Genomic DNA, 126,297 nt, shown 5'->3' with positions numbered 1-126,297 from the left:
AGATTCTCATTTTTCCCCTTGATCCCGTAAATGTGGAGAATGCATCTTTGCAGAAACTGCACCCAAAACCGTCCAGATCCAACCTGAGCAGCAGGAGTAAGATTTTTCACCTTGCTTCCTATCATTGGAGCGTCTTCTGACCGGCACGCTGTCTTTTCTCCTTGATGTTCCCCTTTATCATTTGACATCAGTGAACGGTCGGTAAACGCATCCTGAAAGAACTTTGTACTTCCTCACCATCTCCAGAATACTTCATCCTCCACGTTGAAAAGACGCCATATTAGTATTCCTTCCTGCATCTCCTCTCCTCCCTTGTCCCCCTCTCTATGTCCTCTGCTTTATTACCTCTTTAACTGGATGTCCCGCTCCATTTTCAAAGGACACTTCACACATCTGGATGTCCATGTCTTCGCCATCCCCTCTTCTTCCTCTCCTCCTTCACGCCATTCCTTCCCTCTCCAGCTGTCCCTGTCTTTGTCCACGTCCAACTTCTGTCTCATTCCCACTACCGCCTTCTCTCTTTCTCTCCATTTCCCAGCAGTGTGTGTGCCCCTTGTTGTCCCCCTCCCCATTTGCCTCATCAATAACCATGCTGTGTGTGTGTGTGTGCGTGAAGGCTGTGCATTAGGAAAATTGGATCTCTGCGACGCAGAGCTGTTTTACCAAAGTAATCACAGCTGATGGCAAGAGAGGGAGGGAGATGATCTGGCTGAAATTCTGCTGCGGCTGAAGTATGGCCGTCCGCGGCACGAGCACACTCTTACTGTCACCATCATTCAAGTGGACATAAAAGCCAGAGGAGCCACTCAGCCAGGTCAACTTTTGAACTCAATTATAGTATGAACCTCCAGACAGTCCAATTCAATAAGACTGTTTGGCTCAAAGTACAATACAGAGTTTCAAAAAATTTGGTTGCTTATCAATATGAGCAATCAAATATTAACTGCTGTTCAATCAAGAGATTAAATCAGCGCAGAATCAATTCAGACTTGAACTTTGTATCAACTCGTAGTTGTGGGGTTTCTCCTACAGAAGGTTTGAGAAAATGTTGCTGGCTGGATACATTTCTTGAAATATTCATAAACAAATGTTGTAATAAGGAGGCACATTACATTTATATTAAAATCAGATTTAGAATCATTAGAAGATATCTGGTAACTGACAAATAACAGAATTCTGACTGTGTTCGCATTATGTTTAAAATTTATGTTTTATAAGAAAATATATTTAAATGTTGTTCCTCTGATCATACATGGAACAAAATTACAAAAAAAAAATGTTGCAAGTCTATTTTAATTTTTGCCTAGAAATTTGATCCAAACATATCATATTCACTCACACATTTTCCAAATAACTTTTAAATATTTGGCAGTTTTCCAATTATTCTGTGTTATCAATAGCCATTTTAAGTGTTGACGTCTAAGCATAAGGTCAAAACAAATTCTGACCAAATACATGTATTTCAGCAGAATGGTTGTCAAGCAGTGAGACACAGTGATGTGTATTTTGAACCGGCAGTAATTTGGACATCCAGCTGCTGAAAAGGACCAATCCCAGCTGGGAAGATTGCATGCCATCTCTGGAGTGTTTTGCATAGACATGAGGTGAGATTGACTTTTAAAATTTTTAGTAAAAAAAAATGGAAGAGTTTGGAAGAAGAAAGCTACTGCTGAGAAAACTGTTTGTGCTACCGGTCAATCCTGGAAGAAAACAGCTTGGAGACGGCAAAGGAACGACTGCACTAAATATACAGCCAACGCAGTGCAAGTCCAGGGTTAAATCACAATATGCATGTGTGCCAAGACTTGAGAATTGCTGTTCACAAATGTTCCCCATCCAATCAGTGAGCATGAACAATTTTACAAAGAAGCAGCAAAATAACTGAAATGTGCAAAGCTGGTCGGGACATAAACCTAAAAGACCCGCAGCTTAAAACGCAGAAATAGATTGTTGTGCAAAGTAATGACGGGCTGAATGTGTGTCACACTTTTCAGATTTTTATTCACAACAGTTTTGAAAATCATGTAGCAATTTCCTTCTGTTCACAATGACAATTGAACATTTTTGTGGTAGTTCATCCATAAAATTCCAAAAATACTTCAAAATGTGTAGTTATAATGTGAAAAAATGCAACTTTTTGCAAAGCACTGTTCTTGCTTGTAGTCTATAATCAAAACTATTTAGCATAATAATAATTTGGTGTAAAATACAGCTTTCTTCAAACTCCAAACATACCTTAAAAATTTAATCAGTTCCAGTTTCTGAAAATAAACTCTCCTAGTGCTCTGATCTCATACTACATAATTCATTTTTCTGTTTATTTCTCTTTAAATTCCAGACTACTTTAAAGATAACATATTTATCAAAGGGATGCACATTAGTAATTCACGCTGAGACAGTTATTTATTCAACCAGTGGTTAGTATGTTTCAATATTTAATGTGCTGCAGAAAGTGATGAAGACAGAGAGAGGCTTTTTATTAGGCTTAATGGTTGACTTCATGTGTGATTTATGAAGCATAGTTTCATGCAGTGCTTTTTTTTCCCAATCAAACTATTCAGACCAGCTTTTTGGCAACAACCCAATTCTTGGAAATGCAGATGATGCACATTTAATGCTTTAGTGGCATTTCAAAGCTTGGTTTGGTAGTAAATTTGGATGGATCCACGTTCTGAAGTCTCGGATAAAACCACATGGTGTCGGACAAAACGTCTGTAGTGAGATTCATGTCTGAAACCAACCTTGGAAAGCAGCAGAGTGAAATGATAAATGGAAAAATGCTTTTAAAGATACAAATGTGGACAATATCCAAAGTGTCAAAGAACAGAAGATTGTTAGCTGAACAATTCATCCCTCCTCATTCCATTGCAACAACTATCGACACTCTGCTGTCTGAGTGCCAGCTGGTTTGTCTGATGACTAATTTCCAATCTCAGCTGAAAGCTTCGGCATCCACATGTCAATACAAATGAAAATTGATATCATATTCTTTGTAACAACGAGTTGTGTGAAGGTGAAAATTGAATTTGTCACCTGCTTTCCTTTTCACGTCGAATATTTCGCTACACTGATTCACATGGACGTATTTCCTACAAATTCAGTTCAGTTTATTTTTACCGTAGATTTTGCTTTTCTCCAACTAGAGCCATCTTAAAATGCTTTACAAAGCAAAAAGGTTGAATTCATATCTATTTTTCCTGAATAGTACAGCATGTAGTTGCCATTTGCAACGACAGAAAAACAGAACCACAGAGTCAGGAGTACTTTCGAGAAAAAAGGGGGGAAAAAATGAGAGTTTACAGCAACAACAGTCTTGTTGGATACTTTGTCTCGAAAAGAGATGCAGCGAAGGACACAAGCATTGAGTCAGCGGTATTTTCTATTAAAGTCACAGAAAAATTACACAAAATAAACTGAGGCAATATCAATGGTTCATTAAAAAAAATCTTTACAAAACAACCTTATATAAGGAGAATCACACTGGGAGAAAATATTAAGAAATTAGAATGAACCAAATAAGTATTGGTTGCATTTGGATTTTCATTAAAATAGTACAATTATAAAGGGTTAAACTACATCATATTTTGGCTGCATGGTTTAACAGTTATTGAATCTTATATATTCAGGTAATATTCAGGTTTCCCTTCCTGACTGGAAGTAGCAGTCTAATTTACTGAAATGCACCTGTACATTTACTGCAAGCGTTAGGTTTGATTTCTAAAGTTAATGCATATAATCCTCTTGGTGCTGTATAAATTACAAAAAGTTAAAATTAGCTGCTTATCACACACTGCAGCTGTGATGTTTACATTTGTTTTAATAACTGCAGTCGCACTGGAGACTTATTATAATACCAGTTTTGGTCTCTCCATAGTACAGAAAAACTCCTCAACAGAACTACGGTAGTTTGAATCTAACTTTGTTTCATTGCTAGTTGTGCACTAACTACTTCAGGACTTTCAGCCGCAGTGTTTTGGTCATAAGTTTAGTGTTGTCATATTTAAATTGGATCCCAGTTGTAAAACTAAAGGTAGTTTATTAGGATGTTTTCTAGTAAAGAGAGACCTTTAAAAGTCAGCAGTAGGAAGTTTAATGAAAGGTCACATTAATCTCTGACTCATGGTGAAACAGGAGGAGATGTATGGGTGGGTTCTGTTTGGCAAATGGATCTTAACACATGGGACCAAATCAAAGATAGGAAAAAGTAAATGTGTGCGAAAATGTATTTATTTTAGGAGAAAATTGTCTTCAGGATAAATAAATCACATAAAGAGTAAGTCATATCTTTATGTTTTGGTGCAAATTGTGACCTTCTTGTGTAAATATTTAAAATCCTTTGGCCTAAAACCATCTTAGTGCTGCCCTCTTTAGAGCTACTGCGGTCAAATTTTCCTATTGGTTACAATGGAAATTACAGCTTGGTTTATTTCAGCAACACAACAACTTTTCAATCTTGATTTAAAGGAACTCAGTGTTTCAGTTGTTTTGCAGTTTTCTGGAAGTTTGTTCCAAGATTGTAGTTCATAGAAACTGAATGCTGCTTCTCCATGTTTGGTTCTGGTTCTACTGCAGAGCAGAACCAAAACCAGAAGACCTGAGAGGTCTGGAAGGTTGATACAAATACAGACCTGTAATGTGTTTTGGTCCTAAGCTGTTCAGTGATTTATAAACTAACATCAGTATTTTAAAGTCCATTCTCTGAGCTACAGGGAGCCAGTGGAAGGACTTTAGAACGGCAGTGACGAGTTCTACCTGGTTCCTGGTTTTAGTCAGAACGTCAGCAGCATCATTCTGGATCAGCTGCAGCTCTCTGATTTTTTTTTAGGCAGACCTGTGAACACGCCGTTTCAGTAATCAATGAGACCACAGATTTGTTTCTCTAGATCTTGATAAAACATTAGTCCTCTAATCCTGGAAATGTTCAGGTCAGAGTTCATCACCACACCCACATTTCAGGCCTGATCTCTAGTTTCAAGCTGCATTAACTGAAGCTGTTTTCTGACTCTAGATCGTTCCTCTTTCCCCCATCCTTACCACAGCCAGGCTTAACCCCCTTCGCTCATCCGCTCATTTGGCCACGCCCTTCAGTATGTCTTGGCTCCACCCACTTTGGTGGAATTTTTCAAAAATTGACCAGAGGCTGGACTTTGCATTCACAGGGAGATTAGTTTCACTTCAGATGGCACCTGACTGACAACATGATGTAGACTTAAAATGTAAAAAAAAAAATCAATAAGAAAGTGCTGAGAAACTCTACCAGCAGAAGATGGTTAAAGTGAAAAAGATCTGTCTCACTTTAACAAAGAAAAAAAATGACAGCAATTGATCCCCAAACTTTGGGGAAAATACAATGTTAACCAACGAGATAAAAATAGTTTGTGCAGTGCTTCATCTAATCCAAATGACTACAAAAGAAGGAGTGTGTCCAATTCGATCTGGTTCGAAATAATACAATCACAGTTCCTGGCCAATGTCTGACCTTTCAACATGCCAGACAATGCTCAGCTTTGATCTCAGTCCCCCGGTTTTGTAACAGTTTTTCAAGAGCAAAGGGCCAAACTATGGAGACACACTTCTGACCCAAGTCATATGGATAAAAATCCAGTTTTAAAGTAACTCATATCTTTAATCGTTTTCTTTTTTCATTACTCACAAAGTAAACCGCACAATATTTCCTGATCATTTTGCATCATGAGTTCCAGATAAGCTTCAGTACACCATGTTTTCTTCTGCTCCATGAAAGAAGAGCCCATGCAGTCCCGGGCCAGGGGTCACAGCAGGAGCAGCTATCTTTTCACTGCACTTGGCCGAGGATTTTACTGCCCTCGAAGGACACAGGAATGTCCGTGGCTTAGTTTGCTGTAGCCGGCTTGATATTTTACTGCGCCACCATGAACGCCATATCTGTGTCTCGCTGTTTGGCAGCTGCACCTCATGGCAACAAGCGGCTGCGTGGCTGCTGGGAGGAGGAAGAGGAGGAAGGTGAACAGCGTGAAGGAAAATGTTTCAAACAGACGGACGAGCAGAGAAGCAGCAGACTGGAGAAAATCTCCAGGAGCCGCGTCAGGTGAGTAAGGAAATCCATTTCATTCTGAGATCAGGAAAACGATTCTGAGTCTTTTTCAAAAGCTCTCATCACTTCCTTGGGTCCAAATATTAGAGTTTATTTAGGCTTTAAGCTAAATGAAATGATGTCATCCTTTAAGAGGGAGAAGGGCAGTCAAATAGAATAATTAAACAAAAGTAAAAACTAAAGAAGTAGAGTTGTCTATTACAAATCGGAATGTTTGTTAAAACTTGTGCTTTAAGTCAAATCCATAAAAAAAATTGAATCAAACGAGCAGAACTGTTTTAAACTTTTAAAGAAATAGTAATCTGACGTTCACATTTGTAACAATTAAACTGCTCAACAATAACAACAACAACAACAATAAATAAACATGTGGTTTTAATTTTTAAAGCTTTGTGGGGATAAGTATATCAAGTAAAAACCTTGTTAAAGAAGCAAAGGTTTAAGAATTACTAGGAAATAGTACAAAAAACATAGATTTGGCTTTACAGGAATACTTTTGTTCAGATTAATTTATTCTGGTAAAATTTGGTTCACAAAAGTTCACAAAAATTGCATTGTCTCATCGTGCAAAGGTGTTAATGAAAGGCTTTCTTATTTTCCACAGATCTTTGCAATATTTAATCAGAACTAATACTTTGGTGCTTCCAGACTAAATGGCTACATTTTCTTTTAATTTGGCAATCTATTTTTGAACTTCTCAACTTCACTGAGCTATGAGTCACATTTCTACTGGCATGAGCCACAAACGTTTGACAAAAATGAATCATTGGAGACTTTCTGATCCCACTATTTGCTGCTTATCTTTGACTCTGAGCTTTACGGATGTTACTTTCTGGAGATTTTATTTGCATACTCATTTTACACATTCACTTGTATTATCAATTTTGATGCATGCTTTAAGAAACGGACCTGTGCGTTGCATTATATTTCAACTCCAGGGAACAGGAAGTCATGCTTGGCAGAAAGTCCTAGCCTGTAAAAAAAAGAAAGGAGCTGCAGCTTAAAAAGTGAGTTAATTTGTGACATGTAATCAAATTAAATTTGTCAAGCTTACTTTATTTAGGTTGGTTTAGCATGACAACTTAATAAACTTAACATATTTACTTGGATAAACTTAATTTGATTACTTGTAACAAATGAACTCATTTTTTTTACGTTGGATCGTTAGACACTTGGATTCATTTATCAAAGAAAAGTAATGGTGATATTTTAGGGTTTGGGATGTTTTTTTTTCACTGCTAAGATAAAGATTGGATTTATCTTTTTTTCTCATTATGAGATTTTTCTACTGCATTAGAAGATTTCTCTGGCATATGCAGGGTTTTACACGTTCGTTTCCTGTGTTTGGCCTTATTTTTACTAAAAATAAACTGATCGAACTGCATCTCCCAGCATTCAACATTCAGTAGAGCAGCACTTCTGCTTAATTACTTAATTAGTCTCTGAGTTATTCCTCATTATTTCACTTTATTTTATTATCAGCATTCATTAATTAGTTAAATTGATACTTTGCTTATTGGCTCAGTAGGTGAGTTGCATGTTTATAACTACCAACATATATTGCATGTTGGTAGTTATAAACTACCAACATGCAACTGTATGTTGCATGTTGACTGCAAGGCTAAAGTATTGTATTAATAAATTCTCAAACTTTAAAGAGAAGTTGTTGGTGTATATGCAGTGTTTGGCTAATTATTCCTGATGATCAGGACTTTAACTTTACTAATCATTTTGATAATAATACATTACTATTCATAATTATTAACAGTTACATAAGCCAAACATTGTTGGGGAAACAACCTGTAACTTTACAGTCAGAAATTCAAGCTGCGTTTCAATAACAAAGATCATTTTCTGTAAGCAATAACAAACTGTGCTTAGATCCTTCTTGATATTTCAAAGGCGGTCACTAATTGCAGGGACAAGTGGTCCTGACAGCACCGGTCAGATTAGCAGGGATAATTGTTGGAGCTGTGAAAGACGATCGGCTTGCACAGCTCAGACTCTTGTTAGGTTCCAGTCAAATACAGCTGTCGGGTATCGAGGCAAAAGTTTTCTTTTGTGCGTCACAGCAGAGATGGTCTGATTCCTGAAAAGTCAAACACTCTAATTTTAGCCATATCAGATGACCTGTGAAACAATAACCTGGATGAACAGACCAATATGGAATGGAGTTGAGGAGTTTTCTAAACCAGTTTCAGATTCAGATGTTGAGTATAAAGAAACCAAATTTATGATTACTGGTTTATTTTGCTTTTCGTTTTGAAATAGTCTCACAGTCAAGAATTTCTAGCATGTTTGCTCCTCTTTTCTCCTGCATAAAGTTCACTTTAGTTTCAGTGCCACTTTGAAAACGTATTTTTGTCTTAATGAACAAAATATTCAGGAAGCAGAATGTGAGTTTGAAGAAAAAAAATCTGAAATCTCTGAGGTAGAATATCCCATCTGAGTCGAAATTGAAGGTGAAACATTAATAAACTGCAATGCATAATAATTTTAGCAAAGCAGTTAAGAGCTTTAATCATTATTATTACATTATGCACTAGCATATAAGCTGTTTTGGTATCGTTTCCATCTTAAATCAAAACCAACAAAAATGAAATAAATGTTTTTAACGACACATGAAGTGTGATAAACAAGGCAGAACAAATATGAAAATAGTATGATTTTCAATGCTAAAACAAAAATATCAAATACATAGATAAATCATTTACACCCGCTGAATTTTATTCCTTTTCCCTGTTCCAACCACAAACTTCACTAAGTGGGATTTTATGTGACACAGCAACACAAAGCAGCACTTATTTATGACATGGCAGGAAAATGAGATGCTTTATGAATACAAATCAGAACTTAGTCCCATGTATTTGCATTCAGTCTCGCAGCATCACTTCCTTTTATTGCAATGACGTCTTCTACTCTTTAGGGGCACAGCTCCACCAGCTACTCACGTTTGCAGAGTAAAACTTTTCCCCGTTCTTCTTTGCAGAATAGCACAAACTCAGTCAGATTGGATGAAATGGATCTCATTCTTCCACGCTTGCTGTGTCCTGTTCATTTCTTCAAGCTTGAGCTATTGTTTTATAACCTATATTGTATATAGATATAGCTTATAAAACAAATATATTGTTCCAGAGCGTTCTGCTGCGTTGTTTGGTTGTCATTATGATGTTTGATGACTGTTTCCTGTATTTATATTGAAATTATATTGCACACAATTTGACTCAATGTGAGACCTCAGGGTGTTATTAGTTGCACTGGATTTTATTTAGGGACATGATGGGGCAGAAAGCCCCTTTCTGCATGTCCACTTTCTGGGTGCTTTAGTATGGAGCTAAATTAAGGCCATAAATTAGTTCAAAATAATAATTATAATCATTTGAAACTGAAAGAAAGATTTGAAACTGCAAAATTATTTTTAAACTGAAAAAAATTGAAGCTAAAAGAAGATGTGAATCTGAAGCTGTGTGTTTTTGCAGATGATAGAAGCACTAAGTGGAGAAGCTCTATTTTTTTGATCGACTTATCTCTCTATACATAGTATACATACATATACTGTACATAGTGACAGATTTAATAAGTATGGATTTTATTTTTAAAGTTACGTACTACAGCTTTAATCTTGAGATATGTTGAAAACTATGAATCACTCCTTTTCCATTGTATATGATGTGTTGGCACATCACATAAATCCCAATAAAATACGTTGTCACTTTCCTAAAATAATGGTCCAAAGTCAAAAATCAGTTTTGGAAAGAAGTGACAAAGACCATTATTTTAGGAAGGTGACAACACTGGGGGGATGGAAGGGTGTTCTCATACAAACTTTGTCCAGCTGTAAAGAGCGAACCTGTTAACCTGCAGAAACAGAGCAAACCTGAATGTTTCTGTCCTGTAAAGCTGCTGCTGCCGGTGTTGACAGTCAGACTTTTAACTGCAGTCCTGTTCTGCTCCTCAAGCTGTAAACAGAGTGACACCGAGCTCCTGGCACCACCGGCTGCTGTCTCGTGAGCCTTGGAGGATCTAAAGTGAGTGACAAAAAATCCGACGTGTTGTCAGGAGGAGAGTCTTCCTCGCTGCTGATTTACAGTACAGGAGAGGCAGCTGGGCCGGCCGGCCGGCCGGGGCGTGGGGGCCTAGATCCGTTTCCAGGAGAGGGAGGAGGACAAACCTTTCCAGGGAATGCTCAACGCTCCTTCACGTTATCATCTATAAAAAGCGAAGCTGCTCTGCACCTTGAAAAAACTAAACAAAACATATTTAAAACACTTTACTATGCACCAGAGCAGTTGAAAACTATTTAAAAGCAAAACTGTTAAGCTGCCAGAAAGGCACATAAAAGTAATGCAGGGGAGGTGACGAAAAGCAGAAGAGAAACAACATGGAGAAAGAAACCTCCGCTCTGACTGGCATGTGGGCTATTTGTGGACGAGGAACGGAGGAAGGCTTTAATTGCATGAAGATACATTAGAAGCTCTGACAGGTGGAACAGTGATGGACCAGAGAGCGCTATGAATCAATGTGCTCTGTCTGGTGAGACAGCCACATCCAGTTCAATATCATTTAACAGGATGCAATTAAACTGAATGGAAAATGTTTAGTGTGAAATAAGAAAATGAAAGCTTAAATATGCACAGAAAAAAGAATAAGTGAGAAAAAAAGACAAATTTACAAAAAAAAGTCAATATGGCAGTATTTCAGCAATTCCAACATAAATGTAGATCTTTTTTTGATTTGTTTTTGTATTCTCATGATAACCTAATAAATTACATGTTAGATACAATAACAAAGTTCTCATAAGTGGTCTCAGACATTTATACATGACATATAAGTAATAAGATTGACATCAGGCTGCATTATGTCTGTTCTAGGAGGTCAATGTTTCTGAGTTTCCAGTCAGAAAAACAAAAGGCATTTCCCCTGTAGTCACTGAGAGAGTCAGAGATTTCCAAGCAGATCTGCAGAAATAAAGATTTATCAGCTGTTTGAAGGTTTGTATCTCACCAAAGCAGCAGCACATCTAACATTGGAAGATATTTATTCACAAATATGCTTTTCTGGAATCGAATGCAAAAACTTTTAAAGAAATATGTTCTGAACTTGTATGACTGTTAGTTGTTGTGATCAAAACAATCATATTATTGCAGTAACTCTCTAAATTTCCCAACCTTCTCAATCCGGATGTTTAAAGGGGATTCGGGATTTCAAAGTCATTTAATCACACAAACATAAAGTTTTCTTTCTATTTTTCAGGTGTTATTGAAGTTCTGGCAGACATGGAACAAAGTGGGACAAAGTTCTGGGTGTGAACAGTTGAGCTATGGGAAAAAATGATGGCAATGATTCTTGGAGTGGTAAAGATTTTCTGTCTCAAAGTTAGTCTTGCAGTTGTTTTTTTATAAGTCTGTTCCAGAAGCACACCACTTTGAATTGTTTATGATGTAATTCAGATTTAAATGGACATATTAGCTACAAAATCCCACCTGAACAAAGAAAATTCAAGAGATTCAGAATTATTTTCTGTAATTTGTGCTACAAAACTTTAGATGAGCTTAACTGTCTGGCTTAAAGATGCAGTAACTGTTTCCAATCTATTTAATGTAAAATAAAACAAAAAAAAAACTTTTCTGTCTTCTTGTAGGCATGAGGAAGTTTAAATCAGACTCAAAGTCTGGAAGCTCCAAGAAGACACAACAGCCCATCCTGGACATTTTCAAATCGGTAAAATAAAGTTTTTTCAATCTGAAATCTAGAGTCAAAAATGTAGTAAGACTGAGAGGAGGGGCCTTTCATAGTTATTTAGAACTTCTAACTATTATAGCTTTATTTTCCTCTTTATAACTAAATGCATCACCAGAATGTCTCATTTTCTAAGTAGGTAAGTTAAACTGATTTTTAAAGGAAAAATCAGGCAGGCAACACAAAAAATGTGCTTTTCAGCAGCTGGATTCTTGTTTTCATGACAGTCAGTAGCTTTTCTTTTTCATTTATACATCTTAAACTGTAACAAACTGAATGAAGGTTATAAACCTCTTCATTTGGGGTTAAATTTTGTTCTTTGATGACTTTTAATAAATTTCCTTCTTGCTGGATTTGCCCAACAGTCTAAAAACACCTCAGTCCAACTTGAGTCGGCGTCTTTCCATGACAGCAGGCCCATTGCTGCAGACGATGGACCAAAGGAAACTCAGCAAAGAGAGACCAGACAGAACGAAGACGACGGAAACCTGGACTATCACATCGGCCTTGTGTTGGAAGACAGATGTGCGCAGCACTGATTTTCACCTTCCAAATATTTCTTTTGCAGTTTCAGTCTGAGTGTATGAACTTGAAATACAAAAGCACACATGCATCCTGTCCATGAACAGCATCATGATTTGGGGCAAAACACCTCAAGATTTCCAGATATATGAAGGAAAACTTCAGTTAGAAATGATGAAAAGCAGACATACACTTATGCAAAATAAATGGATGAGAAATACAATGTATAACAACTGTTGTGGAGAAACGAAGTGAACTTAACAAGAAAAATATCAGCTTGGCATGCATAAGAGAGACTCTTAAAATGACAACTTTAAGAAAACAAAATAAACAAAAACTCTCTGGTTGTTCTTGCCAGATGAAATTTCTTCCACGCTGGGAGAAGGCGCTTTTGGGAAAGTAGTGGAGTGTATTGACAGACACAGGTAAGCATGCGTGCTGATCAGGGCTCAACGGTAATCATCCAAACGTGTCTTACTTAGTTGCTCTCGCTTAGGCCACTGCAGGAGAAATGAACGCTTACATATTTCTGTCATTTTGTCTGTGCACTTTTTCCACAGAGGTCAGCGGGTGGCTGTAAAAATTGTGAAGAAGTTTGAGAGTTTCTGTAAAGTTGCCAGATCAGAGATCGCCGTGCTTGAGGAGATCAACGGCCTGGACGACGACAACAGATTGTGAGGAACTCACTTTGAACCAGTTGGTTTATTTTCTGTTTTAGAGTCAAAACTAGTGACTTTTAGACAACTTCAGTCATAAAGGTAGGTTAAGTCCTTGTGTATTCCTCTGTCCTGGTAGCCCCTGTGTGAGGATGTTGGACTGGTTCAAGCATAAATCCCACATCTGCATTGTTCTGGAGCGTCTCGGTCCCAGCACCTTCGACTTCCTGCGACAGAACGACTTCGTCCCTTTCAGTGTGGAGCAGATCCGACTCGTAGCCTTCCAGATCTTCAGAGCGGTCAGCTGTAAGTTCACATGGTGAATCCTGTAAAACTTCTAACCCTGAATATTGGTATGCTGATGGTTGTGGACGTGACCTCTGAACAAAGTACTGACTGTTGTTGGTTTGACTAAATGCAGTCACATCGCTTCCCGTAGCATGAATCCAAATTAAAATTGTTGTCAAAATGTAGATTTTTAACCAATATTTGCCTGTGAATAAAACTACACAACATACATTAAATCAAATTAAAACTTTAGACTTTTTTTAAATATATTGTGGCACAGTTGTTTGCACTTGCTTTGAAACAAGAAGGTCTTGGGTTTGAATCATGTGGTTGTATTTTTTCTCTGCACAGTCTGGCTTCCTCCCACCGTTCAGAAGGCCGTCAACTGAAAACTTTAAATTGCCTTTAGTTGAGAGTCTGTGCATTGACAGTTGTTTGCTGACTGTTTTTTGGTTTTGATTTGTAGAAGACAACAAATGGATGAAAGGACTCATGTACTGTATAAGAAATGAAAGGAATGACTCTACAGTAGACCCCTGCCTATTTGTGATTCAGTGTTGGCAGATTCTCTTCTTTCATTATTTTGTTGTTTATTGAATGCTAAACATTTCAAACAAAATGACAGTAATACAATTTATCCTAAATGTTCAAGGAGTGAATGTATTAAAACCAAGCTGTTGTCACTAATCCCCATGGATAACATGGTCCTCTGTATGTCAGTTGTTAGTTGAATGTACAAATTTCTCGTCTTTTGAATGAAAACTCACTTTGCAGCGCTTAAGCAAAACTTAAAAAATTTGAGTTAGGATATATGCACACATTTTATTTTTTTCTGTTCCACAGTTCTGCACCGTAACAAGCTGACCCACACAGACCTGAAGCCTGAGAACATTCTGTTTGTCAGCTGTGACTGTGACACGGAGTACAGCCAACAGACGGTAAAGAGTTTCCTAAAAACACCACAACTGTGATATTCATGTAAAGTTTGACCTGGCTGTGACATTTTGGTCTGTGTGTGCGTGCCCGCGCGCATGCATGCGTGTGTGTGTGTGTGTGTCAGAACTGTAAGCACACAAAACCAAGGAGTCTAGACATAAAGGTTGTGGATTTTGGCACCGCTACCTTTGACCACCAACACCATGAGACTCTGGTGTCGACACGGCACTACAGAGCACCAGAGGTCATACTGGGTATGCTCACAACGCAAATCCTTAATTAAAAACTAAATTATTTCAGGAGCGAGTGTTTTTAAAAACGTCGATGTGTTTGTGTTCAGATCTGGGCTGGAACCAGTCATGTGACGTGTGGAGTCTGGGCTGCGTTCTCATCGAGTATTACCTCGGACGAACACTGTTCCCTGTAAAGAAGCACAAACACACAAACTCAAGTAAACTTCAAAACAGCAGAAAGTTTTATTTAAACATTTATTTGTATTATTTCAGAGTCATGACTGTGGAGAACATCTGGCCATGATGGAGAGGGTCCTGGGACCGATTCCACCCCGCCTTCTGAAACAGACCAGGTCCAGTAGACATCCTGTCCAGTATGACACTGTCATTGTTTTCTGCTGTATTTGAACATTTCATCCACTGACAAAAAATGTTTTAAATGTTCAAAATCTGACTTAAGCTGCTTAAAAATGATTTTAGGAGATCTTTTTTGGCAATTTTGGGAAATCACTGGAAGTTTTTGCAGCTATTTTTGTGCTATTTTATGCAGATAACTTTTTAATGCTCAAATTTCAACAAGATAACAATAATCAATATACAGTATAATGACTGTATTGTTTGTAACTCTTGTTTTCTAACAGTTGCTAAGACCAGCAAACATCATTCTCTCGATGTAGTCATGCTAGCTGATACACAAAAGCCCTCGCAGTGCATATTTTAACTGATGTCTGTCTATTATTGATGTTGAATTACTACAAGCTACATTTGTCTGACATGCAGGAAGAAGAAGTTTGTTAAAAATGAGCGTTTGAACTGGAATGATGCGAGTTCCTCTGAAGATGATATTCGGAGACACTGCCAGCCTCTGACGGTAAAACAAAGATTTATTTTTTGCCCCCGTCTAACGCAGTTACATACGACACACAGGTAGGCAGTTTTTGTAATTGTTCCAGGAAGAAATTTTCAATAAATATTTTATTAAACGGATAATGTTAGGTACAACACAAAGTCATTCAAGTAAGAAAGTAAAACCTTACTTATGTAGCACCTTTCAAGATAAATATCACAGTATTTCAAAAGTTTTCGTTTTAACAAAGCAAGTAGAGCTACAAACATCCACCAACTTTATACTCAAAAATATTCATCAAACTTAATGGTTTTTGAAGAAAATCTTTTTTCTACATTACTTCATTAAAACGTTAGATTTTATATCTATTGCCAATGAGGTAAAAGTAAAATAATATAATTTTTGTGTGTTTTTAATCATGTAGATAATTATAGGCACCTGAATATTTTGATTATTTTGGCTGGCAGTGCAGAACATTTGAACGCTGCTGTTCTGTACTATCTGTGCTGGTGAGTTTTGTGAAACAATAAATCCTGGTATTATTTTGAATATGTGTATATGTTGTTAGTTTATAAATAACTGAACGGCTTAGCACCACAATACATTAAAGATCTGTTGTTGTTGTTGTTGTTGTTGTTGTTGTTGTTGTTGTTGTTGTATCAACCTTCCAGACCTCTCAGGTCTTCTGGTTCTGGTTCTGGGGATGCAGAGCAGACCAGAACCAGAACCAGAACCAAACGAGGAGAAGCAGCATTCAGCTTCTATGGACCACAAATCTGGAACAAACTTACAGAAAACTGTAAAACAACTGAAACACTGACTTCCTTTAAATCTCGACTAAAAACCCACCTGTTTAGAATTGTATTTTAAATGTAATCAATTATGAATTTAACGATGGAACTTGACTTAATGTAATGTTTTGATTGTTGATTCTGTGTTGCATAACTTTGTGTTTGTTATGATGTAAAGCACTTTTGAAATGCTTTGCTTCTGAAACGTGCTATACAAATAAAATTTGATTGATTTGATTGATCGGTTGATTGATATGTCACTCTTTAGCAGACTTTGGACTAAGTAAATCTTCATCGGTGCAGACATGTTGAAAACAACCTGTGACAGTCTGGGTTTGCTGGAAATCAGGTGTGACTATCAAAAATGAGCTGAAATCTATGATGTAATTCAAACATTTAAACATTCCCACAGTGAGAGACAACATACTGTAATAAAAGTATGGCTCCATTTCTTGGCTGGACTGAGAATCAATCCTTAAACTCACACAGTAATTGCTTTGTTTAAATACATCAGCTGATTGCCTGCAGCTTTAAATCCACAAGAAGAAAAAAATCTTTGTTTATTATTTATTTTAGCTGTACATGAGAACAAACAGTGAGGAGGAGAAGCAGCTGTTTGACCTGCTGGGCTGCATGCTGGAGTACGACATCAGCAGGCGGATCACTCTGGAAGAAGCGCTGTGGCATCCATTCTTCTGCCCACTGAGAACACAGCAGCAACCGGAGCAGCAACCGCAGCAGCAACCACAGCAGCAACCGCAGCAGCAACCAGAGCAGCAACCGCAGCAGCAATCGCAGCAGCAACCGGAGCGAAGCTAACAAGAACGCTGTCTTGGTCTACCTCACCCAAGAAATGGTTGTTACATGTGGTTTAGTTGTGTTTGTGAGAGCATTCCTGTTTATATCGCCCTGCAGCTGTTCCACATTCATTTAATCAGTTTCACCTGTTCCTACTGAGCTCTATTGTCATATCACACACATATCACACTTTCTTTTACAAATGTGCCCAAAACTTTGTCAATAAAAAACACTATTTTTTTTTTTTTTTAGTTTTGGTGTTCCCATTAAATAAGAAATTATTTCATGTTGTCTTTTTCTTGTTTGCACCAATGTTAACATTCGGTTGTTGATCATCTGGCTCTTGTGATGTGAAAAAAGTGTTTCCATTGTAAATTTGTGAAATCAACCAATTTTGATACAATTACCTCACTCTAGTGTCAAAACTTTTTTTTCTAATCAAAAATCAAGTTTTTCAAAATCGCTCTGTTTTCATTAAGCAAATGTGTTTTCAAAATATCAAACTGTGCGATTTTCAGTGGAAAAGCAGCCAGTGTGTTGTTACCACACACGTTTCTTTCCTCACGTCTTCCTAAGCTACTCTTGTTTTCCCTCCAGTTTCATGAGTTTTGTCTGCTTATATTTATGATTAAAATTAATTTTCACTGCCTACCTTTTGCTTGCTTTTGGGTTCTGCTACTCAACAACAACAAAAAAAAATAACGTTAAAGAAAATTGGCAAAACAGTGTCAAAAGGTTGTATGTATTTCGCTCTGTCTGTATTAACAGAAAAAATGGTGTGAAGTACATTACTTAGTGACTATCACTTGAATTTAGAAAATAAAACAAATTAACTTCTGAATCATATTCTGGCTAATTAAATGTACTGTCTTTTGAGATATACAGTAACTGCACTATGACAAGAGAAACTGAAGGGTGAAGCATGTAAGGAGAGCGGAAACTGTGGCGCCATCTGGTGGAAAAATAATGATAATTCTTTAACATGTTCATCCAACCCTGTTTCCTTATGGGGCGCTGGCGTCTACTTCCAGCAGGCATTTTCTAAAATAAAAAAGAAAGAGAATTATTATGTATGAATTAAGCTTAATTTCATTTTAAAAAAAAAAAAGGTTTAAGATGAGTTTCCTTAAAATATATAATTTATTATATTGACAGAAAAAATAGCACCCAAAACATGAGTTATAGCCAGATAATAAGTAAATTATTTCTCTAACATAGCAAAGCTATGATACTGTTTTTTACTGTCTAAAATTGCTGTAGTTGTCTAGCCATTTTTAGTGAGATCATGCAAATATATTAGAAGTAATTATATTAATAATAATAATAATAATAATGTATATAATTCATGCATGAAACACAGAAAATGATGCTGCAGCAGATGGACCAATCCAAACTACATTTATTTGACGTTTTAAACTGCAATGGTTGCTTAAGAAACAATTTCTAGATGCTCAAAGGTGCTGCATTCATCTGTTCAAACAATTATATGCAAGATGGGAACATCCATCCAGTCAGGAAGGAGACAGGTTCTCTGTCCCAGAATTGAGCGTGTTTTGGTCTGAAATTTTCAAATTAATGGACGTTTATGGCAGGAGGAGCTGGTGCACTTCATGAAATAGATGGCATCCTGTGGAAAGAACATGTAGAATTATTGAAGCAACATCACAGGACATCAACCAGGAAGTTAAGGCTCATGTCCAAATGAGTCCAAATGGACAATTAACCTGAGCATACAGCCAAAGTGGTTGCAAAGTGGCTTGAAGAGTCAATGCTTCGGCTATCACAAACCCCTGATCTCAGTTCTGTAGAGATCGACCCAGTTACAGCAGTTCTGTCAAGAGGAACGGATCAGAACTCCGGCAAGTTATTGTTAGAAGCTTGAAGGAAACTCAAAACGTTTGACCTGAGTTATGCCATGCAAAGACAGTGCTACCAAATACTGAGAAAATGCATGTAAACTTCTGATTTTGAAGATATTGATTAATAAAGTTGTGACATGCTCTTTCTCTCATTATTGTGGCATTTAGCAAACAGAAATAATTTTGGTCATTCTAACTGACCTAAACCAGGAGAAGTTTTGTCTGATTTGACTTCAAACAATGAGAAAAAAAAATGTGTTTTTGCTTGGTGAATATGAACTTCTGCTTTCAACTGCACACACTGTCCCATTTAAATATGCCTTACTCTGAGAGGGCTTTTATATTGCATAAAATGGTATCAACAAATAAAAAATACCATGTTCAACCCTGCAGAGTTGATCGGTCCCACAGCGTATTAGTCCTGGGTAAATATCAGACAGCCGGTTGTAGAAATCCATGACATCAACCAGTTAAAGTGTTTTGTTGATCCAGACTGCTGGCAGGTGAAGTGCGGGATAATTATCGTGGTTCAAGCAGCTGAGGAAGTTTCCATGAGCGAACGGTTATCCAGGTGGAAAATATTACACGCTCAACTGCAGCCTGCCAGATAAACTGGCGGCCTGTTTTCTCTCTGACAGCGATCGGTTTAGATTACACAGACGTAATAAAGCGGGATGACACAAAGCGGGTCCCAGGCTGATGTTTGTAATCTGCTCTGCTTCAGTTCACTCAGCCCATCACACACACTGAGAAACAAAGGCCATGCTTATTATAGAAAAATGGAAAGCTGCGGCTTTTGCTTTTGTCTCAAATAGTCTGATATTTGGTAGTATTATTGTACCTCGAGGTAGCCGTGGAAGCTATAGAACAATATTTGTTGGCGAATCCTTCAACCACTGCTCTTTAGAGAAAAGCTAGTAATTATGAATAAAAGCAAGTCAAACAAGCTGGTTCATTATAAAGGTACTTAGTCATGTGTAAAGTCTTCTTACCCTTTTGGACCTTTTCTAAATTAACCAAGTTGCAACAACTTGTTGGAGTTTGTGTGTATAATGCACAGTTGTGAAATGAAAGGAAAACAAAACGTTATTTCCGAAATATGAAAAGTACATTCTGCTTTAATTCAACCCCCTTTACAAGGTAGTTCTACACTGAATGCAAGTCGCACTGTCATATTTTATATCTGAAATTTGTAAGCCATGTGTCAGTTGTCTTCAAATGAACAACTATAAGCCATTTTGTGTTGGATTATCATATAAAATCTTGCCAAAATTCGTTTAGTTTGATTTTTGAACTGTTCTGGTTGCTCTTTGGGTGAACTTTTACTACAATTTTAGCTACAGCCTTAAAGAAAATGTATTGTAGTTCTTTGTCCAACATGAGGAACACACATAAAATATCAAAACATTCATTCTCTATGCAAAAAAAATATTATTACTTCATTTTTGTAGTTTGGTGAAAATGCATTTTATGTTTCCGACATGAATTTCTCCAAGAACAGTTGACAGTTGGATTTGAAAAAAAGTGCAAAATCAGACTAATATGGAAGATGTTGCTTTCATTAAGAAAATCTGCTTATTCCCCACTACATAATTCATATAGCATAACATGTAATTTTAGTGTACATTCACCTAGATTTTCCATTACCAGGTTTTCAGCAAAGCTTGACATTTTTCATGCCTTCAGTTTGTGCAATAATAAAATTTTAAAAAAATAAGACAAAGAAGATACACAAGTGATGTGAATTCTTCAGAAAATATTTCTGCAAAATCTTGTTCAGAGTTTTTATTCTTTCATGATTCATGTTTCTACAGCCGTTCTTTTATGGAATTTCCTTCAGTTGAATGTAGGGAGAGTTTGGGATGTGAGGCTAGGAGTTAGTGTGCACAAAGGGAAAATCAGGAGTTCCTCAGTGGGACGGGTCTGAGGCCCCTAGGGAATTACCCAGCTCGCCTGTCACAGCCGTTCACAATACGTCATTAAACTTCCTGCCCTCTACTACCACTGACCTCTGACCACTCATGTTCCATGAAGAGTGGCTTTTATTAGTCTTCTTCCAAACGTGAGAAGAGTAAAAGTCAACTTATTGCTTGAGCAGTCCGAAAACATTTGTCCAAAAAAAAGGAGATAACGGTTTTGAATTCAGTTTTGAAGGTAGTAAAACCAGATTAAAATATTCCACTTCTAAGTCCAAAATAACAGTGAGTATTTAAAGTGGTGTGAAAAATTGCATGTTTGTGTTTCAGAACATTAAACCAATTTAAATATTTGCCAGAGACAACACAAGTAAAAACAAAATCCATTTTTTAAATGAAGGTGTTTGTTGTTACGGGAGAAGAAAAAAACATGCAAATCTACTTGGTCATCAATTTTCTGCACCACTGCATAATTTTAAAAAAATTGGTAATTAACAGACTAAAGATTTTTAACTCTCATGTGGTCTTTGTGATTCATCAGGACTGAGTTTTTTGTTATCATGAGTCAATAGAAACTGTAAAATACCTCAGTGGTGTTCCACCAGCTGTGCTCGTTATTCGATGTTTTGTATCCTCAAATGATTCATCATTTTCTGATAATACAGACATGCATTTCCTGCAGTGTTCCCCATTCTTTCACTAACTACCATTACTGATGTTAACTGTTTAACAAATTCCCATTTTTCAACCACATAAACATTACTTTTCTGTCATGTCAACCACATCTTTTTATTGTTTTATATTAAAGTGTAAACTAACAGTGACGTGCGGTCAGGGGAGGCAGGTGAGGCTCTGCCTCACCTGTAATCATGGAAAAATAATAATGATAAAATCATTTATATTGCTATTTTCACCCTGTGGTTTGTACTATACCTATTTTTCATTTAATTTAAAAAAGTTCAGATTATTTTTTCTTCAAAATCGCTGAATTTCTGCATTTTCCCATTCAAACGCTCGGAAGCGAAGCTGGTGAGGCAGCAGCGAGCTGAGCCTCACCTGGGATTGCGCAACCTCTCGCTAACTGCACTGGCTGCCATTCTGAGAGCATGTTCCTCCTGTCTGTACGTCGCCAATAAAATGGCTAAAAAACATTTCATGTATGAGCTGATTTTCCATAATTTAGCTTATGTATATAATGTACAGTGTTGTTTTTTTTTGTCACCAATTGTGTGCGTAACGTGTTTCATGTGCTGAAGAGCGATCAGAAACGAGGTGAGGCAGGCAGTTCTCCTGCCTCATGGCAGGGGGCGCTCATGATCCCAGACATTGTGACTCCACAACTGCAGAGTAAGATACTGTAAGCGAGCTAGCCATGCAGCTAGCCATACAACAAGGTCAAGTGCAGCGATATATTTATAGTTTTCTCCTCTTACCACAGCAATTAATTAATAATCGCAAAATAATACTAAAACAATACTACTGCAACAGACTGAATGTTCTGCTTTTTGCGTGGGAAATATTTGAGTGTTTTTTATTGTGGCGTTGTTGTCAGTTGCTATGGCAACGAGTCTGCGCGTAGCTGCGCTGATACCGAGAGCGACAAAAGACGTGGTTTTGAGTTGTACTTTAACGGTTTTCCCTTCGCTGTGGAGCACAGCACGAAATGAATAATATCTACATGTCCAAGTTTGATTGAGTGAACGGAAATAGTCTTTTTGCCCTCCAGCGTTGTCCACATGCGCGAAATTTCCTTATGTAAACAATAACATGCAGGGGGTCTATATTTGTACATCTGAATATGATTAAGTCAGTGCCTCACCAGCTATGAACCTCACCGCACGTCACTGTAAACTAACCCTCTGCGAATGAAATTCCTGTGACCCCAAGTAGTCAGGTAATGTTTTGTCAAATTGAAGGGACCTAAAAAGACTCAACAACTTGATGAAGAAGACTGGTTCTGTTTTGGGGGACTCTTGTGAACCCACTGGAGATGAAGGTGTAAAAAAAGATTACAATCAAAAACACGATAGACAAACCCCGAGCAAACTCACCATGAAACTGTCATACAACAACAGAAGATCAGAGGCTTCTTTAGAGCTGCTGTAATATAGACTGCTACAGGAAATCCATCCTGCCCACATCCACACCAGCATCTAAAATAACTCTTTGAAAACAATTGTGTAATATGAGTTACACGGAAATTTAATTTCCCTTTGGGATCAATAAAGTATTTTTTAGACTAACTGAATTGAATTTGAATTAACCAGATAGAAAAAGATTTATTGGATTTCACTTTCTCTTTCAAGCATCTAACATCTGAAGGGAGTAAACTCTCTGGATAGGGTAGGGTGAGATTAAGTAGCTAATATTAGGTCGTTGGTGTAACATCTTATCTTCAGGTTGGATTTTGTGTATAAAGAGAGAGTTGGGGTTGTGGTTGTCTGAACTTTTCAACTTGGACTGATCACAAAACTTTTACTGCTTAGAATATCAAATGTTGAAGCATTTATATCCTTAGAATTGTCAACTTGACACTAAATAGAGCGTTTTACACACTGTTCTGTTTGCACAAATTATCAAACATACTTTGAGACAATTTTAATTTATTTATAAAGCAGCTGCCACCATTCCAATAAAAACATTTTAGCTTATATATCACATATATACCACTAATCCTAAAGGAATGATGGTGTATAATAATTTTGTTTGGCCCTTGAACATCCAGACAAACCGCTGAGGTGATCGTGTTAGGGTTTTCCTGTTCAGCCCAAAATCAGATCCATATCTTCCAGTTTCTCTGCTTGTGCTTCTGCTTTAAAAATGTCCGTTTGCTAACCTGAGGTTTATTCAAACTGACACCTGCTAATGTCTGTTAGAGAAAAGACACATGTACAGGTTACATACAACAGCTAATCAGGTCTATTTTTCACTTTCTCGTTGCAGCAGGAATACTAACCAAAGAGTTGGTCGCTTTATTAGTGCGTTTTAAATATCTGTGGCGTTTCCCTCGTTCCATCACAAACTGGTTGTGTCAGACAGGTGAAGGGCATTGGCGTCCAAGCTGCTGATTGGTAGCCTAATCGAAGGACTGTTCGTAGCTCCTTCAGAAACACAAGCACGAGCCTGCACAGGCGGCGACGAGTGGCATCTTTCCATAACACTCGGCGGTGCAGCAGACAGCAACCTGTTTGTGATGCAGGAAAACATGTTGGACAGCTGCAGCCGCACCTCTTTCTGCCAGCAGGCATAGACCAGGGGGTTAATCAGAGAGTTGAGGAGCCCCAAGAGCCACAGGTAGTTCTCCAGCACCCCCTTAAGGTCACACTCCCTACACAGGAGGTGCACAATGCACACCACAAAGAAAGGACTCCAAAGCACCAAGAAGCAGCCGACGAGCACCCCCACTGTCCTCAAGGCCTTGACGTGACTCCAGCTCCGCAGCAGGTGATGCTGGTGATGATGGTGGTACTGGGACTGTCCGTGATGGCTGTCCTCAGCTCTTGAGCTGGTTTGCCCGATTTGGGAGATCTGCTCGTGGTGGACGCAGGCGATCTTCAGGATGTCCAGGTACATGTAGGTGAACAGGGAGAGGACGGGGAAGAAGAGCAGGCTGTACAGAACGATGATGGCGATGTCGTGGGTGACAGTGAAGAAAGCACAGAAACCGTCGTAGGGTTCAGCTGCCTGCAGCTGGGGCACCACCACTGAGGAGCAGAGGACACGGGTTCATTTACATATTCATGCTCCATTTATGACAGATCCACAAAACAAAGGTAATGCAAAAGGTCACAATGGAATCAAGGCCCTTCCTTTTTCGTTTAACAGCAGAAAAAGGTTATTTCCAACTAAATATGTAGTCAACAAAGTAAGCAATGTTGCCAGATTGGGTGGGTTTTCACCTTTAGAACACCTTGGGTTTGAAAAATTAGCTTTGGGTGTATTGTTGTGTTCAGACAGAAATGATTTCAAAATAGTTGCCATTGTGCAGAAGAAAAGAACTAAGCTTTTAATAAAATGCGTTAATATTGTCCTTATGTTATTAGCTAATCTATTTTGGAATATCTACAACCTGTTGAACGTGGCATCATCAGTGATTAGTGGTTGGTTAAACTAGTGTCACTGTGTAGCAGTATTGTGAAACTGCACAATTTATGATTTAAAAGGACATTGCTCCACAATAGACACAAGCCTTCTGAAAGTAGTCACACTCCTGAAACTTTAACCTAATTATCCACTTTACAAACCTCAAAGTATTTCATTTGAACATTTGAAAGGAGTATATGTCACCAACACAAAGTAGTGCATAGCTACAAAGAGGAAGAAAATTACTTGTTTTTAAAATTTGTAAAAGAAACTGGAAAATTGACCTGTGCATTTGTATTCAGTCCCCTTTAGTCTAATATCCCTTAATGAAAAATCCAATGGAATCTCTGTGCTTTCAGATGTAACCTAATTTTGCTGCTAATATCTTTCTATTGTTTTCACTGTAAAATTGCTATATTCATGAGCATGTTTTTTATTTTAAAGCAGTATAAGAACTGTACTCTAGCAGCTCTCAGTTCTCAAACTCTTTATATAATGCTGCTGTATTATTTAGAATGCATTCAGGGAAAATGCTAAAAGATTCCTATATCAATTACAGTCCAAAACCAACTAAAAATCTGTGTTATATTCAGAAGATTTGGTCTTTAGATGTGCAAAGCCGGTGGACATTCCCCCAAAACATCTGCAGCTATAATAGCAGTGAAGGTGATTCCACAAACAATTACACCCAGGACAATTCATGTTTTAAATGGGGAAAAAAGATTATACTTTTGTGATGGACTTTTATCAAATAAAACGTGAATGTGAGTACTTTTTCACAACAATGAAGATGCCAACATCTATCTGCACATTTGAAGAAACATACGATTTATCTTTAAAATTTCTAAATTTATGTACAGGAAGCAATCCATAATTTATATCTAGCGCACTTTAATTTGTCCTGTAAAGAGATTGCTCTTTATAACTGAGTTAAAGCAGTTAAATCAGTTTTAACTGGTATAGTTTCAGTTAGTGTTTCAGCAGCTTTTAGAAAATTCTGCACATTTATATTTGTGACAGTTGGAAAAGTATTTTTTCTGGAAGCATTCTGTCCCAAAGATACTCTTGTTGACTTGTAAAGTAGCTCGCCTCGCCTTCTTGCACAAAGTTAAGACATTATAATTATTTTCTGATTTGCAGCTAAAGGACTTAAGTCAAACATATTGTTCATATGTCATAGGAAACCAGACATCACATTATCAGTGAGCATGCACAATATACTTCCTTTGACTTTTTGCTGTAATCTAGTGGACAACTTTAACCTTACATGGCTTTTAACAAGCCATAAGATTAGTTACCATAACTACAAAGATAATGCACAGCTCTACATTATGATGTCACCAGGACTCTGAACAAAACTCCCAGTTTTACAGCTGTCTTTGATTAGTAGTTACTGGGACATTGATCAAAAATATTTGATGTGTATTTGCTTGATAATTTTGATGATATTTAGCAAATGTAATGTTCATTGCTTGCTCTAATTGGTGATGTTTTTATGATGTAAAAAACTTTGAACTAACTTTTACAAATAAACTTGCGTTGACGTAACAGAAAACCCTCCATCTGTGTTCTCTAGTATTTATAGTATTGATTGCTGAGCCTCACCTGGTAAAAATCCCATAGTGTAGGAACTGATCCACACAGCCAGTAAAGACCCGGCTGTCCTCCCTTTTCCAGACATCAGAGAGTAACGCAGGGGCATCTTGATGGCCATATAGCGGTCCAGTGAGATCAGGAACATAGTCAAGATGGACACCATGCAGGGGGACGTCACAAAGGACATTCGCAGCAAACATCGGGTCTTGCCCTGCAGAGCAGGAGGTGTCCCGTTTGTGGGAGGATAAATCACAATATAACCGCTGCGATGCTGAATAAATTTGTTGTTAAAGTCTTCTGTGGCCAGTCCAGTGATGCCTACGCCCACCAGAGTGTCAGCCAGAGCCAAGTTCAGGACAAAACACCAGCTCTGACATCCTCGCTTCAGGAGCAGCTTCAGCAGAGCAGAGCCCACCAGCAGATTGGTGGAGACAATGAGGAGAGCAGAGAAGGTCAGGACAAAGCCCATCACCCTTGGCCTCACTTCACTTTGGACGGTTGGCTGGTCCATAAAGTCAGACGTGATGCTGACAGAAGGCTCTGTGCTGGTTTGTCCAGTTAAATATGACATATTGATTCAAAATGAAGAAAAAAGCCCGAAGTCAGATGACATTATTCCAAGACTGATAATTTTCAGTCACATCAAGCTCTTATTGATTGTGTAGATCAGTGGAAGCATCGCTGAACACATGATCAAAGGTTTCCAGATACTGCTAAAGAAAAAGAAAAAGAAAAAAGAATAGTATCCGAGAATATCTCCTAATGTTAATCCAGTGTTGTCGTCTGCGGACCGATCCCAAAATATTCAAGTTAACTTTTTCCTAAAACATCCTTCTACTCTCAAAGTTAATTGCAACATCTGGGTTTTAGAGGTCCCGTCAATAAATGCTAGCAGGACAGAGATGGTCCTAATGTTATCAGCAGGTCTGTGTTGTGCCCTCCTCCGTCAAACACACACAGAGCCCTACAGGCAAATGAAAACACACCCCTCTGCTACTTCTGCCTCTCTGAGCCTTGAGTTCCTGCTTGCTGGCTCTCTGCCACAAGTGACGATATCTATTTTTATTGTGAGCTGTTAGTGTATTCACAAACGTTCATTTGAATCATTTCTGTTTGTTTTGTTTTTTTTCTGTTTTAAACCAAGCTGGTTAAATTTTATACCTTTTGTAAACTAATGAAATCAGTGCAAACTGCAGTTGTGAATGAAGCTGTGTCTGAATCCTGCTCTGCATCTTTAAAACCATGAGTTCTGTGACTGATTTTGAACTGTTTATTTCCTAGAGGTCTTGTGGATTTAACATATGAGACAAAACCTTTTTTCAGACAAACACCTTCCCTTGTGGATTGCATTTGAAATGTGCTTTAATTTTACATCTTACACTATAACATGTTGTCTCCTTGACCTGGATGTGTTGTGATCCATAAGTTTTCTCTCATGTTGGTTTTCTGATTATTTCATTTCTTACTATTGTTTAAAAGCTCTTGCCACATTCAGTTGTTCATTCTTGTCATTACGGTTTTGACATTCAAGTTCATTCCTTTGTGTTGGGTTTCTTATTCATTGCTTATGTTCTGTACTCCAGTGGTTTTTGAATCCTTGGTGTGTTTTGTCTGCTTCCTTTTCTCATTAATTAGTCTTTTTACCTCTGTTTCTCCCTCTCTCATTCTCACACCTTTTGGCGGCCATTTTCTCCAAAGTCTCTCAGTATATTTGTTTGTTGTGGGTTGGTCCATCCAGCTAATACCATACACTCTACTGCCACAATTGATAAAAAGGTTTGAAACTCAACGTTGGCCATCCAGTCATCAATTTGCATACTGCCATCTATGACATCTACTAGTACGGTCTCTTCATAGATTGAAAATAGTTAAGCTATTGTTGTTCAAGGAGTTTGCAAGTACGACCTTCACTCATCCAGTCATGTAAATCAGCAGGCCAGTCAATGAATGCAATCTGCTGCCAATCAAATTGCTTGTCTGCAATACCCAGCTGGTACCACCAAAAGCAGATGATGTGGTTCCTAAAAAACAGGGAGGAACTACAAATGTATTTGGAGATGGAGATGAATCTGGCCCAGGCTGACCGGGGAAGAACCGGTTAAAGCCACACTAGTACAAAAGTGGCTTATGGTCCCTCTATTGTGTTTGAGGTCTGGCCTGGAGAGCCCCTCTCTATGACATATTCTTATACTCTGCAAAACCTGAAACCCTTGGAGGCCGGACATGTTATCAGATATGTTCAAACTAGCTGGAACCAAAAAGCGTCCAAAATGTTAAATGTTAAATGTTGTTTGTCTTTCCACAGTGGTTTTCTTCTTGTTACACTCCCATGATCAAAACAAAATAAGAGTGAAGCTGTTGGAGCCTTGTTGGTACAGATCAGAAAAACACCCAATGAGGGTTAAAAAAAAGAACTTCTTACATACTTTTATGGACAGATGTTTGTTTTTTTTAATTACTCACTAATACATTAGTAGGAACAATTATGGCTAAAGATTGCTGCACTGTAAAGTCTTTTGATTCTAATTATATTATGAAAGCACACACACAACAAAGGAAGGATGAATTAGAGTGGGAACAAAAACACTGGGGTGCCCCACTGCTCCCACACACACTACAGACATTTTCACTGTACTTTGCTGTGACTGGGTGCAGTCAAGTGTAGTCACATGGATGATTGTAAATGAATTAAAACTCTTATGAGAATTTGCAATAAATATGGAAACATGCTCTCATGAAAGTAATCTTGTTTCCCTGTTTAATAAAAAAAAACTGAGTTAAAGCATCGTAATTTGCTTTAGAAGGTAAACAGGTGGTAAAGTAATAAAAAAGAAATAGAAATAAATTATTTAATTGCCAAAAACAATAGACATTGACCAGCAGCATTTGTTTTTCAATAAAGCTTTGTTGTTGAGATTGAAATAATGAGTTTAATTTATTTCAAATAAGAGGACAGCCTATTATTTGGGATTGCTGTTTGGTATGGACTCGTAGCAGAAAGACATTAACAGTTTATTTATTTATTTATTTATTTATCACAAGCCACATATCGCTGCACATAAAAAAAATAAAAATACAATCATGAAACTGTAACATCAATAAAAGGATCCAGGGATGCAAGGGACCTCAACAGCCAGTAAAGAACCATGGTTCATTTCATTTGATGACAACACCAACACTGGGTTAAACTGGGGCAAATTTGTTTGCTTGTTTGTGAGGTGAGGTCTCAGCTGTTGCTATAGCGACCTGAGGGACAATAGCTGTCCAGTGACTGAAGAGGCTTCAGCACAAAATTACAAATTTAATCTTTTGCCTTTACGCCAAAGTTACAGTTCAAGGGGTGTGAGTTATTCTCATGAAAGTAATCCAGAAGGATCAGGTTGATATAGTTACGGTGTTGAACTACAAGATAATAGAAACATAATATATGATATAGCATTAATGCACAATGTAACATAGCAACTCAATTTGTTATGTTTGAGGGCCAGTCAGAACAATAACATTCAGAAAAAACAATAAATAAATAAATAAAATCTCATAAACTTACAATACATTTTTAGTATTGTCAGACTGCTGAAGATAATTTAGCAAACAGCAATAAATTATCTGGATTAATGTGAAGTACCTGCAAAAACACAGCCAGGAAAAGTGTGCCGTGCAGATCTGAAAAAGTTAAAGTGTAACCTCTATTTGCTGTTTTTTTTTTTGGCCCCTGGGCCCTCAGGAGAGACATCTGGGATAATGGGACCATTTTCCACTAGGATTCACACACAAATAGACCCAGCTAATGATGCTTTCTGTCTGCACACATTCATTACATTATCTGACATCAGTCCTCCTCCTCCTCAAACTACGGCAGAGAGCCATGGCTGGTGAAAAACAAAACGCTGTAATCAGCAAAATTTTTATCAAGATGAGCTCTCGTTACTGGCTGTGTGGAGATTCTAAAAAGAAATGGCTACATTTCTATTTATACAGCACAGCTCTGCGTAAACTGAATCAAGAGAGTTGAGGAGATTGATTGTTTGTTTTGTTGTTGTTGCTGTTATGTTATTTTTTATGATTAAATCTTCAGAAAACGAATCATTTTTACAACATAAACGTCTTAATCATTGCTCATTTCTTTAAATCTCCCCTTTAAAAAGGCTTGCTGTAATCGTTTAAAGTGGTCTTCATCAATAGCTGTTCGGGGTTCCTGGAAGTGTTTGACCTATAAATTATCCAGACCAGAAAAGGCCTCTAAACTCAAGGGATGAGCCAGTTTTCTCTCTTTATATAAGAAATGTTTTTTAAGCTCAGTTTTACAAGGTAAAATGTTTGAAGCAGTTCTCATTTAAAGCTTTAGCAATAAAGGATTATTAAATTGAAAGTTTAGAAGTAGAAGACTGCTGCGTCCCAGGATCTCTGTTCCTACCAAAGAAAACATCCCCATAGGATGATGCTGCCACCACCATGTCCTGTGCTATATGAGTTTGATGTGATCTCATTTCTTTACAATGCTGTTTGTTCACTAATGTTCTAAAAAAAACCATCAGGATTTATAATAACATTAACTTACACACAAGTGGACTCTATTCACTAAATACACTAGAGTGAAAAAGAGTTTTTCAAAAGTGTCACTTTGTCACACAGGGGCCACGTAGGCTTGGATTTTTTCTCCAATAATAATAAACATCTTTCTTTAAAATATTGTATTAGGTGTTTGTTTGTGTTGCCTTCAACTAATATTTAAATTGGTTTGATGTTCTGAAACTCTTAAGTGTGGAAAACATTCAAAAATGAGGAAATTTCGAAGAGGGCAAAAAAAAAAAAATGTTCACACCACTGCACTGATGCAGAAGCTGATTTTATTATGGAGCATCTGAATAAAGGAGACTGTCCATAAATTTACATCCCCATTTTTTTCCATTTTTATTTAAGAAAACAAATCTTCCAGTTCACAATTGTGCCCCACTTTGTGTATGAAAATGGGAAAAAGTTCAAGATTCCTGAATGATTTTTCTTTCATAAGATGGGTGAATTTTAAACTCCAGTCTTGTTTATTTTGGTGTTAAGATCATCAGCTTCACTCAGTGGGTCACAACAGGCAGGACTGGTGGTCTGTTACTGTGCAGGTCAAACAGATAAAAGTGTTTTGATCTAACTTTAAAGATTTAATTGTAGAAGACTCAGAAACTCAAAGCCACATAAGAGGAAGTCGCTTTGTTCCGTCACCCCTCACCATCACACCAACACACCAAAATCACTCCAGCAGACACACATTGTGGGAATGTCATTCACCCCATGCTAGACCTTTCAGGAGCTTTTATAACAAAAGCATGTGTCAGCATTATTTGCGCCTGGTCCCCAGCAGAAACCCAAAGGGCTCCGGGCTTTCAGTTGGTACCAACGGTCAGCGGCTGTGACGGGTTCTGGCGGTTTCACCTGGACCTCGGATCTGGTTTCTGGAGTTCTGCTGAGCCAACGTGAGGATTCCCACCGTTTAGGAAGATCAATCTGTGAGGAATTTGTTTCTGGACAGGATTATTAAGGTGATGATGATTGTCTCCAAAAGATGATCATCTTTTATTGACGATCATCATTTTGACGATGATGATCGTCAAAAAAGACGATCATCACCGTCTTTTGCAGACGATGATGTTTGTGCAAAGCATTAACGCAAAGTTAGATGCTGCTTCATGTTGGAGTTGTGTCTTAATTTTTTATCATGTAGACCAGGAGTCTGCAACCTTTACAATCCAAAGAGCCATTTGGGCCCTTCAGCCAAATAAAGCTTGTTTAGCTTTTTTAGAAAAGGAAAACTGATCATTTTTGAGAAATGCCTATGATGGGTAATGTCTTGTCATCTTTAAAGAATCACTTTATGACTACTTTTAGGTTTTAAAGTAAAGGAAAAGGTAAAAATAATAATAATAATAATAATTCAAAAATAGGATGGATACATTTTGTTTATTGGAATCTTTTTATTTGTGGAAAGAAGTGAAGAAAAAAAATACTCTGGTTTCCAATGCAATAAGAAAATCTAAATAAATGTTATTTATACTTTTAATGTCATTCTGTTGTGGAACTCCAGTGCAAGTATTCCATGAAACAACTGAAAAACTGGTACAACTTGCATTTGTTGTCATATCTTTATTTAAAAACATTAGTTATTTCTTTATTAATTTTAGACAAAGTTATTAAGAGGATGCAGACGACCATCTCTGTCCTTCTGCAAGCAGAGTCACAGGTTGGAGACCTCTGATGTAGAATAAAAAGATTATCTTTCTTCAGTTTTTCTTTTGCTTATTTTTCAGAGACATAAAGAAGATAAACTCACAAAAAAGGTCAAACAGGAACACTGTTTGACACACGATGGGTTGCAAATCAACTCAACATGTTTCACAATGTTTTGGATCACAGCCACAAATTTTACAAGCTGTCTTTTTGGAGGGACTTTATATTAAATATGGAAGTTTAAGCGATGTGAATATGTTTACAATTCATTGTGTCGGAGGGCAGAAGGCTTGCTAATCTGTGAAAAAGTTATATTTATCTGTAAACAGTTGGGTTTAAGGATGAGACTGATTTTAGGGAAACTTGCTGCATTTATGTTTCCGCCAGGAGAGAAGATGTCTTTAAAGCGCCGACTGGTCTCCATGTTTCTGTGCTGTGTTTACTGCGTGGCCTCACTCTTCTGCCTCCATCCAAACCGCAGCAATATTGTCTCAGTGGGAGGGCGGTGAGTTTGACGAATCCTTTACAGACAACTTCTGTCGAATTCACAGAGGCAAAAATGGCGGCTAATTGTAAATGAAACATGCAGGTTTACCAAGTTGGCGTCTATAGACTATAGGGAACATCACTGCCCAGATAAGTTGAGTATAAGATGTCAAAACACTTTGCAAGTTAAACATGGATTGGTAGCTGATTTATGGGAAAGTAATAATATGATTGGTTTATAAATTTGGTTCACTTGTATTTCAAGCCTTACACAAGTGATGATATTCAAACAATGTCATTTTTAAAATGATGTCAACATTTTTTGAAATGCTTTTACCAAAATAGCAATGAAACATTCCCGGACTTTCCGAATTCTTTGTATTATAATACCAATGTGTTTTTAGCTGTTTCAGATTAAGAAAGGAACAGCGTTCATTTCCCTTGTTTATTTTAAAATACAATGTGTATTTTTACATTGCATGAAAGGTCAAAATAGATCATAAATGTTGTCCATCTATCACATTTAGAGGCATACTTAGTCTTTGGAGTGGAGCTGTTGTTTAGACAGAGGTTTCTTTAAGGTCTCGAAGAAATGTGTTGAGTTTTACAAATTTCCCTGTCTAGTATTATAGTGTAGTGAGTAGTTCTAAAACAATTATTAATGGTTGGTTTGGAGGTATCCATTATTTTGCCCAGACTCCTCAACAATGAGAACATTCAAACATCATCTGATCTGGAGATTTACTAAGGATGGATGGACGGACCCTCTTATACAATCAGCTAGAGTTATTCTGACGATGTCACAAAATTTTTCATATGCTTAGTGTCGGAATACTTGAATTTAGACTGAGAAACCTGATTCCTCAAGAGCTTAGTTTTTACCTAGAGTATTCAGTCAAATACTCTAGTAAAAAAATAAATAAATGCTTGTCTAGAAAACATTATCAAATTCTGACCCTCCCTCATTAAAACAAAGTGAGAGTATGTGTGATTTATTGAAAGATATTAAATATGTTTTCTCACTAATTTTGATTGTACATTTTAAATTTTAATTAGTAACTAAGGGCAAAATTAAGCTTGTAAAGGATGTGTCTCCATTAAGTCATTTTTTTCCTGAAAAACTGTCTGAAGACTGTTTCTTATTTTCTTCAAGGAGTCTGTCGACCGTCTTCCAACAACTTTACCAGCGTGTCATCCGAATGCTGAGAACCACGCTGTGACTTCACACCACTTCCTGTGTTCGAAAGAGCCACCCTGGATCTCCTGTCACTGTGACCGTGACCGAGCATGCCTCCCAAAAGAGCAAGAACAAATGAATAAAAGAAGAGAAAAGAAAAGAGGAATAATATGTGTGGGACTGCAGAGTTTGAATTGACTCATATTTGTCTGAACAGCTTTCCAAATGGCCAGAGAAGAAGATGAAAACAGATTTATTTTTCTACACTTGACAATGTATGTTTGATCACGAGTAAAAATTGTTGGATAGATAATTCTGTTAAAATCCAAAAAAAAAATCAGTTGAATACAAAGTAAAAATGTTTTACTTGGTAGAATAACTTGTAGTGTATTAGTGTGGTTCAGAAGAGAAAAGTTAACTAATCAAATGTCTTGACGGTTTGCAAGATTACCCAGAGCAGAAGTTGCAGCATCCTATGAAAGTATTCGTACAGTTTCAGTTTTTCTATAACATTAATCACTAAGGTTTGATTTATGCAGACAAAAACTTGTAATTTCTTGGCTTCAGGAGGACACATTCCTTACATCTAACCCATGTTGTTTGTGAAGAGGTTTCAGTTTTGTCAAGTTTTGATGAGTTACATTGTTACTTTATCTACTTTATTGCAATGTATAGTCTTTTTGATATCTTTAATGTGTACCATAAATTATATTTATAATTTACAGCATTTACAATTTAAATTTTTGAGAGTCTAATTCTAAACTACATACTTAAAATACATGTGAAAAGGTGAAAAAAAAATTCCAGTGAAAAGTAAAGTTACTTTTGAAACGGGATGTTTGGATGAGAACTGAACCGAAACTTCGGGCCTGCAACTAAGTTCTTTAAATCTAAAGTAATTATTTTTTTCAACATTATAGCGAAAAACAGCAGATATTATGTCAGTAGGTTTGTGATAATAGACTAAATTTATCATGTGAAACTAATTTGGTGAGTCAGAAAGACGAGATCTAAGATGGCGAAGAAGAAATTATAACTGATAATAAGAAGGATAATATGTAAGTTAGAAAGAAAAGCTATAAGAAAGTCAGAAGAAAGTAGGTAAAACAAGTCTGATGAAAAAAAAGGCTAACTGACACAAATTTAGATGGTTCATAATGTTTAAACATGACCTCCATAACTATTACTATTTAATCTGTTTAGCTGCTTATAGGAGCTAACAGAAGAGCAACAGGTCCCTGAAACACTTTTCCGTTTTGTGCTAGAAAATCTAAACAGCAGTTATATTGTTGAGTGAAACAATAACCAACATCAGTTTCAATGGGCAGCATTAACATGCCTTTCCTAAGATGTGGATTTTGTACTAGCACTGCAGACTAAATGGTATTTTGCATTCCTTATAGACTAATTAATTACAGCCGTTAACCAAAAACAGCTATTCAGTGAGTTTGACTTTGAGTTAAGAGAGTTAATTTGAGTTAAGTTTCTTTTTTTGTTGGACTTGTGATTTTGCAAAGAAGTGTGAAAATTTAAGATGGCGGATCATTTCAAGCTGTTTATCTGAATGTCATTTTAGGAAGCAAAATCTTGGGAAAAACATGTTGTAGTGATGTAAATTTTAACACACTTGCATGGAATGAGTGAATGGAAAGTATTATAAATTGCAAAGTAAATAAATAACTTAAATGAACTTTTCTATATAACAAATGAGTCGACTGCTGATGAGATAAAAGCAAGATAATGCTGTGTCTGTGTTTCAAATAGATGCAGTACCCTGCTGTTTGTGTCACTGATTTCATGAAATACAAACTTACATGGGTGAAAATAAACAACTTGAACTGGTGGTCACTGTTATTTTAGCTTTGTTTCACTCAAGATTTGAATACTGTTAGACTTTCACTACTTAGGAAATACATCTCGACACACTACAGACAGAAGAGAGAACCTCGTGGTGCGCCTCACTTTTCATTCCTTTATTTAACCAGGAAAATGCTGTTTTAAAACTATCGTCTTGACTCAGTTCCTGTTTTCCGGGGGGAAAGATTTTATTTTGAAAGTATAAACGGAAGTTGAGCTTCAATCATTTGGACCTTTACACTAGCTCAAATGGGTAGCTAACAGTAGATGAGAAGTTTCCTGCTTGTACTTTGGTAAAGTCACTGCACGGGACTTCATTGAGCTATGGGAAACAAAGACAAATAGTCCCGTGGTTTGGGGATTTTTTTTCGACGCAACAGGTAGGGGACATTTTGGCTCAAAGTGCTGCCTAACTGCCAGCCGGTAAACTCGAAGTGTTAGCTGAATGGCCGTTAGTCTAATAATAATAACAGCCATCTGCTTAAGCTTCAGGGAACCAGAGACCTTCCATGTAATGAATATAGTTCAGAAACACTATTTTATTTTATTTAAATTTTATTCGAAGACTTAAAAGTGTAAGCAATTGAAACTTCAGTTGTGTTTATTTGCATTATTATTGAATAACTTCGCTCGTGACGCTTGCTGTCACTCAACTGACTCAGCTATGGTGTAACCAAACAGCCAATAGAATCACTGAACCGCTTGACTGCTTTAACTCTCAGCCAATAGGAGCCCGAGCCAAAGATAGGAGACTCCCTGGACTGTATTCGCTGTCTCTTTCCGGCGCAGTATGCTGGGATGCTGATGCTGAGGAACCTTGTTGATCTGTAGCATCACCAGAGCTCAATGTTTGTCGACATGCTGTGCTGTCAGAGGCTGCAGCATTGCGTTGACCTCTGTCTGGGCCTTTTTTTGTTTTTAGCCGGGTTGCAGCAGGTGGAAGCGGCCGCCGCCGACACAGAGATGATCAACTTAAACTGGAAGCCATTCATCTACGGAGGAATAGCCTCGATTGTCGCAGAATTCGGTACTTGATGCACCAATACACACAGACACTCGCTTCAGTCTATTTCAATGTAAATCCAAAGGGCAGTAACTACTAATTTGTTTCAGATTTATGTATAAATTGTTACCAGCTTCTGAAATTTGCTGAGAAATTGTGCAGCAGCACCTGCAGAGTGATGATGACTCTGGTTTCAGAGGGAAGCTGATGGATTCTGCTAAATAGATTTAAAGGCCATCCGACATAAACCTAATAAATAAGTCTAGAATAGATAATGTGCACAGTTCACAAAGTCAAAGATACAGCAGAATGGCAGTTAGCCTCAATTTGCATCTTCCATGTGATATCAGCAGGTTTTAGTCAGATCTAGCCTCTAGCTAAACCAGAAAATTATTCCTGTACAAATATACAGCTCTGGAAAAAATTAAGAGACCACTTAAAATGGTCAGTTTCTCTGATTTTACTCTTAATAGGTACATGTTTAATAGATGTTTAACACTCTTAATAGGTGTATGTAATAGGTATAACATTGTTCTTTTATTCTATGGACATCTGACATGACTCTGAAATTCCAAACAAAAATTAAGTATTTGCAGAAAATGAGAAATGGTCAAAATAAGGAAAAGATGCAGTGCTTTCAGACCCCCAAATAATGCAAAGAAAACAAGTTCATATTAACTTAGAAATAACAATACTAATGTTTTAACTCAGGAAGCGTAAAGGAATCTGTATTTGCTGGAAGAACCATGAGGTTTTCAATGGGGTTTAGTAATTTTTTCCAGAGCTGTATATGTATTAAATCTATCATCCTAATACTGATTATTTCAGTAACATAAATATTTATAAAAGTTGTAAAATATGTAGGTATTAGACTGTAAATTAATGTTGTGTATAATTAATAACAGCATATACAATGCCTTGCAAAAGTATCCACACTTGAAGTTTGCTACATTAAAACCACACATTTTAATGCAATTTAAAGCTGTGTTGGATTGCGGAGTGGAAAGTAAACAATATCTTGTTATGATAAGATATTGTTTGTAGCTGCTTTTACACTGATATCAATACATAAAATCCAGTGCAACCACAGACCTGTTCATCTAACCTGACTGAGGTAAAGATATTTTTTCAAAAAAGATTGAACAAAATCCCAGAATCCAGACTTTACAGCCCAAACTGCAGCAGACGTGGTTCTATAAAAGTATTTACTCTGGGCCATAATTTTATAAATTTCACTTGTAGAAAAATCACCATTGTGTACTACTTTGTATTGGACTGTCACATAAAATCCCAATAAAGATTTGGGGCTAACATCCCTCTCAAAATTCATCGTCATTTTAATTTGATATTTTCCATCTTCAGGTACATTTCCTGTGGACTTGGCTAAGACCCGGCTACAGGTCCAGGGTCAGTGCCAGTACATGGAGGTGCGCTACCGGGGCATGTTCCACGCTTTCCTAAGGATCGGCAAGGAGGAGGGAATCCTGGCGCTCTACTCTGGGTATGCCGCTGTGTCTTGCTCGCATTTTGTTCTTGATTTTTGATTTCCTCTTTTATTTTCCAGTTAAGAATAATCTACTTCAAATAAGTAGATAGCTCACAATTTCTTTTAGGAATATATTAGATTCAGTTACGGATAACGTTTTTACGTTTTTGCAAAATTAGATAGAAAATTAGAGACCTTACATGTTCTATCACATCTCTCAGTAGTTTAGATATTTAACATGAAACCCAGCTCATTAACTTTAAAGGTGTTATTCTGTTGTTTTTAAATGAAGATTTGATCATCACTGGTAGTTTATTATCACTGCTCCTTATAGCTAGTTAACCGACACTGATTTGTTTCTGAGTCTTCTACTATTCAGTGATGTTGGGACACCTCGGAATATTTCAGGAGATTTTTCCTACTAGAAGCAGTAAAACAGATTTGGGATCTATAACACAAACCAGATAAGGCAGTTTTGCAGGGTCTTCAGTACAAGCAGCAGTAGTAGTAAAAGTGAAGACATTACAAGATCTTTCCCATTTATGCATCAAAAATATACTCCTGATATTTGGGCTTTTCCCTAAACTTAGAAAAAAGAACTACTGATATAGTTCACTGAAAAAGGTGGGAGTTCTTAGTGTTGGTGCATTAGTATTAGGGGTACTAATCCAATTTTCACCTGCAAAACATGGAAAAAAGAATTCAAATTCCCGTTTCCGGGTGATTGATTATTTGTTTTTCTAATATTGGGGTCCAAAACTCCTAAAACAAAGTAAAAAAAGCTCTAACTGCTTTCCTGGAGATTTTAGTTATTGATGTGAATAATTGATTTTAGTTATTGATGTGAATAATTTTAATCTGACCTTACTATAAACATTGTCTGGTTGAATTATCATTTTGTTGAATTCAGTCATCAGATATTAGAGTACTGTATTTCAAAAGTAATTATTATTATTTTTTACATTTCTTCTAGTTTTTTTCTATCGCTTTCAAGATTTGTTGATATTTCTTACTTTGACCTTTTAGACATGGTGTTACACCATACTAGTTCAGTTCAGGGTTGATTGGTCCACTGATCCAAATGCAGACTTTTCACTTAGACCCACATGTTTCTCTCCTTGTCTTGCATATAAAATGATAAAATTGTTGACTTCAACTGACAAATTTTATTTTGCCGCTCTGCACAGGATTTCCCCGGCTCTTCTGAGACAAGCTTCCTACGGTACAATCAAAATAGGAACATACAACTCTCTGAAGAGGATGTTCGTCACTCACCCAGAAGGCAAGTGTTTGTATATTTTTTGCTAAGTATGCATTCTTCCATCTTTTAGTTGGATAAACTATTAGTTTGAAACCATTTCTAATGTTTCAAAAAATCCTCTAAGCCTGGATTTCAAAGTTATGAATTGTTTATACAGTTTTGTAGACACACAGCTAGACTAAAATAGCATTAATTATGCTTTGGTCTTAACCAAATCTTTTTTGTGTAGATGTAAAAACTTCTATTTGCAGAAGAAAAATCAAACAAGTTTCACTTCACTTTTTTATGTTTTATTAAAATCTTATGTTGGGAGCTTATTGTAGTATTTACACCCCTGCTTAACAGATTTATTCTCACAGCCTCAATGGAGTCAACTTCATTTAAACAAAGAATGAGGAGAACTCCTTAAAACTTTCCTTTATTATTATTTGAAGCAGAGTCAATATAATAACCTGACTTCAGTAATTTGCAAGCTAAATAAGAGGAAAACAAATTTCAGAAAAATAGATTTTGAGGAAATGTTTTACAAAAGAAGAAATGTACTAATAATTATAGGTCAGATTTCCTCTGACTGTCTCTGATACCAAAGATAAATATGATAAAATTGTAACATAATTATATATTTCTTTGTTACAGACAGGGATTATGGTTTTGAGCTTAGAAGAAAAATATGACTGATATATTTTTTTAAAAATACAAGTATTTTGAGGGTTTGATAAAGAGATTGAAGTACTTGAGTGATTGCTTTATCTCCATTGTGTACATAAAATGACTTTGGTTGACATCCAAATTACATTTAGCTTCACTTATGTGTAAATAAGCGGCGCCATGATGTTTTTCAGACTGTCAGGATGTTTATGGCTGCTCTTTGGGTTTTTTCCCTCTCTTCATGATTCATTATATGACTTTTTCCTACTGATTGGTTTCTGCTTTATCTGCCACCGCTACCTGCCGTTGCCAACAACATTCTCTTCTCCCCAGTGTCTCTTTGCCATCATCGACTGCAGTGCAGTTTCCGAGTAAAGTTCACAAAACTGCAGAGCTACAAACATTTCAGCTCCAAGCAGTTATTTTAAATTTAATTTGCACTCAATTCACTTTTTATCTTTATTTTAATCATGATTTTCCTCAATCTGAAGCGAGAAGGGAAGACTGAAGGCCTGTACTCATTTTATTGAATATAATTCTGATAAACTGTATTTTTTTCACTAGAAATGGTAAATGCACTGTTTTGACCTTACTTAAGCAGCCTTGAACTAGAATTAGACCATAAATTCTAACTATTGATGTTATGTCTAAAGATTTGTTGTTTGGAATATTGTGGCTAATTTCCACACTCTTATTTTTGTGCAGCTTCTTTAAGCATCTGTTTTTAGTTGATTCAGATTATTTTTAGAACAAATGTGAAGTCAGAATTTGTAAAAGCAACTTTCGAAAGGTCATTACTTGGCAATTTAATTGTATTTGGCATAATTTCAAAATGAGTCGCAGCACTCGCTCGTGCTCCAAGGAGAGTGAGTGCTTCTACATTTTAAAACGAGGACAATATAGCAGTGGAGATTTTAAACGGTCTTTATTAGGAGTTTATATTTGCAATTAGGGCAGCTAACCTTCATAAAACAGTTAATATGTTTCTTTGCATTTAATTTTAAACGTACAAACATTTGGGCGTGACGTTCACTAGCGATTGGACGTCACATATTTCCATGTAAAACCTTTATTAATTTCAGATAAGATCCAGATGTGAAAATAACAAATCTTTATACTTGGATCTGGTTATGTTATGTAAATAAAAACCTTTTTTCCTAAATAAACAAAATCAGAATCATCAGGTCAGACTTTTAAAACATGGATATTTCCCTTATGGGAAGGGACGTGCTGTGGTGGCGCAGGGGGTTACCACGCCCCACATTTGGAGGCCTTAGACCCGCGGACTCCCGGTTCCGACGACCTTTGCCGCATGTCCGCCTTCAAAAATGGCGCCGGCTCAGCTGCAACTCAGCTCCCGTTGTGTTTGTGTTAATCTGTGTATAAAAAAATTCTTGCTGTAACTGTGAAATAATTTCCCTGCTGGGATGAATAAAGTAATTCTTCTTCTTCTTATGACTTAACATCTGTGGTGACTTCTGACTGTGCTTCGGTTCACAGATGAGACATTGATCATCAACATCTTCTGTGGGGTCGTATCCGGAGTGATGTCCTCCGTTCTGGCCAACCCCACTGACGTCCTCAAGGTGATTGCTAATGGTTACATTAGTCCGATGGGTCTGTTTGCCAACACATAAAAGCAGCTTTGCTGGTACGTTGGCATGGAAATGGGTTGGTGTTCTTCCAGGACTGTTGCACTCAGGCAGATGACGTCATTCTGACGTCACTAATAAGGAGAAACTCAACATTTCTCATTAAGTCAACAGCTGGCTGTAGTAGTGGTAGACATATAAACCAGTTCCTAAACATACATTTATGAGAATCTTTAAAAAAATTCTAACTTTCCGTAATTGTTTTCATTCCAGATAAGAATGCAAGCGCAGGGCAGCCTGCTGCAGGGCAGCATGATGTCCAACTTCATCAACATCTACCAGACCGAGGGCACCAGAGGGCTGTGGAGGGTGGGTTCTTTCTGGATGCTTCTGTGACCATTATGTTTGGAATAATGCTGCTGTGGAACGTTTTATTGGGTTCAGGGATGACTGGGTTCAGAGGCAAGGTCAATATAGTTAAATAAAACTAATGAAATAACCAGAACTGAAATTGAAGAAACATTTTTGTGAACTGAAATAAATAAAAACGGTAATTAAAGGGGACAAACTTTAAAACCAATGTCATGGGTTTTTTTTAAACTAAAACATACTAAAATTATAATATGATATCTTTTGTTTTCGTGTTTATGAAACTATTTATTAGCCTTTTGAACTAACTTGACTGTTGGGAAATTCTGGTTCTCCATACTCGCCCTGGCAGCACTTATGCTAGTCTGCAAAATAGCAACAGCTCCTTTGAAGTTTGCGGTTTTAACAAGACAAAAATAAGAACTGGAAGAGGTATGAATACTTTTGAATGACATGGTATGTATGACCTCAACTCAGAAATACATAACCATATCCAGTCTAACCCCAGGCCTAAAGATAAGGAAGAAAAGATCTTGTTTGCACAATTTTTGACTTTCAGTTGTAGAAATATTTTTGGAAAATATTGACAAACTGCTAGGCAGTTTACTCAGAATTGTTCCGTCATAAAGCCAAAGTCAGACTTTGTTCTTCTTCTTTGTTTTCAGGGTGTTATCCCCACTGCCCAGCGGGCGGCCATTGTGGTCGGAGTGGAACTTCCTTTCTATGACGTCACAAAGAAGCACCTCCTTCACTCTGGCCTCGTGGGAGACACCATCCTGACACATTTCATGTCAGTCTCTTCTTTATAGCAAATTTCTCTTGGTTTTTGTGTACGGTAATAATCACTTTCAATAATAATAATAATGTTTTCCATAGGTCCAGTTTTACTTGTGGCCTGGCCGGGGCCATCGCCTCCAACCCTGTGGATGTGGTTCGGACTCGCATGATGAACCAGCGGGTTGTGTCTGGAAGCCCCATGTACAAAGGAACGCTGGATGGAGTGATGCAGACTTGGAGTAACGAGGGATTCTTTGCTCTTTATAAGGGATTCTGGCCAAACTGGCTGCGACTGGGGCCTTGGAATATAATTGTATCCTTTAAAAGCACCCAGAAAAACCTATTTTAGTGAAGGAACAAAAAAAGACAATAGTTTAGACCAGTCTTACTCAAACTGTGGTCCCTGGACCACTAGTAGTCCGCGGGCGCCCCCTGGTGGTCCGCGAGGTACTGCATGCAAACGACAGTTTACTTGCCGTGAGGTTAGCTCAAAGTGCGACGCTACAGCTAGCTTAGCAAAGGAATGTGTTTAAAAATAATAATGGAAAACTTAAAATGGAAAGCTTAAAACCAAGTCACCCAAAACAAAAGCTTCTGATACCGATGGAAAAAAAAACAACTCCAGGACTACTTAGAGAAAGCCAAGTCATAGCTGCTGAAAGTGTTGATGTGTTCAATCACTAGCGATTGAACGTTCCTTTGAATGTCTTTGTGGTGAGCGGTCTCTGTTAGTCAGAACTGTTCTTTGTTTTTTTTTTTACTTTGCTTGCTTATGATGCTCTCCTTACACATCTAAAGCTATTGTTATTTTTATTTAGTTTAAAATAATTAAATTAATTAAATACAATTAGTAAATACAATTGACAGAAATGGGTGGATTATTTTATATTTAATGGTGCAGAAAAGGATTTTTTGTTTCTGCTAAAGCAAGTCAAGTCTATTTTTTTTAATAGTGCTTCTAAAAAACATATAACCCTAAATGTTACTAATGCACACAACATTTGGTTGTAAACTTCTTTTTTATTTCCATGTGTTTGACATCTTTGGAAAGCTAAGACACTTTCAGAATCAGTTAACTCAAAATGCCAAGTAGATGTGTTCATGGCTTTGTTGTGGCCAGTCACAATTTCCTAACAGCACCACTTTATGAACAAAGAAAACAACAATAAGTGAGTTAAGAGACTAATATTTTTATTTCAGGTTGCAATATATATTAAGTTGTATTGTTGCGGGGGCAATTTCAGGTCAGGTGGTCCAGGATTGTTTGTTAAATGGGTTAGGGTTAGGGAACACTGCTTTAGATCCAACACTTACCTGCTAACACTTCCTGCAGTTTATCTAAAAGTAAATCTATTGAGGATCAAAATAAGTTAATTTGAATAGTGTAGAAAATGTAATCTTTACTTTAAAGACATTTATTCAGTGGAGGATGTAATCCTTCCATACCTTTGCAAGTACTGCCATCCCTAGAGAAGAATATTTGATTTTTTTTCTCTTCGCACAATTTTTTAAACTCATACACAAAATTTTTTAAGGACAATAATTATTCTTTCCACTTTAACGTTGTTAACAAAATTATAAAGAACACTATTTATTGCAATAATGAACACCAACATACTCAATTAACTGTTTTGTGACTTGGAGAAAATAAACAGTGGCTGCAAATATTGACATATGATTGTGAAATTAATGAATATAGTAAAATGTCATACAAATATGGAAACCAATATGTTTATTGTCACTTTTTGATCTTGTTAGCTGTTAAATAAAATAAAAAACTTTTTTTGATTTTACAAGATCTAGCAATGCAAACAAAACCTTGAGTTTATGTCCATGGTGCCATGCACTCTTAAGAAGATTCCAGAGGCCTGTGGAACTTTAATAGGCCAACAGCATCACAGATCCCCCACCATACTCAGTCCCTTTCTGTTCAGGTTTGTTACTCCCAGCCTGTGTTTGAATGTCAATCTTCTATTTGCTAGTAAAATGAAAGGTGAATTGTCGTCATCTGACTCCCAGTAAGCTTCTCCTTCATGCAAACTCCTGAGCTTTTCCTTAGCAACCGATCCAGTTCTTCATCACGTTCGAGCAGCTGAAGACGCTCCCGTTTTAACGCGGGCCGCACGTGGGACCGCGCTGGTCTGCTGGACATTCCCAGAGATAAGTGGAGTTTGAACAGAGCAGCAGATAGGAGTTTATGTGCACCAGCAAGCCCCGACTCTGTAAATAAGACAGAACCTCACACTGCACTGGTGTAAATATTTTTTTTACCGTCACTGTTTTTGTTTTCGTGCCATTTTAGTTCCACGCTGTCACGTTGGATACTCCTCAGGCAGCTAAGTGTGTGGAGAGCTGGCAAAGAAGGGAGACTGAATAAAATAGGTCGCTCGAGTCACGAACTAATAAAAAAAATATTGTTATCCTCATCATGCACTCAGGTTTCCTGCATGTTTGTGTGTTTATCTACTGAACTGATTGCTCTTTTATTTGTCCAACATCATAAGATGAGTCGAACACTGGAACGTCTGATCTGAGTGCACATAGCTTCACGCGGCGGAACAGGGATAATGAAAAGATTCTTTTTAAAGCCACGATGCTTTATGCTTTATAGAAAAACTGAACAAATGACAGGCTTACTGTTACAGGCTGGAGGTAAAGCAGATGTCCTGACTGGAAGGAAGTAATAACAAACATGAAAACATCTGTTTTTATGTGAAAAGAGTTAGAAAATCCATCTATAGGAAGATTTTGGTAAATAAAATATGCTGTTAAAATCCCAACTGAACCAAAGTCTCCGAAGAGAAAAGAAGTGACACATTTGCATTCCTATTTATATTTATACTTTATTTTACAGAGCTGCTAATTTTAATGAAGTTTTTTTCTTATTTTGCCTCAGAATGACATATTCCTTTGAATTTGTTCACCTCCGTTCTGAGACAGCAACAGGGAACAGGTTGATCATCTCTGTCCTGATAGGGTATATAATGTAAATGTCTGTACAGTCTCATTCACCCGTTAACGGTGAATGTACTTTCTGTAAATCAGCTGTACATTCAGTTTTTTACTTTGTGCCAAACAAAGTATTATGTCCACGGTGCCATGGTGCACCATGGATTCTTTTAGGCGCTGTTACATTTCTCTGCAGCTGCTCCGTTGCAACACATCCAAATAAGACTCTTTGCATGCATTAAGAAGACCAAATTAAATTTTAAACTAACTTATATTTAATGTGTTGCATAGGTCTAAAGACATTACACCTAAATATTCACATTCCACATCACCAAACATGTTTAAATGTCAAATGTTATTTATGTTTCTTTTAAAAGCTAGAGATGTGGATTTTACTTGAATATGAGTTATATTTAAAGCTGGGTGTTTAGTGTTTAGAAATCTTCTTGGGTTTGTGGACATGTTATTATTTGCTATTATTTGTTATTATTGCTTCTTAATAATAAGAAGATATATTATATTATATATTATATAAAAGCAAATTTTTTCGTATTTGCTTTTTGTTTGTGAAAATGCAAAATGCCTTTCAGTCATTTCTGTTCTGGCCGAGGCTGATGACCCACAAAAAAGTTTTTAAAAGGTTTCAAAACAACAAAAATGTCTGCGCTGTTCATATGGTTTTAATGGGAATAAGCACCTGACTCATGTTTCCTCTGCATTTATGGAGTAAACAGTGACTGTCTTCTGGTTTCTGTCTTTTTTTATATATTTTTCTTTAATCCCCACTATAATTTAATAATTAAGATCCCAACTGCTACTGGTTTGTTCTGACTTTCCTAGAGAAACATTTTCACGCTCTTTGTTCAGTCGACAGAAAATGAATCATCCTGGAAAATGACGTCGAGATCAGCAGCTCATTGTTTTAACTCTAGATTAATAACATTTATTTTTTTTACAGAAATCAAAATCACATTCTGAATCAATTATTTTAATCCAAAAGAAAAATTTACAATTACATCTAAAATTATTTAAGGCTTGTTTAAAAAAATAATTACCTCTTGATAAATTCATGCCTTTTGGGGGGTTTGTCCTGAAAACCGATTTGGAATAATTGTCTATGTTCCACTCATAGTCCACTGTAAGGAAATTCAGCCATGTGACTCTAGTATATAAGATCTACCAGCAAATGGACATTTCAATTTTCTTTGATCAGAGGTCAGCAGACAACTAGCATTAATGGGAATCAGGACCAAATTAAATGGAAATAGGGTATAACTCTTCAATTGTTCTTAAATAAAAAAATAAAAGTTAAATAAGAATTTTTTTAAACTACTCCTCTCCACAATCAAAAACACTGCTAAGAACAAACAAACTTGTGCTGTGATTTTTGTACATTGGTTTGACATTATTCATAGTTAGAATGTGGAAGTAGTATTCTGTATAATATCAACTCGTGGGTACAAACTGGAGAAAAAGTAAATCAAGTGATTGGAATTAAGATTTCTAGATTTTTCTCTAATCTAAATATAGACAAATAGATAGATTGATATTATTTCAGGATTGAAGTTCAAATCACATTAAAAAGAAAAAAACAATCAATAAAATAAGAGAAAAGAAAGTACATACAAAGGCCCCTTACTATTCAGGAGGCAGTCATATCAATGTCTCCAAAGTACAGATGAGGAACTTACTTTATTATGACATGCAATATGATCTGTTGTCACAAATTTCAAACCCCTGCAATACAGCCTCATAAGATTATTTCTAATATGACTGGTTAATTTCAAAAATGCTACAGCATCTGTTTCAGTTTGAAAGTTTACAAAAAAGATTCTGCTGTGAGCTTGTAGGTTTTTGTTGACTTAAGCTAAAGTTTGAAACATGTTTCTCCCTCATGTTCTTCTGAAAGCTCTCCGGTTTCAACACATTGTATCCCCTTCTTAATCAGTTAAGGCCTTTAATTATCGCTTTTCTCATCTGCTTGAAAAGTTGCTGAATGTTTGCTGCTGCGGAAATGCATGGACTGAAGGAGGAGTGTTGTGATTGGTTGATTGGTTGCAAGAAAACTCAAAATGAAGAAAACATAGAAGAAGACAAATCACTTCTTTAGGAAAATAAGATGATTATTTGGTGTTTGTTTTTCTTTTCTTTTTTAACAGTTCAGATCATGAGAAATTTTGGGTTTAAAATTGGCAACATTTTGATTTACACAAAAACAAAGAAGCACTTAAAGTCACTTTGTTCTGTGCATAAAACAAACAAGCCAGATGTTAAAAAGGTTCTCATCACCAAGTTTTAGTACTCATTGCAAAGGTTTTCATTGTTTCTGATTGGTTTTTGGGCCAAAGGTTTGTTTTTGTCAACATTTCAGGTATCAGCAATTAGTTCAAATCTGTATATTCCGAAAAGCGTTAAGAGAACCAGTCATTGTGTCTTTTGGAATGGGAAAACAGATTCATCTCATTAAAGTAATCAGTTTTTCCATCACAGCATGTAGCTATTAGCTCATTTGCACAATGTTGAGAATATAAATGAAAACTGTTTTGATGTGTGACTGAAAAGGAGTTGGTTCTCTGTCATAATTATCTATATGAAAATATTCAATTGGGGAAAAAAGTTGAATCATCTTCCAATAGCTTTGTTTTTGGTCAAATTTAATGTTCTTTGAAGAGACTGTTCCTTTAATATGCACAAAACAGTGTTTGTGAAACCAACTGAGGTCTAAATCTTCTTAAAGTTTGTTTCTAAAATCACCATAGAGAATTTGATCTGGAGTATATTTTTGTCTTTTTATTTAGACAGCAAGACACCATTTACATTGTGTTGGCCATGGTAATACATTTATCTTCATTCAAAATTTCCAACGCCGTCATCAAAATAAGAAAGAAAAAAATGTACCATTCTTTGTGTAGAGCTCTATTTACATGGTGGGTTTGGGTGTTAGGCCATATTTATAAAAGCTGGTGAGGTCTTGATGTTCAGTCTGTGGCATGCTTTTTGGTACCATCAAAAGTTGGATATTCCAGCAGCTGAACTTGTGCAATAATAATCGTTTGCATTCAGATGGTGTAGTTGATACAAAATGAAAAAGTCCCATTCTTTGGCAATATTCTGCATGAGGAATGATGTTGTGATTTTACGGTCAGTAGTTGAACACTTCTCTGATTGAACAAACTTGCACTAATCAGAAAATAGTCTGTGAAGTTTTAATTCTAATGGATAGGCCTTGTCACATCTCACTGAAGGATGGCTGTTTTCTCTCTAAACTGTCGCAGTGTTAGCATTGCATTTAAAAACTTGACCACTAGAGGTCCTATAAGGCTCTCTTATAGATAAATTGTCCTGAATTTATCTTGATGAAAGATTTGGCTGTCTCAAGATCCTGAAAAAGTTAAAAAGTTTAACTTCATATTATTTGGAGAAAGTTTCAGCTTTTCATCAGTTTTGAATGTTTCTGTTTAATATGCACTGGGATATTTTCATCTCTGTAAATACTTGAGATCTGCTATCTGCTGTGTGAAGCCCAATAAAGGCCTATTGTGTGGAGATAGCGTCATACATGCTTTGTTTTTACTCATAATAAACTGGTTAAATAACTGTGAATTCACTTTTTTATGGAAATGTGTGGAGCATATATTTTTTGTTAAAGTTTGATTTTGGCAGATTTGGGGGGAACATTTTCAAATATAAACATCCAGTTTCTCTTCTGACTTGTGACTTCTTTCATATAGGATTTTTTTATTTTAATAGTATTACACTGATCCATTTGCAAATACACAGACGTATTAGTTATTGCATTTAAGGGCATTTCATATTTGCAGTGAGTTAAAAATTTGCAAACCAATAAATCAATCTGAAAGGAGGCCTGTGTTTCTACTGCAAACCTGCTGATGCATTTTCTTTCAAATGTTCAAATTATTTAACAGAGAAGGTAATAAATCAATAAATCAGTCTGCTTGGGAAAAAAATACAAATATTTCACTGCCCATGATTATTTGCTTGTATCATTGTTGTCTGTATTCTCACTTTTCACTTGATGAATGTTAATATTGAAAGTTTTATGTGAATTTTTTTTTGCCACTTTGGTTTAATGTTATTTATATTTACTAAATAAAGGACATGCTCTGACTGTGTAAGCATGCTTTATTCCAAAAACAATGAGTGTCTTTTAAGTGTAAAACAGCTGCGACATTTCAGCACTAAAGTGACGCATTGAAGGCTTTATTATTTTAGCGCTTGTTGAGGTCATCAAACCGACCAGGTTCAGGTGTGTCTGATTGTCACACAGGTGAGCTGTGTTTTTAAATAAACCCTGAGAAGCAGTGGAGGGAGAAGCTTTTTTTTTTTTGTAAAGTGTTGAGGCTGATATCTTGCTGCTTTTGACTAGTTAAGTTTGTTGCGATTTATGTTTTTTAGATTTTGTAGCCCATCCAGAGAGCTTAATGAAATTTTTGCCGCAAATACATTTGCTTGCGTTGTCTCTGTCTGGTTAATTTTATATTTCTATTTCTTTAAAAGTGGACTTATTGTACAAGTCTTTTTATGATCTGAGTTTGTTTTTTATTCTTATTTAGCTGAATAGCTTCTGTGTTTTGTGCTGGAAAGTAGAGTGTGTAAGCCATGAAAGAGGAAATTGCTGCCGCTGTGTTTTTTACTACTCGGCTGGTAAAAAGATACGGCTGTCTGGATAACGACAGCAGGGAGCGCTTTGCTGCCGCCCTCACCTCGGCTCTGTTCGAGAACTACAAGAATCACTGGCACCCAAGCGTGCCCACCAAAGGACAGGCCTACAGGTGAGGCCCCTGGGAGCTCATTGCGATACACTGCTGGGCTCAAGGTAACGACCCCAAGATGTGTAACAGGTTTAAAGTTAAAAGTTGCTGCTTGAACTACTCTACTGGATGATGCTCTACAGGAATTACTATTTCCTTATGACTGAGGCCATGTGTTAACCTCAACTTTTAGGTTGTCTGCTGCACTTATGGTGGTTTTGTTCACCTACAAGTAAGTGAGATGCTTTGTCCAAAAGTTTGCTTTGAGCTATCCTTCATCTAGACTAGGTAAAGAAAATAAGTGATTCTCAATATGCTAGCAATTTTCTTTTGGAGGGATGCCCAGGTATGAAAGTGACCAATTTCTAACTGTATATTATATTTTCAGAGTTTTTTTCTAGGTAAAAACAGCTGGATGTTGGCCACTTTATTTCTCCCAAAAAATAGCTGAACCCAAAAGCGCAATTTATTGCTCTGTCATATAAGCTTAGATGTTTTTAAATACCATATGATATTTAGAAACATCTAAGCTTATGGGACAGAGCAATAAATGAGTCAAAATGAGAACTCTTACCTTCTATAACTTGGTACTCTTGGTTGAAAATTGTGTTGTGAACTTGTTTAACTATTCTTCTTGGACCTTCTCTGGCACATTCACTTACCTACTGAAGCCCACTGGGCCTTATGGGGCCAAGTTCTGATTATAATGTGGTGGTGGTTATTGGTTAAATTTACAGGTATGGTGTGAACTTTTGTTTGGGTTAGTAATATACTGGTTATGGTAAACCTTTGAGTAAAGTAAATTCAGTTACTAAACTGAATTGCAGCCTTTAACACCTGTCTTCCCCGGTCTTAGGCAGTTTCTCCTCTTTGAATGAACTGTACTGAAATGAAACTGTGCTTCTGTGACAAAGACATTCTGATTCTAATTTTGTCATTGCAATCTGGTTTCAGGTGTCTTCGTATGAACCGTGTCCAGCTGCAGGACCCGGTGTTGCAGCAGGCCTGTGAGTGGAGCGCAGTGCGGTATGAAGACCTGGGGCTGCCCCTGGAGATCACAGTGTGGGTCGACCCTGGAGAGGTTTCTTGCAGGTCTGTTTACCCGAGAGCCAGATGAGTTGGTGATAAATGGCATTGCAGAGTTAGAGACTGCCAAAATAACTACTGGAGTCAATGTGTTTAAGGAACTTTCTCCATCTGCTTTCGAAGGTATGGTGAACGTAGCACTCCATTCTGCGTCTCGGTGTTGGACAGCTGTCGGCGCGATGGTGAATTTTCCCGACGCATCCATGAGGCTGTGGAGCGAGCAAGCCTCGACATCCAGTCGGGAAGTTCTTCTGATGAAGAAGACAAAGATGTGGACAACAGCATGAGTAGCAACAGTAGCCGCCGTCCATCAGGCCCCTGCCCTTCCGCAGGCCTCGAGCCTAAAACCATCCCAACTGTCATCAACCCCAACAGCATTTACCGGGTGTGCCCACATGAAGCTACAATATTGTCCAAAACTCTTAAATTGTCCATTTCTTTATTTAACCTTAACATTAAGAGCTTTCCTTGTAATTTTAAGAGTATGAGATGTTTTAGACTCATAACTGTTGTACCCCTCTTTTTTACAGTTAAGCGAGTTCTCTCCAGGAGCTCCACAGACCTGGCTGAGAGAAAAGAGGAAGGGTTTCCCTGGAGAGTCTTTCTCTTCCTCCACTGGATGTCCACCGTCTCAGTTCTCCAACCAGAAAGGCTTTAAATCCAATCGGACCACGTTTACTTTTGCGGGGCCCCGTGTCGACAAGTACCACTGGGTCTCCAAATCTCGATCTTGAAGTTGGCAGTGGCTCTTCCCTTAGTACTTAATGTATTGCTTTAAGACTAGACTTTTTCACAGTGTTTGAATCTTTAAATTAGTTTATTTGAATTGGTTTAAATTGATAGTTTAAAGTATTGCTGTTTAAGCAGGTTTTTATGAAACGTACTGTGCTATTTTAATGTAATTCTATGTGTTTTTAACTGAGGTTAAATCAAGTGTGAATAAAGTGAGAATGAACTGTCATTGAAAAATAAATTTATTCCTGCATCATCTGCCAATTGTCTTTTTTTTCCGCCCCTCATCTAACAACTTAGTATGGTATGACTTGGTGTGGGTGATGCCTGTATGAATGTGAACTTAAGATACTTTGAATTCCAATAAGGTATTTGACACTTGAATTAGTACCAGCAACCACCTCAAAGCCCCAACTGCACCACAGGAAAATGGCAAACTTCAAGATTTCTACTGAAAACCTTATGACTGCATCTTGTAATGCGATTCCACTCATGGCAGTTGAGCAACACTTGCCTCCTTTGGTGCCTGTTCCAGGTTTTTGCACTGAATACCAGATAGTGTGCATGATATAGATTATGCAGTCAAGATAAGTCCAAATGAAATGTTTTATTTGAATTGTTTGCAGATTTGGGAACTAAGCAGGCAACTTATTCAGAAAACTTGAATTCAGACAAACAACTTTCACCTTTGGTCTTCTAGCAGATTAATTTGCATTCAGATGGTAAAGTATGAAGCTGCATTTCTATGAATTGTCTTTTTGAAGCGATACACTTCCAGCATATCCAATTTGCATATTAATCCTATGTTCCCATTTTGCCTGTTGTGCCTTTATTAGTTTTCCTGTTTGTGACCAAATGTTAAATTGCCTTATCAATTTTTATTTTCTCTCTGCTTTTCATTCCCTTTTAGTAAGAGGTGTCAACTAGATGGACACAATAATTCTACTGTGGTTGCATAATGTAGATGAATAATGCAGTTATATTACAAATCTGAATTAAGTGGATTGCTGTTTTTGAGATGAGGTCGATTTAAGTTTTGTTTTGAAGATATATTTTCTCAATGGCAACCGGTATTGGTACTCTTCGGAGTACCTGGGTGTTCACCCGAAAAATAAACTGAGCTGGAGTCATAACACTGATGCTCTTTAGAGGAAAGGTCGGAGCAGACACTACCTGTTGACTGAGTGAGGTCCTTTGAAGTGGATGGGGGCTCCTGGAGGCCCTTTTTGACTCTGTGGAGACATCAGCTGGCTTCCATAGTGTAACATGTGGGAGCAGCAGCTTATCTAAAGTAGAGAAAGCAGTTAAGCTAATCGGGAAGGCCAGTCCTAAGATGCCCCCTCAACCCAGGGACAGTCAATCCCATGCATGAAGCTATTGCTGAATTGGAGAGCTCCTTCAGTGCTGAATCCTTTGTGCACAAAGCAGTGTAATTATAGATCCTTCCTCCCAGCAATTGGAACTGGAATATTTTATCACAATTAGGCTTATACTCAGAAATGTTCACATCCCTGCTGTTTAGTGTGTAGTTTTCCTCATTTTGATTAACATTCCTGCTGTTATTTGCACATCCCTGTTGTTTGCTGTTCTTTAGTTTTTGTAAATAGTCTTGTTTTATGCACAAATACACAGGCACATTTCATACATGTCTTAGTTTATCCTACTCAGTTGCACATTTCTTTGAATCAGAGTATGCATTTCAATAGCTGTTTAGTATTGTTTTGTGCTGTACCTTAGCTCTTACGGTACACTATGTCATCCTTCATTCTATTTTCTTTTTTTATTTTTGTGTAAAGTTAGTTGCTTTGACTTGCCTGACACTTTGCTGCCGGTACAACCGAATGTTCCCACTGAGGGACAATAAATGTTATTTTTGTTTTATCCAACTAAATTTTACAAAAACAAACATACAAAAATACATATCAAAAATTAGTTGTACATAAAATTGAGTGTTTTTTTGTTCAGAAATCCTGTTTCGGAAACTTTGCCTCTCACAACATGGCGGAGTTGCTCATGTATCGTGGGCAAAGAAGCCGATGCGGCGGCTACTCTCATATGTATGCGGTGATATATCTAAAACAGAAACAGCAGCGTGAAAAGCAATGCTAACAGAGAAAGAACATTCGGCTGGTGACTATGCCTTTTGTCACAGCCTTCACCTTCTCAGCCAATAGAGTAAGAGTTTTGATTACTAAACGCAAGACCTTGTCCAATCACAGACATCGTCTTTCCGCGCTTCCCTACTGCTTGCTCACATCCGGTCGTATATATTTTGCCACGAGTTAGCGGCGAATTTGGAGTGTCCATTTTGAGCTGTGAGTCGGCGACCCCCCGGTTTATTCACGCAAAGTAAGCAGCGGGTTCTGTTGTTATTAGCTCACTTAAACCTTAGTGAGGTGGTTCAGTTTTATTTAGGCGTTATTCTGTGTGCGTCTGTTCTGAGAGGGGAGGGTTTTTTTGCGGCGTGTCTTGATGTTAGCATTTAGTTAGCTGAAGGAGCTAATGGTCATGAACGCGATTATTTAAAGCGATGAATGAAACGCTCCCTTCCATGTTCCCACGCTACTAAGCAACACATGCGTATGCTTTAGCTCTTGTTTATTGGTGTGTACTCCCCGGATATTCGTTAATAGTAATTTAATGGGCTCCTTAGTGATTAGCTGCAAGTGAGGCCTTCTCTCCGTCCCGAGCGGGTACGAGGCAAAGCGCGGTCCGCTCAAAAGCTCAACAACATGGAGACTCGCGGCGCTCGTTATCTTTTTGTTTATATATTGTCGTTTTATGGACCCTCAGAGATGCGCACGTCTCTCTTTTTTTCATAATTTACTCATGTTTACTTTTGTGTTGTGCAGTCCTCTCTAGAAATGAATGAATCTTGGCAGATAAACGATGATAAGGAACGTGTAATCTTTCTGCCATCCTGCCAAAGGAGGCCTTTCATAGTTGGGATCACTTAAATTATTCATTTCTGTTTGCGAAATTCCAGTTCAATTTGTGAAAAAGCAGAAAGAAGACCTTTATTCATTTTGGAGCTTGGACTTCATATCTGTTTGCAAGTACCAAGAAATTTATATATATATATATTTTTTAGTGGAAGTTAGTTTATTAAAAAAACTTTAGTTTATTAAAAAACTTTCAGGCCCTGTTTGACGCGTTCAAGTAATGTGATTATAAAACTATTCAATCCAAAATTATACAGTTATAGTTTTGAAGGTATAAGTTGGGGTAGGAAAGCAGAATACCTATTAATTTATGGTGATTTTCTATATTAATTAAAATGGCATATGCTTTTAATTTATCAACATTTGCCAGTTTTCAGACAGCTGAAGGACAAAAACGGTGAAGTTCTTTAGTTTTTAACGGCAGCATGCATCAATCAATGTTGCAACAGAGTGAAGTTTCTGGAGCAAATGCCTTGGAACTCTCAGATGTGGTAGACAAAAATAGTATAGTCTGTAATATAGTGGCGTACTTTAAAAAATCCAATTATTTATACACAAGGCATTTTATTGGTCCTGGGAAAGAAAATTGTTATAAATACTTGCCTTAAATGTATCCAAAGGTGCAGAGTGAACCACATATTTGAACTCATGAAATAAGCCAAATGAAATGTATACTCCCAGAAAGTGGTGCTTTGTGATTTAATTAAAATAAAATTAAACAGATTTATCATGGCTCGTGATTTATTGAATGTTGCGTATACCAGTGTAATGTTTTTTTTCCCACAGCTTGTGTGATGTTTGTCAATTTTATTAAAATACCGAAACACAAGCAAGGTTGAGTATTTTGGAGGGAACTTGATTTGAAGAACTAATTCGCCATATAAACATTACAGCACTCTTTTTATTTCATCATATACTCCCTAGGATTAATATTTATCAGTTGCAGTAACCATGGTTTCATATTTTCTCTAGGGAAAAAAAAGTATTCACATAACTGCATGAATTTGAAACGCACTGAAGAGCTGCGTCTTTCACTAATAATATAAAGTTATGTGCTCCTTTGGGGGCATTTTTTGTAGAAGGCATAAATATTTGCTCCTTGGCCTTAAACGGCCAAATTTATTAGCATCTCGTCATTTTTCTACTTTAAAAAAAAAATCTGTAATGTTAGGCCTGTTCAACATTTCAAATGATGGTCCTCATACTTTGAATTTTGTGCTTGTGTGTACTCAGTCTCTTGAACAGAAACCAATTTCAGAATGGCAGACGCAGAGAATCTGCTCATGGAGACATCGGAACAGAACGGAGACGAGGACCAGAATGGAGCCGAGCAGGAGCTGATGGGTGGCGACGACAGCCAGGACAGCGGCACAGACGGTGGCAAGATCGATGCCAGCAAAGGAGAAGAGGATGCTGGGTAAGAGTTTAAACAGTCATGCTAACTCCAATGTTAGCTGGGATTAAGTGAAGAAGTTTTGTCTTTGTTTAGAAGAGAGATGGAAGTGTTTTGTGTCTTCGGTTTGCAGAAAAATGTTTGTTGGTGGCCTCAGCTGGGACACAAGTAAAAAAGACCTGAAGGATTACTTCAGCAAGTTTGGGGAGGTCTCAGACTGCACCATCAAAATGGACTCCAACACCGGCCGGTCCCGAGGCTTCGGCTTTGTGCTCTTTAAAGACTCTGCCAGTGTGGACAAAGTGAGCCTCATTTGATTGTTCTTCCTTAAAACAGCAAAACACATTCCTGAGATGTCAGTTGGCTTTCTTGGAGACACTGATGATACCTTTTTGTTTCTGCAGGTGCTGGAACAGAAAGAACACAGACTTGACGGACGTCAGATCGACCCTAAAAGGGCGATGGCGATGAAGAAAGAGCCTGCTAAGAAGATCTTTGTTGGGGGATTGAATCCTGAAGCAACCGAGGAGGCTATCAGGGAATACTTTGGCGCTTTTGGAGAGGTTGGTGTCCAGTTGAATAGTAGAGAAAGCCATGAAACAGGTTTTTAGCAAACCTTCTTTTTATGTAAACTGAAGTTGCACTTGAAGGTTGCATCATTTATATTGCGATGTTCTCCTAGATTGAGACCATCGAGTTGCCCATTGACCCCAAATCCAAGAAAAGGAGGGGCTTCATTTTCATCACGTATAAAGATGAAGCCAGCGTCAAGAAGTGTCTGGAGAAGAAATACCACACCATCGAAGGTGGCAGGGTGCGTACACTCTTTCACTCTTTCTTTGCCTTCTCACAGCTGGATGGCCTTAGGTCAAGACGCGGATTTAATTTCCTCCACAGTGTGAGCTGAAGATCGCCCAGCCGAAGGAGGTGTACCAGCAGCAGCAGTACGGGACGGGACGTGGAGGAGGATACGGAGGCCGGGGAGGAAGGGGCCGTGGAGGTAAACGACAGAGCTGCTGTTTCAAATACATTAGAGTAGTGTTTTTCAAATGTGTGCCACCGGGGGGCGATGTAGAGGCCTCAAAGTTGGAGGGAAGATGAGGAAAAACCTTTATTTATTTATTTTTTTATTGATTTAAATGTTATTCCTGATGCTCATTTTCAAATTGGCTGTAAAAGTAATCAAGCTACTTTGCTCCTCAAGCTAGTGTAGCAAGCAAGAAATAGAAATGTTTGATAATGAAAAAGGGCAAAGGAACTTACTCTGCTGCAAGCACCATAAGAACGGTGGGGATGAACTTGATGTGATTAGTATGAAGTATTACATATTTATTATAACGGAGGGAATTGTAGTGAAAAATTTTATTATCTGGTAATAGACATATTATCTAATAAAACTTTCTGCCATAGAACTCATGGCCATCTAGAATCAGAAGGTGTGAAACAGTAGTTATTCTAAATAAATGTAATAATTATTCACTAGTCATTAAAAAAAACATTCTAAAAGTTGATGTTTCGCTACAAATTGTGATTTGAAATGGGGTCCTCAGCCAAGCGTTAATGCTCTTTGGGATTCCATGGCATGGAAAAATGTGGGAACCCTTGCATCAGAGGACAACTTGTTTCTCTCATTATTTCATTACTTTTAGGTTTTAGTCATAGTTGCTCTTGTTTCTCAATTATTGTGAGTACTAGTGATTGTCCAAAGTGAAGCACATCATTGCATGCCAGTCTTAGGCCAGGGAGGCCGTCCTTTGCTTGGTATTTGGTCTGAACAAGATCAACTGTTGTCTCAGGTCAGAGCCAGAATTGGAACCAGGGCTACGGAAACTACTACCAGGGATATGGCAATCAAGGCTACGGCTACGGTGGATACAGTGGCTACGGCAATTACGACTACTCTTCTGGTTACTATGGATACGGCACCGGATATGACTACAGTAAGTGATAAGTCGATGAACTCGTTTCATCAGTCTTCAGATTATTTTGGTAATTTTTGGCTTTGAGAGTATTTTATATCTAATGACTTGATGGTCCCAGTAGTGGGTGAAGTGTTAAAGTCTTTTGAAGTATTGAAATGATCAAAAAAACACTAAAAGATGCTGGGAATTTCATTTCAGCCATATTTGGAGTTATTTTCTTTACCACTTGGTGTGATTTTATTTATTTCCATTTGCCATCCTGTTTTCCCTCCCAATTGGTCTCAGTTTGGTTTGCAGGGATTAAATGGTGACCATTTAAAGATGGTCATTCGTCCGTGTCCTTTGTTTATGTTTAGGAGACAGTGAAGAGACTTCCTGCCAAAGTGTCTGACTTTCCTGTTTTGTCTCCATGACAGACCAGGGGAATGCCAGCTACGGTAAAACCCCAAGGCGGGGGGCACACCAGACCAGCTACAAGCCGTACTGATGATCACTTGGTGGGGGAAGGTATGCTGACCAACACATTCACATCCGTTATTTAAGTGAAGTTCTTTAGAATCAAAACAGCAGTTCTTTAATCAGCAGCTCAACCCAGACACTGGGCTCAGATGAACAGGATTTGCTGTGTTATAGGTTTTTATTTGGTTATTCTGGGTTTTTCTGGTAATGAGTAATGTTTTTGCACTTCATTCAGATTTAAGCTTGACTTAAACTTTTTGTGTTCCTTAAGACTCCAGTGATCCAGTAACACCGACGGCAGGACGGACACACTGGGTTCACTAAGACCTCTTTTATGACAGAAGACCATTTGTACAGAAAACATCTGAAATGTAACTTTTCCATGTTTTTTTTTTTTGTTTTTTTCTTTAGCCTTTTTTTTTTTTTTTTTAAGTTTTGCTTTTCCCTTTGGTGTGTTTTTTTTTAATTTTCTTTAAATTTTATTTTTCCCCCCTCCACATTTCCACTGGAAGTGTAATTTTTACTGTACTTTTTGGTACCTGTTTTGATTCTAATGTATTGTAAGGGTTGTATTTTACATGTGTGCTGGCTTTACAGTATAAAATCGTTGCGCTGTAAAGGAGCTTTTTTTGACAAATAAAACCAGTTTTCAGTAAATTTTTTTTCTTTTTGTTCTGACGCTTGCAGGTTTGTTGAATCAAAATGGGGTTTAAGTTGAGTTTGTTTCTTTTTTTTTTATTTGGAGGGCTTGTGAAGTTTGTCTGAATACGTGAAAACCATTTGAGTGAGGCTGACGTGTGAAGGCCTACAGCTGTGTAGGACGTAATGTGGGTGTTTCTGTTTAGAGTATTTAAGTACCGCTGATTTTAGATTGTCCCCCTGTTTTTTGTTTTTTCTTTTCTTTTTTGGACAGATTTAATCTTGCCAGTGTAGTCTTCTCAGCCAGTGTCGCTGGCCTTTATTAGTAATAAACATTCACATTTGGTAAAATCTCTGTTCTATTTTGTTGTTTTAATGTTACGGTTAAATATAACTGGCTTAAGTTTGAATTTCCGGAGTCTAGTTCCACAAAGCACCAGTTTATAAGTATTTTAAAAACCTGAAGGGTCCAAAATGGCCAGTTGTGTATAAATTAGTGTGTTTCTGCAGTTTACTTCCGTTTATGGCTTGCAACTTATGGGAACTCCAAATTCAGTATCCTGGAAATAACTAGTTTTACTATAGATGTGTCGCCACCTGGTGGACATTCGTCCAGCAGACACTTCACAATCAAACGGAAAAACACAAAAGGTCATGCCAAGAAGTTTGCTGTGGAAATTCAGTTCTTTTCAAAAGCATTAAAACATGGTGTGATGGGGAATATACAGGTGCTGGTCATAAAATTAGAATATCAGGAAAAAGTTGACTTAAATCAGTAATTCCATTCAAAACGTGAAACTTGTATTTATTCATTACAATACAGACTGGTATATTTCAATTATTTTTCTTTTTGGGTTTATTACTGAAGAATGAAAACTCCAAATTTAGTATCAGAAAATTAGAATATTCTGGAAGTTTTAATATTGAAAACCCCTGGTGCCAGACTAACCAGCTAAAAACACCTGCAAAGGTCTCTAAATTGTCTCCCAATCCAGTTCTGTAGGCAACACAATCATGACTGCTGACTTGACAGGTGTCCAAAAGATGACCTTTGACACCTAGCACAAGTGGACAAGGCACAAAAGGTCATTGCTAAAGAAGCTGGCTGAGCACAGAGCTCTGTGTCCAACACAAGAGAGGTGAGGGATAGGGAAAAAAAGAAGTGGGCAAGCAATAGGGATAACCACATCCTGAGAATTGTGAAATCAAATCCATTCAAAAATATGGAGAGATTCTCAAAAAGTGGTCTGGAGCTGGTGCTTCAAGAACCACCATGGACAACAGGGACGTACGGTCAGGGCAGAGTCTCACCTGTCATAATGGAAAAATATAATACAATTATTTATATTGCTGTTTTCACCCTGGGGTTTGTACTGTAAAGTATTTTTTTAAATTTAGCATAGCCAATTTTGATGAATTTTTCTTCAAAATCGCAGAATTTTTGCATTTTCCCTTTCAAATGCTCAGAAGTGCAGCCTGTGAGGCAGCAGCGAGCTGAGCCTCACCTGGGATTGCGCAACCTCTCGCTAACTGCCCTGGCCGCCATTCGATGGGAGCATGCTCCCCCTGTCTGTACGTCGCCAATGAAATGGTTAAACATTTAATATATGAACTGATTTTCCATAATTTAGCTTATGTATATAATGTACAGTGTTTTTTGTCACCAACTGTGTGTGTAACGTGTTTCGTGTGCTGAGAAACGATCAGAAACGGCAGAGAACAGATTGGATTATGTCTTCGATATCTGATTATGATTAAGTCAGTGCCTCACCAGCTTTGCACCTCACGGCACGTCACTGATGGACAGATATATGCAAGACATGGGTTTCAGCTGTCACATTCCTTGTCAAGCCACTCTTGAACTAGAGATGGCATCAGAAGCATCTTGCCTGGGCAAACAGGACTGGATTGCTGCTGAGTGGTCCAAAGTTGTGTTCTTTGATAAAAGTACATTTTGCATTTCCTTTGGAAGTCAAGGTTCCAGAAAGAGTCTGGAGAAAGAGAGGAGAGGCACAGGATCAATGTTGCTTGAGGTCCAGTTGAAAGTTTCCACAGTCACTGTTGGTTTGTGTTGCCATGTCATCTGCTGGTGTTGGTCCACTGTGTTTTCTGAGGTCCAAGGTCAACAAAGCCATCTACCATAAAGTTTTAGAGCACTTCATTCTTCCTGCTGCTGACCAACTTTACGGAGATGCAGATTTAATTTTCCAACAGGACGTAGCACCTACACAGAGGCCTGCAAACTCACCTGACCGTTGCCCCATAGAAAATCTATGGCATTTTGTAAAGAGGAAGACATGATGCACACCAGACCCAACAATTCAGAAGAGCTGAAGGTCACCATCAGAGCAACCTGGACTCTCATAACACCTGAGCAGTGCCACAGACTGACTGGCTTCATGTCACGCCGCATTGCTGCAGTAATCCAGGCAAAAGGAGCCCAAACTAAGCACTGAGTGCTGTAACATGCTCATATGTTTCAGTTGGCCAACATTTCTAAAATCCTTTTTTTTTTTGTATTTTTTTCTTGAGTAATATTGTAATTTCTTGAGATACTGAATTTGGATTTTTCATTAGTTGTGAGTTGTAATCATCAACATTAAAAGAAATAACCATTTGAAAAACATCAATCTGTGTGTAATGAACGATCATAATATACAAGTTTCACTTTTTGACTGGAATTACTGACATAAATCAACTTTTTTATTATATTCTAATTTTATGATATATTGAAGATTGGCATGAAGTCCTTTCAAGTGTTGGGCCTCTGGTCAGCGTCTGTAGAGCCTCTGAACACAGTTATCATGATATTGGCTATAAAATGTCCTTCATTATGTTACATCAGACCAACAGGGTCTTACCTGAGATGCTCAGTGGAGACTCTTAAGATGATATATTGCAAATGTAGCATTTGCCTATGTTATATATTTGTTCATATATTATTTGCAGGAGTACAAATTTTGGAAGATCGGAGAGAAACACAGTTGACATGCAGAAAACTATCATTTTACTGCTCCGGCAAACCTTCCTGTTAAGGTTTTATGTACTTGGTTAAATTAACAACCGCAAAATGAAAGTAGCATGCTAGCTCAACAAAAATAAATTCACGAAACTTGGCGGGGCACAATAAATAAACCAGTCAACCAACTGGATTTTCTTGCTGATTTGTACTTACTGACCACAGTGGTATTTTTAGCTTGACTATATTACATTATGGTATGATAATGCAAAAGCCATTTTATTTTGCGCTTGTCTTCATGTCTGTCTTACATCAGTCTCCCTAGATCTATCAAACACTTGTAGGTTTTGTGCGATTGCTTGGACAGAAATGCACTCCACACTTTCCAGGTTGTTTTTAATGACAAAAATGTAAAAATAAAAAAACTATTTTTTAAAAACAATTAAAAAATATATATTGGCAGTTCCCTTCCCCATATAATAATGTGCTACTTTCCAAATAAAATATATTAGTTACAGGTTGTAACGGGAAAAATCTTGTGCAGCTGAACATCCACTTATGGCCACTAGATGTCAGTGTTTTAATCTCTAGTAAATTGAAATGTGTTCACATATAAATGTTTCCCCCCCTGAAACTATGGGTGTCACTGCCACTGCCTTAAGGTTGCAGGGTGAAGCTAGTGTGTCTTAGTTGGAAAACAGTCAAATACAAACTATTGACTTCAGGTGATGTATTTAATAAAGGCTGATGGCTGTCTCCTGTAGTCTCAGTACTTAAATCAAGTGCTTAATCTAATATCCTTAAACATAGACTTTCTCTTAAACTAGATAGTGCTGATGTTAGGAATAACCAAACATTAGCCTTCAGGTGTTTTTCAAACCTCAAAACCACAAATTTACCAACAAGTCTGGAACCCTGACTATAGTGTTGCCTAAATTTCCGCTATTACAGGTAATACTGCAACTTTAAACCTTCCAGGTTGTCTACATGTGAGGCGACAGTCAGATGCACTGAAACACACCTTCTGTCTCTCTGCTTCTATTTTTGCTGTGAAGGCACCTTGAGGGGTCTGCTTTCCCTCTTCATTGTTCGTCTTTCTGTCGGTTTCCTTCTTCCTCCTGGAGACGACGGTGTACCGCCTGATCCTCAGGCCTTTCAAGACAGCACCATGGTTTTCTTGTGAACTAGAAGGAGACTGTCCAAGAGCAGAAAACTGCCGTCCTGTTCTTCCGTCCTCCAGCAGTCCTTCGCGGGCCAACCGGGCTGCGGTCAGGAAAGAGTCCGTCTGGCTTTGTGTTGATGAAGGAGGCCTCGGTTTGACCAATGTCAAGCTGTAGCCGTTTGGATCCCTGCTGCACTCCATCTTTCCTGCTGTTTAGGGTCAAGTTCTGGGCTGCTGAGGTCCAAGAAATGCTGCTTAGACAAAGAAGAAATGTACAGATCAGCAGGTAACGATTATACTTTTTCCTAGCAGAGCAAACCTTGTTCACTAACAGTGAACAAGGTTTTATTTATCTTTGATAAAAGATTGGGAGTTTAATAATCTAACTTTTATCTCATGTATAAATAAATATTTTCTCAAAACATCTCCATAGGTTTTTTACCCAATGAAATGTCCTCTGGGTCATCTTCTTTCTGGCTGTTTTATCACTTCAATCCATTTTAACAACGCCTTTGTGCCTCTAAAATACTTTCTCATTTTTGCACATTTTAAATGCACGTTCTGTGTGATCTAATGGAAAATATTTCTGTCAATCTGCATTTTTTCTCTGTTTCTGGCCAAATTTTACTCCTTCAAAAGCTAAATTTCATTAAGTGCTGTAACCTGCTGTTACTTTCTCCAATATTTGCAGCTATGCTTTAATTTTGCAGTGTATTTTTTGCTTTTGTTTAGAACAACTTTCTCTATTATGTTGTTTTTAGCAACACTTTCTAAAGTATTTGTGCCCCAATTATTTAAGATTTAGGTTGTAGGTTAACTTTTCTCCACTAGCAGGAGACAAATCCCCTGGTATGCTACATAAGAATCCGAGTAAAGCTTTCCACTGAATCTCTTACATAAGTGCAGGCAGTTTAAATCTTACCCTTTTGGTGGCTGCAGGCTCCTTATTGTCCTTCAGCCCCAGACTCCAGATTTCCTAAACAAGCTTCAGAAAAAGACATAAAAGGAAGAAGAAATGCCTTAACAACAATTCAATAAGCACAATCTTGTTGGATTTTAATGCTTTGGTTGTTTTGTGCAAAGAAATTCCTTCAAAACATGTTGAAAACTAAAGCATTGCTGAAAGCAAACGTTGAAATAATCTTTGCAGGAATTTCATTTTAACTTAAACATGTTTAAAAATACCTGACAGCTTAAAACTGTCCCTAATAATATTTTATTGTCACAAAAGTCACTGTAGGTCTCAAAGAAATTATATGATATATTTGTTCGTATTTTTTTTTTTTTTGCAGGATTATTTTTCTCTGTATTTTGAATATAGCAATAGTTTAAACGGGGACTTGATGGTAATAAAGGGATTATAAAATGACTGCAAACTAACAGGTTCAATCCATAAAAGCCCCGTCTTGCAGCTTATAGAACTTTTAGGGGTAAAGTGATGCCCAGGGTTTATTGAGTGTCGGTATTTGCCTGCACACAGAGCAGTCACTAAGTTTTTGTCTTAGAAGGGAAATGTTGCAACTTTTTTCTGCATGAAAAACAAAAAGTTTGTTCTCAATGTTTCTCTGTTTTAAAAAAACCCTCTAAGATAGATAGCAGTTCAACATATTCAGGGACAGCTATGCTCAGTTCATGTTCATGGAAAAACTGCATCACTGAGTTGGAAAAATTGATAAATTGGGTTTTAGGCTGGTCATTCTAGTGAGAGGCTTCATATTCTGGAGGTAGCCTGGCGTTTAGCTGCTGCTCCTCATCCAAAAGGCTCAGTGAAAGGTGGTCCATGCGTTTCTCCTCCTGGAGGTTTTCTGGGAAGTCTTTGGGTCAAACCCAGGAACTTGGTGTTCCTTCTGACCTAGTGCTTTAAATTGATCTCAGATTCAGATGTTGAGCTCATTGTTTCCTAATTACCTCTAAAAGACTAACCTAAGTCAAAAGGTGAAGGTTTTGAGAGAACTTAAAAGCAAAGACTACTTAGGAAGCAGCAACAAGAAGGATCAAATACTCTCTACTGAAACTGATTGCAAGGACTCAAATAAAGGCAGAATGCAGGCACTGTATGGAAGGAGCACTTAAAGAAAATCACAGTAAGCTACGTAAAACTAACCAGGAACAGAGTTAGAAATAAAGATCAAGAAATTCCTGAAAATCAACCATGTTTAATCTGTGTTTTTCTTATACAATCGCTTTGAACAAGAACATCATTCAGCTGGTATGCGGATGTCAGCATTTTTTCAGCCAATCTTGAGACGTCTTCAGTTGCAAGAAAGACCAGATTCTGCTCTTCTTTTTAATCTCAGATGCCTATTGTTTCCTTGTTTCACCATCCAAAAGAAATATGGATGGTATTTTCATTGAGCATCAGTTATCTTTTTAACAGCTGATTGGTGTTTTATTGCAAAACCCAACACACACACGCACACGCACATTTTCTTATCATAAAAGCAAAAAAAAAAAAAAATCAAAAACAAAAAACAAACCTTTAAACTAGAATAATGTCCACTTCTTCTTTTTTTCTGAATTTATCTCCATTTCTTTTACCAGAGCCACAAAAAATGAAGTTAGAAATAAAAAGCAGATCTGCTGCATGCATCGTTTAATTGAAACTTACCTGATTTCAGTTGCTTCCTGATCAGTTTTCAGGATATCTCGTCGCGTGGACCTTGACTCCTGCTCTACTTCACTTCTAGCTCTCTGCTCACAGCCAGATGTCAGCTGCCTGGTCTTTCTATGCACAGTTCAGTCGGTTCATCTGCGGTGGATACAACAGGCTGGCTGCTGAACATGTGGCCTGACTGTGTGTGTATGAGAGAGAGTGTGTGTGTATTTAGTGACGACACTCCCGAGAACTTGCCCCAGTTTCCATCATCCTCCTATGTTCAGTACATTGCAACATCTTGATACAATTTGCTGGCGTACAACTCTTTTCTCTTGCTGTGCTGCCATCTGTTTTTCATTTCAAAGTCCCGTTGGCTGCTTAGAGAAGCCGATAGCTGCTGAGTCAAACCACGGCTAAAGAATGTTAACTTGTCAGCAACTTAGAGCTGAACATTCCTGACCTAAATTTAAGCTTCTGACAAGAAAGTTGTATAGAAACATGACTGTCAGTAATTATTCACTCAGTGACAGTTGGTATTAATTCTTGTTCTTTGTTGAAATCGTACTATTTTTTAATCTCTATGACTTTTCCTTTTTTTTCTTTTTTTTGGAAAAACATCAAGAATTGCCAACAAGTGTTTGTGATAGCTGCCTTTGAAATCTGTCAACTGGCCCACTCTTCTTTAAAGAACTGTTTTAATTTAGCCACATTCAAGGATTTTTCATGTAGAAATGGTCTCTTTAAAGTCATTACACATAATTTAAACTTTGACTAGGACACTTCAAAATTGTCTTTTTGGAGCAATTGTGAGGTAAACTCGCTGGAATGCCATTGGTCATTGTTGCTGTCGTGTGAACTTGGTGTGCTTAAGCTTGGTGGTTACCTGGTTTCTATTTCACATAGGGTTAGGTTGGTTTGGGTAGCATTTTTTCTTTTAATAAATCATTATTTAAAAAAAAAGATTTATTTCTCCACATGTTAGGATTGGTGACAAACTGGTGACTCTTTAGCGGAATCACCAGTTTGTTTCGCCGTTGGTCTGGACTGCAAATGACGGATTAAATTTTTTTTTAGAGACCAGTAAAAACACAGCTAACATCTTCTAAAACTAATAAAGTACACCAGTTTTTTAGTCCCTGTTTTGTCAGAAACTCTTATTTCTTTCAATAATTGAAGACCATAATTGCCTAGTTTGGTGGTACTTTTTGTGAATGTAAAAATGTAAGTCTGAATGTATAACAGTAACTGTTTTGTGCATGATTTTTAGTTGTAATGCTCACTGACCTTAAAAATGACTTTAATATTTGCTGAAATAAGCTTGAAGCATTCAGCCCCAGGCATGTACTGATATTATAATAACACTTAGTGACTGTAAGGGCCTGTGGTTAGGTGTTAGCAGAAATATTAAGCTGTATATCACCAGCACAATGCAATTCTGAATTAATCTGAGCTAAAGAAAGCATGCAGGTAATATAAATCATATAAACCCTGAGAAACAACACAAAGCAACTCATTTTTAAAATGTAATGTTTTCTCACCAAAATATCACTTCAGATGTAGACAGGAGTGGCAAAATAGGAGACAATTTTAATTCCAGTAATCCAACTATTACTGTCAACTGGTCTAAGGTGAATATGCATTTAGTTGCATAGATAAAATTCAGAATTATTACTCAACAAACAATTACTCAAAAATCAACTGCACATGACATGGACTTTAAATTCAACCATGGTTTTTACATTTTGAACAGTTCAGACGTGTTCAGTCTAAAAGAGATGTCTGTAAAATCACTTTGTCTTTTTTCCAGCCTCTGCATGAATCTTGTTTAACCCTTTGCTTTCCTTCAGCAGGCCATGGAAGCAGGTCCGGGTTGTAGTCCGCCACGTTGTACGCACTGCACTGTTTGCAGGTGTTGCACACGTAGCCCTGCAATATTTAAAGAGTACACCTAATCATTTTGTCATTGACCCCAAAAGGTCATTCTCACATGGAGAGCCGACGCTGCCCCTCTCTTCCCTCTGGAATAAAGTTCACAGACTGGAAGTTCCAACAGGATGAGACTCTCTCTTATCGTGGCCATCAGTTGAGGTCACAGGCAGAGGGAGAGCGTCAAAAAGCAGTTATCAGTACAATTCACAGATGGTGCTGTCAGCATAGTACAGTACCTCCAGATCTGCTGCTGACACAACTAGAAGAACATAAAACTGCACTTTATTTAGTAATCTGAGTTAAAACTATTGTATTCTATCTTTATAGTGACAGAGTCAAATTCTGTCCAAAGCCTTTTATCTGTATTTGTAGGGGTTAAGATGAATATGCATTTAGTTGCATATTCACCTTAACCCTTTTTGGGGCTATATGGATTTCAGCCCCAAATAACTGAAATCCACTAATACATAAGACCCCAAGTACACCTCAATACACATTACTGCACACAGTGAAAACTGAAAACACAGGGTGTCTTTATATCCTTACAAAGTCTTAAATTGATGTATCTAAAAATTAAGAACTTGAAATGTCTTAAATTCATTGCGGGGGAAAAATGGCCTTAAATATGTTAATCACAGATCTTACGTTTTATTGTGGCAGGACTATTTAATCTAATATTTTCTGTGTAGTTTCCTTTTGTTGTGCAAGACTGCACCGTTGTACAAAACCTTTGAGTCACATGCAGACGTCTTCGCTTTGTTCTGTGACTCAAGGTGATTGTAGCTACCGCTAACTAGCTGCTAATACACCCAGCAAGGGTAAAGCTAGTAGCTAGCTTATTTATGTCCATCATGGGTAGGTGCAAATTTATCATCAGTTGGCTGAATGATTTCATATTAGCCATTGGCTCACTTCTGTTGCCAACATATACTATTTATTTATTTGCACTTTTCTTTTGTACTTTTCTGTCACAACAGAGTTCTTAAATGTCATTTATAATGGTCATAGAAACATCTTAAACCTATAGAAACCCTGGTCTTAGCACTACCACAGAAGCTAATATCTACAGTCTTATCTTTGCTCTTACGGGTTGTCAAGAAAAATAAATGCTGCTCCTGGATTGGCTGGTTTGCAAACGCCGGCCAATAGTCTGTCAGGTAGCATTAGGACCAGGCATTTCAGCTTTCCAATCTGCATTTACTTTTGAGTAATTTCATGAATAGGTTACTTTTTCATGAAAAAGTTCTTTACATTTCACCTCCAAATTCTTTTAACTAGGCAGATCACATGCGCTACCTTCTTACTCAAACCGTACGATTGTGAACAAACAATAATGTACGGCCAAGTAATTGGCGAAAAACGAGCCAAATTCAAATCAAAACCAATTTTAATTGACGCTGTTTAGAATTGTGTCTAAACAAGCAATGTTTAGACACATTGCTTGTTTTCTTGTTTTTAAAAACCTGTTTGAAATAAACTACATAAAAAATCTAAATAGGTGAATTTGTGAATAAGTGGTGGTCCACTGTGCTAGTAGATTCAAAATGATTCTGAGTCCTTGTTGCTGAGGTTACAGCTGACTTCCTGTAATCTGTGGTGACACAGCTTCTCACCTTATCACTGTGGCTGAGCTCAGGCCTCCTGCTGAGAATGACCAGCTGCATGTATCTGTGTATTTTATCCATGATCTTAATCACATTTCATTTCAAGTGTAGCAGCATTCAAGTACCGAGAAGCAGAGGAGGAGTGGAAGTTTGCTTCAAATGCCAGGAATCCAGATCTCAGTTTACTCATAGAAAAGCAGAAGAAAAGCACAGTGCAAAGTTTTTTTTTTTTTTTTTTTACATCTGCGTCGATATTGTGATTACTGTACTGTAGGTAAACTTTCTGCATAAGAAAACATGAAAGAGCGTCACTTTTCTACATAATGTCTCTCTGATTGAAGCCACAAAAATACAAGCAAAGCAGAAATGAGTCAAGGATAAAAACGACTACTGTGCAAATTATTGATGATGATAAATGACTGAAGCACTGCTTTCTGACTTTCATCTTTTAATAAGCACATCATTTCAGTTTTTCTTCTCAATGTTCCAGACTTTAGCTGCCACTGGCTGTGTGATAAGACGCCTCCAGTGTCAAACAGGAATGAATGCAGGTAGTTTCTGTTGCTACGAAGATGTAAATCTCACTTTTGTCTTTAGCTGTTTTTCCTTTATGTCATTGTGTTATCTGACATGTTCTCCGTGGCTCCAGATGACAGCTGGTCTATTATTCTCTCTGATTTCCATCAGCAGTTTTCAGTTTTGCGTACCTAAAGACGTGTGTGTTTTTGTCTGAGCATTGTTCTCTAATGTTCACAGCGGGCTGGATGTGGTCAGAGGTTTGTGGCATGTGCTGTGTCACATTAAGAGGTCTGTGGATGGAAACAGTTTAAATTTTGGGAGAGGTCTTTAAGGGCTGGTTGTGATAAAGTATTGATTTATCCCAGCCTTCCTCAGATTTTTCAGACATGAAAAAATATATTCACTTGTCAGTATTACACTTGTAGGATTGTAAAAAAGTGGATCACCCAAAATATCAATATCAGGTATTGGTTCTATACTAGTGTGGTAAGATCGATGATTTTGTTGATACCCTCTTGAAGTTTTTATTTTGTATTGTAGTTTCTCAAATCCTCCTCAAAAGGTTTTGTTTTGATTCGCTCCCAAACACTTTGCATGTTAAGTTTTAGGGGGAAAGAAGCACACAAATGTACCTATTGTTTCTGTTTATCATGTTAACATGCTGTTAAGTCTGCTGTTAAAGTCTATAAAAATAGGAATAATAAAAAAAACAAGTTAAAACTGTTTTAGTGCCTTTACTTTTTTTATTTTGCCAATATGGCTCACCATCTGGTGTACCATGAATTTTGGGTGTCAGGAACACTTAGAAATTTTCTTTTCTATTGCTAACACAATAAGGAAATTTGTAAATAGAACTAAATATTATTATTATTATTTTTATTATTATTATTATTATTTTGTTTATCAAGCTCTTCATGTTTTGATGGGTTATGAAATTAAAAGTATCAGCTTTTTGCCTAATGGTGGCTGTTTATGGTCGTGGTGCCAGAAGAGTTGCTGGGTGTTGACATGTTGCTCTACAGGAAAAATTGCTTTGTCATTTCCAAATGAAAGAGAAATTTCATGTGGGAATATTTGTGAGCTATTTTCTTTCACTTATTTAAATAAAACAAAATCAGTCAAACTACGTCTCACGGTTGTTTATTATTACTGTAGCATCGGTTTTGGTAAAATGTCTCTCATGATTCGCTCCGATGAAATGCTTTTGGCCTCGGAGGTGAAAAGTTCATTCACGACTCATCTTTGTAGGTTTCCTGTTTATTTTATGATGTTTCGCCGTTATTTAACCAGGAAACACTAACTGAGGTTCTCTCTCTGACAAGAATATGCTTGAAAATAATCTCTTTCTCTCGCTGACAGTCCCAGTTCAATACACTATAAAGTAAAAGGAAATTCTTTCCAAAAGTTTTGGTGGATCAGAAAAGCAGAACTACACCAGACGTAGAACCAGACATGGCTCAACACCCATTACTTCTTGCCAGAAGTTAAAAATAAACACTTTGTTTTAGACGTATACAAATTATCAGATCACCTGAAGGAACCGGTGTGTCTGGTTGGTTTACTTCTCCATCCTGGAACTTATTGCTGATCTGACTCAAGTTCAAGCTATTCAAAGCAGAGATCAGCTGTGAGAAGACGCTCAACCCAGAGCTCAGGCACAACAGGTAAGACATCAACTTTCTGATCAGTTGCTGCAACAACCTAAATATTATAGTCTTATTATGGAGAAGTTCACTTAACATTCAAAGAAAAATTATGTACCTAGCATATGCTTCGTTTTATTCATTTAAAGATACATAGGATTGTTTTTCTTCCTATAAGTTATCAATATCAGTGTGGCAATTAGATGATGCACTGTAAAATCCAACCTGATGAGTTGCTTCTAATATTGAATTTTGTTGTCCCCTTTAAAACCAAATCACATTAATTTCAAAATCCTGCTGAAACTTTTTGTTGGTGTTTAAGCGGCCATTTACATAGAAAGTGAAAGCAAAGAGCATTCCTTTGGGTAGTTACAAAGCAACTACACAAAATTATTCATAATTATTCATTATTGGTATGTCTTTGGGTATACGAACGGGTATGTTTTTCTCTCTCCTCTTTTAGACTTTATCATGACAACAACAGTAGTAATTCAGCAACCGCCACCTACACAAGTGGTCGAGATCATGAACCCACGAGAGTGGAGTTCGGGATTGTTTGATTGTCTCGATGATATAAAAACATGTAAGTAAAGTTGCTGAGGTTAAGACATTAAAGACACATTCAGAGACTTCCTCATTGATGCGATTCTATAGCAACTGTTTAACAACGGTTCATAATTGTGTATTTTTCCTCTATTTTATTTTTATTTATTCATCTTTCAAGGCTGCTTTGCGTACTGGTGTTTCCCCTGCTTCGCATGCAAAACCTCTAAAGACTACGGCGAGCATCTCTGTCTCCCCCTGCTGGATATGTTTGGTTGGTGCGTCCCACCCATCACTCTGGCCATGAGGGTCTCCATGCGACACCGCTATGGCATCGATGTAAGTTGTCAGTTGAAAAATAGACAAAGGCGTTATTCTATTTCCTTCATATTATTAATACCGTGTTCAAAAAAAGCATTTATTGAATTTCAAAGCGCTTTAATCCTCAGGGCTCCCTTCCTAACGACTGTGTGCTGTCCAGCTTCTGTACCGTCTGCATCTGGTGTCAGATGGCCAGGGAGATAGACAAGAGGAATGCCCCGGTCATGATCTCAGCCAAAACCGCATAACCTCCAAACCACCACCTGGGCTGATACGTGTTCTGGTGCTGGGGATACTGAAGAATATCTATGTTTCTAAATCAGCATAGAGAACCTTAATCATGCAGAGCAATATGATCTTGATTAAAACTTTAGGAATAAAGGCCAATGGATTTGGGTGAAATCCAAAAACATTGTTTACTAACGGGGTTTTGTTTGTATAACTAAAATACAACTGTACCAGTTTTTATGTCTTCTTTGTAGAATATCTATCTATCTATCTATCTATCTATCTATCTATCTATCTATCTATCTATCTATCTATCTATCTATCTATCTATCTATCTATCTATCTATCTATCTATCTATCTATCTATCTATCTATCTATCTATCTATCTATCTATCTATCTATCTATCTATCTATCTATCTATCTATCTATCTATCTATCTATCTATCTATCTATCTATCTATCTATCTATCTATCTATCTATCTATCTATCTATCTATCTATCTATCTATCTATCTATCTATCTATCTATCTATCTATCTATCTATCTATCTATCTATCTATCTATCTATCTATCTATCTATCTGTCTGTCTGTCTGTCTGTCTGTATATATATTTATACATATGCTGGAAATAACAAGACAATAAAAACAGCAATAGAAATCAGAGATAAATGTGTATTTTTCCAAGTGAATTTTATTTTCTTCATAGAGATTCTGCAAGTATTTTGTGTGATTTTGGCAGATTAAACCTTTATATATATATATATATATATATATATATACTGTATGTGTGTGTGTGGGGGGTGTATATACTATTACTATTACTGTTTTTATTGTCTTGCTATTTCCAGTCACTAGATGTCCCTATTGTCCACTCTCTCCTAAGCCTCAGTACTTGCTACCTCCTTTTTTTTACTTCAACCTGCAACATATGTCTTTATTTTTTTTCCAATAAAGGTAAAATAAATAACCAAAATTAACGTGTGTAATGTATTTCTCTTACTTTGAAGACATGTTTAATTAATTACCAATATGGATGTAATACATCCAGGTTAGCGAGATATTGAGGTATGGAAGCCTTTAAGTCACACACCATGCCATGGTTTAAAATATCTAATTTGTTGGGGAAAAAAGCTTACCGTAAATACATTAATCACACGTCTTAAATACTGTTGTGGCAGGACTATTTAATGTAATATTGTCTGTGTAGTTTCCTTTTTTCTCACTGGACTTCACTGTTGAGCAAAACTTTGAGTCATGTGCAGATATCCTCACTTTGTTCTCAAAGTGCTTGCAAATAACTGTTAATACACCCTGCAAGGATGAAGCTAGCTAGTTTATTTATGTCCATCAGGGTTTTCTCCAGTGTATTATAAGCCTGGCGGCCCGCCATGCTTCACTAGCCCCCCACCAGGCTATGTGTTGCTTGTTTTTGTTTTTAGGAAAATAATAATGTAATAGTAAAGTTTATGTGTTAGTGGTTAACGAACCAGCGCTAACCTCATCATGCAGGTTCAGCCCGGTGAGGAGCTTTCGCGCTCGCCTGGTAGTCACGCATCACGCTGGTTTTATATTATTTTATTATCATTTTTCCGGTTACACGAAGCATCAAACCTTATCAAATGCTTTGTCTACTTAGTCAGCCAGAGTTGATGCGCGCGGCCTCGCAGAGATCAGAAAATCTCATTCCTTAAAGTTCGAACAAACCAAAACAGTTTCTGTGGCCCGTATTAAAAACCCAACAGACACGAAATGGAAGAGCCACTAAAGCCACATTAGCAGCATTGAGTTAAGTCTCCTGTTTGTTACGCAGGGCCGGTACAAGGCTGTATGAGGCCGTGAGCAGAATTTTACTTAGGGGCCCCTCTTCCTGCTAAAAACATCAGCACATCTAACAGCTTCTGTGTTAGATTTAATTTGGGAGAAGGGGGATAGTTTAATTGACCAACCTAAAAACAATCAATTATAATTGCAGTTTACTAATTTGTATTTGTGAACAAACAGATCTCAAACTCAAAGATCAAATTCATAGCATCAGATTGTTGCTATGGTAACAAAATAATCTAACTATGAATATTGTTCTTTGAACTTTTACAAAGCAAGCTTGCCAGCTCCATAAAATCTTACTTAAACAATTTAAAATGTTTGAATTTATGTATGCTGAAACCATTAAATCAAACCTAGCAGCCTTGATAATCTCAATAAACAAATGTTACATTTATGTATCTGTGGTCTGTGTTAAAATATTAGCATTTATGGGCCCCTGAAGCCCTAGAGGCTTTATGCCACTGACTTAATTTGGATTAAACAGAAGTGCAAATAATTAATATTCATTTTAATTATATTTTTTGATTAGTTGTTTTTAAGACTAGTTGTAGGTTTAAATAGCATTTCACTGGTGATGTATTCCAGTAACATGTAATTACCCAGTAATATTTTTACATTTCCTGCTTACTTAACATCTTTTAATACAAGAACATGGTGGACCAGTAGTGGACTGACTCGCCGTCCTGACTCGCCGCCCCGACCACTGGACTTAGCAAGTTTTGTGGGGGAAACGCTGCGTCCATTATGGGTAAGTGCAAATCTATCACCAGTGGGCTGGACAATGTTCATCTTTGCCATTTTCTCTCTTCTGTTACCAAATGATATGATGTGTTTGTTTATGACATTCTTTTGTACATTTCTACCACAATACAGGTTTTAAATTCCATACATTAAAAACCCTAACCCTGAACAGAAATAAAATTCCTGGACTGGCGGCTTTTACTATCTCATATATGTTTAGGTTTAGCTTGCCTAAATCACACTAAATGCTTGTAAAAACAATCTGGAAAAATGTAGAAAAATAAAAAAAGAAGCTAAAACTTTAATATTTCTGATTTATTTTACTGCTATGTTTTTATCATGTCTTGCTGTTTCCAGTCACCAGATGTCTCTAGTTATCCACCTTCTCCTCAGTACTTATTGTATTGTATAAACAGTAAAGATTTAAATATTAATCTAAAATATATTTAGCAGATTTAGATCAGATGTAGCTTTATTTGTCAAATTTGTTCCAAACAAAAGTTTCACAATTTTCTCAATCATTTAAATTATTAGTGTATATGAAAAGGAAAATAAAAGTTGTTCTTTCTCATAAATATATATCTAGGAAAGAATATGACCCAAGAGAAGTTACAAACCAAATGGTAACTTTACCTGGTGTTGTCATATCTTGTTTCTAATATCAGTACAGTAAATTACTGATAAATCTAAATGAATAAAGAAGAAGTGAATAACATTTTCTGTGAAGTCTAATTACAAAACCAATTGGATTTTGTAATCTAATTAAAGTTAAAAGTCAAAGGTTTAAACTTTGATTGTAAACCTTCAAAGTATTAAAGATTTAAACTCCTTCAAAAATGTTGAAGAAGTTTAAACCTTAGACATTTAGTTTGGCTGACTCTTACCTTTTGAACTGAACATCATGATGGGATTGGTGGAGCTGTCTGAGGCCTTCACATTGAAGATGATAGGAGTTTATTAATCAGGTAACTACGACGACGTATTACGGTCCTTGTATATAGAAAAAGAGGAGGAGTACATTTCTGCTAAAGAACTCAGAAATCTTGAGATTAATGTTAAAAATGTTCTAGAAAAAAGTCTGATTTTCTCAAAGGCTCAAAAGTTGAAAGTTTTTGACTTTTGAATCTTTTGAGCCTTCACTCTTTAAGGATGGAATGTTTTCCTGATTAAAGAATAAACACTTCTTTGGTAATACGATGTTATCATATTTGGCATCTTACATGGGGGCAGGACCACAAAACTGAAAAGGTTTGACTTTTCCCAGTACAACAGTATGAAGAAATCTGACACTGCAGGAAGCAAAAACAATGAGGATGCAGGAAATATAAAAACATTATATCTCACTAGACATTTTACTTGTGAAGCTGGTAATTATTTGAAAGAGTTTGACTTCTTAATTCACTTAAAAATGTCCAAAATGTAAATGGTATTGCAGATTTCTATGTATTCGTTCTAAAAAATTGGATCTTGAAGTCATAACCATCACTGTTAGTAGATATTCTAAATCAACATATATCAAACTGGACTTTCTATAAGAGACACCATGATATGAAAAGAAATGTTATTACTTTACTTGAAAAATGAGATCTATGAGTTTTCTTTAATAAAATCATCCATGTTGACCTTCAATTTATTGACTCTCTATTGAGAAGAAATCCAGAGATGAAAGTCTTCTTTGCGTAGTTTGGTTCTAAAAAGCACTGCTTGTCTGAGATCCTGCATAACAGCAAACATTAAAAACAAATCTGCTTCTTCAATGAAGAACCACCACAAAGCCAGGCCTCCCTTTGTGCCATTCAGACTGAAAAGCCTGAACATTTCTTTTGTTCTTTTCTTTCCCAGAGGTCATTTGTTAGTAACTACCAACAAACTCCAACTCATCTTCAACAGAAAGCTGAGAAAATAGTTTTAGGTGAATCATTGCTGCCCTCCTGCTGGCGATCTTGTGTCCAAAGTGAATAATTACATAAGCAACATATTAGCTTCTGAGTCAACCTAAAAGGCCGGATAATAATTTGCTTCATCAGCTCAAACAAACTCAAACAAATCCTTAGTTTAACGTTAGTCAGCTATGCAATGTAATGAATATTAACGATTCATTTTGTGGTTAAAAAGTTGACTAATTCCACTTTTTACAAATATGAGCATGATTAAACTCTGACTCCCTCACAAAAACATGACTACCAGATTGCTTGGTCTCTCTAAATTGCCCTTTGGTGTGAGTGTGTGTGAGTTTGGTTGTCTTGCGAAAACATGTTTATGTCTTTATGTGTTGGAGCCAAAAATCTTGAGCCAGGTTCGACTAAGAACCTGTTCACAGGTGCTCTCAATGCAATCTCACTCAACCTGATTTATTAAGCAGAAAACTCAAGTCTCACAATGTGCAAAGCTCTCAGAGACACACTCCCAAAACACTTGCAGGTGTAACAGTATGGAAATCCGGTTTCACAAAGTATTGACTTAGAGGGCACAAAAAGACACATTAACAACTTTTCTGATTTTACTGTGTAAAAAGAATAACTTTATTTTTTACTGTTGTTGATAATCGTTGTGTAAACAAATGTTCATAAAAAAAGTTGGCAACAAATATCTGAGAAAATAAAAAAATGAGTACAGGGCCCCATGGTTGTGTTTTGTTTATATGTCTGATGGCCAAACACTGACTTCTCAAAATCCTGTTTCCTTACACAAAAGTCCTAAAATAAAGATTGATTTTGGAGCTATTGGTCAAAGAAGCAAAGAAGGGAAGACAGATGAATGAATAGAAATCTGATTCAGATGGGAAACATTTTCATCTAACTTCTGGATTTTAGCCGTCACTTGGGTCTCAAAAAATTATTTGAAATTCATTAACAGACAGAGGGCCAGTAGCTTGTCATATTTACTCAGTTTGCGTGAGTAGGTTTTTGGGCAAGATGTACTTTTTGAAGTTGTTTTACTACAACCTAGTAAAATGACTTGAGTCATTATGAAATATTACTACTGTCACTTAAATAAAATGTCAGGGTACATAACTGAATGAAGAGCAAATATGTTTGAACCAAAAAATGCATCAGACACACAGCTACAGTTTATGCTGAAGTGAGACCTCTTGTTTTTACCCCAGCTTTGTTGTACTCATGGCAATTTCTGTACTCTGAACCTGATGTGTCTCATGTAGGTCAAGTCAATCTGCAGAATTTTTTCTCAGAATTCTGAGAAAAAACATTTTTTTCTCCAGTTGCCCTAATCCTCTTCCGTAGTTATTTTCATTATTATACTATTTATTTGTATTAGTGTAATTCATTTTAGTCTTCAGATTACCAAAATTTGCACATAGGTTTGTATGTTTGTCTGTTTGATGTCCGTTTGACATCCTTTAAAATATTAAATCCGATGTTATGATCAGTTATTTAATACCTGAGGAGCCATTTCTCTAAATTTGTTTTTACTCCTGCTTGAATCATTTATTAGACGGCTTCTTTTTTACTTTTACTTGAGTATCTTGACGTAGTTGCAACTCTTATTTCAGTACAATCGGTTACTCTATTCTGTGTATAGCCCATCCTATTTATTATCCATCCACACAGTAGACAATGCTTTCAACGCAAAGACCTTTAGGAATGGAGTTTCAGGAGTCGCAGCATTTTTTTCCACCTCATGCTCTGACGTGCCGAAAGACTGAGTTGCCCAACCCTGCATTTGATTGAGCCATGGCTTATGAGAAATAGGTGGGGGAAGAAGGATAGTTAGTGCAGGAACAACCAGTATATCCAGTTTGCTCTCTGAGGAGATGTGATGACATATCAGACTCAAGGTACTTCATTCTAGAGCCAGGATCTGCTGCGTCTGGACTAAAACTCAGCTATCAACCACAAAAAAGGTGAGACAGTCAGATTAAAATGTTTGTTCATAGGCCTGTCACAATAAATCCAGTAATCGCATAATAAATTAATACAAGCTTGATAATTTCCATTAGCATGATTTATTGTTTTTCCCTTTTCTCTCTCTAATTTTTTTTTTTTTACCAAGAACTGGATGACAAAAGTCTTCAGTCTGGTGGTTTTTTTCTCAACTGGGTCTTTTTATTGAAGGACAATTTTGTTTAGACAGACTTCATAATTCAATTTATTTGTTGTTTCTTTTGTTTTTTTTATTTTGGATATGTAATATGTCTTCCAGCTCCAGTTCATTAGAATGTAAAGTTTATTGAAGTTTGTTAATGTGTTACATTACTCTGCCATTGACATTATATTACTTGAAAATGACCTCAAAACAGCAATATTATTGTTTATCACAATAACGTCTTGGACAAGTTATCGTCCAGCAGAATTTGTTATCATGAGAGGCCTAATTGTCCATCACTTATTTCAATTTTAAATATGTAAGAGAAAGCTACAGTATATTCTTTCTTAAATACATATGTGAAGGGAAAAAAAATCTACAAATGCTTATGAGGCATTTGAGACACAAAATTAGTAATTTTCTAAGCCAACAAGTTGTTTAGGTTTTTACCTAGATGTCATGCAAAGAATTACATTTCTTAGAAAAAAAAAAGATATTTATTGTGCAATCTTGACGTCTCTGTCTCTTGACGGTCAGTTTATCTACACAAGACAACGTCAGGGATTTTAACTGATGACAAGCATGAAATTATGATCAAACGTTTGGTCAGCTTTAATGGATTGTTTTGTTTTAGGCTGAAACTAAAACACTTATTACAAGAAGAATACTTGCGATCTACCTAAATGCTTTGTCTTACATATGTAATAACTTCTTTCACCCTGTAGACTTTGTCATGGAAAAAATCGTGATCCGCCAGCCTCACCAAGACCCAGTGGATGTCCCAAACTCTCATGAGTGGGGGAGCGGCATCTGTAACTGCACGGAAGACATGAAATCATGTAAGAGGGTGATCCCCTTTATAAATGTACTGTAACTTGATCAGAAGCTTGTTCTGCATAAACACCCAATTAATTACCGAAAAGAAAGGAGATGACACCACAGTGAAAGTATGTCCTGAATGCGGTTTTAGAGGAAATATGTGAGGGTTGAAGGTAATCAGGTGGCTTCCAGGACTTCTTCATTCCTTACTAATAATAACAACATGCCATGTTATTGTTTTTGAACATTTGTGTCAATCATCTGTGAGTACATCATTGTGAGCCTTTTCTGTGTTTCTATTGCCCTCCCAGGCTGTCTTGGCTTCTGGTGCTGCCCCTGCTTTGCCTGCATGACTTCCAAAGAACATGGCGAGTGTCTCTGTCTCCCCCTGCTGGAGTTCTTTAGAGCTTGGTTGTCGCCCATCACCATGTCCATGAGGACCAGCGTGAGAGAGCGCTACAACATCGAGGTACATGACAAAGATGTATTCCTTCAATCAGTTGGAAATAATTTTGGGCTGGATTTGTTGTTAGTCACTCATAAAACAAAAATCAAGCATGAAAAATCATATTTCCTAGTTAATCAATGTAAGTTTTGTAGTAGTGGCAGTGACCTTTGTTTACAATAATAAGACAGAAAGTGAGCAGAGAGAAACAGGAAGTAGACATGCAGCTAAAAAAAACAACTTATAACTGGTTGAGCCACCATTGGCATTAAGCAATGGAAGATTCTGTGGAGGAATTTTGGCCCAAACGTCTTTAAAGACTAGTTTTAATTCCAGCCTCTCATTCCACCCACTCTAAATCCTTATTTTATATTTTTTAAGTCATTCAGAGTTGGACTATTCTTTCTTAAGGTCACTAACTGATAGCCAGAGTCAAGATTTCATGCTAGAGAACTTTTGTCAGTTTTGGTCTGCAGAACTTTAGATTTGGCTCTGGGTTTTTCTCTCATCTTTTTGATGAGTCGTTCATGTTTTCTTGGAGTAAGTTTGGTCCAACTTCTGTTTCATTTTGCCTCGGTGTGAAGATCATGTCTCTCGATGTTGTTCACCAGAGTCCCAGAATGACTTTGTAAGTTTCTCTAGACCTGGAACTGAACCGTTACAGTCCAAAGAGACATTTTGGCCCTCAGTCCAGTCAAATGAAGCTTGTTTATAGCCACAAATGTTACATGACCTTTTGAGAAAAGGAAAACTGATCTGAAATACCTGCAACATGTTGTCATCTTTAAAGAACCACAGTTTTATGACTATTTATGGGGGTTTAAAATAAAGTAAAGTGGAAAACATACGTAACAGATTCAGCAAAAGGTTTGAGTTTCTAGGTCTAATTTGATCAAATGAACCTGTCTGATCCACAGGGCTCCGTTGCGATGGACTGTGTGTGCGCCACCTTCTGCACGCCCTGCGTTTGGTGTCAAATATCCAGAGAGATGCAGAGAAGGAAGCGCGACGTCGTCTTGGTTAACGCAAAAACCGTATGAGCTCATTCTGACCGTCAGAGCTTCCATGTTTAAACGATGTGTAGAGAACTAGAATATACTAATGTGCAAAAACTGAATTGTGAAGATATGTTGATTTATGACACAGTGAAGAGTGAAGGAATCTAGTTTTATATTTTTAATGTCCGAAAACTTTTGCCTTTTTTTTTTTTTTAACCTGGATTTGTGTTTAAACTTTGTCTTGATACAACCAGGGTCTGAAAATTGTACAATACTTACGGATGACTTGTAATTATTCAGTTTAAATGTGAATTTTGTTCTGTTATTCGTTTTGTTGGAAGTTAGGAAGATACAATAAAGGAAAAGCATGCATGCAAATGTCTACACTAAGTCAAATTCATCTCTTAAAATGAAAGTTTTTATGCTGCTATAAATGATCAGAGGTGGGTGGAGTCGGCAAAAATTTCACTGAAGAGTAAATAAAAGTAAAAAAAAAAACATCCAAGAAATTATTCAACTATTCAGAGTAAACAAATATTTTCATTGTAAAATATTAAATAAGTTTTTTGTGAATTCTAGTATTTTAAAGACTAAAATGAAAAGCTATCACAAATAAATAAAAATCACAAAAATAATTTTAAGAACAAGAAACACTTCCACATATACAATATATGTTTTCAATGTAAAACTTAAGACACAAATGACTCAGGAGGCTCAGCAAATGATGAAAAATGAAAAATCGCATTAGAGCAACAAAGCTGGTGTACAACTGAGTGTCTCACTTTACCATAAACTCTACGTCTGTGTCTCACCCATTTTGTTTAAAACATGTTTTTTCCCCCTTCATTCAGTGAAGTGAGTATTCTGAAAATTTCCTCAAATAAGAGTAGCAATACTTCAAAATAGTATTAGTCAAGCAAAATTAAAAAGTGCAGGGAAACTACTAATAAAAGTAAAATGTTTCCTAAAAAATGCTTTAGTAAATGTTATTGATCTGAATTGCATCCTCTCTTCTGTAAATTGTAAATCAAGCAGCATTCAGTAGCAAAAATCAAACCTATGCTTCATCAAACTGGGTGATTTTTGTGTGTCCAGAAATCTGCAATCAACCTTGTCGAGCAAGATCAGCAAAAAAACAGATAATGGTTATTTTATCTACAAAACGTAAACATTTTCCAGTGGTAAACCTGACATAGTGAGACAGAGGGGAAGAGAAAAAAATACTGAAGGACCACATTGACCAGAGCAGTTTGATAGATATCCTGTCTATTAGCTGGGTGAGTATTCATCACAGTGGCCAAGGGTCAAAGTTCAGGAAATTTCAACTTTGACCTGCTTGAGAACAGATCTGCACACAACTCAGCAAATTCAATATGAAAGTTTTGTAAAGTTATTAGAAAAAGCAGAATACCTGAGAATGAACAAACTGAAGCTTATTTTTTCCCTGAAACATAATCTCTGAAAGACTCACACCTTGGACACAAAACTCAGAATTAAGCTAATTTAATGTTAGGTTACAGAGAACTTTTGCTCTAATTACTCACATTTATTTCAAACAAGTAATCATATCTTTTTTCTTGATATTTATTTATTTTGTACCAATTTTCCCTTTCCAGTTGTAAGAAACGGTGATGTAAAGTTAATTAGTCCTGGGGAAAGATCATTTTGGGTTTGGCTGCATTTGTTTTGAATGAAGTCTCACAGCCACCAGGTGGAGTCGTTGCCTTTTCAGTTTGTTTCTCATCAAGTGGTGAGGTCATTGTGGGACATGCTGGGTGAGACTGGTGTATTCGTCTAACATAGAAATCTGTAATTTGGAGAAAGTTTTAAAAAAACATACTTATGTAAGTTTATTATTTATGTACATATTACCCAGTTGTTTCTAACAAAAACAACTACTTTATAAAATAAACAAGGCAATTGCTCATTGCCATGGGATCTTAATAAACCAATGCAGATATCTAGAATGTAAGATTCTAATATTTTGATTTGTCGTAGATGATTTTCTAGACATTTTAAGATATAGTAAATATTTGGTAACACTTTATTTGATGTGGTGTTTATAAGACTGACATGACACTGTCATAAATATGACATAACATGTTTATGACTGTTGTGATGAAGTGTAATTAAATAATGACATTTTTCATGCAAAGTTGCTCTAAAAGTTGCATTGAAAGTTCATTAAAAGTCCCAACTTTGCATTAAGTGTTGTTATTTACCGAGTGACACTTCATCACACAGTGAAAGACATTCATAAAGACTCCTTCATGTTCATGGCAGGTGGTGTGTCATGTTTATGACATAACACACGTCCAGTGTGTTATGTCTCATCCAGTCAAATAAAGTGTTACTGATTATTTTTATGGATTAAAAAAAAAAATCAAAAACCAATTCACAACAAAATTTGCTGCAGTCCAATCCAGTTATACAGGCAGATATTAAAAACATTACAAATTTGTCCAATTTATCAAACAATGCAGACAAGTTTGGTTTTTAATTCCAATTTCAAAATGTGTTGTATCCAAAGGAAACCCAGTGAACTGCATTGAGTCACTTCTCCTGGACTTGCTTTTAGTGGCAGTAGTCTGTCTTGTATTTATTTTTGCCTTGAGTTGCTCTGCATTAAGCTTATGTAGACAATCCCACACAGTTTCCAGCCTATTTCCTACCCATATGGACCCCACATGTAAATGTTGGGTGGGTCTTTTCTGGACTGGGGAGGCCTTCGGATCCCCCAGGACGAGTTTCGAGTCTTACTAATGAGAGGGAGGTCTTGGTTTCCCGTGTGGAACGGCTAGAAAGCATGTCTAATCATCGAAAGTGTTGAAAAAATACACTCTGTAGGATGTTTTGGATGAAACTGCATAAAATAAATCAAGAAACATTACCCTAGTTACTGAGCAGGGGGTCTGTAGATCCAGCTTCATCTTTAAAGTTTCTTGTGGTGAAGACGGAGCCTTGGTTTTTTGCCTCTCAGGTTTCCGAATTCCTTCTATAAAGGTGAAGTAAGCTACAGACAGGTTAAACTTCTTCTGTTGAGTGGTAAACTTTTGTTGTCATAATCATGTCATATTTTATCCAGTTGCTCCCAGTAAACCTCCCTACTCCTTTGGTCGGCTTTGTGCTCCTGCGGAGGGAATCCTTCCCCGCTGTTGGAACACTTGGCTCTGGTGTTCAATGCGAATTGCTCAGTGGGTTGTTTTTAATGGGATTATAATGACAGTTATGGTTTTCAAGAATTGATGTTTGTGACTTTTATGAGGTGTGATCGAAGGGGCGTGTCCCGGCGGCTCATAAAGGCTGCAGGAATGTTAATTGGTCGAAGCCATTGCTGCCCTCTTTGTTCTGTACTTTCATACTGGGCTTCTGTTGCGCCCGTTAAAGGCGAAAAAGAACTGATTTAAAATCTGTGACTTTAACCCCCAGCCCTCCATCCCCACACAAATGTACACAGTTTATCCCACTAATACAAAACCTTTTCCCTGGTCACCTTCTGCCATTTTTTCTTCCATTCTCTTGTTTTTCTTGCTTTCTTTCTCTCATGCTCTTGTTTGAGCTTGTTTGAAGCTTTAAACCTATCCATCCATCTATTGTCTAGACCCGCTTATCCTTGCAGGGTCATGGGGATTTGGTACTTATCTCCAGTGATCACTGGGTGAGAGGAGGGATACATCCTGCACAGGTTGTTAGTCCATCGCAGGGCAACACAGAGACAGACAGGACAGAAAAAACATGCACATATTCACCCCAAAGACCAATTTCGAGAGACCAATTAATCTTAAAAGGGACTCAATATGCAAAATTCACATTTTGTGCATTTTTAATCTACTGTTTGGGTCTCCACTGCTTGTAAAAACAACACAGGTACTTAAAAAAAAGCACCCAACCATATTTTGGCAATAAGAAAATGTTTTTTGGAGTCTGGAAAATGTGTTTTTTCAAAAGCCTCCCGAATGTATAATCAACAGGCACTGTGTCATTACCTAGCAACTCCAGCCAAGCCTAGCCTGTCACCTAGCAACCCAAGCAGAGTTCCAGCACCTTTGGTCAGCTGGTTTTATCGCTGTATTGCTGCCACTCAATATTCAATTGGTCTTTTTACAAAACTTTTTTTTTTTTTTTACTTTTTCTTGAGTAATTTCTTGAAGTGCTACTTTTTAATCCTACTTGGGTATAATGTTTGGGTAGTCTAGCCAGCTCTGGTGCAAAGACACTGAAGGGCTTTAAGAATGTTTGACAGACCACTAAAAGGCAGCTATATGACATCAAAAGAAATGCATAAAAGCTCACTGGTGTAGACTCTGACTCTGCCCATCATTAAACTGAACCATCTCAGCTCAATTACTGCAGCAATGTTCTCTACAGTAGGGGTCCCACATATCCAAAGGTTGCGTTACATCCTCAGCATACCATCAAGTTATTTAAGTCAAGTTTGCTGCAACAGGGAAATGCCTAATACATACAGGACAGTGGGCCCTGAGCACCAGACCTGGGGACCACTGCCTACTGGACGCACACTTCCCACTGCCACGCAAATCTGAAGACAATATGTTTCAGGTCAATTTCCTCGGAAGCTCAACTGCAGTGGCAATAATTAGCAGTTTTCCTCCAACAGTTGTTGGAGACATTTCATCAGAATAGGTTTCAGGCTCAAAACATCCAAAAACATGGCTGCTATTATGCTTCCTTGAACAGGTTCAGGTAGGTCTATGGGCTATACAAAATATGTTCATTATACTTTTTGCACAAAATCATTCTTAGATAATGAGATTTTAGTCTTGTGTTAGTTTTGTTATTCTCATTATTTGTGCTTTAGATGTGTTTAGTTGGATTGTTATTTGTTTCAGTTTACTGATCAAGTTTTCCTTCCTCTCTCATTCTATTTGTTTTTGTTTGTTTTTCTTCCCACCTTCAAATAAATTAGCTTAATGGGAACATTTCAAGTATTTCAAATAAACTTAAATTTTTTAATAATTTTTTTTGTCACTAGGATGAGGTGTTTTTTTTTTTTACCATATTGAAATTGGTTTATTTTGCAAAACTGCAATGGAAACACTTTTTTGCATCATACGAGTCACATGATCAACAACCAGATGTTGCCACTGGCGCAAACCACAAAATAGAAGAGGACAGGAAGTAGTTGGAGAATAATGAGGATGATGCCGAGGTATGGTTTTTTTAATCACCTATTGTGTGAACAAACATTTTCACATGTGATTTTTTGTATTTAGTGGACAAACCACAATTGCAAAATTGTGTTTGTTTTTTTTTTACATTAGAGGAATATTGACAAAGTTTTGTGCACGTTTGTAATGGAGATGCAGCCAGTGGGTGGTGTTTACCCTTTAATCACTTGATCTACAAATCAATATTGGAACATCAACATGCATTTCTGATTAAGAAATGTTTGTTCTTCATTCGGTGACGGTTCTCACAGTAGTTACAGTATCCAGGACTTGTACTCAAGTAAGAGTAGCAACACTTCATCATAATATTACTGAAGTAAATGTAACTATTTACTACCTCCTCTGCCTTTCACAATGAAAATCAAGCCGCTGTTCACTAGAGAAGTTTCCTCTCTTTCCACTTCCTCTTTTTGCCTTTGTTCCAGAATGCTGTTATGATGTCACCTCTAATTAATTGTCGGATGCTGTGTTGATGGGCCTGAGATGGACACTGGAGGTCACATGATGGATTTGAACCTGGGGAAGCTGGAATCTGCCTAAAGCCGCCAAGCGCCGTCCTGTCAGTTCTGTGGTTTTCGCCCTGACAGATGGAGATGTGGACTATCTGCCAGCGTCTCCATAATTTCCTTGGGAAGTGTTCCTTTTAAAAGACAAGGTTGGAGTTGCCAAGGGAGTCGGCTGAGATAACGGCTCAGGTTAAGATGAGGGAGGAGGGGGAGGCGCAGTCCAACACGCTATCAGACGATGGGCCTCTGAGCAAACAAACAGCGCTGACCTTTAAAAACAACGGCAGCAGGGAGCAGCTGATAGGGAGAGATGGATGGGTAGAAGTTGGTGATGCTGCAGCATGTATGTGTGTGCATGTCAATGAATGTGTTATGGGAGGTAGGGAACAGGGGGCAAAGGTGCTTGCAGGGCAGAGATTATCTGAAATGTCACCATGTTGATAAAAATGTGGGTGTACATGTTTGATTGGTGGGTTTTCTTTTAATTTGTGGAGTTGGATCCCTAAACAGTTAAATGAGAAAAAGAGGCAAAGACCATAAAGACCCCCAGCATGTGGCCAATATGAGCTTTATTTATACTGGCACAGTCCAGTTGTCCAGTTAGGGCAGGAAATATGCAGATGCTGTCTTTATGTTTTTAGAAAAATATATTTTTTCCCCTTCTCAGAGTATCTACCTCCCTGGAATTTTTTTGTCACATTACAACTCCAAATTTCTGTATGTTTCTGTGGGATTTTAATGTGCACACCGACACAAAGAAAGCCATAATTGTGAAATGGAAGGAAAAGAATGCAAAAATAAACTTAAAAAGTGGGGTTTGTATTTGTAGTCAGGCTTTCTGAGTCAATATTTTGCTGCAACCACAGCTGTAAATCTTTTAGGGCATGTCTCTGGAAGATTTGCACATCTTGAGACTACAGTCTTGACACAGGTAAACTCAAGCTCAGTCATATTTGGATGGAGAGCACCAATTTTCATTTCTAGTGTCAGATTTTCAGTTATATTGTGTTTTGAAATAGGATCCTCTGCCCTATTCTCAGGTCTTTTGAAATTATTTTTTTAAGTTCTGTTAAAGTCCAGACTAGCATCTCGGTTCATTCTGTGGAAAAGCATTCACACTGTAAAATGTCTCTGTGGGGACAATGTTTCCAGGTTCAAATTCAAATCAAAAATACTTTATTGATCTCGAAGAGAAACTGAATTCTGAAACTAATATTATACAATTTCCTCCAAAAAACTTGTTGTAGATGCTTTATAGATGTTTTATGAATTAAATCTCCCTGTGGAATCCGTTGCTATAGAGAAACCTTTTAATAGGCCATAAGTTAGTAGTAAACCAGATTCTGAATACAGTCATATTCCAGCTAGTCTTTTGACAATTTCTACATTTTTCCCACATACTTCATGGTTTTAAAATTTGTTCATGCAACATTTTAATTTGTTTTTTAATTTTTATTATTTACCTATAATAAATTCACATTTACTTGATGTGAATTTTTGCCAGTTGCCTCATTATAATTAAGTGTCTTAGGATTAACAAGTCTAATTGGTAAAGAAAAAAACTCATAAATTCAAATAAAATAATTTTACAGATTGCTACATTTGTAGTTTATCATTCAGATATGATTTATTTTTGCTCATTCACATTTTTTTTTGCTTAATATTGACTCTTAGATTCCAGCTTTGTGTAGTCGGTTTCCAAAATGTAAATTGTTTCATTTTTAATCAAACAGATTTAAGCAACCAGATAAAATAAAGACAAATCATCGATGTGGATGCAAGACAAGAGGAGAAATCATACGGTCAACAAAAGCTCATTCCCCATTAACACATAGATGAAATCCCGTTGGTCTGTTCATATTTGTGCACATCCAGACAAACTGGGAAAGCAAGGAGCAGGAGGTGCAGCAGCAGAGGGGAGGGAATGTGAGGCAGATCTTTGATTGCTGAACCTTGTCTGTCAGATAGCAGAAGGTCTGAAGCTTCAGCCTCACCAATAAAACACCAGTCATGTCTCCACTGCACAGGTCAACCCAGTTAAAACCTGCTTATCGAGTCTTTTTCACCTCTTTTTGTAGAATTTATAATTTGTTTTGTTTTAATCTTTGATGTTTTCATTGAATTTCTCCAAAGTTTTATATTATTTTACAGCTGTAAATTGCCATTTTCTTTCTTTTTTTTAATCCTATTTTTATTTTGTTTTCTGCCAACTTGAATTTGATTTGATAAAATTATATTGGGTGTAAAGTGTATCAGCTGTACCAACAGCAGTCTGTACCTGGAGTTTTTTTGTCCACTAGTGGGCAGTAGTGTTAGAGGAGGCATGCTTGGCTCTTTTGAAGAGGCTCTGCTCTGTTGTTAGCCTTGATATATGGCTGCTACAAGCAACCCGCTAAGTGCATCTCAAGGTTCATTGAACGAGTGAATAAGATCTATAATTCTTACCCACATGTTTTCTCGGACAAACATTTTCAGGCTTGTTTGGCCTCATGGTGGAAAAGCTCTGGTATTTTATCTGCCCAGTAAACACAAAGAGAACATTGTATGTGTTAGGCTTTTAATAAAGCTGCACTAAATAATAATGTAAACTGTAAGAGCCCAGTGTTACTCAACATAGAGGCTTTCTGGGTCCACTCTTTACATTTTCACAAAAATCGACAAAATAGCATGAAACGTTTTGTACCAAAACATATTTTTAGTTCTTTGCAGCATGTAAAGTTTGTAGATGTTTTAAAATCAATAGGTGTTTAGAGTAGAGCCTCACAATTACCTGTCACACTCGGCAGGGTTTTAAACTGTCCAGAGCTGCAGGGGGGATGGGGGGGAGGCCTGTGTGTGTGTGCGCTCGTGCCCCTGTGTGTGTTTAGTCGAATATATGCAAAAAAGTAAATAAAATTCTTTCACAGCATAATATATTGGCAAAAAGAGAAAGTGAAGTCCTTTATTGAATGATATTTTGTCAAGCAATGTGAGTAGTCGTTAACGAGTGCTATTGCTTTCTTCATAATCTGTTTATGGTTGCACTATTTGAAGTGCTTAATAATTATTAGGACATTTTTACCTTCAAAAATTAGTAGGTTTGCTTTAACATCTTTAAACTTTAACCTTTAACTAACAGAATGCATTTAGGATAGAAGCATTAAAATATACAACAAGCTTTACTACCAACAATTATGGCAAAATTATTTTATAGAATTATTAATCCCTAATAAAAATAATCGTAATTACGTTAACATAAATGGTTATTGTAGAGATTTATTTTTTTTAACCCTAACTTCCTTCTTCTAAATGCAGCTGTCATCGTTGGAGATTTTTCTTTCTTCACTCTGCATGGCGACAAAATAAAATCCTCACCCAGCCTAGTGTGTTACAGTTCCTGTTTAAGCTATAATTATTCTTCAGACTGTGGAAAAGGGCCAAATTTAGGCAAATAGCTTTTTTCTTGTATCCACCCTCTGACTTATGAAGATGAAAACACATCTGCCTCTCTTAAACAACATGTTTCGCAGTTTAAAGTGTGGCCTAAGAAAAATGTAATGCCATATCTACACCCCATGGAAGCAGGAAGTCATAGGCTGAACTTCAAAAAGTAAATAATACAGTTTAAAATGTTAAAAGTCGAACAATTTCTTACAGGAGTTGCTGTGATTTTGTTAAAAACAATATTTTTTTACTGTAGGATTTTTTCCCCTTCTGAATAAATGTTATAATTGAGAAATGTCATTTTATGTATATATATGAAAAGGATTATAGAACTGCATTAAAAAAAATCTATTTATTTTAAGGCTTTTTATTTCTATTTTGTAGAGGGCATGGAAAATCCATGTATACAAATGTTGAAGTTGGGATTGCTTCTGCAGTATTTGCCCATTTTGTAATTGTAATAATGTGTTGCTTGCCAACTTGTTATCTTTACACAAAAGCTGTGGTAATTTGTAATTATTTTGACAAAGCGTCTCTTTGAAAATGCTGTCTTTTGATGCACTGGTTTCAATGTGAGGGTGAGTTACAGACAGGTTCATCCATTCAAAAAACAAAAAAACAAATCACATTTTCTAGTCTTCAAATATTGATTTGAGGAATTAAGACCTTTCTAATGTAAATGTAAAAAATTAAACATGGTTCAAAGCTAATTTTGGATCCTTACTTGCTAAGAATTTCACCCCTTCCTATGCTAATCTCTGCTACTAAATGCACAGTTGTAATAAAGTGCAGCTTTACACACAAACAGACCAAATCTAGAAATTCAGCTTGCAGAAACCGTCCTGTGTGAACAGCAGATGGAACGTTCACATATGCAGCCCAGCCACTCTGTAAACAGCGCTCAATCATGGCTGTTAAAGGAAATGGTTTGTTGTCGTTCCCTCTTAATTGGAAGCGTGTCACTTCCTGTGGACAAATGAATCAAAAATCAACCTGGAGATCTGAATTTGAGGAGAATGTCTCTGCCGCAGCGAGGGTCTATTTTCATACGTGTGTGTACGTCTCTGCAGCTCAGTCCTCCCTGACCCACAACGCCACTTATTCCAGCCCCCACCTTCACCCTCACCTCCACCTCCAACCCCTCAGACCTAGACTCTTTGTCACCGTGGTGATTGGTAGACTAAACAGCGCGCAATATTCACCAGATCCACGTCCCGCTGGATCATTACAAACATTAAGACGATACAAAGGGAAACAAAACTCGTGACCCCGCCCCACCTTTGCACCCCCTCACACTCTCTATTTTAAGTACACAATCACACAACCGTGCAATTACATGCACACACACACACACACACACACACACACACACACACACACATACTTGTATTTCCCGAAACGTGAGGACTTGTTTTGGCGAGTGACTAGGTGGTTACACGTGGGGACCCAACTTTCTAAATGAGCTAAAGGCTTGGTTTTAGGTTTGGATTTTTTTTAGGGATATTGGAACATGAAATATAATCTTTAACATAAAAATTAATCAAATTTAGAAAATCAAAAATCTGTCAGGTTTTTGGCTCCATGTGGGGACATGTCCATCACCAACTACCACCAGGTGGCACTGTGTAATTTTTGGGAACACAGTTTGTCAAATATGAGCAATCCTAGTTCTTTTAAGTCAATAAACTGTGTTATATCAGATTTGTTTTTGTTTAATGTTATTTTTAAGTACCTGGTAACATGCTTAATGCCAACCATCAATAATGGACTACATTTTCTGGTTCTATGTGAACCATTTTATTGCATAACTTCCAGTATCTTGTTGCAAAAAATATACATACAATCCAACATGCATGTACTAAAATGAAATGTATTCATTGATATGTATCCATAAACATGAACATACAGTATGCATACATACTTGCATTACAAAACTTGACTGCAGCTGTCTCAAAACTTCAAAACCGGCAGAAACTCCAAACAGAATCGGCGTGGTAATGGCACTAACAAATGATCCGTTTTCTTTCACAGTAACAAAAAGGTCAACGCTTACCTTCTTTTGAAAGTCTCTCGTTTTAATGCATCTATGCGATTTTTCACATAGAATTTAATCCCTTGCCATGTCCTGTCCTTGAGGGCTACTGGTGAGGTTTCAATGCACTTCATACACTGGGCTTTCCCAGGAACCTTTCCAGAGTCAATACAGTCCATGAGTGTTTTCTCCACTGCCTGGATTTCTTCTTGGTTCCACTTCAGTCTCTTCTTTTGTGGTGGGCCTGAAAAATAATTAGGGGCACTTAAGTATTCTTCAATGAAAAAATGTTTCAGTCTGTATGACAGAGCAAGTTATAAAGCTATCATGAAAACATTTCTTTACTACAGCTGTAGTAAAGCATTATTTCATATTTAAGGGTCAGCTGTCAGCTCCAATAGTTGTCACTGTTGAAGCTGACAACTGGTAGTGAGAGAACACATAAATCTCCCCATCCTTTATAGAAGCATCAGCAGGTACAAGAGAGAATTAATTGTACAAAATACTTCACAAGCATAAATAATTAAGGTCAAGGGGATGTTCAAAAAATACGACAAAATTGTTTAAAATATCATCCATTTCAAAAACACTTCACCAAAAGGAAGATTTTGAGTGATTTGATGGTGGCTGGAAACTTGGTGAGCCTACGTTAAGAGAGCATCAACATAAGCGGGGCTCTCTAATGGATAAAACTTAAATCTCCCTTTGTCACAGAGTCCAAACTGGGAAAACTCGCAGGGCCTGATAAGTTCTCCTAGCACTATAGGTTTTGGAAATATTTTATAGGTGCAGTTAAACAGAAAGATTAAAATAATCACCCAAACTACCTTTGATCAGTCTAGTTAGTTTGCTGTTTGAAGACAGTTCAAGGTGGCAATAAGAGAGAAGGGGGAGAAGAAGTAAAACCAAACTTTTGCTTGAGGGTATGCAGTCAAATGAAAATTGAGCTATTCTAAAGTTTTATATGTAGAGATATCATGTGATCCTCATGAGATTATAAAATGAGGAAGCCTAATTTTGACACCACACAGACAGTGCTGTGAAATGTTCATTATTTACCCATTTGTTTAGTTCAATAAAAAAATTAAGGAAATATTGGAAATAGGTTTACACCTGATAATGTGAAATATTCAATGAACACTAAATGTGTAAAAAATAACTAAAGGTTTACATGTTCTCAAGCCTGGCTTGCAGGAGGAACATTCAGTTGAGACATTAGACCCGGTGGTTATAATTTCTTTATAATAAAAATTTGCAGTCAGATAAATTCTTCAGTTTGAAAGATGTGTCTGGCAACATTTTTAAAGCTTCTGCTCATTGATAATCTCCAAGGAGGAAGAGAAACTACCGTTAGTCGTGTTGGAGTTGCCAGAGATTTCCATGTCTGCCAGTACCTCGTCATCTGACCTCTCTGTTAAACCAAAGAAATCTCAAAATATTGGACAAAATTATCAGTTACAGAGTACATTGAAAATTTGTATAAATGACAGAACCCAAAAATGACATACATGAAAAAGAGTAATGATAGAGGACTGTGGCCTCTAAAGGTTCAATATTTATCAGAAATCTACAATCTCATTTTCTTCACGCTTATAAATATTCTTACCTTTTGCTGAGGGCAGATCATTGCTTTGTCCAACTTCAGTGGTGCATCTCCTGGTCACCCCAAATTGACCTAAACAAAGGTATATTAAGTAAAAGCGTATTCAACAGTGTAAGCAGTCAGTATGTTTACTTTATACAAGCATTTCAAATAATTAGCTTAACAGTTTAACTTTGTACTAATTTCTTAACAGCACTAAATCAAAAGCTGCTGGTATTGTAATTATCTAATTTTTACCGTCAACATTTAGTTTGGCCCTGTTAGCAACACTTTTTAAAACATTTCTCCTTTTATGGATGAAACTATCAGACTCATTTCCATGACCTCTATCTCTCCATCAAATGTAAAAAAAAAAAAAAAAAAAGATCTTGTAATGGAAACGGCACTTATTTGAAAAAACTTCTTAATGTCGAGTAAACCATTTTTATAATTCCAAGAGGTGTTTTTTCAGGGGATTCGATAATCCCCAAATTCACTAAAGTGTCAGGGAAGCACTTTTTCACATGTCCACATCCCTGGCAGTGATGGATGTGATATAGTCAGTCAACTTAATGTCATAAAATCTGGTTTCCAACTTCCAGGTGAGAAACAAGATGGCAACAGCTTAACCTTGTGGTTTTCTGACAATTATTCTAAAAATCTATTTTATGTAATCGAAATATATTATATATAATAGACTAGAGAGTAAGTTAAAATGCCTAAGCACAAATCTAAAAGTGCACTGCTGTCTTGACAACAGATTGTACAAAAGGCAGAAATCAATGTATTTGTGATTCCTCACCATTTTCTACTTTTTTGTTGCCATCCACATCTGGTGATCTGGAAGATGAAGTATCATCATCCCTCTCAGCTGAGTCAACCTCTTCTTCAGTGTCTGATCCACTGTCCACAGACATTTTCTCTGAAAAATGAAGTAACAAATATCCATCATATTAAACTATGAAGCATTGCATATGCTGTCAGCACAGTCTTAGCGCTTTTCCTTGTTCTATGGCCATTCAAGTGAGCAATTTACAATGGGAAATTATGATTGAATTTCCCAAAGATTAAAACAAGCAAACAAAAAAACTACAAGAATTAGAATATGTAATATAAAAAATGCCTGCTGAGCTACTTCTTCCTACTGTTGTCAATGTCTGACACTCAAACTTTTATAGATGTCATCTTTTTTTTTTATTTACAAAGTCAAAATCAAAATAAATAAAACGTGCCATGCCAGGGGGTCAAATTAAATCTTCACAAAAAAATATACCAATTTACCTTGTGGATCAATGCTGATTTCATCCAGATTTCTTCCTTTGAAGTGGGAGAGCTGTCCTCTTTCTAGTGCCAGCAACACTTTACTGATTTTTGCCAACTGTAATGTCCCTTCAGGCAATCTATAATACTGACGATGAACTCTAATGTCATGGCCAAGGAAGTCAGCTAGGTCGTCCATTTCATTGTCCTTTAGGTTAAGTACCTTTGACATGGTGGCCATGTGCTTCCTCAGTTTGGTTGAGGACAATGCTCCAGGGTGTTTTGCTCCACAGTTTTGAGCCATCTCACGAATAATATCCGATCCTCTGAAGTGATTGAGAGTCTGTGGTCTCCCGAACATGTATGGATTCTCATCCAACACGTCACAATTGTGGCGATTTTGGACAAGCAACTCCATTGATGATGCCATATTAGGAGTTAGGAGAATGGGAACCTTTCGGCCACGTTTGCCTTTTATCTCAATTCGCTGGAAGTGTTTACACAGCTTCTTTTCAAGTTCTGACAAAGCAAGCTCCACATCTGGATGGGTGACAGAGGTATCTCTCAAGGTGAAAGCGTTCAGTGGCATCTTGGATACTTCTCCCTCTCTTCTCCGGTTGAATATTATCACCTCACAAAGCGTGATCTTGGCAAGTTCAGCCCAGTTCTTCTTTACAGCTTCTTCCTTTAGGTTCCTCTGGCACTCCATCCTTTTTGTGTCAAGATACTGGTGCATTTTCCTAACGTCTTCAGCAAAGGGAATAAGCTGAGGAGCATTCCACTTAGCCTCATTCAAAGTCCTAAGAGCATGGGAAGAGACACACTCGCTCCATCTGGTCTCACAGATTTGTTTGAAAATTTGCACATTGTGAATGGTATTCTCATCGCCTGAGATCATAGCCTCACATTCAAGAACATTTGCCACTTTCTTGAGGTTGTGACCCAACTTGAGTGCTAAAGATGGCGTTTTGAAGACGTTTGTTCTTTCATCCAAGCCAGCCACTTTCTTAACTGCATCTATAACATGAGGGAAGTTAGCTGGCACAAAGAAGTCTGGGAGAGTCTCCAACTTGCCATCTTTCTTCCCTTGCAGAACAACTCGTGCGGTTTCGCGCATCTTCTGTCGGATGTATTCGTGTCTTGTAACATCTTGACCATGTTTGTTGAACAAATGTTCTCCAAATTTCAAGATGCACTTCTCACTTTGGACAACTTTTGCTACATCATCATGGTGCATGTCACGTATTAGTTTCCAAAACTGTGCATTGACGCTGTCTGGTACTGGCTCTGCATATTTGCAAATGGCTTGGACTCGAGATGTTCCTGGCTTCAGTCCTTTGACTTTTTGACTGAGATAACACCTCTGCATATGCCTCCACAAGGATTTCCGCTTGAGGTAACCCTCGCAGTTGATGCAATGCAAGTAATCACCAGCTTTTGCAGATTTAGTGCATTGTTGGCGGGGAATGAGCATTCCTTTTCCCTCTTTAATGACTTTATTATTATGGGCACGGTTTCCTTTGTTTCTTATCAAGGACAACTGCAGCCGTCGTTCTCTAGAACCTTTGGGGCATTTCAGTGCACTTTCCACTTCTGGTATATCACTGTGTTTTGCTTCTAGATGACGTGCCATTTTGCTGTAAGGTTTGCTACAAAATGCACAAAAGTACCTTTTATTGTAAGCCCTACTGCCATCTCCCTTCTTCTTCAAGGTCATGACTGTCACATCAAGTGAAGAAGATTCTCCAGGATCTTTTGCATCAGTTGAAGAAGATTCTCCAGGATATTTTGCATCAGTTGAAGAAGATTCTCCAGGATCTTTTGCAGTCAAGGAACTAGAAGTGGTCACACGCATTCTCTTGAGTGGTTGGACTTCCAGAGAAGAAGTATTTTTCTGGGCTCTTTTCTTCCTCTTCTTGAGCTGTTTAACGTCTACTGAACTGTCACTGTCGTTTAGACTGTCACTCTCAGATTCCTCAGAATTGGGAACATACTCTTCCTCAGTGATGTCAGAACTTGATAGAGATGCTTCTGAGTAGCAAAGCATTTGTTTGTTTAGCTAAAATTATTTTTTTTAAAAAGAGAGAAATTACTTTCAGATTATTTCTCAAACATATAAACAAATCAGAAGAAGTTAAAAATGTACAACTAGTTTTAAAAAGTTCATTAAAAAAGAAATACTCCCAATACTAGTATGATTTCTTTTAAATTTTTTTGGTGCTTGTTAGCTCAAATGTTTTTCCAACATTTTTAAGCATTCTCAAAAAGTGACAGATTTACCAGCACATGGCGACTAACTGAGTTCTTGGATAGTTTGGTTTTAAATACTACGAAAAAATAGAATTTCTAACCTAAGTGAGTCTTAACATTAGGTTGAACTATGATATTTATAAATAAACTTACAATCACACTGTCAGTTCTTGTAAGCTCAGGCACGCTCATGTCCCCTTCAGTTGGTGTTGGACCAAGGATGATGGTATCGTCGCTCTCATCGGATGACTGTTTTGACTCCAAAAAATTATAAGTTTAACAGTTAAAATGTGTCCATGCCTAAATGAACTGTTACAATTTAATACAGAGCTACAGTTAACTTCTACTGTATCAAGGTATTTAGAAATACCAAAGATGTCACATATTAACAGCACCAAAAGTGCACAGGCTCCTTCAGATTACACTGGAGATTCTGCATTTCATGGTGTATAATATGACAGCGCAGTACTTAATAGAGTGGGTGAGAGGATAAATAAAGCAAATGCCTTGCTTACAGATTTAATACAAACCATGAAGTGATCCACCCAGATTTGTTACAAATATACCTAAAGCTAATATTCTGCTGTGTTCAAATGTGACAGTTAAAAATCAGACACCATGGCCAATTACTTTTGGATTTTGGTATCCATTACCACCTAATCTAACCTACTAAATTTAGATTAAATGACACTGAAACTATGCACATTTATTTTATACTTCAACTTGACAGGCCATTGGAATTTCATAGACTGGAAGATAATAAATGCTTCAGAGTATTTTGGGTTTAGTCCTGATTAGTCCATGTCTGGGTCTCTGGGAAGCATCTAGTGACACCTTGTATTGTAATAGACACTAAATAAATTTGAATTGACTGACAAGGTGAGTCCCCCTCAAAGAAAGCTCCTGTGCACAGTCTAAAGTTTCAGGTTACATGATTTTGCAAAGCAGCCAAATACCACCAAATGTATTTCTTCTCTGATAAGCAGCGTCTGCATTGTGACGTTGGACACTTGAAATCTTGTAATAACTGACAGTATTTTTGTTTCACAAAACTTTTAAAAATTGAAAGACGTTTTTATCCAGCATTAAAGATAGCTATGAATTTGTGTTGATTACATAATTATAGTAAGTATTAAGAAATTTGCAAGAAGATTTTCTTGATATTTTTACAATAATACTGTCAAAACAGCTCAAGCCACACATACAATGGTACATTTACTAACAGTTCTCATCTCTGGGTACATCAAGAAAAAGGTGAAGCAAAACTAACCATTAAGCCCTTCTGATGGAGAAAAGACGTGTTCTCCCTCACTTCATTTGTTGCCTTTATGCAACAAAGCAAAGGCAACTTTGTGACGAGCTTCTTGTGATGAGCCTCACATTTATTGTGATGGGCTTTAAGTTTCTGCAGGCGACGAGCTTGACGTGTTTGATCCTATAAAACACAGAAAACAATCATTGTAAATGTCCACATCTGTGAAATTAAACAAATTGGAGACACAGGCCCCAGATCGAACTGGCACCTGACCACATTGAGAATGATGCATTCAGGTGAAACTTTAAGTCAAGAATCAGCAACTCCCAGGGTTTAGGGGTTGCTACAGCACACTTCATTCAAATCAAATCATTCTCCAATAGCTTGTTATAAAACATTTGTTAATGATCCATTAATTTGAGTCAAGTGTGGTGGAACAGGAAAACATCTGTGCAGGACATCAGCCTTTATAATCAGTTAAAATAAGTAGAAGTGAATCACTGGGGTATTAAAACATTTTCACAATATTTTGAAAATCTGAGAATTCTTAACAGGCCTGATTTCAGTCATCATCTATGATCCAGACATGTTAAACACAAGGTGCCAACTTGGATGGAGACATATTGTCAAGATACAGCATTCCTCCCAAACTCAATACGACAAGCTTATATCAAAATGATCTTCTTCAAGCATTTCTCTGCATAACAACATTTTTGCCACTTCTCTACAGCGAAAATAACTTTCCCCACTGTAGGATTTGTAAATACTAATGCACATGTTCATTGGTGAAGACAACTGGGCAGCAACTTTTCCAGACTTTAATTTAGAACAATATTTAAATTAGCTATGCAGTATGAAGAGTACATGTGAGCTAGAATGAAACTGAAATACGGTCACATCCTTTGAACTTATTCATAGGCACACTTACCATTTGCCTCTGCTCTGGATCAAGCCCAAATGTCTCATCTGTAGCTGAAATTTAAAAAGAAAAAAAGTTAATATCACCTTAAAACAATTCAGAGGCTCTGCATCTCCTATATTTGGTCTTCTCAAAATATTTCTGGGTCTTATCACTAGGTTACAAATGTTAAATTTGGGATTAGAAATAAATATCCGACCTGCAGTATTCAATAATTTCAGCAATTCTTTAAAATTTCTAACTTTTTCAATTTAATACTCAAGATTGGAACAACTAGACTAAGGGTTATTAAATAAAATTATCAAAGTTATAGCAAGTCAACAATGGTCGAATGCAAAAAGGAAAGCAGTTGACCTGGGTTCTACCAAAGCTTCCCCCCTAACACAAATCTATTTCCTTGGACGTTTAGAAACAACTGGCATTTGAAGTAAAATCACCGACAGATGTGCTGAGCCTTTTCTTTGTTTAAGAAAAACCTGACTTGGTACTCTTAAATCAAACATTAACTGATATTGTGGTAGCTTCTTCTAGGCAACTAAAATCATGTTAAAAAAATTATAATTTTAATAGACTTCTTGTCACACCTCCCTTCTCTCACCTGAGCAGTTATAACTCGCATTATATTGATTTAGTGGAAACAATAATGCAAAACAACTTAAATGTGGGAAAAACATTGTGGGCTAATGCATCTTTCCCTGAGATAATTCACCTTTTAAACTGGAACAGCTGGGTGTAGACTCTACTCCACCGTCACTCCTATCACTGGATCTACTTCTCTGGTTGGCATTTTCCAGGAAAAAAAAAAACATTCAATGATTATAAGTCAGTGTCAAAGGCCTGAAATTAATTTTGCCAAAACAGACCCCCCCCCCACCTAAAGTTATGATGCTGAAGTTAGTTTCCAATTCAAACCTCCTGATTCATCCTAATATACCCTCTCCCACTCCTACACCCCCCCAAAAACCCCATAAATCCCAATCTTTATTACTTTAAAAAGGATGTAGTCTGGTGTAATTTGGCCTGAAGGCTCCCTTCCCAGCAGAATCAACCTTTATGCACAAGGCATCCATTTACTTCTGCCTCATGTTTTAGCTCCTCATGTCTATCGTCTCTCAATTCAGAGCACATGTAAAAAGTTATTACTCTTAAGTTATTACTCTTTTCAATCACACAAGCAGGGCCACTGAAAATATTGCATATTTCATGATTTCTGCTCTATTAAGTTTGCATGTTTCAAACTTAGCTTTTTTTATTTTGCATTTGAGTCATTTTTGTGAGCAGTCATATTTTAATAACTTATCCTTTTTTTGGTTAATTGTCACTTTTATTTCTATTTATTTGCTGTAAGACTGGACCTCAATAAATTGAAAATAAAACATGCATGCTTCTCATTAGCTGTAGCTAGGCTAATGTCAGCTAGCCATCCTAGTGAAACACAATTGAAACAGTTTTTACAGGTCAACACGTTTAAACAACATTTAAAAGTATATCTGACTGAGTGATATAATAGATAATAACCGGGAGTCCATTAAAATAACAATAATCTTACCATTTTCTTTAGCTAGCTTGCTCCTCATTCCTCGGATGTTAGCATGAAGGTCTGAATCTCGTCCTTCGGTGCAGGTGTGCAGCAGTCAAAAAAGGAGCGCTTGATTTAGACTCCGGCACAGGCCGGAGTTCCTGCTTGGTTGCAAAAAGCAGCTAGCTGAGGCTTACGGCCCAGCCCTGTGTTAATAACTAATGACACCTTAACTTTGGCGTCACAACTCTACCGCACATCAATTAAGTTATAAAACTAGGAAATTAATTACTTAACTTGTATTATCTCCCAAAGTAATGCTTCAGGAGAAAAAATTATTCTTTGTAATGGACATTTTGTAGGTTCCACACCAGTCAAATCTGCAAAGTTTGAGAGCAAGCTATGGAGGAATGTTGAGGGGGGATGGGCATGGGTGAGGTGGGGACGCAAAATCTCAGGATGTGTGTGAGATGGCAGCCATTACAGAGAGACTGGCGAGGGGCTATAGCAAATCAGAAAATTAGGATGTGGAAAAATAAATATATAAATTAGGAAGGTTTGCAGAAAGAGACTGAAGAATTGTAAGCCAGTCAACCAACCTCCTTGAGTAGCATACTGATTCTTGATTCCTCTTGTCCCACCATTCTTTATCTTCAACCAAACATTTTGCATTAAAAGTTCAAACATGCTGCACTTTATAGTACAGTATGTTTCCCTCCAATCCATGGAGGGAATGTTGAGGAGTTATGGGCATGGGTAAGGTGGGAACTTCAAATCTCAGGATGTGTGTGAGACGGCAGCCATTACTGAGAAAGTGGGTGGAGGGGCTACAGCAGATCCGGAAATTTTATGTGGATTAATAAATATATAAATTACAATAATTTGCATACTGATTCCTCTTATCCCACCATTCTTTATCTTCAACCAAACATTTTGCATTAAAAGTTAAAACATGCTACACTTTATAGTTCAGCATGTTTCCCTCCAAGCCATGGAGGGAATGTTGAGGGGGGATGGGCATGGGTGAGGTGGGGACATCAAATCTCAGGATGTGTGTGAGATGGCCTCCACCCAGTTTCTCCATTGTGGAGAAACTGGGTGGAGGGCTGTTGTAGATAAGGAAAACTATATGTGGATAAATAAATACATAAATGTGAGCCAGTCAACCTGCTTGAGTAGCATGCTGATTCTTGATTCCTCTTCTTCAACCATTCTTTGTCTTCAACCAAACACTTTGAATTAAAAGTTCAAAAATGCTACAGTTTATTGTTTTAACAACTCTAACTTAAACAGTCAGTCAAACAAATCCAATCCTTCTTTCAGTTATCTTCTTGTCAGGCCTGGAGAGACCAAAGGGTACAATGTCACCAATGGCCTACTTAAGAGCTTGTGGAGCAAACCATTGGAAAAAGATGAGGGGAGTTAAGAAAGACATAATACCAATTTGTACAATCATATTGAGCATATATGTTATTGAAATATTTACAAGAGGCTGTTAATTGATATAAATATGAAGTGCTTTATAGAGTGTTGGTCAAATCTCAATTAGCTTTTACAGATAATTTCTTCTATCAAGAAGAATATATAAGGAACTACGAGATCTTACTTGGGTTAGCCCATCTTTGATGTGTTGGTTGAAGGCCATTGACAATGTTTGACCTCAGGAATCTACTTCAAGTGTCATGCCTGGCTCCCAAATATGTTTTTGGGAACCAGGCATGAGACATTTTCAGCCTAACTGACAGTGCCTACTAAACAGCAACAGTCTATCTATCATCTTTGAAATTTGATTTTTATTCATATGAAATTTTGTATGGGTAAGCCACTTAAAATGGACAACACTGCATAACCTTTACACAAAACGAAGAGCAAATAAAGGATTTTGTTTAGCAGAAAACTTTTGCACTTAATATTGTAACACAGAACTCTTCAGGAAATCATTCCTACGAAGCAGGCCTAAACATGACCTGTTTGACTTGACTAATGAACATGGGGTGAAATACTACATTGTAGTTTCTCTTTAGGGATTTTAAAATTAGTTTTAATTTAATTTCTGGTTTAGCTACTGTTTCAGTCTTTACGAAGGGACTTTTCTACGTCAAAGACATGAATATTTAGTTCTGAGTAATGTCTGCTTGTTTGTTGTCTGTTCATGATTGTTGATTGAAAAATGCTTGGGGACAGATTTTTAAAAAAAAGATTTCTAGGGAGTGCTGTTGAGGAACACCCGCTGTTCAACCTCGCCCAGCCTAATTAGAATATTTTCCACAGAGTCTTTAAGCTCTTTAGTTCTTTCTTTAATTGAGACAACATCTGCTGCAACAATTTGTAGTGTTGCGCTCATGTTCCATATTTCTTCCATGAAGTTGGGGTCGGTATGTTTCTCTTCAGTGCAGCTTAAGTCTGTCAACAGGTTAGCAGAAGTGCTGTCAGGCGTGGGGCTGGTCCTCGCTGCTAGCTTGCTTCTCGTTACTGCACCTTTGAAATAGTTAGCTTTGTTGTTGCTTGACATTTCGTCGGTAAATTATTAATATCTGGCTTCTTAGAAATACTTTAGGTTTTAGCATGTCAGATGTATTTATATCCGGGTAAATTGAGAGGTGTATATTCCAGATAAATGTGAAAGAAAATTGTCGATTTCCGGAGCTTTCTTAGCTGCTGCCATCTTCCTCGGCAGTCTCCAAAGTTTGAGTTTTCGAATATTCTTAGGCCTCCAAATTGGTGCTTATTTACTGAGGAGAATCATAATAAGACTTTGAGTTTCAATAGGTTTTCACAGCGCTTAGCTAAGTGCAATAAATTAAATAAAAAAGTAAATATTGGTAAACTTCACTTTAAATTAAACTAAAATAAATTACATAAAAAAATACTCTATAATCCCACACTGTAAGAAATTAAGTTTAAAAAGTTAGATTTTTAAAGTTAAAGTTTAATTTGGCCATTAAATTGTAAAACTCCTTCTGACCAATAGGGGGGGCTAGAGAGTGAGCAGTAAGTGAAGCACACTTCCGGAACACCTAGCCTAAAGGGGACTGCAATACTCTGTGTGACCACTATGAGCGCATGCCTTAAACACTCACACAAATTTTGTCTTGAAATGAAGTTCATGGGGACTTCCTGGAAAACTTCACGAGGCATGTTTATACACCATTTTATGCTACAAAATGGGGTTGTGCCGGTGGGGACCTCAAATTTGGTCCCCACGGGTAAATAGGTCCCCACGTGTAGGTATAGAATCAGGCCAATGTCCCCACGCAGGGGGAAAAACAAGAACACACACACACACACACACACACACACACACACACACACACACACACACACACACACACACACACACACACACGCACACGCACACAGTCTATATTCTTAACATTCTTCATGCAGTAAACAAATGGACTCATGCAGATGCATCACCTCCAGCAGACAGACACGTTAGGAGGGCTGGGAATGTTTACATGGTCCTGTCGCCCTCTGAGGCCTCATCCCAGCCAGGATGGACCTTCAAGAGGAAAATAGAGACAATGTTCAATAGTCAGTACACTTGAACTGATACTGGCCCTGATAACACGAGCATCAGGTTGCGTCATTTATTCTCTGTGCACTTCAGAAGTTTTTATTTTTATTTTTTTTCACATCTAGAAAGATTCAAAGATTTGGCCAAAAGTTCAAAAGTGACCCAGACGACATGTCATCTCCAAATGCAGGATGCAAATTGTTTTTATTATTTTAAATTATTTGTCCTTATTTGTAATTCTTTATTAGAATGACTTGTTTGCTGATTTTTGTTTGTTCAGCAAACAAAACTCAGACCTCTCAAAATGGTTGCGTTGGGACACTAATATGTTGAATTAATAACCTCGACAGTGATTGAGACTGGATCAGAATGCACAAAAACAACACTCTGTTTCTGATACGTTTTCACAGCAAATTCTCTAGATTAAGGCAAAAGCAAACATTAAAAAGCATTTTAAAAATCCCCAGAGTGACAACATATTATGTAGAAATGAAATATTAAAGAAATATTTGTACCTTACAAGTCTCAAAACAGACTTACTTTGCCAACTTCTCTCAGACATGCATGAATGTTTCAAATTTTGCTGAACAGTAATCTTTTTCTTGTAATTTTTTTAAAAACAATGTTTTAGATGTATTTACACAATCTGGTCTCATGCAGGCATGGAAAAAATCTGTTGTATGCACGCTGTTTTTATGTTCACCTATTGCTGACATGTTTCAGCTTTAAGCTGCTGAACATTTGATTTGTAACATGTGGCAGGTAAATGTGAACAGGCTTATTGGAAGGCAACACAAAAGATTTCCCCAATGAGACAAATGAAAACAATATTATTATTTTAAAATATGAAATGTCAACAATGGAAAAAATATCAGGGCCTTTTTAAATGCTTTGTAAATGTTTATTTTACTCAACATAAAGCTACGTCAGTATTTTGTCTATATTTTATTTTACAATTCAGGCTTTTATTTACTATATTATTTTATTTTAGGCTTTTATTCAGGCTATATCTTATAGCCTGAATTGAAAATATAATGTGTATATGACATGATTTTCTCTCATCTAGAGGTCATTGTTAGTGACTATGATTAGCCTATTACAGTCATCAGTTTAATATTAGCTCCAAAGATATGTAAAAAGCTTTAAAAATAATCGTTTTTATTGTAGAAGTGTAATCTCACACTGAAAAATGAGTTAAATCAGTCTTTAATATAAGCACAGTGATTATTCAGGATGCATTACATCTTGAACTCCTTTAAGCAGCATGAGAGTTTAGAAAAAAATCTTGCAGCCTCTACCCAAAATGGATTGTTGGGTCGTTTTGGCAGGATTAGGATCCCAAATATATGAAGACAGCAATACAGACGAGGTTAATCCAGAAATAAATTCAACTTGCTTTAATGACTAATTGAGTAATTATTCCCTATGGGCAAAATCTACAAAGTACCGGCAAGAGTGTCAATAATTGTGGCTCTGGTGATTTTTGTAAAAAATCTGGTCTTTGAGGATCACTCCTGAAATTTTCTCAATTTTGTAGTATGAAGTCTTGCTGCAGCAAATCATTTCAGCATAACCTGAACATCACTAAATGTTCTATTGTAAATTGTTAGTCGTCATCATGGTCATCTTCCGTTTGTCCATCTGTCTCCCAGACTTCACCTCTGGGAGAAGTCCAAGGCGTTCCCAGACCAGCTGAAAAGACACACAAGTGCCCAGGAGTTAATGACAGATTGGTGATGCTTCATTGTTCTGCTACGTAACAGAGTACATTTTAAATTAACGCCATGAGCTGGTGAATTTCCTGCATAATTTTTTTGAAAGACAGAAATTCATAACTCTATCAATTAAGCCATGTCACCCACATTCTGAAGGCATAAATGTTTGATTGTAGGTAGCCAACTATGTTCTTTTTTCCTATGTTAGCTTCTTTGTGACATCTTTGGCAAATCATCAGCAGTGGTTCTGGCCTTTGAACTCTCCCTTCAATCCCATTTCAACTCACTCTCTCATTTTGATTGTTCAATTTTGAACTCTGACCTTAATTGAGGCAACTAAGGATGTTTTTTCTGGTAAGTTATTTTTGTTATGACCTGGATGAGTGGTTGATGTGTTCTTGGAGTAATTTTGGTATCCCAGATAAGGAAAGAATCACTGTTCCATATTTTCTCTATTTGTGGACAATGACTTCCTGGATTAAAAAGTGTCAATAACTTTTTTTTTCTACTCTGTTTTGGGATTTTTTTTAGATTGGGACATGATTTATTTCTTTGAGTCTACTTCATGTTTCCTGACAAGTTTCTATTTAGGGAATGTAATAATTCTAGTGATCTGGTAGTAATAATGCCTGAATGTAGGTTCAAGGTGATCTAAGCTTTCCAAAATATCTGGTTAATTACACTTCTTTTAAGATTTATCAAGTAAGGAAAACAAATCTTCACACATTTCAGACTTGGTCTACTTAGTCTGGTAATCTTTGATTCAGTTGTTTGATCTGAAGCATTTAAGGGGGGTAAATACTTTTGTACTGCTTTGTAACCTAGTATTAGCTGCAACATGTGAAATGCTTTTGCTATAGGAAAGCAGTGAGACGTTGCAGCTTTTTGTGCTGATCTCAGTAGGCCACTTGCTCCAAAATGGATAGTTTTGGTGCCCCACTTTGAATGAGATAAGATAAAATAACACTTAACTGATTGCCACAGGAACATACTACAAGTGGGCTCTTGTATCCTGAAAGCAGGGAGTTTCTATCATGAACTTAGTCTCTGGGTTTTAAATAAAGATTTCAGGGACCACGCAGAGCCAAAATAGAGTCTGCGCTGTTTTCAGACAAGTCTCATGACTAAATAAGAACCAGCCAGGAGACATGTTGGAGTCCCAGCGGCCCCTGGATCCGATGGAGCTGACCGCATTCTACCTAGACTCCACATTAGTCAGAGAGATATACGCCACTTCCTCAGAGGGAAGGAAAGAAAGAGAGTGAGAGAGAAACATTGTCGTCTTCATCAGTCAAGTCCCATGGCCGATGAACTTCTATCGTCTCCAAGGTTGATAACAAGCCTCTTAAGCTTGGCGGCCAATCAAGCTCAAAGGAGGGAGAGATAGTGGTGGAAAACAAGAAGTCTGCCCGTGGATGTGGAGATGTCTTTCTCCCTCTCCTTCCTCCTCATTTTCAATTTTCCCTTATCTTCCTCTCTCCACAGGGGGAGGTGGAGGGAGGCCTAATAGCTTGTGAGGAGGAGGAGGGTGGGGTTAGGTCTCCCGTCTCTCCAGAGTCTTTTTACATACCAGTCATTCACTTTAACTGGGGAGAGAGAGAAACAGAAAATATCCAGATTAATCATCCAGGGTCACACAGCTTCCATGTTGCCCTCAGAAACAGAGACAGAAAAAAGAAAAAATAAAAGTTACGAGAAGAGATGATCTGTCCCAGACGTTAGCCTGGTCTTTGATGTCCGTGCCATCACATTAAACTGAAATAAACAGAAACAAGTGGCCGCTGCCGCAGCTCTGTTCAGTGGATTTCATCAGCCTCACCAAGCATGATCCACTCAACATAAAAAAATAAAAGACAAAATAAGTATTTTCTGTGACTACACAATTTGGTGAAACTCTTTGAGAATCTTTGGCATCGATCGTGACTTAGAACTTTTCTGCACAAAATTTTCCTCTCTTTCACAACTTCTTTGACGTTACTCCTAAACATTCCCTTTAACCAAGTGCTCACAACCCGGCTGGACCCATTCCACGACAATGATATAATGTGGGGAAATTGAGAGCTCAGTAAGAGCAGAGATAAGCAACACATGAATGAGTCAAACAGCGGAGGAGCCAAAAAGATCTGCGGCCACGCTGAGCTATGCCTCAAGATAAATGGTAGTTACATGCTCACTGTGACAAAGATAGCATTCTGATAGTTTGCAAGCTTAAATTTTATAGCACAGCATCGAATTTGTACAGAACCCAAAAGTGAGAGGTGTGGCCATAAATCAGTTTTATTGGAGAAAGTCTTTCTTCAGGATAGGAGTGTTACAAATCACCTCTCAGAAGGAATCAGAGGAAGTGAGACCTCAACTGTGGGAAAAAAGATTCATCCTTCATTAGGACGATGAGGCCATATATTTGGTGATGTTTACAGACAATAGGTATTTATATACTCCTAATCTGAGAACGATTTGGTTTTCACAACTCATACATACCAAGTATTTTTGTGGTTTCTAGTCTTGAAATAAGAGAAAACTAATTTATAAATAACCTTCTGGCAAGATATAGTAGTTTAGCATTGATAAAAATAGTATTAGTTCCACTGGCAGATTTTTTTCACTTGTAACACAGGCAAAATATCTTATTACAAGTGAAATAATCTAAAACAAGCTCCTACAATGTGCTGACAAGTTACTTTTGGCTTAGTTTTGTCTTATTTCATGTTTACTAAAAACTTATGCACTGAAAACTACACCAAAAGTCCTTGGTAAGAAGTGTTTTTACAATGCCACGTAAAGGAACCTGTTTTGAACATTCTCAAAAATAAAAGTAAACATTTGACGAGCGATAAGAAGATGGAACAGTAGAATACTGTGATTTATTGGGGCAAAGGAAGGAATCTCGTGTTTGTTGTGGTCAAAACTCCCATCTCTGTCAATGCCTGATAGCAACTCACATTATTGGTGGATTGAGCTGGTTTTGTGGGAGTTTGGCAATAAGCCCAATCTGTTCAAAGGAATTAAACACCTTCATGGCATATCTATCCGTTTTTGCATGGACCCAAATATGAAGTAATTGTATATTTCTCAAACATTCAGTCCTGTCATGTTGCTTTATGAGGTACAGGTGGAATTCCCTTTCTGCCTTCCAGGCTGAATAAATTCTCCATGCTGCATTTTTGTTCACCCACATTCGTAAAACAGCAATGCAAATGTTTTTTTGGCTCTTTTTACACTACAGACTTTTTTTTATTAATCTATTCTCTGGATTTACAGTTCAATACATTGTCATAGCCAATTTAAAATTATATTCCTTAATAAAATGTGTTTAATAACAACATATTGCGGTTTAATAAAGTGAAATTGTGTTTTACACCTTTATACTGTGTAAGTTTGTCCCAGTGCAGGTAGGTGTTTTTTCGTTTATGGCATGTTATTTCTTCCTTATTTGATTCTTTTTTGTGATTGTTCTATATAAAACTTCTAATATGTGCAGAAAATTTACTTTTAAAATGATTCTTATAAAAATTTGGACAAGCTGTCACTATCATGGCAGAAATATGACATCTCACCAAGTATTTTCTTTGTCTAGTTTGCGTCTTAATACACTTGAAATAAGATACAACTATCTTATAAGTAACATCTGAGCAAGATTTAGGAGCTTGGTTTAAGCCAGTAATTCCTTTATATTGATTAAAACCTTCTAGTTCCACTGCAAAAGAGGCAGACTCTCTGTAGCTTCATGAAGTTGTGTGAAGTTATGGTGAAGGGTATTTTGGGTCAAATATGATAAGACCGTTACAAGTCTTCTCCCTCTTTTTTTCCCACAACTCCCCCTTTCTTCAATGTACCTCCTCCTCTTTCCACACCTTGTCTCTTCTCTGTCTCACATCAGCTACCCTTATATCATCGCATTTGGGCAAGGAACCGTAAACTCTTTTCTTCCGAACTACATTTCCCTCAACCTGGAGGGAAAAGTAAATTTTTCTTGCTTTGCATCATTTGGCAGCATGACGGATGAATCTTTAAAGGGATACAGGATTAGTATGTTGGCCTAAATATGTTGTAATTTTCCAATTGACTAAAGAATTGCTGTTTGTGATACACCAAAACTCACAATTACTTCAAAAAATGTACATCTTTTGTTATATTTTTCACCCATGGAAGTCGCCATTTTTTTCACCTGCTGGGTTTGATGACGTCGGGTCCGTTCTGTACTGGAATCTACAGAGTAAATACAGGAAGGCTAACTTCACCTGAGTTGTTATTTCTCATATTACGTTTGACCGGTGTAATTTTTGTTCACACACATAAAAAGAAGAGCGCAGTGGGAGAGCCAGAGCCGAACACAACTTCCGAAGGACCTACATTTGTACTCTCAACATTTCTCTCCAGAAGACCTTGAGTCATTTGTATGAGAAAAACTGACTAAAGTTCTAACAGGTGATCATAACCTTCGCAAGTTGAAAATAATTGCCGGGCCAACAGTTTTTATCCCCAAAGTGCCTAAACCCTGCGGCCACTGGCTAGGGAACAAAAAACACTGGGAGAAACATCAGACAGACAGAACTGGAAACTCTTTTAAATGCCAGTGGAGGTCTGTGGCACTACTGCTGCCACGTTTACATCCGGACGAAGACCAGACCATAAACAGCTGTTACCGGACCGGACACAGAACTACAGAACTACTTACTTGCTCACATGGTCAGACCAGAGGTATGTGTCATTCATTCTTTAATTTAAAAAGCTGAAGGTAGCAGTAGCAGCAAAACACCAGTTCCCATGGCCAACTCTGTCCTCTTCCTCCGTTTGGTCCTCCTCATCTTCATTACTTGTTGTGATTTCTACATTACGATTGATTTCAACGCGCTCAGGTTCAATTTGGAAAGGCTTACAAACGTTACTCATTGCTGTTTTGGCTGAACGGAGCAGTTAGACCTATAGACGTCATTTCCCCAGAATGCATTGTAGCGTGAACAACATGGCGACTATCTTGTGACAATATTTTATTAAAATGTATAAAAACTAAACAGCCTAAAGTATTATTTTTGCATCGTTTCTACATCTTAAATAAATACTTCTCAATTAAAGTAGATTGTCACAACTAATCATGGATCGCTTTAAGGTTTTTACTGTAATTCAACACTCTAAAAATAAAAACTTTATATTTTTCATTATTTGCATGTCAAGGGCGAAAAAGCAGCTGATGTTTCTTTAATGAAACGATAAAATTAATACAATTTTGGATGAAGAATTACAGGTGGAGTATAATTTTTATCTGGCAAAGAAGAAAAAAAACTACAGACAGCATAGTAGTCATATAGTGACTTCATTAGCTGCTCACATTTTTGTGCTGACATTTTTGCCCACTCAGCATTTTGCTGATGTCATTTTGCTTTTTTTGTCTTTTGACTTTAGTTTTCATAAGTTTCAATACAAGACAATAAACCGAGGAAAACTGGAAACACACTTATATACAGTAGTAATAATGACTGCACACAAGTCTGTTAAAATTGTACACTATGTAAAATTAGTAACCTGCTTCACGTCCTGATTGTTTATAATTATTGGGTTGGCCTCCCAGCCAGATGCATCTATTTTATTTTACTAACATTTAGGTTAAGAGAGCTGCTCTTAAGCCAAGAGATGCCAATAGTGGCACAATGAAAGTAGGTGGGGTTAACAGTCTGCAGACAAGCTAGCAGAACCATCATCAGCATATTTTATAAAGGGGAAACATTTTTATGATCTGAAAATAACAAGAGATAACACACATCCCTGTGGAGCACCTGTTTTTGTCACTACACAATCTAAGCAATTGTTATTACAAATGCGTTGTAAAGTGTCTTTCGACAACACTCAAGTCAGAATATTAATATAGAACTCATGTGACTCAATGCTGAGGTTACTATATGTATTTACATTACACAAAAACTCTTTTCTTATTAACAATTGCATCTCTAAGCCCCTTGCCAATGTTTTTCTATCTTAACAACTTTGTCAAAGCCTACTTGTGTGCTCCAGTTAGTTGATCGATTCATTAGTGCCTTTGATTAACAGTAGCTGGCTAATCTGTATTGCTGGTTTTGAAGGGTCAGTAATATGTAAAATATACTATTTTTTTTGTTTTAAATCATGTTTAATCTCATTCCCTCATCAAAAACATACCTAGAGTTTTGCCTTGAATGTGTCATGCATGTTTGAGAAATCCTTTAATCTCCATGGCAACCATTCATGCAAAATATCTGGGTGAACCTACGTAGTCCCACCTTCGAAACTCAGCTGCTTCTAGGAGTTGCAGTTTCCAAGCCTCCGAGTTTCCACTGAAGAGAACACCCGACCCCTGTGACACTCCCACTCAGCTCCTTCAGACTAGCTAGCAGCAATTAGCAAACACCTGATGTAACTGTGTATCTGTTGAGCTCATTATATGAACTACTTCTCAGTGAAACACTGGTAAAGATGTTAAAGGGTTAATAGAAGAGCCATGTTGTGATGAGTTTCAGAATTTCAAGGCATTAAATTGCAAAGTCAAATTTAGCTTAAGTCATAGTTCAAATATATACAGTACATATGTACAGTATATGGCACTATGTGCCTGGGAAACACATAATACTACTCGTTTAACTTCAGGGGTTTTTTATAGACAATAATTAATATTGAAATTATTTGTAATTTCTAAAATTGTCCTAGATTAAAATTAAGCGGCATTACTGTATATTTTGTGTAATATTGATTAATCCTAGAGCTGCTCAGACAACTGATGGTTTAAAGAAAAAACAACGAGCAGTGAAGAGTTCAAGAGTCAGATAGTTTCTTAACATCCCAAGAGGAAAAATAAAAGTGAAGTAGACTGTTAAGAGTGTGTGTCGAAAAGAGAAACACACACACACACATGCCTCTCCATCACCCTGGTACCCCCCCACCCCATGGTTCTCTAATGTCGCTCCTGCAGGGCAGATAAGGCCGAGCAGGGCTGTCAGCAGACGCCATGTCTGTCACTGTTCTCTCACGCACACACTCACACACCCACACACACACACACAGAAGGACGAATGTACGTATTAATGTATTAGTCCATCAATTACAGTCCAGTGTGTGCTCTAAACTAGACCATAATCAGATCGCTCCAACCAACACAGCTGCAAATGCCCTCAAGATGCACTTAGAGAGGACTGTAGTTTGATTGTCTCAACCACTAGTGACTACATTAGCTGTGAGCAGTAAATGTAATAGCTTGCATTTGGGAAGCCAAAGAAAACCAAAACACAGCAGGGAAGAAAGCTATTGAGCATTTGTGTTTTTAGAGTACATGCATTTTGATACATTTCTATATCCAAAAACTGAGAACATAGTGTGGTAGGATCAGATCTTGGAGAAGGCTCTCTCAGCTTATATAGCTGAACAAATAATAAACAGAGAAATGCACCAGCACATTCTTCATGAGAAGCTATAGATAAAAAGAGGATTAATTTATCAGACAAACAGTGATCAGAATACACAGCCAGTAAAACTCAAAGAAAATTAAACTGTTAGTTAGTATAAGCCAGTTGATTATCTGACTTGCATGTAATTGAAAGTCTGTGGAGACTTTTTATCTGGCAAAGACTTTTTTAACTAAAAATAAAAAAGTCACCCGGAATCTTTAAGATTTCAACAGTTTGTAAGAAATCATACTTCAATAATGCAAGGCACTTTCCATATAGAAGAACTCTACTAAAAAGGTTTTCAATGAATTTCAAAGATGGAAAAAAATACAAATGGAGGAGGAAGCAAGGTGACAAAATAGAAAAAGGGACATAAGGAACTTCAAAATGGCCCAAGCAGAGGAAGGGAATTTCAGCAGAGGAACGTAACAGGGTGAAGGTTCAGAACACGTGGAGGAAAGTTCATTTATTTACTTTCTGGCCTGGAACATAAACTGATAATAAGTCACCCAGCAGGGGCCTTTGGATCTCCTTCCAGCCGTGTTACAGTAAAGGATTATGTCTCATTAAAAAGAGGAACTGAATCAAAACAACTTGTTGCAGTGAAACACCGAGGCGGCTGCCAAGACACCATGTAGCAACGCTGCCTACTTCCGTGAGCGACTTTCCAAATACACCAACCTGTCTTTGGTCTCCCAGGCACTCGGCCAAGCCCTCATCCCATGATTTCTTCAAGCAACTTTCCCAGTCTTGTGCCTTGTAAACGTCAGCGGTGTTGTGGTAGTGGTTGGAATGGATGGATGGTGTTAAATCCTCCAGACATTGAGTCCAGCGCAAAGACATTTTTCTCCTCGGCTTCACCTTGTGCTGGAAAGTAAATGTTTAAGTGAGCGGCAATAAACAGCCCTAAATCATCACAGCGAGCCATGAGTGCACACCTTATGGGGGAATTCTGGGAAATAAAAGCTGTCCCATGGCTTCACCGGTCGGTTTAAGGTCAGTGTTGGCAACCTCTCGGCTGCTGTCCCCATCACTGTCTCCGATTGTATCGCAGTCATCTCTCAGCCTTAATCCCGCTGCTGCAGATAGAGCTGTGGAACATTTTTAAGCAAAGCGCTCTTGTGGGAAACCTTATCTGGTCCGGTGCATAACAAAAAGGTCTTCACCCAGGATGTAAACAGGGTTCAGTTTATTATATTTTTTGAAATATTTGATATTCACCCAACTTTTTTTTGGCAAGGTTTTCTCCAAAAACCCAAACAAATCATTACCGTAATCGCAGTTTTCTTGCACGACCATAAGGTTACAATCCACAGTTCTAGCAAGAGACAGACCGACCCTTAAAAGGGTGGCCGTTCCGTTTCATCCCCACAAACATGGAGCATGACCTGACGGAACCCACCATGTTGACTTAATGAATTAAATATGCAATAAAAAAATATGAAATACGCTGTCTGTCCATGCTTTCTGTTTTGGAAGCTACAGAAAAATGCAGCTCTAGAAAGCATTAACTTTTAAAACATTTTACAATCACCTTTGCTTTCTGTTTCCCTGGAGAAAAATGGCTTCGCTAAAGGCAGTTTTTCAACAGTTTGTGACCAGAAATAATGAAAGCACTGCAATGAAACCAGTTTAAGTGATGTTTTTATTGTTAATAATTCACTTAGTAAAAGTGAAAACAACATAATAACTTTCCTTCAATCGAGGTAAAGAGTGGCTATAAAATGTAGCATCTATCATAATCTGATGAATGGAGCAGCTTGTTTATTTTCTCTCTGACTTGTTGAGATGTTAAAGGAAAAGAGCTGAATCCCTCTGAACTTCTGTAAAGCTTTATCTCCGGTACACCAGGATTTATTCTTCTTAGTAACTTTTTTGTTTACGTGCCTCAAGTCCAACACAACCAGCTATAAAGTTGATCATTTATGAATCTGAAGAAAATAAAAAATCTGCCAAAACATCAAGCCTGTTCAAATACAATTAAAATGTATCTGATTAAGAAGTCATTCTGGACAAATACAGTATACCAAATATCAAATTTAAGACTTTTAAAGACTATTATGAATCCAAGTTAAGATAGACGTAACACAACATTTACAACCTTTAATGAATGTATTTAAAGTCAAGTTATGGATAACAACCAACAGATATACATTGTTGGTTAGGCAGATGTTAAATTAGAACCTTTGCTCTTCTGCGTCAAAAGGACATAGGAGGTTTTCCAGCCTTGTTCCGCTGGAAAGAGACTCAGAGGAAGACCAGGAAAACACTGGTGGAACTATTTATATATATTCTGACCTGGGAACTGTTCTCCCTGTGAACAGTTCCCAGGTCCACACTGGATAAGTGTGGAATCACACTTATCCAGTGTGATTCCACTGGATAAGTGGAAGAAAATAAATGGATGGATGGATGGATGGATGGATGGATGGATGGATGGATGGATGGATGGATCTCATACACAGCAGAAGTATTATAGACACTACAATTGCATTTCCATTACAAATGTGTCTAAAACTTTGTCGATATTCTGCTAATGTTGAAAGAAAGCACAACTTCTCCACTGTGGAAACGCCACAGATGAGAAACACCACAGGTAAAATCACACATTTTGAAACGTGAAATTGCACAATTATAAAGTCAATGGAAACACAGCTGCTGCCACAGCAACAGTAGGGATCATACAGTGATTCTAAATAATAAAACAGTTGAAGCCCAAAGCCTGTCTAAATTTCTTCATAATTTTCAACTGTTTGTTATGATTCATTTGTCAACAAGTGACAAAAATCATGCTTATTCTAAACTCATTAGAAAATCAATAGAAATTAATAAGACCTTAAACTACAGTGAATAATTCATTGAGCTTACTGGACTATGAGCTCAATTAGGGCTATACAATTAGTCCTAATTGTATAGCCCTAATTGATCCTAATTGTACAGGATCAATTAGAATGTAATGACTGAATTGAATGTTTTTTATAAAATGGCATTTGTTGTGAACTGAAGCTGAATAAATCAATTGAACTGAATACATTATTAGAAATCACTTAATTTCTCATTTTTCGCATATGAAAAAAATCATATTGTTGCTATGTTGCAGATTTTCTCATGTCTTCATAATTAATTCACAGCATTTCATTATTATGGATAATTTTTAATCAACATTTTACAAATTGCAAAGTTTCTTCACTTCTTACTGTTTGCCAGATGTTGCTACAGTATTTTACATTGAAACTTTGTAGATTTTATTCTTTCTAATAGTTTCTGCAGGAAATGGCGAACATTTGTCTTATCAGATCATTAAATTCTCCTTTTACCAATCAATTTTACTTTGTAGAAATTTTGAAAATGGTCAGGTTTTTATTTTGCCGTCGTTTGTTTTTGGACTGCACCGGCCAAAACCTATCCACGCCCCCTCCTCAGCACCACACCACTCCCACCCGCCTCCCCAAGCCCCCCTCAGTATCTCTGAGCTCCCAGGAAGCTGCTGGGCTTGGCTGGAGCCAGAGTTCTGCCCCATCCATCATCCTTATCAGGGAGTCTGGCTGCACTGAGAGGAGTAGAAGAAGAAAAAAAGAGAAGAAGAAACGACAGAGAGATGGAAAAAATTGTGCGTTTAGTTTAAATTCTTAATCTTTTTAATTCAATAAAAGACAAATAAAAAAAGGTGAGAGAATGACTTTTACACCAAAATCTTTTATCCCAAAAACATGACGCATTTCGAGAAAGGAGAGACGAAGAACGATAAGCCCTGATGCAGACAGAAACAGCAGGCCACATCAAAGCCTCCTGTTCGAGCTTTTTGGATGGTTTCAGGGGGTCTTTGGCTGTGGATGGCTGGGCTTGGGTGGGTTTGGGTGGGGAGGATGCTGATGAGGGCGCTCTGCAGTTACAGTGGCTCATCAAAGTCCCGGCAGCAGTCTGACCCCGCGCCGGCCCGGTCCAGAACATCTTTTTACAGCTCCGTTTCAAATAAACAAGACACAGCGAGCTGCACAAAGATGGAGCGCAGGAATGTCCAGAGAGACTGCTTTGGTCCTGATAAAGTGTTTATGGTGGGAGCAGACGGATAAAGAGCCATAACTGTCAGCGTTACACAGATTGGGAACACTTTCCCTGCTGCGGCGCAGGCAGAGGATGAGGATGTGTCCTGCTTGTTTCTGCTGCCCGCTGGACTGTAACTGATACAAACCAGGGTGCAGGTTTATGTGTTTCCTACTAGTGTTAAGGAAACAGGCTCAAACGCACACAGGTAATGCCACATTGGTTAGGATTAATTGTAAAACTATGACTCTATATGATCTTGTTATAAAGAGAAACCAATAAAGATTAACGAGAAAATAATTTGAAATTCTCTGTGGAGCCTATAAATATTTTATGATACATTTTTACTAAAGATCTTTTATTTAATTTTGTTTTGTTTTGCAAATCCTGGAATGTCTCAATGCATTTTTAAATTTTGTTGTTTTATTTTAATTTATTGTATTGAGTCTGATAATAATGTTAAAGGCATCTGCAGGTCACTTTAAATAAAGAAGCCAGGATTAATCATTTTAAAATGTTTGAGGGAAAAATATATGGCCAAACAATTTAAAAAAAAAAATCATAAGTTTTTTTCCCCCAAATTCTGATGAATGTTTTCTGCAATTTTATTAGATTTTATTCCTTAGTTGGAAAGAAATCAAAACAAAATACAATTTTCACTAAAATACTGAACATATACTTACAAGCTTTCTTTGTGCTCAATGTTTTTTTGTGAAATTTTACTTGTGCTGTGCAATTACCACATTTTCTAAATGTTATTGGAATATTTTCTACATTCTTATTTCATTTTATTTCTTGATGTTAGCTTATTATTATATTGCAAAAACTCTTTTTTGTACAAAAATACATATTCTGCAGATTCACATCAGCAAGGGTTCATAATGTCTGATAGATCAGCTCCAACAGACTGTGATTTTACCAGAACAAAGCAACCAGAGTCTGAATTTATCAAAAGGTGCACTTCAAAAATAACATAAGGGAATTCTTAGGTTGAAAACTCTATTATTGTAATTGTTAACATTTTATATGGCTAAACAGAAACAATCCTGGAATCTGACAGAAAACAGACACAGCAGAAAAGTCTGAGATGACATTAATAAGCTCACTGTTATTTGTGGCCACAAAACAAATCCAATTCTTACGATAAATGACGTACAACTAAGAGATGCAACATGTAGTCATATATATTTCACTCAAACTCTAACTTGATTTTTTTGACAGCAAATCATATTTCTACGGGAGACGTTGTCAAAATATTCTTTATATTTATTGCAAAGAAGTTCAAATACCACCTTGGAGTTTGTTAGAAGAACTTTCTGCTTTGACAGGTTTCTGGAAGCTGTTTTGCAGAAACGATTAAATAAAACCTATTAAAACAAATCTATAAACAAATTTTGGTTTAATAAAAAATAAACAAATAGATAATAATAATTATAAGAACTGTATTTTGTTAAGCTGTTAAAAGTCTTATTTCTTATATCTTTCTATCATTTATGGGGTTTTTCTATGCTTTTTTAAAATAATGAAACAAACGAAAAAACAACAACAAATGAATCTAGTCAAGTGTAAATTCTACACTTCTATCTCATTAGATAATCTACTTTATGCTCTTTTTGAACACTGTGGAAAATGCTGAAACATATGCAGGCCTCATCGACCCCTTTCCTAATGCCAGAGTTGCACAAGCACATTTATCTTGATGTTCAGAAAACAGCACAAGCAATCATTCAATGTGAAGATGAATGGGCTCCTCTGGAGCTGGAAACGTAATAAAAGCGGCTCTGTAATGGCGGATAGTTGTATTAGAGAGCCAGGAGGCCATTGTCCGCCGGCCAGGCCAGCGCAGCATCATTACCGCGTCGATCGGCCCCTGATAACATTAAAGCAAAGCTTCCTTTGTTTGGCGGCGGTCTGCTCTCCACCACTGTAACTGGTTGTGGCGTGATCCAGACCAGCAGGAGCTTTGAAGCTGCAGCAGGTTGCGGCAGAAGCTCAGCTGATGTGGCCGAGAGCTGCAGCTGACTCAGTCGGCTCACGCTGTTTGAACTGGAGCTGCTGGTGGCTGCGTGATGCAATTAAAGACACATCCCATCGTGGGACGTGTGGTTATTTAACCCCTTCAGACGTGATGCAAAACAGGAACGCTCTCACCTGTCAAGACTGATGTGACGAATGGTGCATCCCGGTTTTTATGACTAAATGTTCAAGAAAATGTGAAATTTGAAAAGGAGTTTAAAAAGTCAGATTGTGCAACTGTTATGTGCAAGTTCTTTAGAAACATTGTCTCCATAATATTTTATGTATTTTGTTGGTATTTTACATGACAGTCCATCAAGAAGTAGTGCATAATCGTGGTGTGGAGACAAAATGGATCAATGATTGGATGGAGAGAATTTAAAGCTGCATTTTCATTGACCATAAAATTTGGCATTATGAAAATCACTGCAATTTTGAAAAGAGCTCAAGTTTTCGTAGGATGACGAGGGTTTTTCCTCTCTCATATTTTGAGATTTATTTCTCAAAATACATCTGTTTTGAGAAATAGATGTATTTCTCAAAACTGCAAGAGAAGCACCTTTTTACATGAGTGACATGATCAACAACCTGATGTTACTACTTGCGCAAACCACAAAGAAGACAACAGGAAGTAGTTGGAGTGTGATGTCTATGCAAGTTTTATAACCATTTATGGTGTGAACAAACTTATTCACATGCGTTCTTAGTTGCATTTCTTACTTAATGGAAACAACGAAATTGGAAAATTGTGGGGTTTTTTATATTAGCAAAATATTCACAAAGTTTTACACACATTTGTCATGGAGATGCAGCTTGTGAGCAGCAAATCACCAGTCTGCATAGGCATAACATCTTGAAGGACTGGTGTGGACATGTCCCCACCCACTCTGGCATGAAGGGGACAGTCCCCACCAATATTTCCTACACTTTTTTTTCTTTATGTGTCTGCATCTCTTTGCGGACAGTAACTGGTAGCTGTTAATGCAAGCCGTATTCAAAGCATTAACAGCCAGGTAATTGTGTTGTCTTGCGGGTCAAAAGTGACCCACTAGCATGTTTACCTGTAGAAAAAATACCCTAAACCATCTTTTTCCAACTTGTAATTTTATGACTTTTCCTAAATTGAGTCAGGAATATTAGTGGTCGGGGAAATGACACAATCAAGCAAAGAATCTGAAAAAGGGACGCAAAGTTTTGATATTAATTGTCAACACTGCAACAGCAAGAAAACAAGGTCCAAAGGGATCACATTTCACAGGTCAGTAAAAAGCTTTAATTAAAATAAAGAAAGTGGAGAGTAGGTTAGTTATGCCAGCTTAACTTTTATCACCTTAACATGGACGCTTGCTGCACAGTTCGGAGTATTTCGGTTCAATTAACACAAAAATAAGGCGACTCACAGATATTTTCTGACAGATAGTCAGGAGAGCAGATGTTTAAATTAGCTAATCAACCACCGCTAGTGTTCAGGCGATCACTTCCTAATGATCGCAAAACGAAAATTCAAAAACATAAATCTGCAACAGACAAAGTGTTCTGTTAGTGTTTTTACTTTTTGTGTTTTTTTAGTGTTCCTGATGCACTTGGCAACGAGTCTGTTAACTATGTCATGGCATTGATGTGTACTTCAGTTAATATAGGAACATGACTGAGAAGATCGAGAACAAAATCACAGCCACATTTATTTTACATTCACAAAAAAAAATGTGACAAGTGCTAATGTTTGGTTTTATGATTATTTATTTCTCGTATCATCTGTGCATTATCCTGGCTTCAGGGTCTGAGTGTGTTTTTATGTTTCATCTCCTAATAATAAAACTGAAGCAGCTGCAAATTGTATTTTTATGACACTAAAAAGTTGCTCCTTTTTTTTTTTTTTTTTGGTTGCACATGACAGGAAGGTCAGTTTTACTCAAAATATAATATTTTTCAAGATTTTTTCCATCTGCAATAATTGGCTGAGGATTAGTTTTACAGGGAGACAGGAAACATGGGGGGAGATAAGAGGAGGTCGTGGCCAAGTGGCTTGCTTCCCTGTTCTTCCTCAGACTTTCAAAAGTGAAAGTGCAGTGAAAAGAGTCGCTGACATATCTGGTACCAGTTTGGGTGGTCATGGTTCTTATTCAAAAGCAAATCTTCAATTAGACCTTATAAAAATTAAAACTGAGCACCCTGGATAGATTCTTTTGAGCAGAAACACTTTTTCATCTGAGTTTTGGCTTCAAAGTGACAGTAAATGTGCTGCCATCTATTCACAAAATGAGAATATCTTATGGATAAAATGAGAACATTTCATGGACAGTTGTTTAATCTTTTTATGCTGTGGTGTAATTGTCCTTAATGCAAGAGGGCAAAAATGTAATTAAAAGTGATTATAAACTCAGAAAAATTGCATCTGTTTGGATATGTAAATATATATATTCTCCCTGCATATCAATCAATAAATAGTTTGGTTTCTGTCAGTTCTGGAAAGATACAAGAGAGAACAAAGCAAATTTCTCTTTTATATTCACCAATAATTAAATTTTACTTAATTGTCGCTGTAGGAGCCATGGTTTAATAATTAACAAACTTGGGCTCTATATGCTTTATGAATTATAGAGCATATAGTTCATAAATCCTATTTATGAAATATAAATAGGTTATTTCCTATTTATATTTGCATCCTATTTGATGACTGCTATGAATATTGCCACGTTCTACGAACAAATTATGCAATTTGTCCAGGAGAAAAATGTAGAAAAACCGGAGGTTGTATTATTTTTTTTCTCAGTCTGTCAGCTTAACGTTTAAGTTATGGATTTTTGTCCTTCAGTAGAACTGTAAAGAATCTTCAGTGCAAAAACAAACACGGTGTGCCTTCTTTGCAGTCATCACACAAAAAAACAACAACAGGTATTTAAATCTGTGGGTATTATGTCTGGGGTACTTTTTTGGGAAACTTTTTTTTCATTGCAGAATCGTCAACAAATTTTGCAAAATAAAGAATTTTCTAGTCCACACAGGTTCAACATTTTACAGACACTTATTCAACAAATATTTGGTTAATTGTCACTTACCAAGATACAAATAAATGACACATTTTTGCTAAGAACCAGACACCAGGTATAGTTAACCTTTTACTTTCTATTTACGCAGAAAGATCGGTTCTTCTGTTTGATTTTTGTGAATCTCCTTCGTCTTCTCAAACTCCCAGTCGCCTGTTGCAGATGGTCAAATGTACTGAACCAGGTTCTGGTTCTGCCGGAGGTCTCTTCCTGTTGAACAGGAGTGTCTCCTCTAAACTGTCGCCACATGCATTCTCAGTATGAGAGATTGCTGTGAAGTCAAAGACACAATGTTCAGGAGAAGTGAATGTTGCAAATGGCTCATTACAATCTACTGAGTTTCGTTAAAAAACTTTTAAAACTTGAATAATAAACTGAACTGATGGTACCGTGTGATAACTGGGATAAATTGTGATGTTTGTATGATTGAATTGAAATGACTTGTTTGTGAAATGCCTGGAGACAGCACTTTATGAACTAAATTAAATTAAATTACTTGGGATTCTTTATTGAGTTGGAAAAATCAACTCTGACAAAGTTTCCTTAAACTCAAATAAAACCTAATTATGATGCCCAACAACAACCCAGAAGGCTCAAGTCTCCTCTGGACATCAACGTTAATCACTCCAAAGACTACAAAGATGTCGTAGATCTATTAAGGCTTTCTTTTTTTTCAAAAACATTTTAATCCATGTGAAAAGACACAGACAGCGGTTAAAGTGAAGCCATCGCTGTTACACCAAAACACGGCAGTTTATTTTCAGGTTCTCCGTCTTGGTGGTTTGGGGCTGGGTTTGGTTAGAGTCTGTTTGATATGCTCACTGTGTGAAAACACACCAGGAGCGGCGTGTGATGGCCGAGGCATCATGCACGTCCTTTAGGATTCAGCATGCAGGACTTCTCTTTTGTTGTCAGTAGTCCTGCATGCTGCATAATCAATATCATTCAAATGTTTCTATATGTCTCTGTAAAAGAAGCACACAAATGATCTCTTAGAAAATTAAATGTCGTAGATTTGTTCAAGGAATTTTAAAGAATAAAATTAGAGAAATTGGCAAAAATTAAAAAGGGAAATTTTGTGCTTTTACAATATATTTTCGGGGACTAAAGCTGATTCATTGTACAGTTAGCAAATGTAACCCCTTGCAGAAGGACAAAAGAAAAAAAAATGGAAATAGAATAATTTTAATGTCATCAGAAACTCACACAGAGACTCTATTGCATGTGTGTGTTACACAAAAATCCTTTTCAGACAAAAAGCTGACAAAGTTGACTTTCCTCTGCAAATGAGTGCATCATATTCCTCACCTTGTGCGACAGGTTTCTGTGTCAGCTCTGACGCTGAAACATGCTAGAGAAGACAGTGACAGGCAAGTTTTACTGTTAAATGGAGAGAGAGGCCAAAGTTTGCTTTAGCTTGTTTGGTTTAAGATTAGAGTTAAGTCGCTGTTTCTTAAACATTCTCCTGCAGACATAACGCTGACCCTTGGGGATCTTACCTGCAGTTAAATTTCTAATCATTCAAACCTCAAGTTTAGTTATTTTAGTCATATCTGATGCTGGAAAATGAAGAGAAGGCAGATTACCGATGAAGTCTACATTTGGGTCTCCTGTTTTTTCTTTCGCTGTTTTAAGCATGGCTGCAGCTGATGGATGTGAAAGAAGTTAAGCTGCCGTGCTAACCTCACTCCATGCTGTCAATATTTCTCTACAAGCTGCTGTGCTTTGCTTCACCCTGGATTATGTGTGAACCCTCTTTGCAAACAGATACTGACTCAGATTTAATGCTCACATCTGTCCTTTGGACTCTATTGTAGCACCATCTAAGGTAGTAATTGTGAAACATTCTTTAACAATCTTTTAGGTCGATACAAGGTTTCTGAGTACCGCCATCTTTACACACATTTTTGAATTTCACTATATTTTCTCATGTTATAAAAAATTAAATGAATCATTCTTCGGCGCTGGGTGCAGGTCATAAATGCAGACCAAACAGACAGCTGACCAGTTCAGGTCATTTTCTCTATTTAAGCCCAAGAATATGTATCACTGGCAGATTTAGATTCGAACAGTTTTTTTTCAACCAAGGTTATATTTTTGGTATGAATCTCTCAGAACATAACATAATA

General features: G+C 37.1%; 8 protein-coding genes and 2 long non-coding RNA genes across 18 annotated transcripts; 7 read left to right on the top strand and 3 right to left on the bottom strand.

Moving 5' to 3' along the window:
- The first annotated feature begins 5,931 nt into the window (after positions 1-5,931).
- On the top strand, positions 5,932-17,532 carry LOC102223289 (dual specificity protein kinase CLK1-like). 7 transcript variants are annotated; one of them, XM_023341828.1, is made up of 15 exons: positions 5,932-6,067; positions 10,033-10,101; positions 10,945-11,064; positions 11,327-11,448; positions 11,715-11,794; positions 12,178-12,337; positions 12,693-12,759; positions 12,895-13,008; positions 13,130-13,296; positions 14,122-14,216; positions 14,339-14,468; positions 14,555-14,637; positions 14,721-14,800; positions 15,228-15,318; positions 16,662-17,532. In XM_023341828.1, exons 4-15 carry the CDS (start codon positions 11,394-11,396, stop codon positions 16,902-16,904), a joined length of 1,365 nt encoding a protein of 454 aa, XP_023197596.1. In that variant the 5' UTR covers positions 5,932-6,067; positions 10,033-10,101; positions 10,945-11,064; positions 11,327-11,393; the 3' UTR covers positions 16,905-17,532. The 7 variants fall into 7 exon arrangements, with proteins under 7 accessions (XP_023197596.1, XP_023197595.1, XP_023197597.1 ...); XM_023341827.1 differs by having other exon boundaries at positions 10,033-10,606; XM_023341829.1 differs by lacking the exon at positions 10,033-10,101.
- Positions 17,533-23,673: 6,141 nt separating this feature from the next.
- gpr119 (G protein-coupled receptor 119) lies at positions 23,674-26,806 on the bottom strand. Its single transcript, XM_005800378.1, has 2 exons — positions 26,347-26,806; positions 23,674-24,362 (listed from the first exon to the last, which is right to left on the bottom strand). Exons 1-2 carry the CDS (start codon positions 26,804-26,806, stop codon positions 23,674-23,676), a joined length of 1,149 nt encoding a protein of 382 aa, XP_005800435.1.
- A 4,919-nt stretch (positions 26,807-31,725) lies between these two features.
- LOC111610126 lies at positions 31,726-36,059 on the top strand. Its single transcript, XR_002753501.1, has 3 exons — positions 31,726-31,868; positions 32,941-33,058; positions 34,193-36,059. It is a non-coding gene; the product is annotated as an uncharacterized LOC111610126 (long non-coding RNA).
- A 200-nt stretch (positions 36,060-36,259) lies between these two features.
- On the top strand, positions 36,260-50,291 carry LOC102217594 (brain mitochondrial carrier protein 1). Of its 2 annotated transcripts, XM_023342841.1 has the most exons (9): positions 36,260-36,453; positions 36,996-37,100; positions 38,439-38,577; positions 39,750-39,844; positions 41,972-42,057; positions 42,337-42,432; positions 43,098-43,222; positions 43,309-43,522; positions 45,281-50,291. In XM_023342841.1, exons 2-9 carry the CDS (start codon positions 37,037-37,039, stop codon positions 45,320-45,322), a joined length of 861 nt encoding a protein of 286 aa, XP_023198609.1. In that variant the 5' UTR covers positions 36,260-36,453; positions 36,996-37,036; the 3' UTR covers positions 45,323-50,291. The 2 variants fall into 2 exon arrangements, with proteins under 2 accessions (XP_023198609.1, XP_005800412.1); XM_005800355.2 differs by lacking the exon at positions 36,260-36,453 and having other exon boundaries at positions 36,868-37,100.
- Positions 50,292-50,341: 50 nt separating this feature from the next.
- LOC102217844 (maternal B9.10 protein-like) lies at positions 50,342-53,006 on the top strand. The gene is made up of 4 exons (XM_005800356.2): positions 50,342-50,951; positions 51,885-52,022; positions 52,140-52,401; positions 52,547-53,006. Exons 1-4 carry the CDS (start codon positions 50,779-50,781, stop codon positions 52,748-52,750), a joined length of 777 nt encoding a protein of 258 aa, XP_005800413.1. The 5' UTR covers positions 50,342-50,778; the 3' UTR covers positions 52,751-53,006.
- Positions 53,007-54,994: 1,988 nt separating this feature from the next.
- Positions 54,995-60,454, top strand: LOC102218096 (heterogeneous nuclear ribonucleoprotein A/B-like). Its single transcript, XM_005800357.2, has 9 exons — positions 54,995-55,097; positions 56,924-57,107; positions 57,217-57,385; positions 57,488-57,646; positions 57,766-57,897; positions 57,981-58,083; positions 58,880-59,023; positions 59,422-59,512; positions 59,736-60,454. Exons 2-8 carry the CDS (start codon positions 56,950-56,952, stop codon positions 59,490-59,492), a joined length of 936 nt encoding a protein of 311 aa, XP_005800414.1. The 5' UTR covers positions 54,995-55,097; positions 56,924-56,949; the 3' UTR covers positions 59,493-59,512; positions 59,736-60,454.
- Positions 60,455-63,365: 2,911 nt separating this feature from the next.
- Positions 63,366-67,019, bottom strand: LOC111610016. Its single transcript, XR_002753456.1, has 3 exons — positions 66,833-67,019; positions 65,147-65,209; positions 63,366-64,475 (listed from the first exon to the last, which is right to left on the bottom strand). It is a non-coding gene; the product is annotated as an uncharacterized LOC111610016 (long non-coding RNA).
- A 5,454-nt stretch (positions 67,020-72,473) lies between these two features.
- Positions 72,474-73,935, top strand: LOC102223801 (cornifelin homolog B-like). Its single transcript, XM_005800379.2, has 4 exons — positions 72,474-72,536; positions 72,979-73,098; positions 73,240-73,397; positions 73,508-73,935. Exons 2-4 carry the CDS (start codon positions 72,987-72,989, stop codon positions 73,625-73,627), a joined length of 390 nt encoding a protein of 129 aa, XP_005800436.1. The 5' UTR covers positions 72,474-72,536; positions 72,979-72,986; the 3' UTR covers positions 73,628-73,935.
- A 6,021-nt stretch (positions 73,936-79,956) lies between these two features.
- Positions 79,957-82,878, top strand: LOC102218357 (cornifelin homolog B-like). The gene is made up of 4 exons (XM_023341852.1): positions 79,957-80,037; positions 80,944-81,059; positions 81,351-81,508; positions 82,402-82,878. The coding sequence occupies exons 2-4, from the start codon at positions 80,954-80,956 to the stop codon at positions 82,522-82,524; spliced, it is 387 nt and encodes a 128-aa protein (XP_023197620.1). The 5' UTR covers positions 79,957-80,037; positions 80,944-80,953; the 3' UTR covers positions 82,525-82,878.
- A 10,096-nt stretch (positions 82,879-92,974) lies between these two features.
- LOC111610000 lies at positions 92,975-104,117 on the bottom strand. Of its 2 annotated transcripts, XM_023341858.1 has the most exons (10): positions 102,448-104,117; positions 101,608-101,674; positions 100,908-100,951; positions 99,995-100,159; positions 98,878-98,982; positions 96,496-98,533; positions 96,017-96,136; positions 95,239-95,307; positions 94,981-95,043; positions 92,975-93,876 (listed from the first exon to the last, which is right to left on the bottom strand). In XM_023341858.1, exons 1-10 carry the CDS (start codon positions 102,448-102,450, stop codon positions 93,650-93,652), a joined length of 2,901 nt encoding a protein of 966 aa, XP_023197626.1. In that variant the 5' UTR covers positions 102,451-104,117; the 3' UTR covers positions 92,975-93,649. The 2 variants fall into 2 exon arrangements, with proteins under 2 accessions (XP_023197626.1, XP_023197625.1); XM_023341857.1 differs by lacking the exon at positions 102,448-104,117 and having other exon boundaries at positions 101,608-101,746.
- Positions 104,118-126,297: the final 22,180 nt, after the last annotated feature.

The sequence above is a fragment of the Xiphophorus maculatus genome, chromosome 11 (assembly GCF_002775205.1).
Source record: "Xiphophorus maculatus strain JP 163 A chromosome 11, X_maculatus-5.0-male, whole genome shotgun sequence".
NCBI lineage: Eukaryota > Metazoa > Chordata > Actinopteri > Cyprinodontiformes > Poeciliidae > Xiphophorus > Xiphophorus maculatus.
Note: the sequence above shows the minus strand (reverse complement) of the source record. Positions and strands in the feature narration are given on the sequence as shown.

Coding starts and splice junctions, on each gene's coding strand:
- gpr119 (XM_005800378.1), bottom strand. CDS start 26,806: ATGGGCTTTGTCCTGACCTTCTCTGCTCTCCTCATTGTCTCCACCAAT. Junction 24,363..26,346: donor CACTATGGGATTTTTACCAG/GTGAGGCTCAGC, acceptor TCTGCTCCTCAG/TGGTGGTGCCCCAGCTGCAG.
- LOC102217594 (XM_005800355.2), top strand. CDS start 36,920: ATGTTTGTCGACATGCTGTGCTGTCAGAGGCTGCAGCATTGCGTTGAC. Junction 42,058..42,336: donor ACCCCACTGACGTCCTCAAG/GTGATTGCTAAT, acceptor TTTTCATTCCAG/ATAAGAATGCAAGCGCAGGG. Junction 43,523..45,280: donor TGGGGCCTTGGAATATAATT/GTATCCTTTAAA, acceptor CAACCGATCCAG/TTCTTCATCACGTTCGAGCA.
- LOC102223801 (XM_005800379.2), top strand. CDS start 72,987: ATGACAACAACAGTAGTAATTCAGCAACCGCCACCTACACAAGTGGTC. Junction 73,099..73,239: donor TCTCGATGATATAAAAACAT/GTAAGTAAAGTT, acceptor TCATCTTTCAAG/GCTGCTTTGCGTACTGGTGT. Junction 73,398..73,507: donor GACACCGCTATGGCATCGAT/GTAAGTTGTCAG, acceptor TTTAATCCTCAG/GGCTCCCTTCCTAACGACTG.
- LOC102218357 (XM_023341852.1), top strand. CDS start 80,954: ATGGAAAAAATCGTGATCCGCCAGCCTCACCAAGACCCAGTGGATGTC. Junction 81,060..81,350: donor CACGGAAGACATGAAATCAT/GTAAGAGGGTGA, acceptor TTGCCCTCCCAG/GCTGTCTTGGCTTCTGGTGC. Junction 81,509..82,401: donor GAGAGCGCTACAACATCGAG/GTACATGACAAA, acceptor TCTGATCCACAG/GGCTCCGTTGCGATGGACTG.
- LOC102223289 (XM_023341831.1), top strand. CDS start 11,394: ATGGGAAAAAATGATGGCAATGATTCTTGGAGTGGTAAAGATTTTCTG. Junction 11,795..12,177: donor TCCTGGACATTTTCAAATCG/GTAAAATAAAGT, acceptor TTTGCCCAACAG/TCTAAAAACACCTCAGTCCA. Junction 15,319..16,661: donor GACACTGCCAGCCTCTGACG/GTAAAACAAAGA, acceptor TATTTATTTTAG/CTGTACATGAGAACAAACAG.
- LOC102217844 (XM_005800356.2), top strand. CDS start 50,779: ATGAAAGAGGAAATTGCTGCCGCTGTGTTTTTTACTACTCGGCTGGTA. Junction 50,952..51,884: donor ACCAAAGGACAGGCCTACAG/GTGAGGCCCCTG, acceptor ATCTGGTTTCAG/GTGTCTTCGTATGAACCGTG. Junction 52,402..52,546: donor ACCCCAACAGCATTTACCGG/GTGTGCCCACAT, acceptor TCTTTTTTACAG/TTAAGCGAGTTCTCTCCAGG.
- LOC111610000 (XM_023341857.1), bottom strand. CDS start 101,707: ATGTTTTTTTTTTTCCTGGAAAATGCCAACCAGAGAAGTAGATCCAGT. Junction 96,137..96,495: donor AATCAGCATTGATCCACAAG/GTAAATTGGTAT, acceptor TTCATTTTTCAG/AGAAAATGTCTGTGGACAGT. Junction 93,877..94,980: donor CAACTCCAACACGACTAACG/GTAGTTTCTCTT, acceptor ATTATTTTTCAG/GCCCACCACAAAAGAAGAGA.
- LOC102218096 (XM_005800357.2), top strand. CDS start 56,950: ATGGCAGACGCAGAGAATCTGCTCATGGAGACATCGGAACAGAACGGA. Junction 58,084..58,879: donor GGGAGGAAGGGGCCGTGGAG/GTAAACGACAGA, acceptor CTGTTGTCTCAG/GTCAGAGCCAGAATTGGAAC. Junction 59,024..59,421: donor CGGCACCGGATATGACTACA/GTAAGTGATAAG, acceptor TCTCCATGACAG/ACCAGGGGAATGCCAGCTAC.